The sequence below is a fragment of the Phocoena phocoena genome, chromosome 7 (assembly GCF_963924675.1).
Source record: "Phocoena phocoena chromosome 7, mPhoPho1.1, whole genome shotgun sequence".
Lineage (NCBI taxonomy): Eukaryota > Metazoa > Chordata > Mammalia > Artiodactyla > Phocoenidae > Phocoena > Phocoena phocoena.
The window spans coordinates 96,717,338-96,845,528 of NC_089225.1; the positions used below are offsets into that span (position 1 = coordinate 96,717,338).

The window sequence follows — 128,191 nt, forward strand, 5'->3', positions numbered from 1 at the left end:
GTCACTGAGTCCAGCCCAAGCTCTTTAAGGGAAAAGTAGAAAAAAAATTGTGGACTTTTTTTTTTGGCTGCACTGCTTGTGGATCTTACTTCCCTGACCAGGAATTGAACCCGGGTCATGGCAGTGAAACCACTAGTTCTAACCACTAGACCACCAGGGAGTTCTCTTGTGGACATATTTTAAAACCACGACACCAAGCTTATCTGGAAATTATATTCAAGAATTTGGACTGGCAATCTACCCATTATAAAAAATAAAGACAATGTATCAACACATGGAAAATGAACAAATTTAGTAATAATGAATAATATACACAGTTAAACAACTAACAATACACATATGTTAGATTATTTAGTATATGTTAGTCGTAGGTCTAAGTGCTTTACGTGTATCATTTTTGTAATCTTCACCATCGTGCTTGGATGTAGGACCCCTTCCCCTTTTTACAGATGAGGAAACTGAGGCTTAGTGAGGTAAAATGGCTTGCCCAAAGTGTGAGGGCTTCTCATTGCCATGGCTTCTCTTGTTGAGGAGCACGGGCTCTAGGTGTGCAGGCTTCAGTAGTTGTGGTATGTGGGCTTCAGTAGTTGTGGCTCACGGGCTCTAGAGCACAGGCTCAGTAGTTTTGGCCCACGGGCTTAGTTGCTCTGCGGCATGTGGGATCTTCCCGGACCAGGGCTCGAACCCGTCCATGTCCCGTGTTGGCAGGCGGATTCCTAGCCACTGCGCCACCAGGGAAGCCCCTTGAGCCAGATAATTATTTTTTGGTGGTGATAGGGGCTGTCCTGTTCATTGTCAAATGTTTAGCTGCATCATCCTTGGCCTCCACCCATTAGATGCCAGTAGCACCCTCTCCCCCACTATCCCCTTACCCCTCTGGACATTGAACAACTGTGGGGTAGAGGCCATAAGTTATTCACCTCTATGTCCAGGGCCTAGTATAACATCTGATAAGACTTGGTCAATATTTAGTGGGTTGAATCAGATACATGTGAAATCACTGTGTAACCTATAAAATCATATGAATTTGAACTATGCGCCTAAACTAGGTCTATAATTAATCCACAGGAGAGCTAGGGCACTTCAGGACAAGTGACTGAATATTGTCACAAAGATTGTATATCATGTACCTGAGAAAGCAAGGCAGACCTCAATGAAGGCAGAGCCATGCTGGTCTCTCCTGGGGTCTGAAGTCAGTTCCAATCAAAGAGCTTCCACACCTGGTTATTTAAATAGTCATATTTAGATATTTAAATAGTACCTTGCTCTGAAAGGGTGTTTGATTATTGATAACCCATGGAGAGATTTGGGATTTTCCACACTCTGAGAAAACCACCACTTAAGATTCTTCTTTTCAGCTGCAGAGGAGGTTATGGAGTCGATTTGGGGGAGGCAATGTTGTATAATGAAAGAACATGGGACTTAAGGCAATGCACAAACCTGGGTCCAGATCCCATCTCCAAAAGCAAGTAACTTCATCTCTCTCAATCTCAGTCTTCTTATCTTCAAAAGGGGAATACATAATATCCACTTCAAAAGGTTTTCATGGGGGATTAAATAAACTAAGAGATGAGTAATAGTAGGACAGGACAGTTAGCAAAATGGTTTTCCTTTCCCTTTCAGTATGCACTGTTTCTCTAAGAGTCATTTGAGGAGGAGGAAAACCACGAAACTAAACAGATACCATTAAACTAAAATTTGAGTAGAATTGGGCCCAAGACATCCTTGCTGGCATCCTCACGTTGACCTTGTCTGCTTTAAAGCAGCTGAAGCTGAGATAAGAGGTGTCTGGCCATGACTGCACCTGCTGGTTTGCAGAGGAGCCCATTTCTCCTTTTCCCGCGGGAGGCTGCAGCTCAGCTCCCACAGCTGAAGCACAAAGCTGCTTAGCAGGTCTGCGTGTGCTCTGTTGGTCTACAGTCAAAGAGACTTAAGCAAGGCTCAACTGCTAGTTGATATCTTCTGACACAGCGTGTTCAACGTGGAAAGTGTTACTGGATTTCTCTCAATGTTCTCCTTTATTCCCTTATTCGGAAGCAAGGAACCTACGTCCACACTATGTAGCAGGAGGTAGTGGCTTTGGTCTATTCACCATCCTTTTAAATCTTGGGAAGCTCCTAGGCTGCTGATTAGCATGGACTTAACCTACCTATAGGTAGGTTAATCTGGACTATAACCTACCAGTCAGGACTATAACCTACCAGTCAGGAAAAGTTTTGCCTGAGACAAGGGAAACTGTGAGGGCTTCATTCTCTCTTGTGGCCTTTGGGGTCTCTGACAGTTAAAACATTCTGGCTTATGCTCAAGAAAGAACTTCCAAGATTATATTTTTAGGGTTCTCTAAGCTTTTGGTTATCTGAGCATTTGTGGAGTGGGAGCAGGGAAAGAGGCAGTGTTTCTCTTTGTTTAGTCTGTTCCACACAAGGTTCCAAAAAACTGGAAGCCTACCACTCTAAAGCCATGAATGTAGAGAGGAAAAAAATGAATAAATAAAATTCTTAAAATGAAATGATTATACTTTAACATGAAAAAAATATTTAAAATCAGACAGCTATATATTAAAACAAAAGGATTTATAAAGCCCTGGAAGTAATTTAAAATTAAAAGCAAGTAAACAAAAATAAAGATAAAAACAAGTTTACAGAATATTAATGTGCAGAATATAATATCACTGTATCAGGAGTCTTTGCAGAGCTGTGAGGGGAGGATCTCTAAAGTTGATTGGGAAACTCAGTGATCATTCCACTGCTACCACCAGAGCCACCATCATATGTTGATGATACACCAGCAAAAAGTTCCATCTGGGTGAATCAAATGTTCACTTTTATTAAGGTGAGCTGCCACAACAGGTGTATCACAAAGGAAGCTTTGGGTTGCAAAATGTAGGAAACGTTGCTAACAAGGACATTTCCTCTCTTACATAACAAGAAGCCAGATGTGGTATCCCCGGGTTGGTTAATTTATCAGTGACCCTGGATCTTTTCCATCTTTCTTCTCTGCCATCTTCAGCATGTTGGCTCTGCTTGGCTCCACTCATGGTCACAAAACAGCTGCCTGAGTGCTAGATGTCACAGGTAATGTCCAGAGCAGAAATATTATAAATTTTCATCCAAATAGACTATATGCACATATAAATCATTCATGAGGGAACTGATAAAGAATACAAAAAATTGGTTCTCTGAGTGTTTTCAGGAAAAAAATGTATACATATCAGAATGAAAAAAATTACTACTAAACTGATTAACATTTCACAGGGCTAAAAAATAACAACTTTTAGGGCTTCCCTGGTGGCGCAGTGGTTGAGAGTCCGCCTGCCGATGCAGGGGACACGGGTTCGTGCCCCGGTCCGGGAAGATCCCACATGCCGCGGAGCGGCTGGGCCCGTGAGCCATGACCGGTAAGCCTGCGCGTCCGGAGCCTGTGCTCCGCAACGGGAGAGGCCACAACAGTGAGAGGCCCGCGTACTGCAAAAATAAATAAATTAAAAATAACTTTTAGGTTAATGTTTCTTCAAGGCTATACAAGAAAAACACCTTATCAATTTCTACAGGTTAATGTTACAGAACTGTAACCTCTGTGCTTTTATCAGTAGTGGATCGTTAATCAAATATACTGTGACAACAGTTATATTCCCAGGAGTATCAGATGAAGGTCAAGTTGGATTCTTAGGAAAACTCTAGTATTATATTAAAAAAAGAATGATCATCATTTTTTGTCTTTTTTATTTTTTAAAAGTCTTTATCTTTTTAGTTCTAACTTATTTATTTATTTATTTTTTTGGCCACGTGGCTTGTGGGATCTTAGTTTGGGCCCTCGGCAATGAAAGTCCAGAGTCCTGACCACTGGACCGCCAGAGAATTCCCCATTTTTGTCTTCTTTAAAGTTTGGGATAAATTTTTCTTTCAGATACAAGTTGTTTTACATGCCTCAACAAAGGGGAAGTTTTGTTGGCTTAGAGAATTTGGGTTTTTTCCCAAACTGAAGGTTGTATCCCCTTAATGCGATGGTGGATGGAAATCAATGTAGTGTATGGCAACCAGCATTTAAAAAAAATGAAATATAATAGAATATCAAAGTGTATCAAAAATAATAAGGTTGGGCTTCCCTGGTGGCGCAGTGGTTAAGAATCCGCCTGCCAATGCAGGGGACACGGGTTCAAGCCCTGGTCCGGGAAGATCCCACATGCCGCGGAGCAACTAAGCCCGTGCACCACAACTACTGAGCCTGCGCTCTAGAGCACACGAGCCACAACTACTGAGCCTGCGTGCTACAACTACTGAAGCCTGTGTGCCTAGAGCCCGTGCTCTGCAACAAGAGAAGCCACCGCAATGAGAAGCTGCGCACCACAACAAAGAGTAGCCCCTGCTCACCACACCTAGAGAAAGCCTGCGTGCAGCAACGAAGACCCAATGCAGGCATAAATAAATAAATAAATAAACAAACAATAAATTTATTTAAAAAAAAATAAGGTCAATTCCCTGGTGGCGCAGAGGTTAAGAATCCGCCTGCCAATGTAGGGTACACAGGTTCAAGCCCTGGTCCATGAAGATCCCACATGCTGCGGAGCAACTAAGCCCGTGCGCCACAACTACTGAGCCTGTGCTCTAGAGCCCGCGAGCCACAACTACTGAAGCCCGTGCGCCTAGAGCCCGTGCTCCGCAACAAGAGAAGCCACCTCAATGAGAAGCCCACGCACTGCAAGGAAGGGTAGCCCTGCTTGCCACAACTAAAGAAAGCCTGAGCCCAGCAACAAAGACCCAACACAGCCAAAAATAAATAATAGATAAATTAATTTTAAAAAAATAGGGCTTCCCTGGTGGCGAAGTGGTTGAGAGTCCGCCTGCCGATGCAGGGGATGCGGGTTCGTGGAAGATCCCACATGCCGCGGAGCGGCTGGGCCCGTGAGCCATTGTCGCTGAGCCTGCGCGTCCGGAGCCTGTGCTCCGCGACGGGAGAGGCCACAACAGTGAGAGGCTCGCGTACCGCAAAAAAGAAAAAAAAAAAAGTCAGGTGTCAGGCATGTATGTGTGTGTGTGTGTGTGTGTGTGTGTGTGTGTGTGTGTGTGTGTGTTGGGTTATAAAATGTATTTCCTATTGTGAGTAATCGTTAAAAAGTTTGAAAAACATTGACTTAGACCATTTAAGACTCATCCTAGGAGCTGCAAAGGGACCTATGCAAAAAACAACTACTTGGAAAAAGATGATTAAAATCAGAGTTTTGTCCTCAAGGAGGGAGCTGGGGAATGGCTATTGGGTAGAGTGGGCTACAATCGAAGACCGACCAGGTGGTGCTTCGTCCTGTTTTTCTCATCCTCCGACCTCCCGAGCTAAGAGACATGCCTTACACCATTCTGGCTGCTGTGTGCCTTTAAGTGACCCACCACCTGCTTCATTACTTCAAGCTCAGGACAGCCCAAATACCATAAAAGTCATCCTTTATTTCCTTTTGTGACACTAGTTGTCCCCCAAATATCTGTTCTCCTTCACTGACATAATAATTGAAATTTTATCTGGACACATAGCCACCCAGCTAAAGACTACATTTCCCAGCTTCCCTGAAGTTGGGTATGATCATGTGACTAAGTTAATGATTTATACAATTATAGCTGGTCTATACAATGTTCACAGAAGTGATGTATGCAAATTCAAGGTCACTGAATGGTGGGGGTGGGGCGGGTGGAGGGTGGAGGGGATGCCTTCTTCTCCCTCATTCTGCTGCCTAGAACAAGGACTCATTTGGTACCACGTAGACAAAGGCAACACCTTAATGATGGTGAAGCAACAAAATAGGAGGTGTCCAAGTCCCCGACAAGTGCTATCATACCAGCCAGCCCTGAATAATTACATAAGCAAGAAATTAAACTTCTTTCTTGTTAATGCCAGTTTCTGAGTCACTGTTATGGCAGTTTAACCTATATCCTATCCAATACCCTCTCCTTTATACATTGTTAGTAGAAAATGGTGCAAGGTTGAAGTGCTAAGGTACATAGACATTTGACACATCCGATTTTAAGGTGTGTGGACTTTAAACCATACTCCCAGACAGTGCCTGTTTGTCTTCATATCCGGGCTCCAAAACCCAGCAGGGTGAGGATTAGATTGAAGGTCAGAGGAAAAACAGTTCTTGCCTGTGACATGTGCTGCTTAGATTAAACCATATGAAATTGCTGTTTTTGTAAATTAAAAAAAAAAAAGTCAACTATTAGCAATTTCATATGTTTAAATCTAACAGAACTGATGCTGGATTCCACAGATATGGAGTCTTGGAATTGACAAATAGCAAGCTCTTCAACAGCTCTCCTTTCTGAAGGGCTTAGGTCAAAAGCTGAATCCCTATGGCAGAGGACGCTTAGGTGCATACCCGGATGAAGAGTCTCCTGCATGTCAACAGCCTGACTTCGGGTGTGATAAGAGAGTCTGACAAAGCCTTGGGAAATATAGTGAATCTAATGGGATAACTTATAACTATCTTAAAAAGGACAAAGTGAAACTAATGAAATAAAGGCAGTTAGCCACAGTTTTGTTGGGGGGTGTAGACTTTGGGAGGAGGCAAAAGAGGTAATGATATGATTTAAACCCATGTGTGTAAGCTACAAAATCAATCTCTTTTTATGGGGCTGTGTCCCATCAGTCATAGTATTGCCGATAACAATCTCTTCCTGTCCCTGTCAGTATGACAGTATGGTAGTATGGCAGATGGCAAGCCCGTAGCTTGTATGTTACAGATCCAATGAACACTGATTTTTTTGGCCTCGATTCCAAATTCCCAGGAAAGAATCTGATTGGCCAAATATAGCAGATGCTCCTGGTGCCCTGTGCCTCATCTGCTTGGCACATCTTGGACTTCAGCTGTCGCTGTGGACAGCTCCTATGAGCCCAGATGCCTTCCCACCTCCAAGCTGAGCCAGCTTCAGTATTTCTGCCTCAGGGCTTTTCCCAAAGCCCCTCGTAGCTCAATCAGCTTGCACACAGGTACGGGTTGGCTGTGCAAGGTGGACATGGGGGACTTATCACTCCCAGGAGAAACCCCCAACTTACAGAAGACAGGAGTCAGCCCAGCCTTCTGTCCTTTAGAAGGACGATTCTGAGGTGTATTTTACATGCTTCCTCCTAGGGCTCCCAGTGGAATTGGGAACCACAGTAGTAACCAGTTCAATAATACACTTTGTTTTCCTTCCTTCCCTGTCTCCCTCCTTCCTGCTCTATTACTCTGGCTAGGACTACCTCCTACATGAATTATCTGCACCGAAATCCTTGTCTCAGGTTATGCTTCTGGGAAACACAAACTTAGTTACCCAATGTGGGTCAGATGACCACTCCCAGACCAATCATCTTTGGCAGAAACATGGCTGCCCAGGGCCTACCCCAGGGTGTGAGGATGGGTTGAGGGAAGGAGCTGACAAAATTTCCCTGCAAGATTGGCCAAAGGTGTTCCATACACTCACTGAATGTTGGGCTGAACTTCTGCATAGAGGTAGGTCATGGTGTTTCCCACAGATAAAGTCATAATTTTTTCTCTGAGGGAATTTCCTGGTGGTCCAGTGGTTAGGACTCAGTGCTCTCACTGCTGAGGGCCCAGGTTCAATCCCTGGTTGGGGAACTAAGATCCCACAAGCCGCATGGCATGTGCAAAAAAAAAAAAAAATTTGTTCTGTGTGCTTTATGGTTGCTCTGGGAACAGAATTTCTTTCTTTCTTTTTACCATTTTATTCTTTCAGTGATATATTGGAAAGTTACTTATTTTAAAATTTCTATCTCATATCTAACCTCTATACTGAGCTTTAATTCTAAGCATCATCCCTAGTTCACGCCATCATCTCTTGTCTCTACTATAGCAACAGCCTTCTACCTAGTCTCCCTTCTTCCAATCTGTACCCCACTCTGAAGCCAGAGTGACTTTCCCAAAATACAAATTGGATCATGTTACTCTTCTACTTAAAGCTATCTACAGTTTCCTATTATGTTCATGTTAAAATTCTCAACACTAACGTGGCTTCCATGACCTGAGATTTGACCCCAGCTAACTCTTCAGCTTTATCTTCTGCTAAGCTGTCTCTTACACTCTAAGATCCCGATGCTATAAGCTATTAAAAAGCTCATCTAAAGGATCTTGTTCCCTCTTATCTCCAGGTTTTTGTCCTTGCTGTTTCCTCTGTCTGGAATACCATCTCCTTCCATCCCACTCCTTTCTCCCTTGGCCTTCACCTAGCCAACATCTACTCACCCTTCAAGTTTTGGCTTGAATAACACTTGTCAACTCCAGAATGGGTGTACCTGAAATGCACTGCCGTATTACCGGGTAGATCCTAGTCTATGCATGTATTATCCCGTGACAGGCACATGGGAGGACACTCAGTATGTTGAATGAAGGAATTGAATGGACTCTCTTGGGTTTTCTGGAAGGACTGTCCAAGCCAGCTTGGTGATTTTCACTCTAGGTGAAGCTGACTCACTTCCCCCAAACATGAGACTCAGGCCTGGCCCATCAGAACAACACATACCCTGGCCCCTGGGCCACAGGTCAGGACTTGGCAGAAAATCCAAGTCAAGGCAATCAGGCCCAGTCAGAGCTGAAATTAGGCCCCTTCTGCTTGAGGAACCAGGAAAAAATGGTTTTAATTTTCACCAGCCTTAGAGCTGTAAGGATGTAAGAAGCAGACACAGGGAAACAGAGCCAAAAGTTGGAGAGAGAGAGGGAGAAGAGAAGAAGGCTGGCTCCTCATTTCCAGCTGTAGCCCGGTTCTGTCTCCATTTTGGAGGACACTGTTCAACTCTAAGTTTATTTCACCTGTTTAATTGTCCCCATGCCCAAACTTTTGGGAAAATAAGAGTGCAACCAAGCCCACGCATGAGGGGCCAGAGAGGCATGTGAGAAACAAAATGTGCTGAAACAGAAGGTCTCAACCTGGGGCTCCCTAAGGTAAAGCAGGATGTCAATCCAGTGACTCTCTAGCTTCATTCAAGAAATATTCAATAAGCATTCAGCATATTCTAGGCATGTGTTTTTCAAAGTGTAGTACATGGATAATCTGTCAGAATTCTCTCCTACACTTCCTACTAAATCAGAAGCCCTGGGGGCTCAGGAATCTGCATTTTAAAGCAGCTCTTGTAGGTGATTTGGATTCACACTGAAGTCTGAAAACCACAGGCACTGAGCTGGGTGCTGGGGCCTACCTAACACAAAGCAAGGCAGACGTGGTCCCTGACTTACCAGTATATTTATGTGGGGCAGGGGTAGGCAGGGGAGTGAGGGAACAGCTGATTACAATAAGGTGATACAGTGCTAAAACAGAACCAGGGAGACCACAAGAGAGGCGCTTAGCTCAAACTGAGGAGGGTCAGAAAAGTCTTACAAAAGAACATCGAAGCTGAACTTGGAGGAGCTACAGCCCTGAAGAGAAATGTGTATTTCACAGAAACAAGGGAGTTGTCAGCTCCTGGAGAGTAAGTACAGCAGTGGCTGCGAACGAAACGGCTAGTCGGAGAGTGTAGAGTGAAAAGCGGACGAAGGACCCAATTGTGAAAGACCCCAAACCACCCCAGCCCTCCAAGATGTCATCGGTCCTTGCCTTCGCCTGCCCTTTCGCCCTTCGTGGAGGTAGGTCCGCGCCCAAGAGAAACCATCCAGCTTCCAGCCTAACGCAACAGGACTGGGCGGGGGGGATCGGCTCTTCCGGGACGCTCCCCCGCCCCCCGGGGACTGCGCTGGACGTGCCCGCCCTGCGCGACGACGTCAGCGCGCCCGCGCGCGCCAGGGGAGGAGTGGGAGCTGCGGGCCTGGAGGCGCTGACGCTCCGGTAACCCGGGCTGGGCAGTGGGGAGGAAGGGGCGGGACAGCGAGTCCCCCCAGAGTGCGGGGTCGCGGTTTGGACCCGGAGCGGGAACTCTAGAGGAGCTCAGCATCGCTTCCTCTACCAGCAGGCCCCGTCCGGCCCGGCGATGGAGTTTCCGGACCTTGGGGCTCACTGTTCGGAGCCGAGCTGTCAGCGGTTGGGTGAGGGGGTGAGGGGCGGAGCAGGCGGGAGGCGGGGCCGGGCGGAGACGGGCTTGGAACTGCAAGTGGCGGGAAGGGTGGGCTCCCGGGCTGGAAGTGCCCGAGGGAGGCGGGGCTCGAGGTTGGGGCGTGGCTTAAGAGATAGTGGACTAGGTCAGGGGTGCAGTTCACTGCGAGTACTGCGGCGTTTTCGTTCCCCTGAGCGGAAGGCTTGAGTGAGCGGGAAGGAGGTCGAGGTCCCCCTGGACCTGCAGTCCAACCCACTTCCTGCAGATTTTCTGCCGCTCAAGTGCGACGCCTGCTCGGGCATCTTTTGCGCAGACCACGTGGCCTACGCCCAGCATCACTGTGGATCTGCTTACCAAAAGGTGAGGGGGCGGTCTGCGGGTGAAAGGGGGCGGATGGAGGATGGCATGCAGAATCTCTGGAACCCCTCTGCCTCCCATTTCCTCTCTTTTACTGTCTTTCTGAGACTCAGTGCTGGGAACATTGTTTCCTTTTGCGTTTATGGGGGGTCATGTCCAGGTTCTTTCAGGACCAGAGATTTGGCTGGTTTGGGAGTAGGCCACAGACCGACCCCTGCTCCCTGACTGTAGGATATCCAGGTACCTGTATGCCCACTCTGTAATGTGCCTGTTCCTGTGGCCAGAGGGGAGCCCCCTGACCGTGCTGTTGGGGAACACATTGACGGAGACTGCCGCTCTGATCCAGCTCAGCAAAAGCGTAAGGTAAGCGTTGGAGGGGTTCACCGTGGTCACCTGGGACTACAGTTGCCTGGAAGTCTGTACAACTGTTAGGATGAGGTTGAAGGGGGATCAGAGTCTCAGCAGAGACAATCCTCCCTACTCCACCTCAGATCTTCACCAATAAGTGTGAACGCTCTGGCTGCCGGCAGCGGGAAATGATGAAACTGACCTGCGACCACTGTGGCCGAAACTTCTGCATCAAGCACCGTCACCCACTGGACCATGATTGCTCTGGGGAGGGGCACCCCACAAGTAGGGCAGGGTAATTGCAACCAAGTCCTCTGCTTGCCTTTGGGACCATCCCATCCTTCTGAAACCGACTCAACCTCTGTCATTATAGTTGGGAAGCGTCAACCTGTCCCCTTTGGCTAGGGAGTCTTTTTATTTCCTTTGAAGTGCATGTTTTCCAGACCTTGTGGAGGAGTTCCCCTCCAGACTTCCTTGGTCAGGCCAGGGAGGAACATGCAAGCTGACCGTGCCTGGAGGCATGCCAAGAGTGTCTCTTCCCTACAGACTGGCTGCCATCTCCAGAGCACAAGGCCTAGCTTCTTCTACAAAGACCATCCCCAGCCCAAACCAGACCTTGCCTTCATCTACCTCTGCCAGCAGGTAGGCCTGCCTGTTTCTCCTCTTCCTTTTTTCCCTTCACATCTCTGACCTCAGCCTCTTGAATGTCTGCCACAGAGCCACAGCTCAGTCTCCATCCCGGACAGCCTCTCCAGTGATTGCTTTGCAAAATGGCTTGGTGAGTTGGGCAGGGGTCAGATGGACAGAAGCAAACCCAACAGAGAGTAAAGTCCAAGGCAGCTGGTCTTATTTTTCCTTTTGCAGAGTGAGGATGAGGCTCTGCAACGAGCCCTGGAACTGTCCCTGGCAGAGACCAAACCCCAGGTCCCAAGGTACCTTCTCTCTGGTGAAAGAGGGTGGGACGTGGGCAAGGGCTCAGTTTGGAGGGAGGTAGGTGGGACCACTCTCATCCAATGCAGGGTAACTGTTAGGAACTTGGGCTCACAATTAAGCTTTTGAACTATAGTATGTGACCTTTGACAAGTTCTTTAACCCATTAGTCTTAATGCCCTCTATAAAATGGGGACAGTACTAATACCTTATAGAACCCTACCTATGAAAATTGAGATAATATTCACAAGTGTTCAGCACAGTGATGCCTAACAGATGAGATGCTCTGAGATTTTAGATACTGTCATCCAGCTTAAGCTGTTCCTCCCTCCCAGTTCTCAGGAGGAAGAAGACTTAGCTTTAGCACAAGCACTATCAGCCAGCGAGGCAGAATACCGACAGCGGCAGGTATGAGGACGGGGCAGACACAGGCCCTGCGCTGGGAGCAAGTAAGGAGTTTACGGGGGTTGGGGGGTGCTCTTCCAAGTAGTAGAGTTTGGGGATGGTGGTTATCCTTGTGTTTTCAATATGACTCCAGCCCACGCTGAGCTCTGCAGTGAGGACTGTCCCCCTCATTTCCTTGACGTCGAACCCTGTCTTCCTCTCCTTCCCCTCCCCTTGCTCCAGGCTCAGAGCCGCAGCTTGAAGCCGTCCAACTGCAACCTGTGCTAGGGCCTTGGGCTTGGGGAGGGAGGCTCAGCTGAGGAGGACTGTGGCCCTCGCATCTCTAGGGTCCACAGGGAGAGGAGGCCCGGAGCAGCCTAGAGTGAAGATGAGGAGGAGTGACGTGGAGGCCGCCTGCAGGGAGCATCAGGAGAAACAGCTTGTGGAGCTGAGCCTACAGATGGCTCTGCTGGCCTCTCCAGCTGCATGGGAGAGAACAGCTCTGAACTGTTCCCTGGCTGGGCCCTGGCCAGACCCCACATGGCCCCCTGCATCTTGATATCCCCCGTGTACTGGGGCTCCCCCCACGTGTAGGGGGCTAGGAGGGGGGGCTAGAAAGAATAAAGAATCTTGGCAGTCAGTAAGACACCAAAGTGGTGTGTTTCTTTCTCCTCTCCAACCAAAAACAGAAGAGTCCTGTCAAGAATGCTCACCTGATCAGCTAAGCGGTGGGGAGAAGCAGCGTGAGGGTGGAGGCCCGTTGCAATCCCCCACACCAGAAAGTAACAGTGATCCCAGCTCAGTCCACTTTTATTTCCCCCAAAAGTGCTTTTTCGAAAGGCCCCTTTCCTTCACTATAGCTAGCACCAAGACCAGGATGAAATATGGCAGGGAAGAGGGGTACAGTGTTATTTCCCTCGGTTATGCTTTGGGAGGGAAGCATACTTTTGTCACCAGGCCTTAGTCTGGGGCTTGGTGTCTTCAGAGACTTCCTGTCCCTGCTGCTGCAGCTGCCACATGTCAGCATACACCCCGCCACGGGACAACAGAGCCTCGTGCCTGGGCCAAGGAGAAAAACATAAGTCCCAACCAACTATCAGTTTTACCCCAAGAGTCCTCGCCACTAGTCTATGAGATGACAGGGAACTGGCAAGGGAGATCCTTCCAGAAAGCCCTGCGATTCCACAACCTTTTCCTGGGGCCCTCAATTCAGAGGCCCTTCCCTATTCATCCTGCTGTGTCCCTTACCGTCCTCGCTCCACAATGCAGCCATCCTTGACGACGAGGATCTGGTCAGCACTAACCACAGTGGAGAGCCTGAGAGGTCAGAGATCAGTCACCTACCACACCATCAGTGCGGGCCCCGCTGCCTGCTGCCCGTCCCGTACCTGTGTGCCACCACGATGGTGGTGCGGTTGGCGCAGACTTTGGCCAGAGAAGCCTGGATGGCCCTCTCATTAGATGTATCCAGCGCAGATGTTGCCTACAGAGAGGGACTGGGTAAAACTGCCCCGGCCACCCAAATCCCCAGTGGGAGGAGGATGCGAGCTGCTGGCCAAAGCCTCAGGAATCAAAAACCTGTTTTGCGCTTGAAAACTGCAAGGTGTTTCTGTGAAACATGGATTTGTGCTAGCTCTCCTAGATGGAGACGGTGCCCAGCAGGAATGGCTGGGGCACAGGTCGGGGAGGAAGGAGGGGAGAAGGCACTCGCGGCCCTCACCTCGTCCAGCAGAATGATGTCTGGAGCCTTGAGAATGGTGCGAGCGATGGCGACACGCTGCTTCTCCCCACCGCTTAGCTTCAGTCCCCGCTCACCCACCTGCGTATCGTACCCTGTGGAAATTGCCCACTTCCCTCAAGTCACAGTAATTAACTTGTTTTCTGTGACCAGGTGGGCAAGGAAGAGGTGGAACCGAGGTCAGAGGGAGTAACGGGACTGAACTGGGCAGGAGGGGGACTCTGCAGGGGAGGCTCACCTTCAGGGAAAGCCATAATGGTGTCATGGATGCCTGCAGCCTGAGCCGCAGCCTTCACCTCATCGTTCCCAGCCGTGATGCGGCCGTAGCGGATATTGTTGGCAATGGTGTCATTGAAGAGGACAGTGTCCTGGGGCACGACTCCAATGCGAGACCGGAGAGAGACCTGGGTCACCTGGGGCCAAAAGACCATATGCTCTGGCCTCTGAGACCCACCCAGGCCTGGAAGGTAGGATGGGATGGTGGGAAGCATATAGGACGAGAGGCCCTGCGTGAGAATCCTGCCTCCACCTTCCTAAACCCTAGCTGTGCAGGCAAATCACTTAACCTCTCTGAGTCTGTTTCCCCATCGATAAAGAGAAAATACACTTTCTCTCCCTGCTTCCCTGGGTTGCTGCAGATCTTTGTGCCTCATACAGCACCATACCACTCATTCTCATGACTACTTTCCTTATGCAGGTTGTCTACTGCTAGAAAGGCTGAGGTCTCCTGGCCCAACTTTCTGCAGGGGTGACAGCTCCTCCACCACTCCCTGGATGCCCAGCACCTGCCATTCTTTCACACACAGGCCTCTAAATTACAGGCTTCTCCCAAGCATCCTTACCTGTGAAATGTTCTGCCCATCTATTCGGATGCAGCCAGAGCTGATGTCATAGAAGCGAAATAGCAGGCGCAAAATTGTGCTCTTCCCTGCTCCTGATGGGCCCACCTGTTGCATAAGAAACAGAGGGAAAACATTCTAAGGCCCATTGGCTTTTAAATCTTTCTCTCCAAGAGGCCACCAATGTCCATGGAGGCTGCTACAGTCACTCCAGTAACCTGGCATGACAGGGCTAACTCCACAGCCTTGGTCCCAAGCTACCATGGGCACTAGAATAAGGGAAGCTCAAGGAGTCTGGGCCAACTGGCTGGGTCTCCTCTTACCAGGGCCAGTGTCTGTCCAGGCATCACAGTGAAGGACACATCCTGCAGGGTCTCCCGCCTGCAAAGAAGGATGGGCATGCTCAGCAGGCCTGCTGCACTGCCAGGAGCCCCTCCGACACTAGAGCCACTACTGGGCCCTGCCCCTCTCTTACTCAGGCTCTCTTCCCAGGTAGCGGGGGGCTGAGAAGCAGGGAGGAGGGGCAGGAAGGCAGTGTGTAAATGGACACTGGAAAAGGGGGCTGGGGGACAGTGAAAGGGGAGGGGCTCACCCATCGGTGTAGCTGAAGTGTACATTCTCAAACTCAATCTGGCCCCTCTGAAAGTGAAGGGGCCCTGCTCCAGGAAGGTCCTTCACCTGGAAGAGTGCCACCAATGTGTGCCATTACAGGCCTGGTATTCTCCAGACACAAAGAACGCCACGCAGGCTCCCGCTCCCCACAAACCCGGCTCCTGTCTCCTCACTCACTTCTGTCTCCTCTTTTAGCAGGTCAAACATGTTCTCCATGTCAATAAAGTTGGTCTGGATCATCCTGCAAGAAGAATGCTGGCTGGAACTCCTCTGAGGAGCTGGAGAAATAACAGTGCACCCTGAACAGGTGAGGGCCAGGGTCAGGTTACCTGTAGTAGGTGCCAAACCAGTTGAGGGGCATGTACAGCTGGATGATGTAAGTGCCAAACAGCACAAAGTCCCCAACCTGTGGACATCAAGGGAAGAGGAGTCACAGGAGGCCTGCGGGCTCTCACCCTGCCCAGTGGCTATCACCCTGCCTGCTTCCCACCCAGGAACCTGGTGGCCTAAACAAAGACCCCGGTCCCCTCATCCCCAGGCCCAGCACAATTCCCTCACCTGTAGCTTCTGCTCACTGACAAAATATGCACAGAGCAGGGAGCCAGAGAGGAGCCCAAGTCCAATCACCAGGTTCTGGGTCTGATTTAGCAAAACCAGTGAAGCACTTGACTTCCACTCCAAACCCTGGGGCCATGACATGAGAGGAAGGAATATCACATACATGCTGACAGTCACCAAATCCCAACCTGGCCCTGGGCACCTTCAACCTCACAGCCCAAATTTTACTCCTCTCTGTCCTGGCAATTCCACAAGGCCAGGCTGTTGCTCTCAGTAGGCCTCAAACTAGCATCCTCACCTGATATTTGATGATGGCCTTGCGATAGCGTTCCACTTCATAACTCTCCGCATTGTAATACTTCACCTGATGAATTCAAACCACCGCTGTTCCACACGGCCACAGCTTTCAGCTCAATTCCCCATCCCTCCTCCCTAATTGTAAACAGCACACCTCGCACCCCCCAGCTGCTTATCAGCCCCAATGGTCCCAGGCACACTCTTCCACATCTCCGAGCCTCACAACACTGACACCAAGGCCTCTGTTACCGTCTCAAAGTTTAGCAAAGAGTCCACAGCCCGTGCCCGGGTAGCATTCTCCTGTGTGTTCATAGCACGTCGAAACTTCGTTCTCCACTCAGTGACCACAATGGTCAGGGCTAGAGAGTGACAGGAGGAGGGAGATGGAGAAGAAGAGAGCAAGACATCACTCCCAGCAGCGGAGACCATGTGCATGCCTGCTGCCGGTCACATGCGCGCTAACCCTGTGCTACAGCCCAGGGATCCAGATTCCAAAGGGGAGGGAGTCTTAAGCTCCCTGAGGGAAGGGGCTGTGTCCAAGACCTCATTGCAGGCTGCATAAAGCCTGTGTGAAAACGGCTGTGGTGAACAAATGAACGCAAGCTGCATCCTATTACAAAAATGAGGTTCGTCCTTGACTCGCATCCACAGCGGGCACCTAATGTGACCAGGATGCCCTTCCCCAGCCCTCCCTCCACCCAGGGTGAGCTGAGCTTCCCTCAGCAGAGAAGGCTCACCCGTCATATTGGAGAGCAGCAGGAGGCTATGCGGGTCCACTGATCTACAGTCTCCCAAAGCTGGGTCACCTGAGTGGGGGCAGGGCTCATGCCCAAGGGAGTCCGTGGATAGTTCAGGGAGGTGGTTTCACCAAGCAGCACTCACCGAGGTAAAGACTCATGCACAGGAACACAATGAGGCCAAACCAGGCATTGAAGAACATGCTGAAGTAGACGATGCCAATGATGATGTCGGCCAGCGTGGGGATGACGTTGAACACCAGGTAGCTAGGAGGTAAAGTCAAGCAACGAAGAAAGGTTTAAGGGCTCGGAGCCAGCAACTCTCCCTAGGGGGTTTCAGCGTAGTGTTTTGTTTTCAACAGCAACAGACTGGAATCAAGCTAAATGCCCCTTAAGAGGTAGATGGCGAAGTAAACCATAGGATGCCCAAATTATAGAATGCTCTGGATCAATTATAATGAATGAGGAAGATCTTCATGTGTGGGTTAGAATACATCTCCCTAACATTTTGATAATAAGGCCATTCCGAGAATGACATCTACGTCATGACACCATTCATTTTAGGAAAAACCTCCACGATACCACATTAGTTCTGTGAGTCTGCATGTGTATATGTAAAAAAATGCAAAAAAAAGCAGAACTCAACATACTGAATGGAGTGAGAACCTCTGGAGAAGTGAGCGGAATTCAAAAGAGATTTGCTCTGTCTTCTTTATTTGAATTATTACGAGAGCCCGTGTACATTAATTTTACAATTAAAAAAAAAAGAGGACAGAGGAGCAGCTCCTCAAGCTGGGTCTGTTCTCCTGACAGCCCCTCCACCCCTGCTTCTCCAGACCCGCCCTCCCACACTTCCTTTACATTGGCTTGGCACCTGAGCAGCCCCGTGACACTGGATGTGCCCCGGTCCACGATCCGCAGCACCTCCCCCGTGCGGCGCCCCAGGTGCCAGCGCAGCGAGAGCTCGTGCAGGTGGGAGAAGAGGCGCAGCTCCACCTGCCGCGAGGTGAACTGCTGCACCCGGATCCATAGGAACGTGCGCAGGTTGCTCACGAAGCCTGGGGGAAGCCAGGGGAGGCCTTGGTAGGGCTGAGAAGCCTAAGGACGTCATCCCAACAGCAAAATGTGAAAGGTCTGAGAGCACCAAGGGGCCTGGGGGAAGGACGCCTGTGGGAGAAGGGAGAGGGGCCAATACCAACCGAGGTGAGAGCAGAGTCCCTCATACCTGTACTGCCAGTGCCACCCCCCTGGAGGAACTTGAGGAAGACATAGGTGATGACAGTCCAGACCAAGGAGCTCCAAGGTGCCTTCTGGGTCAGCAAGTTCACTATGGAGAAAACGAGTCCGAGCCCACTTATGGACCCTAGAACCCTCTTCAGGAGAAACCGCCCCAGGAATCAGCCACAGCCTCTTTCTGACCACCCAGCTCCCAACTCTGTCCCACTTCCCTAGGCTAGTCCCCTGCACCAACCAGGCCAATGAAAGACCAGAGTGCTGAGCTGACAAGCCTTCTCCCCTCACCTATGTCCCTGTAGAAGATGGGGACCAACACGTTCAGTCCCCGGTCCAGCCCCATGAGCCCCAGGCAGATGAGCACAACAAACTGCAGAGCTGGACTCCCTCGAGGCCACAGGTAGCCACTCAGTAGGCGGAGTTTCCTGCCAAGGTCTTGCCAGGTAGACCGTGGTGGCCCTTCTGTTGACTGAACCTAGGATGGTGAAACGCATAAGGGAGGGAAGCTCAGAAATCAAAATGAAGCTCACTAGCCAGAAAGCCTCTAGGGAAAATGTATGGGATTACAGCTCCCAGGTAACGGTAACAGACCAACAAGCAATCCCTGATGGGGTAAAGCTAACAGGGCACAAACTGAGATTTAGGAAAGAAATGGGTTTTTATGATGGGAAGAAATGATGACAGAGAATGGAATTAAGATAGATTTTAAGTTTCAGAAACTGAGGTGTACCTGGCTCCTGTCTACATCTTGATCCTCTTCATTGACCCGCAAGGTGTATGACTGGGGACGAAGTCCGGGGGCCCAGAGCCCCAGGACAAAAAGCCCTCCAGAGACCACATACCGCAGCACCCACAGGCTAAACTGAACCTAGAATTAAACATATGTGGGGAGACTATCAACGAGGGCCAGAATCCCATTGTTGCTATTTATAACACATCTGGGGACCGGGGTAGGGCACACACCCAGGTCCTCCTCAGGGGCCCAGCATCTAATAGGCTTTTAAAAAAATCCACAGTGACTCAGCACAGCCACTCCCCACCAGCTGGCTATCAGCTCCCAGCAGCGCTGGCCCCTCCTTTCTTCCCTTTTTTAGAGGCATTCGAAAGCATGGAGCCAGTGTGACCAGACATGCCATCTATCTTCCCAGCACCCGCTACCCATGCTTCCCCTCCCCCGACGAGGTCACTCACCTGCTGGCTCAAGTTCGCCCTTGCCCACCACCATTGTGGGCTGTTCCAAGACACTAGGGCCAAGTTCTCGGCTGCAAAAGCCACAGTCCAGAGGAGCAGGAGACCCGGGCTGTGCGTGAACTTGATCCAGACGCCCATTGCTAGCTTCTGCCGTGCCTGGCTCCGTTCCACCACGAGCAGCCCCAGGCCACAGGCGCTGGCCACAGTCCCCAATAAAGACGCCAGCAATAGGTAGCCTGGCAGTGGGGCACCCTGGGCAGCGCCCACCCGGCCAACCAGGCCGGCTAGGGGCAGCGCCACCTGAAGTGTGGCCAGAAGCAGCTGCAGCACGTAGGGAGCTACGCGAGGGCCGGCCGCCCAAGACACCGCGTCAGCGCCACCTGGCCGCTCCGGACGTTTGCAGGGAAGAGCCGGCACCAAGGCCAGAGCCCCCAGGCCCATCAGCGTCGAGGGTACAAGCGTGAAGAAGAAGCAGGGGCTGAGGCCACCCTTCGCCCAGACCGGACCCGCGGGTCCTTCGGCCTCACAGTAGTTGCCCACAGTCACCATGGCAATGCGTGGCCGCCGGCCGAGGCTGAGGGGACTGAGGGACAGGAGAACTGGACCGGCCGCTCGGGGCGGGGCGCGGAATCCCGGGTATCTCGGGTCATGGAGCCTCGGGGCGCTGAGCCGCGGGGGTCAGGCGGCAGGGACGAACGTGGACCCGGCCACACCACCCCCTCGCTTCGCGCACGCGCCGCCGCCACGCACTCACGCCGGGCACGTACGCCGTCTCTGCCGTCAGCCCCTAGCTCGCGGCCGGGGACCCTCTGGCCAAGTCGGGGCCCACAGGAATGTTCAGCCTCTGCCTCCAGCCGCTCTCTTCCGCAGCAGCCCCGCCCACCAGTGCCGCTCCCAGCTCCTACCCAGGGCCCCATTGGCCGAGTGTCTCCGAAGGGGCGGGGGAATGGTGCACGCTGGGGAAGGCAAAATAGAACAGCGGAGTCGGCATGGTCACGTGCTCAGGGCGGGAAATCTGACCGCACGTCCTGCCGGAGTCCTTGACCTCCACGGAACCAGGGATCGGAAGCTGCCCTCTGCTCGCCCAGTAGGTCGGTATATCCAAGCGATCGCATTGGCCAGCTTTCCCACAGAGCCGACCCGGTCCCCAGCCACCTGGGTGGTTCACACACACCCCACACCCCGCTTGCCCCCAGAACCTTGGCCACTCGAGACAACAAGCCGCGACCTGGTCAAAATCCCTTCTTTATTAAGGGTTGTCAAGCTGTACACGGTCCCCACCCCACTCCGCTGTAAGTTCGGGCAGCGTAGTTCACCGCTCACCCGCAGCGGACCCGCAGCTGGGTGAGGGGTGGGGCGAAGGGAAGGAGCCGGTCCCAGCATGCAATGCGGCAGCCCAAAGCGAAGCCGTCCTGTCGCCCCTCCATCCCCCTCAAGGGACAGTGGGATGCAGGCCAGAGCTCTCTTGCTGATAGGCAGCCAGTCGAGGGCACACTTCCAGCCCTGTCCATCCCATGTGTAGGTGGTGGGGCGGGGTACAATAAGCAGCAATAGGGGCCAGGAAGGCCTCAGTCTCCCGGGGGACCCATCTTAAAAGTTGGAGAGGGCAGCAAAGAATTTCCATCCTGCTCCTGCAATTTAGAAACTTCCTTCTTAGTGTCAAAAGATAGCATGAGGGGAGCTAGGAGCTAAAGCCTCCACACCAAGACAAAGCAAAAGCTGAACAGAAGGGGAACAAGCGAACAGAACAGGAGCAAGTGGCACACATGCCAGTGATGTGCAGGAAGCAGGGGAGCAGTGAGCAGGCTGCAGCACTGGGAGAGAACTGGGGGTGAGGTAAGGGCCACAGCCTGAGCTGCTCATCTGTTCAGGGTGCGGGGAGGGCGGCTGCAGAGGTTGAGGGTCCAGGCCCACCTCCCTACTCCACAGTTGGCACAGGTTCTCCCTGCTTGGCAGCTTCTGTGGTGGGCAGTCCTCTGGAGACTTGCAGGGTTGGGTGCAAAGGTGGCAGTACTGGGGCTGGGCTGGGGACCAGTTTCTAGCACCACACTCTGAGCCAAGGGGTGTCCTGGGGATGAGGCTAGAGTCCTGTGTGCCCTGGTTCCTAGGCCCCCAATCTCTCTCCTGGGGCTGTGGCGAGCCCAGCATTGGCACCTTCCTTGGCCAGGCACAGACACACAAACACCACACGCGTGGAGCCAGGCAACACTCAGAGGAGCCCTCCATGGCAGGCGGATAGGATGGCAGGGCAACGGTGGCCTCCATCCTGGGGCGTAGGGACCCTCCTCAGCCTCGTCTATACCTGTGGAGAGAAAAGGGTTGGTAATGGAGATAGTCTTCAGCTATCTGCTTACACAACAGAAGCCTGGAGATAAAGGAAACGGAAAACTTGATTCTTGAGGAGGTAAGCAAAGGAAAAATCAAGTCCTGGATTTCACAGCAGGTGAGGGAAGAAAAGGAAGTGTACTTTGGTGGGAAAGTTGCAGTATCTCTGCCTGAGAGGCCCACCTCCCTTCACATGAGAAGCTTTGACCTCAGCCTGCAAGTTACTGCTTCTGGCAGTTGTTTTGGGGTCTTGAAGCCCTTACCTTGTGCACCTGAGGGGGAAGCTCATCCTCTGAGCCCTCTTCAGGCACGGGCTCTGGGTGCCTTGATGCTGACTGCCCATCTTCAGCCCATCCTCCAAGGGGCAGCCGAGAGAAGTGAGAGGGAGCCCGGGGCACTGTTCCAGGATCTAAAGATACAAGTAAATACTCTTAGAATGAACACAAACAGGAACGAGGAGAAGGGTTCTGGGGCTTTTGGGGGTAGGTGGAAGTGCGGGGGAGGGATTAGTCTCCTTGGGTCTGGTCCCTCTGACTTCTTTCGTCCCCTAGAGGCCCCAGAAGGACCACCCTTCCCTGAAGACTCTGTGTCCTTCCCAGTGGATACCTGTGATGCCTCCGTAGCGCCTCTGGAAGCCCCCATGCAGAGCAGTAGTCTCAGGAGCTCCAGGCCGGGATGCAGCACAGGGATAGCTGGCGGAGCGGGGGATAGGCTGGGGGCCCCGGGCACCCTCTCCCCCCTCTTCGGGGGCACTCTCCCCACTCTCATCACTCTCCCGGCGGTGCCACACATGCCGCTCAGGTTCAGCCTGGGCCTGCTGCTTGTGGAGCTGAGAAGTGGGGGATTCATTAGTTGGGGACAGAAGAATATCTGTCTGAAATAGCTACCCTCCACCATGGTATCGGCCAGTTCCCATTTATACTGCCTCACCTAGAATCACTGACCCAGAGTATCTGATGTGTTAATAATGTGTAACATACACATGATATCTTACAGGTTAAATTCTCAGCAGATCCTGGGAACAAGCCTGTGCATAAATTGTAATAGCTCTCATTTTCCCCAGTCATTTGATTCTGGAACAAATTGGTTGTGAATCTAAGTGCCAGGAACTCTTTTAGGTGCTAGGGATACAGCAGTGAACAAAATAGACAAAAATTCCAACTCCTGTGGGGCTTATATACTTCGGGGAAGTGGGGAAGGATAGATAATAAACAAATAAATAAGGGAAAAATACAATGTCCCATGGTGCTAAATGCTATGGAGAGAAAAACAGAACAGGAAGGTTCAGGAGGGTAGGCAAGGGAGGCTTTTACTCAGGGTGGCCAGAGGTAGTCTCATGGGGAAAGAAGGAGCATACTTGAATGAGAAGGAGGGAGCCCTGTGGATATCTCAGGGAAGTAGGTTCTTGGCAGGGGAAACCACAAGTGCGGAAAAGGCCTGGGTAAAAGTAAGCTAGGCTAAAAAGGATAGGAAGAGGATGTATGTGGGAATGGAGATTGCAGAGCAGGTAAATGGCAGAGAAGAGATTTGAACCCAGGTCTTCCTTCACATCTAAAACCCTCTATTCTGTTTTCAGCTGCCACCTTGGTTCTACGACCCTGCCCCTTCCAGCCCACTCACCTGGTGCATATAGAGGGCATGCAGGCTCATCTCGGTGGATGCATATTCCGACAGCACCAGGCTCTGCAGCTGTCCTTCCCACACACTGCTCCCGGAGCTGGCTGTCCTGGCATCCACCCTGCCCCCCAGCACAGACAGCAGTCATCAACATTTCTGAGACCCACACAAATTGCTGGGGGCTACTGCCATGCCCTCCTCTCATGGCCCACCTCTACTCACCCAGAGCCTGTCATGGTGCTGGGAGCCCGGCCTGTGGGAGCCTGACCAGGCTGCAGAGGGGAGAAGGAGCGCAGGGCAGAGGCGACCTCAGCCCTGTGCCTGGAGCCCTGCAGGTCTCTGGGCAGTGGGGGGCCCCGGCAGGATGAGCCGGCTACCACATTTGCAATAAGGCTCAGTGGCTATGAAAGAAAAGGGTGGGTAGAATTCTCAGGGCATAGGGAGGCCTCTGAGTCCCCCAGTATTCTGCACATTAGGTCCCAGTGGCACAGACTGGACAGAAGGAAACTGACCCGGTAGGCCCTTCCGCCCCATGCGCACGTCCCACGTCCCAGCTCCTGGAGTCCACTCTTCCTGTCATCTCCCAGTCCCTAGGAACGCACCTCAGACTCAGATTGTAAGGATTGGATGGACGTAAAGAGCGCATTTTCCGGGAGCAGACCCCCTTGGGCAAGGCCTGCAGCTGCTCCGTCCCGCTGAACTTGCTCCTTGAGGAAACCGAGGAAGGCCGTGCTCTCACGTGGTGGCTGCCAGCCAGGGTTGGTGATGGCAAAGTGCATGAGTGACAACTCTGTCTTTCCATCCTCGGCTTGCTGGTACACTGAGGCCTCCGTCTGCCCACCGGACAGCCACTGTACAAGGGAGGCTGCAGTGAGCAGGACTGTCCCCTTACAGGAACCCTTTTTGTACCTTTCCTGCCAGTGGGGAGGCCTTGCCCCTGGAGGGCAGAGACCACAATGCACTGCTGTATCTTGTCCAGGGGCCCAGGTGCCCACCCCACGAGTGGCCACATGCCAGGCTAGCTGCTTGGTTTGTGCCTTCCAGGGAGCTTGGCCAAGGGTGCAAGTTTAAGGTTATAATCGAGCCCAGGCTCCTGTTTACAAAGCAGTGTGTGCCCTGCTACAGGGTTGCCCCAAGGCAGGGCTGCCTTTTTGTGATTTGTTGGCTCAGAAGGGTGCCTTTTTGCAGTTTGCCCAAAGACACTGTATATGCCAGCATCACCTCTGGCCAACTGCCCCCCTCCCTCCTTTCCTAATACCTGGGGGTGCCCATGCTGGCGAACATCCATCTGAGCGAAGGAGCAGGTATCTCCAACACCAACGACCTCCACGGTGAAATTGCGGAAGAAGTCTATAATCTCCAGGGCCCGTGGGCGCAGGCAGAAGATGAGGATGAGGGGTGTGACAATGGGGCTCAGTAACTCCTCCAAGATGAACACCTAAAAGGGAAGGGATCAGGGTCACAAGAGAGCAGGAGGGAGCCCAGCCCTCGCCACCAGGCTATCAGCCAGTCTCTAGCAGGCCCTAACTCCAACTCCACTCACTGCCTTGTACTGGAAGAGCTGGGCAAACTCGTCCCGGGTCTGCGAGCGGTGGGCATTACCCTGCCAGTGGTCAGGCATGTAGTGGATGTGAGCGAGGATCACGCGGAGCAGCTGCTCAGGGCAGAACACCATGTGCTGGTCCGGAATAAAGGACCTAGTGGGATCAGGGTCATGGTGAGACATAAGCCCCCAGGAATGCTAGTTGAATTGCTCCCACCTGCTCCCCTGGCCCACCTGCACACGGTCACGGTGACCCCCAGGAGCGTGACAGTGGTGAGGACATGTTCCACAGCCAACACATCTTCGTCGTAGATGGTGAGGGCAATAAGCACGGCCAGGATGGAGCCAGCAAAGAAGGCGCAGTTCTTGGCCAGCAGTGTCAGCAGAGGTGACAAGAAGCAATTCATGTACTTGGATGCGGGCTTGTAGCCTCGGTTGAGGCGGGACTGTAGCTCGTGCTCCAGCTCATTGAAGTGGCGGAGGTAGCAGCGGCCGTAGAGTGACCAGCAACGTGCTCCCAAGGCCCCCGGCTCCCGCTTCAGCACCTCGGCGTAACTGAAAAAGGCATAGAGGATCTGCCAGATGAGGATGAGGGGGCACAGCAGGAAGTTGGCGATGCCAATCCACAGGATGCGGTTGCTGAGACGCTGGGCCAGCTCGAGCCGTTGTCCCCCACGTTTGTACTCAGCCTTGAGGCTCCATTCATTGAGAAACAGAGAGCCAGGTCCCCAAAAGAGGATTAGCTCGAAGTTGTACTTGAGGCCCCGAGTGAAGAAGACAACCTCCCCGAGACCGGGTAGGCGGAAGCGCAGAGGCAGGAGGGATTTGTTAACCAGTGCCACCATGTAGTTCTGGAAACGGAGGATGCGGTGGTAGATGTCCAGCTCTGTTAGCTCACGCTTGTGGATGCAGATCTGGTGCTCTTTCTGGGTCTGCACAATCCGGGCCTGTACTTCTTGCCATGTGCAGTATGGAAGCGCAGACTATGGGGTGGGGGAAGAGACGAGGGATGGAAGGTGGGGTTGTTGCCTCAGTCCCTTGCCCTGCATGAGCTGTGAGGCTCAGGGGTCCTCTTAGTGGAGCCTTTAACCGGATGCTCCTTGATCTGCAAAGGACAGCTGAGGCTGCCTGATGCCCAGGAATACAACCGCCCCCCGCCGCTTCCCAAGCTGCAGAAGACGTCCTGGCCTGTGGTTGTAACTGCCCAATTTCCCAGTCTCACCATGGGGATGCGCAGAGCATGCAGGTAGAAGGAGTGGATCTCCCAGTAGCAGCAAATGTTATAGATGAACTTGACGAGCCGGTGAACCCAGAAGACACCAGCAATGACGAGGATGGTGATAAGGGAGCCATTTTCCTGAATCCTGGTGGGGAAAAGAAGGGGAGGAGGAGTGGCCCTTGAGGAGCCTTGGCAGACATGCTGCTGTCCTGAAGGATTTGGAGAGGCTGAGCCTGAGCCTGTGTTCTGGGGAATGTTACTGCCTCACACTCCACTCCATTCCCCACCTGCTAGCTGAACAACAGGCTCTGGTGCCCTCTGAAGTGCCGCACTTACCTGGCGCTACAGACTTGGGCAGGCAAAAAGGCATCTGGCAGAGTAACCTTGACAGGCTCGGTAGGGTGAAGACTGTGGTTCACCATCTTGTTGGCAAATAGGATGTCGTAGTCCACACAGCTGACCAGGAAGGTGGTGAACGCAACCACAAAGAGGAACTGCCTGGGGAGTTGGGAAGAGAGGGCGCAGTCCGAGAGATACCAGTGAAATAACATGGGAAAAATGAAGAGTCTGGAAGCCCCAGACCAAAATTAGGGAGCAGCCTCTGGGGAAATGGGCTGGAGAACTCCGTGTGGGCTCTCTCTACTGCTTGGCCCCAGGGGACCCAAGCCAGCTCCTACTTTTTGCTCTTAGCTTCAGGTACCACAGAATCAGCCTGCTTTTCCACCTCATAGTAATCTCTGCCACCACTCGCTGGACTCCTTCAAAGGTCTTAAATTGTGGTCTGTGGTCCCCAGTACCTGATTTCCTTTTGAGATGGTAGTTAGAAGCCCTTTGCGGATTTGAACTCTTTTCTTATGGAGGGAAGGTTTCCCAACCCCTTGACATTTGGCAAAGCCATATGGCTCCTTCCTCCTAGCAGGCTCTCTACTCAGCAGCAGGCCTAAGGTGCAACCAAGGCAGAACAGAGACATTTTTCTCAAGTGAGTGGCTGGCATCTCTGATACCTCCTGCCTGAACCATGCGCATTCCACTGGAGCTCTGATGAAATGATCAAGTCTGACTTCTCTTTGTGGAAGAGACAGGACTTGGAAAGCTTTCCTTATAAGCGAGATTAAAAAAGATAAGGCTGTAAAACGGTGTCACACCCAGTCCTTCAACTATAAATGTTTGCAGAGTTTTGAGCCTAGGACTGACTTGCATTGGCGGTTTGGGCCAGGCGTTGAGCTCAAAGAGAGGAAACACTGAAATGTATTCCTTCACCACATCGTCCATTCCTTCTTATACTTACATGAGCTCAAAGATCTCCCCGATGAGCATACAAGTGAAGCCATTCTTCTGGTGTAGATTATAAACGTGTAATTGTTAAGAAAAAGTGGTCTGTATAGACAGCAATTAAGAGCACAGGGACTTCCCTGGTGGTGCAGTGGTTAAGAATCTGCCTGCCAATGCAGGGGACATGAGTTCGATCCCTGGTCCGGGAAGATCCCACATGGAACAAAGCCCGTGCGCCACAGCTACTGAGCCTGTGCTCTAGAGCCCATGAGCCACAACTACTGAAGCCCACGCTCCTAGAGCCCGTGCTCCGCAACAAGAGAAGCCACCACGATGAGAAGTACGTGCACCGCAACAAAGAGTAGCCCCTGGTTGCCACAAGTAGAGAAAGCCCGTGCAGAAATGAAGACCCAACACGGCATAAAAAAAATTTAAAAATTAAAAAAAAAAAAAAGTACAGACTTTGGTGTCACGTACCTGAGCTGAAGTCCTGGCTCTATGACTTTCAAGCTGTGTGACTTTGGCCAAGTTACTTAACCTCTCTAAGCTTTTGTCTGTAGTGGTGTGTTGGGAATAATAGCACCTGCCTCATAGGATTATTAGGTCTGAGATAGTGCATATAAAGTATTTAACACAGAACTGACACAGAATAAGTCAAATGACATTAATTATTATGGTTATTAGCATACCATCAAAAAGAATCACACTCAGAGAGATTCCTTATAAACTAACACTACAAAATGCAAGGCACGTAGCTCTTGATAAATGTGAGGTATCATTGTTTATAATGATCATTATTTCTCTAGCCTCTTTCAGGCTCAAGGTGTCTGAAAAGGATTAGAACCATACCCACACCGACTTCTCATCAGGGGCCTGGCTTAGAGAGGGGCTATAGGTCCCAGAGCTCCAACACAGACACAAAGGATATTCGAGAGAAGAAGAGATCAAGGTTTTCGATGTGGTGCCAAGGTGCTGTGGGTACAGGAGCAGAGACGTCAGAGCCCTGAAGAAGTGGAAGCCCCTGCTCCCTCAGTGTTCCTCCACCAATTCTCCCCCCAAGCCCCAGCTCTGGCTGTCATGTCCAGGAACTCACACTTGCTCCCCTCAGGGACATGCACCAACAGGTCCTCCTCCCCGGGGGGTGAATCGCTGTAGGAGGCCTCTAGGCGCTGGTATTCAGTGTCAAACTGCGCCATCACCACCGCCCCCTGTCCACCTTGTCCACCTGTGGGTAATGAGGAAGGAGAGACCCAAGTTCAGACCCCTGGTGCTGTTCGTCTTCTCCCCTGCCTACCAGACCAGAAATGAGTGAGAAGGAATCCTGGGCTTGGTCTCCACTACCAGTCTTCTTGGATCAAAGGCAGAGAAAGAGCAGTAACCCAAGGAGAGCAACAAGCTCAGGGCTTGGGAGGCCCTCACCGACCAATGAGGTCAGTCATTCCCAGAGCCTTTATTGAATGTCTACCGAGGCCTTGCTGGCCTGAAGGCAGATTCTGGCCCTGTGGGGGGTCTGCTTCATCTTCTATTCACTGGAGAGAAGGGGTCCTCCCCCTCCCCTCCTAGAGAAACCGTGGTCTCCCAAGAGACTAGCAGTTTAGAAGCACTTTGTAAACAGAGATTTGAGATAAGCACATGGCCCTACCAGCTCCATGGGCAGTGTCTGCTCCACTCCAGCCCTCGATGCCCTGGCTCTGCAGCTGCTGGAGGAGAAGGTGTCAGGCCCCAGAGAGTGGGGAGTGGGAACAGAAATAAACCCAACCCCACCACCCCCCGACGCCCCACACTCAGGGGCGGCCAAGCAAGGGGCAGGGAGGCTGCAGTGGGAAAGAGGCACCTTTCCAGCCTAGGGCTATGCGTACTTCCTCTGGTTGTATTATACACGGCCACTCATTCAACTCTAGGGTCCCAAGAAGTGTCTAAGTGAACCTGTGGAGACTGAGTCTGTACAGGGCTGGACTGTTTCTCCATTGCCCCACTTCAGCCTCAGAAATTAGATGGACCGTTCAGGGTCCACAAAGCCCCAAACCCAAAAGCCAAGAAGAGAGTCTTTTCTAAAGAGGACCTTTCTGGTCAACTCCTTCCCTTGCTTCCCTAGCCCCAAAGGCCCAGCAGGCAGGCAGAGTTCCTGGATGGGATATACTGATTGGGTCAGTGTAGACCTAGATTCTGGGTGAACTGCCTTGGTCCTGGAGCCAGGCATGATCTAGGTGGCACTCAACCAGTCAGTGCAGACCCCGTGGCTGTGGAGCCCTGCCCAGCCAGGCCCCGGTGGGATTCCCTGGGTTAGTGAGAACCCTGGGTCCTAAGGTGACCAAGCCCTCAGGGAACTCACCACTCACTGGGTCAGTGTAGACCCAGGGCCCATAGAGCCCCTGCCAGCCGGGCCTGGGTTCAGGGGTTCCTGCGAACGTTGGAGGAATCAATCCAGTCCGACAGCCGATACCCGCAGGTGGGCTGGGTTGCCTCCCTACACCCAGCAGCCACGACCCGAGGGCAGCACGCCCCCAGATCGTCCGGCCCCCGGCCAAAGGCTCGGCTCCCAACAGCGGACAGCACTGCGCGCGGCCCCGTCGCTCGCGCGCGCCCCCCTCCGCGCGCCCCCGCTATCAAAACATTCCGGCTGCGCGCCCCCGCCCCGCCCGCGGCGCCCCTTCCCCCGTTACTTGCCGCGAGCTCACTTAGGGCTCCGAGGGCACCCCTGGCCAGGCCCGACCCGGACCGTGAGATTTCGGTATCCGGTCTCGCGTTTCACCTCAGGGACGGTGACCCGGGTGATTCCAGGGGCTCCGTCGGCTCCACTGGGCTCTGCCCGACCCGGAGCGGTAGGCCCGGCGTCTGCCATTCACTGTCACCCGCAGTTAGCCTGACCAATGAACATGATAGGTGGAGACACGACGGCCAATCTCGGCGTCTGGGGCGGGACTAAAGGCTAGAGGCGGGTCTTGGAAGTCAGGGGACCAATTGTGCGCTCTACGTGGGGAGGGGTTCAGGTGCGGGCGACGCCTTTTGTCCTCTTTGCTGCGCCGTAGTGACGAGATTGTTGTGCTTTTGCAGAAATCCGTGCTTCGAACCGTAGACGGCCGTGTCACTCGGCTCCCCGGGGCCTTTGGGGCAGCTTCTGAGGGCGGGGACGAGTTCACGCGGTTTAGTCACTGCTGGAGGTCGTCGCACGGGTAATGAGGAGCGGTTGGTTAATGAACCTCAGTGATTTTAATTCTGTTGGACTAGATTTGGTTGCTGAATGCGCCCCCATTTCACTCTTGTGTGGTCCGAGACTGGGTGGTGTGAGAAAGCGGGCTGGGGCCACGTATTAACCCCTGTCACCAGGGCGAGGGCCGTGGTGCCTTGCGGAGTGGGGGAGACCAAGTCATGCTGGCGGGAGACGCGGCATAGGATCTTGCTTTGGGGAGTTCTGTTTCTTAACCGCCTTTCTGCTCAGACATGTCGCCGGCTCCAGCTGCAGCCCAGGCTTCTGTGTCGGTCTCCCTGTTTGACCCCAAGGCGGATACTCCGGTCCTTCAGGGCCTGCGCCTGGTGAGCCACGCTCCCGGGGAGGCTCTGGCCCAGGCTCTGCAGGTTTCCTGTCCAGGTATCTGGGAAGGTTTGGGGTGGACCCGTGAGGGACGTGACAGGGCTTTTTAAAGGGAGCTTATTGCTCCTTCAGGGAACACATTTTTTTTATTGGTGTTTCCCAGCTTAGGAGCCCTTGTTGACATCTCCTTCTACTGGATAAAATGTATCAAACCCCAATTGCAGAGTGTTTGGTTTTTACTTTTCCTTTTAAGCTGAGGTTTGTGTATATGTTTCTTAACTGTTATGAATTTAAGGCAACATTTGTACGTGTACAATTAAAATCTATATTTTGGTCAAAAAAAAAAAGAATTCTCTCGATCTCTGGATTTCCAGAACAGGCTCCTGAATTGTCTCCAAATAAGTCTCTTGCCATTGTTTATGCCTCATCATGTTACCACCACTGCCTGCAAAAACACTTCAAAATTCCTTGACATAGTCCAAATTTAACTATTCCAATCAAGTCATTCCTTCTTGCTGAATATAAAACAACTTACTCTTGGTTTCATACAGCTTTAGTTTGGCTGTTTCTCTTGTACCTTTTTAAAGAACAAACTGCACACTGTAATTGGAAATATAAGCTAAAAAAGTGGCATTTGGGAAGTGATTTTTGCACAGTTAAAAAGAATTTTAACTTTACCAGAAATCATTTTCTAGGATTTCTCTAAAAAATCCCTTTGGTTAATTTACAATGTTTGATTTATATTCATTTTACGTACATCTTTTCAGAAGCATATTTATTGTATAAGGTGATTGTTGTGCTATTCGCTTCATTATTACTAGATTGTAAATTCCTTGAAGGCAAGGACATGCCATCTCTTTTTGTATCCTCCTCTGCTTTGTATATCAGACTCTGAATGTAATCCTAGATACTGTGGATTTGGGCTCCTTTTCTACCTCTGTTTACCCTCCCCTTATTTAGGTTCAGGGGAGAGAATAAGCCCAGAAAGAAAACCACTCCAGGGCCCTCTGGATATTTCAGAGAAGTTGTTTCGTTCAACCTGTGACCAGACCTTCCCGAACCACCAGGAACAGGTAAAAGACCAGGTACAGAGCTAAATGGTGGAAGCAAAGGTGTAATGGTAGGTGGGGAGAGGTAGACATTTTGTCTTTAATGAATAAAGTTCCATGTTTTAACTAAGAAAGTTAGTGTTACCTGGTCATACTTTCTGGAGTTTTGTTAGAGGTCTTGGATACCATAAAAGGCCAGGCTGGGCCATGCTTCCACACTGTGCTTCCTTCTTTGCCTCCTGCTAGAGGGAACATTATGAACTTGATTGGCATCGGTTTAACCTAAAGCAGCATCTCAAGGACAAGCCTCTCCGGTCTGCCCTGGACTTTGAAAAGCAGAGCTCTACAGGTGATGACTGTTGGGAGACCTGTGTGGGGATAGGTCATGGGGATGGAGAAAGACCCTAGTTTAGGAGCTTGAGGAAAGGTCAAAGATGGGGCACCAAACTTGCGTATCTCATGTTGTTCTCAGGAGATCTTTCCAGCATCTCAGGATCAGAAGACTCGGACTCAGCCAGTGAGGAGGACTTGCAGATACTGGATGAGGAGAGGGCTGAGTTTGAGAAGCCTGACCGATCCCGAGGCTTCCACCCCCATCGGGTTCTTTTCCAGAATGCCCAGGGCCAGTTTCTTGATGCCTATTGCTGTGTCCTAGGCCCTCGCCAGGCAAGTGCCAGCACAGGTTGTGTGGTCAACTCCAGCCTCCTGTACACTCAGCCTAGACTTTCCCTCAGCACAGTCCGTGTCTCACTTCCTTCCTTCCTTCCTGTTGCGGGTGGGTATCACACTTGACAGCACAGTCTTGGATTGAACTGGCTTGAATCTTAGAAGGGTCAAGTGTAATGGAATTAAGTTTGGAAATAGACCAATCTAGGTTTGAATTATGGTTCTACCACTTGACCTTGACTACCTCCACAAGGCTCAAATTTTCTTTTTTTTCCTTTTTTTTTTTTTGCGGTACACGGGCCTCTCACTGTTGTGGCCTCTCCCGTTGCGGAGCACAGGCTCCGGACGCGCAGGCTCAGCGGCCGTGGCTCACAGGCTCAGCCGCTCCGCGGCACGTGGGATCCTCCCGGATCGGGGCACAAACCTGTATCCCCCGCATTGGCAGGCGAACTCTCAACCACCAGGGAAGCCCTCAAATTTTCTTATTTGTAAAATGGGGACAAATAAGTTGTATTAAAAGAGATGATGCATGTGAAGCACTTAGCATTGGCACTTATTTCTTGCTGTCAGTAAGTGCCACAGATATGTTCGTGCTGCTCCTCTGTCATCCAGGTGCCCCAGAAGCAGCAGAAGTGCTGCTACAAAACCTGAAAAGCGGAGGTCCCAGGGACTGCATGGTGCTCATGGCTGCTGCTGGGCACTTTGCTGGTGCTGTTTTCCAAGGGTGAGAGGGTGCTGTATGGGGTAAGGATGGAATGGATCCTGGTAGCCTGGGAGTACCAGCTGGTTTCCAGTACCGAGTCTGTGCTGTCTACAGACAAGAAGCACTGACACACAAAACCTTTCACTGCTACACACTGCGGGCCAAGTGGGGCACAGCCCAGGGGCTTTGGGATGCCCGGGGTGCGGCTTCCCGCTCTGCTGGAGCCAACCTGAGGCGCTACAGTGAAGACATGCTATATAAGGTGAGTTAAGTGTCCAGATCTGGTGCTCCTCTAATCCACACTTTTTCCCTCTCAACTGATTAAATGTTACAGTAGGGAGGCTGGCTCCTGTATCCCCCGTCTTGGTTATTTTTGGGTAGATGAAGGTAGAATGGGGTGAATGCCCAGGATTCTTAGTCCTGTCATTCTCCCTCCATTATCTTCTTTCTTTCTTTCTTTTTGGCTGCATTGGGTCTTCATTGCTGCGCATGGGCTTTCTCTAGTTGCGGGGACTACTCTTCATTGCGGTACGCGGGCTTCTCATTGCAGTGCCTTCTCGTTTCAGAACATGGGCTCTAGGCATATGGGCTTCAGTAGTTGTGGCACGAGGGCTCTAGAGTGCAGCCTCAGTAGTTGTGGTGCACGGGCTTAGTTGCTCCGCGGCATGTGGGATCTTCCCAGACCAGAGCTCGAACCCGTGTCCCCTGCATTGGCAAGCGGATTCTTAACCACTGTGCCACCAGGGAAGCCCCCTCCATTATCTTCTGCCTCCCACTCCCTACACATGATCTGTGGGTCATGTTTTGGTTGGAGATTTAAAAGTAGCAAGTGAAGAGATGCAGGGCTGAGTTACTTTCTTTTCTAGGATGTTTGTGACCTGCTGGCAGGGCCAGACTAGGCTAAGGTGCTGGAGAAGGCTGGGACGATACTGATGCGTGCACCCCGCTCTGGCCGGTCCTTGTTCTTTGGGGGCCGTGAGGCTCCCCTGCAACGTGGGGATCCCCGACTTTGGGATATCCCCCTCGCTACCCGCAGACCCACCTTCCAAGAGCTACAGCGTGTGCTCCATAAGCTGACCACCTTGCATGTCCACGGTGACCCTTCTGTCCAGATCCCCAGACTCCCTAGACCTTCCCGTACCTCCCAGCCCAAGCCTCGGCTTCTCATTTGTGCACCCAGATGATTTTCTAGCCCTCGTACTGCAGTCCGATGGCATCTTCATTGAGAGAAACCTGGGCTGGCTTCTCCTCAGCTAAATTTGAGAACCATCTTTTGTTTTATGGCAGGAGAAGACCCCCGGGAGACAGTCAGGTTGGATTTACCTCAGACAAACTGGAAGACAATGAGAGGAAGGAAGGCCATTGAGGAAGAAAGGTCCGCAGTGATGAAAATGAGGCACTCGGGCGGAATGAGGAAGCTCCCAAACAGGGTTTGAGCACCATCTGGCAATTGTCAAATCTCTCTCGGGGTCTGTCCTAGAACTGCAGTGGCAAATCCCCTACTGTCATAACTTATTCACTTCCCTATTTATAGGTAAACCCTTACATACTACACACACACACACACACACACACACACACACACACAGGTCTGTGGGGTATGTGGTAGCAATTACACGTTTTGTGACTTTTCCAAATCTATCATCTCTTTTGTTCACTGACGTTATCTCTAGTACTTTGAAAAGTCTTAGCATGAAGTTGATGCTTGAATGTGTGTTGCGTGGATCTTACATAATTTACCTGTCTTCTTGGATGCTCTGGTTTTGGGCTAAGGGCTGCTTGCCTCGCTGCAGACTGTTGGCCTGCATGGCTGTCACTGCTCGTGCTTTCCTCTGTTGTGCACCACCCTAAGGCTGTCATGGGAATGTTCAGGGACTCTTGTCCCTGCATAGCTTCTTCTGGGCCTGTGCTTGTCTGGGCTGCGAGCCTCATCTCTGCATGTGATACTAATGGCTTCAGCTCCTGATGGGCTACTTTATCTTGGGTGACAAAATACAAACACTTTTATTTCAAGTGATCTGGATTTTCTCTGTGTACATTCTTATGCATCTGGGGCAGCCCACAACCTTCTACCCTCTGCTTATTCCTGAGATGGATCTAACATAGCAAATTTTTCTCTAGGTTCAGAGTCAGAGGGAGAGGATGGCTCCCAGGTAGAGTTGGAGCTAGTAGAGGTGACACTGGGGACGCTGGATCTTCGTGAATTTGAGGTATTGCCCAAGCAGAGGAGGAGAAAAAGGAATAAGAGGGAGAGAAACCAAGACCTGGAGGCTGGGGCGCAAATGACTCTTTCCCAGCAACCTCAAGAAGATGAGGCCTTTTCAGAGTCAGCCCCTTTGGGGCCTTCCCCAGATGAGGCCAAGTCCCCTGGTCAGCCAGAGCGCTGGGATGTGCTCTTGGCTGCTTGCCGAGCTGGAGATGGGGGGTGCTGAAGCTCCGGCTAGCTGCCAGCCCCCTAGACCCTGGAGTTCTGTCTCTGCTCAGTGCCCCCTTGGGCTCTGGTGGCTTCACCCTCCTGCACGCAGCCGCCACAGCTGGGAGAGGCTCAGTAGGTAAGGGCCCTCGTGCCGGCCCCTCCTGACGATGATCTTGGCACCAGCTACTTGGCAGTGTTTCCCCTGGTCTGCTTGGGTGATGTTGGGAGGAGCCGGAGGCAGGTGATGTTGAACTCATTTTTTGGGTTTTCGCACCTAGGGACTACCGGACCCGGCCACCGTACACGGTTGCAGCTGACAAATCAACATGTGATGAGTTCCAGAGCTTCATGGAGAAGAATCCAGATGCTTATGATTACAGCAAAGCTCAGGTCAGCTGGAAGAGGAAGCAGCAGAGTGGGAAAGCATCAGAGATTCTGGCTAGATCTTTTCTATTTTCTTACAGTTTTACCAAGGATAGTTTGTATAGGTCTTACCTTATACCTTCTCAGAAATTCTCCAGGTGCCAGGGCCACTGACAGCGGAAATGGAGGCGCGGCAGGCCATTTGGAAAAGGGAGCGGAAGGCAGCCCGGCGGCACCGGCAGGAGCAGTAGTGGGAGCAAGAAGAGCAGCGGAGATTTGCCGCCCTCGGCGACTGAGAGAAGGCGAGGCTGGAGGTTCTTTCTTCCCCAGCAACACTTCCTTAGAGGTCTGATCCAGTGTGCAGTGTCACTTCTTGGGTACCCTCTCCACCACTGGGGCCTTGTCCTTAACACAACTTCTCTTCCCCTCAGGGAGCTCTGGCTGCAGAGCGCCGACTGGCTGCCCATTTGGGAGCCCCTACCCCTCAGGTCCCTGACCCTGCCATCATCAGTGTTCGGTACATAGAAGGGGTGGGCGTGAGTGGGTAGGTTGTGATGAGTTAGAGGCCATTCTGGACAAGTAGAATGCGTGCCCGCTCAGTGTTCAGAAAGGCTGTTGAGGGGATTTGAGACGCTCTGGGAACCTTTGGAATAAAAACGGAAGTGGCAGGAGGAGGGACAGGGAAGGCTTGGATTAGAAAGTTTCTGGGACACCTTTCCAGCCATTTTTCTTCCTCTTGTTCAGACGCCACTGGAGCTGTGGGACATCCCTCCAAGGCCTCATATTCCCTTTCACTACTTTGACTTCTTTCCTCTCCGCACGCTGCCTCCAGGATCATCGCTGTCGGGCTGGAAAGCCCTTTTCCTGATCTCTTACAGCTCCACCTGGGGCCAACTCTAGGCTCTGAGAGGGCACATACACATTGGCCCCCTCTGGTTTCTTCTTCCCCACGAAACCAGAGAGTATTTGGAAGATTGGGGTGAGGGACGTTCAGGAACCAGGGCCATAGAGGTGTGTGGAGCTGGTACTGTCTCTGGAATTTTAATCACAATGAAGTGTGGCAAGGAAACTGCACTTGTACTTACATTCAGACCTGTGGCCTTTGTTTCCTTACGGTCACCATGACTAGCACCAAGGGATCCTGCCCACTCCATGTCCCAGGTCCAAGGGTTACCTTTCTTTCAGTGCCCACTTAACTCCATTGGTTCAGAGGCACTTTCAGCTGAGAGGGAATAGATGTATGTCTTATGCACAGTGCTATTGAGGATAGGCCTATCCAGGAATTGGATTTGGGGCTGAAGAGGCACATTTTCTAGCTCCAGCAACGTGATTTTGTTGAGGGCTCCCCTAGGAAACAGCAGGGGTCTTGGCACATAGAGGGTCTGTTGTGGCCCCCTCTTTGTCCAGTAGCGGCCCAGGTTAAACCCATTGATCCAGACTTGGCCCTGGGGAGGAGGAAGGAGAGGAATATAAAGGATCAGCTCTCAAAGGGGTACAATTATCCCCTTTGGGGTTTCTAATCAGAGGAATAATTTCTGCTCTCCCTCCTTCCAAGATTTTCCTCTTACCACCCTACTCCCCAGCCCCACCCTCACTGTCAGCAATACCTTGGTCCATCCAGGTAGAAAGAGAAATGTGTCCCCGCCTGAGTCTAAAATTGGGAAGGTTGTAGAGTAGAAGGTGGGGCCAGAGGGAGTTTGAGGATGTGAGCTTTTCAGCAACTGGTTGGGAAACCACCACTTTACAAGATTATCAACTTTCAGAGGGAACATCAGCCACTGGGTAAGGACCGTTTGCCCCAGAATTGGTGGCTCCAATAGGCCCTGTGAAGAAGGCAAATGAAAATTCATCATTCTCTAAGTTCTAAGGCCAAACTATCCCTACTAAAGCCCTGGGATGCAACTAGTGGCCATGTCCAGGTCCCCACAAGCTGCTGCTTTGCTGCCTAAGCCCTAAGGACATAGCTTTTTTTTTTTTTTTTTTTTTTTTTTTGTGGTACACGGGCCTCTCACTGTTGTGGCCTCTCCCGTTGCGGAGCACAGGCTCCGGACACGCAGGCTCAGCGGCCATGGCTCACGGGCCCAGCCACTTCGCTGCATGTGGGATCTTTCCGGACCGGGGCACGAACCCGCATCCCCTGCATCGGCAGGCAGACTCTCAACCACTGCGCCACCAGGGAAGCCCAGGACATAGCTCTTGTTTATCTTCTATTAGGTCCCTATCTTTCCAAGGGAGTTCGGTCAATAAGAATATTGGGGGGTGGGAATTCCCTGGTGGTCCAGTGGTTAAGACTGCGCTCCCAATGCAGGGGGCTTGGGTTCAATCCCTGGTCAGGGAACTGGATCCTGCATGCCACAACTAAAGATTCTGCATGCTGCAACTAAAAAAGATGCCATGTGCTGCAACAAAGATCCCACATGCAGCAAGTAAGGCAGCCAAATAAATAATTTAAAAAATGAAATTAAAAAAAAAAGAGTATGGGGGCAAGGGAGTGGGCATAGCTAGCTCACCTTGAAGTCACTGCTGTTAGACCCAAAACTGAGCCTCCCCATGTTCTCCAGCAAGACATCCAGTTTGGCCCCCTTTTTCCCCGTCAAAAATAGGTTGTGTTTCATGTTTCGTTCCAAAACACCCTGAAACACCTGTGGATAAGAGTGTCTGTAAAAGGGAGGAGCTCAGCATCTAGCCTGTGGCCACCACACAGGAAGCCACATTAGGACACTGATTTAGAGGGCAAAGAGAATATAGCTCTTCTGTCACTTATCCATTCATAATGGAACCTTATCCTTAGTCAAACTCTTCCTCATCCCAGCTTATCCCCTCAAATGTGAGCAGGCAGTGGGAAAAGGTAGATATGGGAAATTTAAGACTAAAGTGTGCTGGGGAGGAGAGGAAATGGGCTCAGAGATAGCCTGGTATTAGGTTCTCACCCCATCCACCATCACGTAGGCACGATCATGGACTCCACTGTTTGGCACCCAGAATTGTGTTGGCTCAGAAACAGTATGGGTCAGATAGGTCCGGTACAACATATACCCATGGTCCTGGGTGTGTAAGAATAAGTTTATAAGCTGAGAGATAAGAAAGGATACTGTGGGGAAGATGCATAGCTGAGGGAACCCCTGGTATAGCTGTTGCCATACCCACCGGATGGGGGATTATGCTTTACCTGGTTGACAGCCTCAAAGGTCATTGGCAGGATTGAATGGATGGGCCCTTGGGGACATAGGAAGTCTAGGAAAGCCAGCAAATTCCCATCCTGTTAGAATAAGGGGAAAGTATCAGAATATGAGGGAACTTTCAGAATAGAGGGTAGGACAGGCTGGGCTATTTAGAGAATAAAGGGGTAGAATTAGAGAGTAATGGAGAGAAGCTTACCAGGTGTAGGCTCAAAGGTCCAAGCATCATCTTGGGGCTGGGGGGAGGTAAAGGTCCCAAGGGAACTTCCTGGAACTGAGACCAAATTCTCTCAGGAGCCATAGGAAAACCACACAAAGAACCCCTATTCCAAGACCCTAGTGCAGGGTTCTTAACTGGGGGTCCGGGGAAGGGCTTCAGGGGTCATGAAGGTTCTGTAATTTTACACATATTTGTGTGTGTCTCCCCAGGGAATCCCATTTGGGTGGGTGAGAAATGCTGCCACAGGGTGCTCAGAGGGCTCTCTGGCCCAGAGAACAAGCACTGATTTATGGGATCCCTTTACAATTTGGGTACTCCCTCCCCCCAAATTAATAAAAGCTTTTGGTGCTTAATGAAGTGGTGGGGCACCTTGCTGATGACATTTCGAATAGCAAAAAGCTTAGGTGTGGGGTCCCCTGCTTCAGATATGGGTGCATCGTAGTCGTAGCTGGTAGTAATTGGAAGAAAGCGTCCCTTCTCATCAGCACCTGGTCAAACCAATTTAATTAGTTCCATATATCTTTCAGGTGATAGGCACTAAGCAAAGAAATGCATGCAGAGAGTTTTGCTATCAGCAGGGGCAGCAGTGGCCACATCCAGCTTCTAGCGTCCTAATCCGTGCAGCCCGCAGATTCTAATTCCTTGCTGCCTCCCTGCTGCCACCCCAGGGACCATCTGGACTCACCATTCCAGTATCCAAAGTTGGTACCTCCATGGAACATGTACCTAAAGTGGGGGAGAGCAGGGGTAAAGGTAAAAGCTGACCCACTGAATCTTAACCTTCATCCCCAGCACCCAGTTACAGAGTCATGCTGGCCCCAGTGTCTCCAGTTACATGTTCACACTGGCTCCCAACTTTAGCATGTTCTCTAGTCCTTTGGTTACAGCTGGTACGGAGCGTGTGGAGTGATTCTGGCCCCAGTAATCCAGCCAGCCTGTGTAGTACTCAGAGTTCACCTACAGCATGAAGTGAAAGGAGCTGTGAGGCAGATGGAAACCGAGCTCAACCCATTTCCCACTCTGACACCTGCTTTGATTGCCCTCCCCTCTGGCTCCTCACCAATGGCCCGCGGGGTTCATACTTCCGAAGCAGGGCAAAGATTTTGGTCATGTTGTCAGCTGCAGAAAGGAGGCAAAGGTGAAAGATGAGCAACATGGAACAGGTGCCCCTTCCCCAGACTTCACTCTGAACCCTTGCTCAGGAGACCTGGGCCAAAATCTATAGTGGTATAGAGTCCCTGGAGGGAGCCACATTTGAGGCCTTCAGGGCCATCTGTGGTGAAGAGCAAGATCTTGTCTCCAAGCAGTGCACGGAAGAGCCCAGCCAGGTGTCTCATGTAGCTCATGTCGCAGGCCCCGTAGCTACCGTATTCATTCTCCACCTGCCAGGGGAAAGGAAAAGTGGAGGTCAGCTATGAGGTGGAGAAATTAAGGACACCATCACCTCCTTCCCCTAGCCCAGTCAACTTTCCACTTGTACCTGAATGCTAATGATGTTGCCTCCATTGTGGTAGAGCCATGGATGTATCTTGGGCAGCAAGACCTTGAACCAGGAGTCCACTGCGGCAAGGAAGTCTAAAGGAAGGGGAAGTGCTCTGTTCATCAGGGCACCACCACCTCTGCAGCCCCCACCCCTAGCCTCAGTGCTAGCAACTTCAGTGCCGCCTGAACTCTGGGCTGCACTTTGCATCCCACTTGTCCACAGCTGTGTCTGGGAAGCGGTGACTTGTCAGGAGAATCTCTGAACCCTAAGCACTTGTATAGTTGCATGGCAATGAAATCTGAGCATAGGAAACAAAGCAGTATTTCTTGTAAATTCATTTTTTAAATGTAAGAAAAATGTTAAAACCCATCAAATGGAGCTGTTATTATGCAATCATATATACTTGAGATTGCTATGAAGTAGCATGGGAGTTTACAAAAGTGTAGAATGTCTGACCTGCACCCTGATGTAACTGACAGTCCAGGAGATTTAAGTCATCAAATGAAAGATGATATTAGGTATCATGCCTTAAATTCTCAACTCCTATTGGTGATTTCTGTTGACTCACCCTCAGAAGACTCATGCATGACCTCTGCCTCCTTACCTAAGCAACTCCAACTCAGGCTTCAGGTCTTAAATTTCACTTCCCCAAGGTCTTAAATTTCACTGATATCCTAGATGAGGGTAGATCCCCCTGTTACACACTCACATCACCTCATACTTCCCTTTCGAGTGCTTAACAAATTATAATTAAGCATTTATTTCTGTAATTGTTTCCTGTTGGTCTCCCCCACTAGTGAGCAGGAACCTTGTCTGTCAGGTTCATTTGCTGCATCCCTGACATTGAGGACAATGCTTAGCAGATAGCAGACTCTCAAAGGTGGAGTCAACGAAAGATATTTTAGAGGGTATTTTTATATTCTTAAAACATTTAGGGTTTCCCTGGTGGCGCAGTGGTTGAGAGTCCGCCTGCCGATGCAGGGGACACGGGTTCGTGCCCCGGTCCGGGAGGATCCCACATGCCGCGGAGTGGCTGGGCCTGTGAACCATGGCCGCTGAGCCTGTGCTCCGCAACGGGAGAGGCTACAGCAGTGAGAGGCCCGCGTACCACAAAAAAAAAAAAAAAAAAAAAATTTAATTCCTTTACATTTTGTGTTCTATATAAAGGAGGCCCAGGTTGTTTTGCCTCCTTTAATCCAAGCATACATTAACTCTCATTCAACAGGTATTTATGGGTGCTCACTATGCACTAAGCAGTGTTCTAGGTGTTAGGGATACAGAAGGGAACAAAATGGACAAAGATCTCTGTCCTTGTGGAATTTCCTTTCCAGTGAGGGAGGCAGTGAATTAAATAATCAGGTAAAATATGTAGTGTGTTAATGCCAAGGAGAAAAAATTAAGCAGGGAAGGAGGATATAAAATGGTGGGGTGAAGGGAGTTTAAATTTTAGAGGGTGGCCCAGGGAAGGCATCAGCGAGGTCGTTCTGCAGGGAGATAGAGGCAGTACCATGTGCAAAGGCCTCAAGACAGGAACAGCAGAGAAGCCAGCATGAACAATGGGGAGAAGAGTGGATGTCAGGGAGGTGACTGGGCCAATGAGGTAGGACCTAATAGACCATTTTAAGGAATCCATGGTTCGTATTCTGAATGAGTTGAGAACCTGTTGGAGAGGTTTAGACAGAGAAATGACATGATCTAAAATATATATTTAAACTTATATTTTAAGAGGATCACACTGACTGCTGAATTAAGAATAGACTACATGGGGGAGGGGCAAAGAAGGGAAACCAGTTAGGAAGGTATTAAAGTAATCCAGCTGAGAGAGGTGGTTTGGACCAGGGTGGTGGCAATGGGGGCGATGAAAAGTAACTGAATACAATATATTTTGAGGGTGAAGCTGACAGGATTTTCTGACGGACTGAATGAGGGGCCTGAGAGAAAGGTGTGAAAAATTCCACCACAGTGTTTAGCCCGATGAATTGGAAAATGGACTTGCCATTAACTGAGACAGGGAGAGTGTATGAATAGCTGGTTTGGAAGGAACTTAGTTGTATCAGTATGCCTTTTAGACCTCCAAATGCAGAAGTCAAGTAGGCAGTTGGATATATGGTTTTGGAAGCCAAGGGAAGGTCCTGACTGGAGATATATATTTCAGAATCATTAGCTATCAGATGGAATTTAAAGCCACGCAAATGAATGAGATCATAAAGGGAGTAAATACATATGGAAAAGAGAAGTGTCCAAGGACTGAGCCCTGACACACCCCAGCATTTAGTGGAAAGGGAAATGGAGAAGGATCAGTAAGAGACTGAGAAGGAGTGGTCAGAAAGATTGTAGGGGGAGGGGCAGGGATCACATAAGTGTGGTATCATGGAAACGGTGAGAAGAGTATTTCACAGGACAAAATGATCAACTGGGCTGAATGCTGCTGACTGGTCAAGGGGGATAAGATCTGAGACATCACCATGGATTCAGCAATGAAGAGGTCACTGGTCTTGAGAAAAACAGACTGCATGTTGTTTTTCCATCAATACTTTATCATTTTAAATGTATTTCATAGTCAATTGAGTTTCGGAAATGCTATAAGTGGCATAAAGCTCTCCAGCACCCTAAGAAGTGAAACAGCACCTGGAGAGTCCCCAGCAGATATAAGGAATTTTGACCTTTTTAAAACAGTAAACTTTTTAAAAGGTGTAAAGCAGATAGAATTATTCCCTGCTCTAATGACTTCCTACTTGCACCTGAAATGAAATCCAAATGCCTTGAAATATTGGGCATCTCATCTTTTCTTTTTCATGCTCTTTCCCTAGGTGATGTCTCAGTACGCATGGATTTAAATGCCATCCTTACACCGATGACTCCCAAATTTATACCTCTAGCTCAGACCTACTCCTAAGCTCTACATTCACACATCCTATTGCTTACTTAATATCCTCCCTTGAGTGATAAAAATTTAACATGACCAGAACAGAACCATTGTTTCTTCCCCAAAAGTTGTTCTTTTGCCACCCCTTGTCTTCTCTATCTTCCCTAAGTCAATAAATGGCACCACCATCTTGACTGGCCAGAAACTTGATTCCTTTCTTTCCTCATCCTACCCACACTGCCCCCACCCCTCCCCCTCTCATCAAATCTGTCAATAGAGTCCTGGTGACTTTTATCTCCAACCTATAGCTCAGTCCTGCTCTCTTTCTATTTCCACCACTATCACATTCCAGGAGCCATCATCTCTCTCCTCAGCTACAATCATAGTCTCCCAGTTAAGTTTCTCCACCTCTACCCTTGCTCCCCTCAATCCATTTTCCACATCCAGGCTAACGTAATCTAAAAACAAATCAGATAATTCTGGTTAAACTCTTTCAATGACTTTCTACTGTGCTTATAATAAAATGCAAACCCCTTACAGTGGCCTGTAAGATCCTGCATTAACAGTCCCTATCTATCTACAATTTCTTGTCATACTACTCTCCCTCACCCACTGTGCTCCAGCCATGCTGGCCTCAACCATGCCATGATCTTTCCTATCTCTGGGCCTGAAAAGATACCATATCCGGGAACTCCCTGGCGGTCCAGTGGTTAGGACTTCGCACTTTCACTGCCGAGGGCCATTCAATCCCTGGTCTGGGAGATCCTACAAGCCCTGAGGTGCGGCCAAAAATAAATGAATTAATTAATTTTAAAACAATACATCATTCCCTCTACCTGGTCGTTCTCACCTCACTCTTCATATGACCGGTGTTTTCCCTTCCCTAGAGTAACTGAAATGTCATCTCAGGAAAGCCTTTTCTGGCCTTCCTACCTATAAGAGGCCCTGTTATTCACTATCTCAACTCCTTGTCTATTTTCTTGTGTAGTATTTTTAAATAATCTTATAAGTTTGGGGTTTTTTTAAATTAACGTTTCTTCCAGACTGGGTCTGTCTGGTCCCCCATTTCCTAGCATTCTGCTGGGCATGATGAAAACACTAAATATTTGAATGAATGATCTCTGGGGCACTCAAATGACCCATTTTGTTGTTGTCCTTTGCTTTTTTCTGTGTCAAGTCTTTTTTTCTCAACTCACCTGGATCTGAAGTTCTCAGATGAATTTTAGGTTTTCGAAGCAACCAGGCTGGGAGACCCCCCTGAGACAAACATAAAGACAACAGAGAAGTGAGTGGGGGACTTCCCTGGTGGCGCAGTGGTTAAGAATCCGCCTGCCAATGCAGGTGACATGGGTTTGAGCCCTGGTCCGTGAAGATCCCACATGCTGCAGAGCAACTAAGCCCGTGCACCACAACTACTGAGCCCGCATGCCACAACCACTGAAGCCTGCGCGCCTAGAGCCCGTGCTCCACAACAAGAGAAGCCATTGCAGTGAGAAGCCCACACACCACAAAGAAAAGTAGCCCCGCTCACTGCAACTAGAGAAAGCCCGAGCAGCAACGAAGCCCCAAGGCAGCCAAAAAAAAAAAGTGACTGGGTTTTGTTGTCTGGGAGTGGAGTAGGGGAGGTAAGAAGGGAGGAAGTTGAGTATAGTGATGGAAGTGACCCTAGAGTGGGGGCAGATGCGAGTAGTCTGGGAACTGCACTTGGGAGGCTTTGCTTCTATTCATTCTCCCACTAACTCACCATCTCCCACTCTGCACAGATGTAAGGTCCTGGTCTCAGTATGACCAACAGGTTTGCTAAAGTTGCCTCTTTCAGAAATGCAAAGAGGTCACGGCTGGCATTAAAGTTATAGACCCCAGGCTCTGGCTCGTGGTAATTCCAGGGCACATAACTGAGAAAGGAAGAGGTTAACAAGGGCCCAAGGCAGGGAGATGCCGCGGAGGCCTATGGGCTCAGGCCTTGCAGGGAATCTCCAGGAAGCTGTTGGAAGGAGGTCCTGGCCCACCCTTTCCCACCCTTGGCTGGGAGGCCCTGGAGCTAGAACCTCTCATACACAGCCAATCTTCCTGTCCTGATCCCCTTCTTAAGGGGGTGGTAGGAAGAGTAAATCCCACCCTTCCATGGCTCTCGGGAGCACTTCTTACAACTGTATGGCGTTGAGGCCACTCATTCGCATCTTGAAAAGCCGGTCTGCCCAAAGCACCCGTGGTACCCGAAAGTAGTGCAGGCTGCCAGACACGTAGCGGAACGGGGCCCCGTCCAGGAGGAATCTGTCATGATCCCGATCCACTACAAACGACCGAGTGTGTGCCTGCAAGGGGAGAGACGGTGCTCAGCAGTGGTCTGGAGTCGGGGGTCAGCTTCTGCCAAGAGCAGAGATGGAACTAGCCCTTCCCAGTATTCTGTTGTTTTCACTTTCGTTCTCTCCTCCGCCATATCTGATCCCGTCTCCCCGCACCCAGCCGGGTGGTTTGATACTCATCCTACCTGGGGCAGCAGCCGCGTCAGGAGTAGCAGCAGCAGGGAGGGAAGGCAGAGCAGCTTCTGGGGAGCCATGGCGCTTTCGGGGCTCTTCTAGTCAGAGACGGTGGTCCAACCGTCACGTGGCGGATTCCTGGGAGGGAACCTCAGCGAGCAAGTGGGCGGAGACCACCTCAAGTTGCCAGGCGAATTAGTCTGGACTTTGTCTACAGCCTGCAGCTACCCACTACTCTACTAGTTTGTAAAATCCTCTACATTTTGATACTCAAAGTGCAGTTCATGAGCCAGCTTCACCAGCATCACCTGTTAGAAATGCAGAGTCTCAGATCTTACCTCAAACCTATAGAATCAGATTTTGTATTTTGACAAGCTTTCCAGGTGCTCCTAAGCAAACTCAAGATTGAGAAGCAGGGATTTCCCTGGTGGTCCAGTGGGTAAGACTCTGTGCTCCCAGTGCACTAGATCCCACATGCCACAACTAAGAGCCCACATGCCGCAACTAAGACCAGCGCAGCCAAATAAATAAAGATTGAGAAGCAGTGCTCTACTACACTGAGCCCCCTGAGGGTGGGGAGAATCTTATCCAACCTGAATCCTCTGCTTCTATCACAGGGCCTGGCACATAGCAGGTTAAATCTAGATGAATGTCAGAAACAGGTTCAGAACCAAGGGAAACCAGAGGAAAGGGGTGGGGGGGACCAGATTACAAGAGGAATCTTTTTCCTGGAGAGTCCTTTGCTGCTTCAACAAAAGAGACCATCTAGGCCATCCTATTTTCTTTGGATGTGCACCTCTTTCCAATTTATCCCTGCCTGCTTAGGCAAGAGAGGTGGAGGACAACTGCTTGGTTCCAAGGCTTGGGAATTTGTGAATTTCCATTACACCTGCCTTCACAGTCCCAAGCCTGGGATGTGAGGACCAGGATAATATTATTATTAATAATTTCTGATTACTGACGCTGCTGAGAGCTATGTGTCAAATACTGTGCCAAGCACTTTACCTCTCATTTAATCTCCAGACGACTCTATGATGATTATCATTTCCATTTTACTGATGAGGAGACTGAAGGATACAAATATTAAGTAGCCTGTTCAATGTCACACAACTAGTTGAGTAGAGCTGGGATTTAAACAAGGCAGTCTGGCCTCACAGTTCATGCACTTAACCTTAGGTACTATTATACCCATTTTACAGTGAGGGAAAGTGAGCCTTCCAGAGGTTAAGTAACTTGTTTAGGTCACACAGCTAATAGGTTATTAAGACAGGATTCAGACCCTAGTCTGGTTCAAGAGCCTGAGCTCTTAACCACTGAGACTACGGTAATGGGATACAGGCCAGAGCCCTCAAGGTTGTACTGATCAGAGCTCCAGGGGGTCCAGGCCGCCAGCACCTGCCCCTCTCAGCATCCACCTCAGGCTGGACCGTAGCTGGCTGCCCAGTGCGCGGGAGGTATGACGCCCCCTACCTCTGGCTTTGGGAGATGGAGGTCCTGGGGGGCCTCAGGCCGAGGCCGGCTTTGCTCCCCTTTGGCGTAGGTGCCTGCGTCTTGACCCGTACTGAAGGACAGGTGTGGACCCCTCACTCGGGTCCTGGGACCCGTCCTCCCCCAGGCCTAGCCAGCACGGGGCCTCTCAGCTCCACGCCCCCACATCGTCTGGGTGCCCAGAGGTTGCTAGCATACTACGGGCCGTTACACAGGCGCGGGCTGATGACGTAATCGCTGTTTCCGGTGTCTGGCGCTTCCCTCCAGCCGAAGCCAGGTGAGTTGGGAGTCCAGGCTGGCCCACCCTGGGCTCTGCGCACCGAGACTGGGGTGGGCTCTGCAAGTGGTGGGTCCGGGCCTCGCACCTCCCCGCCGGAACCCCCCCATGACCTGCCTTTGCAGCCCAACGGGCGTGGGAGTGGGAGTCGCCTAAAGGTGGGCGGGGGTTGGAGGAAGTGGCCTGGGAGTCGCCGTGGGGCCTGAGGCTTTTAGGCACCTGACCCCAGCCTTGGAGCCGGCGTTGCCAGGGCCCATTTTTTTCTAGGTTCCGAGATCTGGCCCTGAGCGCTCCACGTTGCCACTTTAGGGGTCTTCTGGATTGTGCCCGGCCAGCGACCCTGCCGTTCTTTTCCTTCCAGCATGATCCGCTGGACCCCCAGCGACTTGCCTGAAAGAGACCTCTCAACCTGGACGAACCCTTTGGCAGCCCCAGACCGTCCTTGAGGAGGATGACTGAGACACTATGGGCCACGCGCTTTGTGTCTGCTCTCGGGGAACTGTCATCATTGACAATAAGCGCTACCTCTTCATCCAGAAACTGGGGGAGGGGTGAGTGTTTGGAAATCATTTAACTAGTCCCTAGGGTTATGGTGTTTGAAGGACAGCAGTCTGCACATGATAGGGGCACAAAAGTTTTCTGCCTAGTCTCTGATTCACTTGACAGAGCCCAGCTACTGTGGTGGTCAAGAAAGTGGATTGTGGAGCCAGGCTTCCTAGATTCACCATGTATGGCCTTGATAAGCCATAGTTTCATCTGCCTTTTGGAGCTAATTATGCTTCACTTGTAGGGCTGTGAGGACTAAACCAGATACTGCGTATCAAATGTCTCCCCTACGGCCTGGTTCATAGCACTTGATAAATGTTGACTGTTATTTATTTAATATTTATGGAGCATCTGTCATGTGCAGAGCCCTGCATTAAGATCATAGCACCTAGGGGCTTCCCTGGTGGCGCAGTGGTTGAGAGTCCGCCTGCCGATGCAGGGGACATGGGTTTGTGCCCCGGTCCGGGAAGATCCCACATGCCACGGAGCGGCTAGGCCCGTGAGCCACGGCCGCTGAGCCTGTGCATCCGGAGCCTGTGCTCCTCAACGGGAGAGGCCACAACAGTGAGAGGCCTGCGTACCGCAAAAAAAAAAAAAAAAAAAATCATAGCACCTAAAAGGTGACTCTGTCCCTGGTCTTGAGCTCAAAGTGTAATAATCTTCAGACTTCTTTTTAGAGTCACACCTTGGGAGGGTTGTTACTAAATGGGAAAGACACCACCCTGCCCCACCCTTCTCCCCAGGGAATTCCTCTGGGTCCAAGCAATGTGGGAAATGACCATGGTCCTTCACTGACCCCTTTGGTCCACAGTGGGTTCAGCTATGTGGACCTAGTGGAGGGGTTACATGATGGACAGTTCTACGCCCTGAAGCGAATCCTGTGTCATGAGCAGCAGGACCGGGAGGAGGCACAACGAGAAGCAGACATGCATCGCCTCTTCCATCACCCCAACATCCTTCGCCTTGTGGCTTATTGTCTGAGGGAGCGAGGCACTAAACATGAGGCCTGGCTGCTGCTACCCTTCTTCAAGGTCAGAAAGTCTCCTGGCTATGGAGGGGGTTGCAACAGAGCCACCTGCCAAGGGCTGTGTGAGCAGTCAAGAACGTTGGGAAGCAGAGACCGTGTTCTGGTTTGACTACTTCAGATTTGGGGTTTAAGGAACCCAGATGGGGCTGTGGGGTGTGTGGTGAGATGGTTGATAGGCTTTGTCATGGGGAAGGACTCAGGCTCAAGGAGCAGAGGCTAAAAAAACATCAACTGTGGGGAAACTTGTTTTGCAGAGAGGTACGCTATGGGACGAGATAGAACAGCTGAAGGACAAAGGCAACTTCTTGACTGAAGAGCAAATCCTTCAGCTGCTGCTGAGTATCTGCAGAGGCCTGGAGGCTATTCATGCCAAGGGTTATGCCCACAGGTCAGTGGGAGGCTCCTGTGTACCTGCTGGGCAGAAGGGAAGAGCCTCATCAAGAGAAGTGAGAGGTCTCTGCTGTCCTCCCAAAGAACAGCCCCCATGATTCTTTTGCGCCCCCCCTCCCCCCCGCCCAGGATTCCAGCCTTCCTGTCCAAGGACGCTCATGGTTCGTTTCCACTTTCCTGCAGGGACCTGAAACCCACCAATATCTTGCTTGGAGATGAGGGGCAGCCAGTTTTAATGGACTTGGGTTCCATGAGTCAAGCATGCATCCACGTGGAGGGCTCCCGCCAGGCTCTGACCCTCCAGGTAAGAGTCTCTAGGTTCCTTTGCCTACCTGTTCCCCATCCTCAACCCCTTCTGGTGCGTGCCCCAATTTGGTCACATGACCATGACCTGTGCCCCACTTTTGAGCTCTGGGGCCACTGTTCCAGGACTGGGCAGCCCAGCGGTGCACCATCTCCTACCGGGCCCCGGAGCTCTTTTCCGTGCAGAGCCACTGTGTCATCGATGAGCGGACTGATGTCTGGGTGAGGAGGATGTGGGTGGGAATCTGGGTGGGGAGGAGTGCTGCTCTGTACCTACTGTGGAGTAGAACAGGTCTTTGGTTTCTAGCGCATGGGGCCCCAGAAACCACGTATGCCCTCATCCGCCCTCGACTCTCTTCCTGGGAACTGTCACTGACGCTGTACTCAGTTGCTCAGGAAGTGGTATAATCCCGCCCTTTGAACAGGGTGAGTACAGCCACCTGCCAGGGCTGAAGGCAGTGGCCAAGCACAGGGTGCAGAGGCCTCCAGCTAACTCGCAGTTTCTCTGGGCCCCGGTGGTGTCATGTGACTGAAGTCCGCATATTGTAGTTTCCTTTCACTACAGAATTAAGGGGAGCAATATCACCTACACTGGTCCCCTTCCAAGGAATAACCAAGTTATGCTTAGTCCCTAGGCTGTGTGCTATATGCCATGATGTTTGGGGAAGGCCCTTATGACATGGTGTTCCAGAAGGGTGACAGTGTGGCCCTTGCTGTGCAGAACCAACTAAGCATCCCGCAGAGCCCCAGGTGAGCAGTGAAGGGGGCAGCAAAAGCAGTTCAGACTCCTCCCAGCCGTTTGCGGGGCTGGAGCTGTAGCACAGGGGATGGCTGCCCTCATCACCCTGCCTTCCTCCTTCTACAGGCATTCTTCAGCCTTGCGGCAGCTGCTGACCTTAATGATGACCGTGGACCCGCAGCAGCGCCCTCATATTCCTTTCCTCCTGAGTCAGTTGGAGGCATTGCAGCCCCCAGCTCAGAGCCAGCACACTACCCAAATCTGAACAAACCAGTGGCCATGTTGAGAAGGTGGCCCCTGTGCCTTGGGAAGAAGCTCCCACCCCTTAGTGGAATCTCCATCCCTTCTAACCAGGACAGCTGTCTTGTAGTTGGGGGCAGCTGTGGGGTGGGGACAGTCAGCTCAGTCTTCTGTCTCTGATTCTGCTCCCTTACGCCCAAGAGCAACAACTGGACTGGGGGCCTGACTGGGTAGTGGTGGGTGAGGGTGGGGAATGGGGAAAGGGGAACTGATAGAATCTGGTAAAGGTTCTGAGCAGGACTGCTGAGCTTACATCATGATCTGCCTCCAAATCTGGGAGCAGGAAAATGTATGAATAGAAGAATAAAGTGAAAGTAGCTTGGTGTGATCTTAGTTTCATTGTGCCTGGAGTGAGAGAAGAGGTGCAGGGGGCCAAAAGTCTGGTTGCCATTTCCAAGGGAGAGCCTGGAGAGAAGAGGAACTGGCGTAGTGTCAAGAATGGCGTGAGTTCATCATTCCACGTACGTAGGCAGGTGTGCCTACCTTAGATCTGGCTGGTTGGTGGTGGGCAATACTTCTCCTAGCTTGTCTTATTCAGAAACTTCAAGATGCTCTGGTTTGAACTGGCTTCTATGCCTAGAACTGTGACCAGGGCCGCCTTAAGCACCCTCACCCTCAATTCATACTTTCATTTCTTCATTCCCAGGGCTGGGTAGCTTAGTCAGAGCAGCCCGGCTAGTTTTCCAGGCAACGGCTTCTGGGTGGCGACACCTGAGGAGTCTTTGGGACGGCTACATAGCTGGTCTCTAGCCTCTGCCTGGGAGCAAGGGGAGTGGAAGTGGCAGCCATTTTGGCCCAGAATCTCTCCCAGATGGTTCTAGTTCACACATGGTTAATGATTAATGAGGCCAGTGTGGTGTGGCAGTATCCAGCTGCCACTTCCTGCTTACTCTGCTGAGTAAACAGGGGCCCTGCCCTTGCTGGGCTTGAAAGCTGTTCCCCTGGGAAGGGCACTGTGTTCCTGAATCACCAGGGAGGGGAGGCAAGGGCAGGGTTCGCATCTCCTGCTCCTGAGATTGAAGCTTCTTCCCCGCACTGTGCCCACCCCCAACTGCTGACGTCAGTGTGCGTCCCAGGGTGCCTGTTAGCAAAGTTGAAGTTTTCCCCAGGGCCCTGGCAGGAGGCTCCCACCAGCTAGCACAGAGGCTGAGGCCAGAAAGAAAGCACAAACAGAGGGGAAATGACCTGACTTTTAATGGCACAACCCTAGGCCCCAGCAAAGCAGCGAGACCAACAGTAAGCTTTGCAAAGCTGCTAGGAGGTGCAGTGACACAAACAACTCTAGGAGATCGCCCTTGTTCCCTCCCATCCCCCAAGCTTATGACTAGGCTCCATGCCCAGGAACTCCGGGCCAGCTCAGCCCCACTCCCAAACCCTTATAACGCACAGAGGTACCTGGGCCAAGCCTTGCTTCCAGAGTCAGTGAATGCAGAGCAGCGGGAAGAATAGGGTAGCCGTCTCTCAAATACAGAAACTGCTGGGCTTAAACTACTACTTGGAACAGAAGTGAAGCCTCAGATCCTTTAACAGCTTATGGCTGGACAGACGGGTCCAAGACTTGGTCCTCATCTCCCCCCTATCCTGGGCTCCTCTAGGATCATACACGGGGTCATGTTTCCTGGGCCTGGCAAGGAAGGTCTTTCTTTCCTGGCCTGAAGTTCTCACTTTCAGCCATGGAAGGGAAAAAGTCATGAGCAGCACATAGTGAGGGCAGCAGCAGAAGCAGCAGCAGCACAAAAGGGGACGAGGCAGCAGAAGCTTAATCACTCACAGAGGGGACAAGAAACCGTGCAAGGAGACCGTTTATTTCGAAAGGATTTTGCAATAAACATAGTGAGTGGACTCCAGGCAGCTGTTCTATTCTTCTCCCTCATCCTCGTCCTCATAGGAGTCGATGCCTACTTCCTCGTAATCCTTCTCCAGGGCAGCCATATCCTCCCGGGCCTCGGAGAACTCACCCTCCTCCATGCCCTCGCCCACGTACCAGTGCACAAACGCCCTCTTGGCATACATCAGGTCGAACTTGTGGTCCAGGCGGGCCCAGGCCTCAGCGATGGCGGTCGTGTTGCTCAGCATGCACACGGCACGCTGCACCTTGGCCAGATCACCCCCGGGCACCACAGTGGGGGGCTGGTAGTTGATGCCAACCTTGAAGCCCGTGGGGCACCAGTCCACGAACTGAATACTGCGCTTGGTCTTGATGGCAGCGATGGCGGCGTTGACATCCTTGGGCACCACGTCTCCACGGTACAGCAGGCAGCAGGCCATGTACTTGCCGTGACGGGGATCACACTTCACCATCTGGTTGGCAGGCTCGAAGCAGGCATTGGTGATCTCTGCCACCGACAGCTGCTCGTGGTAGGCTTTCTCTGCAGAGATGACTGGCGCATAGGTGGCCAGGGGGAAGTGGATGCGAGGGTAGGGCACCAGGTTGGTCTGGAACTCCGTGAGGTCCACGTTGAGGGCGCCGTCGAAGCGCAGGGAGGCCGTGATGGAGGAGACGATCTGGCTGATGAGGCGGTTGAGGTTGGTGTATGTCGGGCGCTCGATGTCTAGGTTGCGGCGGCAGATGTCATAGATGGCTTCGTTGTCCACCATGAAGGCACAGTCTGAGTGCTCCAGGGTGGTGTGGGTGGTCAGGATGGAGTTATAGGGCTCCACCACGGCTGTGGACACCTGCGGGGCTGGGTAGATGGAGAACTCCAGCTTGGATTTCTTGCCATAGTCAACAGAGAGCCGCTCCATCAGGAGTGAGGTGAAGCCAGAGCCAGTGCCTCCTCCAAAGCTGTGGAACACCAGGAAGCCCTGAAGTCCTGTGCACTGATCAGACTGAAAGGCAAGAAAGTAAAGAGCAATGTGGGCAGGGAAGGGCCCTGAGGAACTCTTTATCTTCTGGCTTCACAAACGCCTAAAATTTCTCAGGAGTCAAGGCAAAGACTAATGAGTATCCCATAGCTGCAGCATGCTCTGGGACATGTACAATTAGAGATGACCCCATGAAATGGATGTGGGAGGGCTTCCCTGGTGGCGCAGTGGTTGAGAGTCCGCCTGCCGATGCGGGGGACACGGGTTCGTGCCCCGGTCTGGGAAGATCCCACATGCCGTGGAGCGGCTGGGCCCGTGAGCCATGGCCGCTGAGCCTGCGCGTCCGGAGCATGTGCTCCACAACGGGAGAGGCCACAGCAGTGAGAGGCCCGCATACCGCAAAAAAAAAGAAATGGATCTGGGAAAAAATGTTTCTGACCATTAGCATCCTCTCAAACGCTCCCTTCCTTCCATCCCAAGTTCTCACCAGCTTGCGGATTCGGTCCAGTACAGGGTCAATGATTTCCTTGCCAATGGTATAGTGACCACGAGCGTAGTTGTTAGCAGCATCCTCTTTCCCAGTGATGAGCTGCTCGGGGTGGAAGAGCTGTCGGTATGGGCCATTTCGGATCTCATCTGGAAGGGCATAAACCACATCATTAGGGCAGAAACCACAAGGCTGTGCTCAGCACATACCTCCCTCCCCCAGCCTGGTAACTGTGGTCAGATATATGGAAGAGCTCATCCTTCTGCCAGCCTGAGATACCAGTGTGTATGGGAAACCCAGACCTGCTGCCCAGGCCAGCCTGCAATCAGCTTGCCTTCTTTAGCTTCCAGCAGGGCAAGGGGTTTTTAGGGCCAGGAAAGCGAGGTCTACACACCCTCTCTCCAGAGAGAAGCTTAGAGTCACTTTCCATCCCCTCAATTCCACCCTCTCTTCCTCTCACCGATTACGGTGGGCTCCAAATCCACAAAAACTGCCCGGGGCACATGCTTTCCAGCGCCGGTTTCACAGAAGAAGGTGGTGAAGGAGTCGTCCCCTCCACCAATGGTCTTGTCACTGGGCATCTGCCCATCTGGCTGAATCCCATGTTCCAGACAGTAGAGCTCCCAGCAGGCATTGCCCATCTGAACACCTGCCTGCCCCACATGGACTGAGATGCATTCACGCTGAAGGATAAAGAGAGGGGACATGGCATAAGCTCCACATACATAAGTCCTTACCTCATGAGCCTCTCTCCCACCCTATCACCTACCAGTTAGGATCACTCAGTTGGCAAAAGTGGAGGCTTGGGGCTGGGCAGAGGTCAAAGAGGCTGGCAGCCTGCCCAGGCTCCCCTGCATAGGACTTTCCAACTGGAGGCACCCAGTAGGGCAGGCCAGTCCCTCAGCCTACTTCTCCACTGGGACCTTGTCAAGTAAGAGCTGTGGCTCCACATGACCCTGCTACATTCACAGGACACTCAGGGAGGACGGAGAGGGCAAGTGCGTATGAGACAGGCAGACACTGCAGTAACTGAGACAAGGACAAGCGATTTTTCAGCTGTTCCCAATCCCTACTCCCACAAATCAGCTTCTCAAGAGCCTGAGGAGGGACAGAAGGTTTTCCGGAGCTATGGATTTATAGCTAGAGGTCCCCAGCTTGATTAGTTCTTTGCTCTGAGGATGGAACAACTAGTATTTCGTATAACCCTCTCCCCCTTTCATTCTTGCGGGCTGCAGAGGTGTCTCAGCCTTCCAGCCAGGCGTCAACTGACCACGCTGGCCAGCAGGATGCCCTCCCCCCACCGCCTTTCAAGCCCGTCTGGCTGCGTTCGTCACCTCCACCCCCACACCCTGGGTGTCTTCACCACCTTCGTCCACTGCGGAGCCCTCACCGAGACTGCAGAGAGCAAAAGACGGCAGGCGCAGGCAATACGGGTTGTGGGTACTGGGGCACTCGCTGCCCTAGGCTCATCCCTGCCAGTGTGAAATTAACCTCTGAAGAGCCAAAGTGGTGCCACGCAGGGCCGGCGCAGCCTCCCTTTTCGACACCGAAATGGCGGGGTGACGGTTTCCAAATACCCAGAAAAGGAAGCGGAACCTGCGGTGAGGCCCCAGAGGTAACCGCCTTGCCTGGGCAGGGTGAGCGCCATCCTGCACCCTGGCCCTGCATTCGCCCCCCCCCTTCTAGATTCTTTCCAGTTACATCCCGGCGGAAAGCGAGGATTGGATTTCGGTCCCGGTCCCTAGGCTATAAATACCACCCCCCTACACACACCTCTTTCCCCTCCCCCCAACCTGGCCCCGGCCGCACTCTCGCTCAGCGCCAGCTGTCTCTGCCCGTCCGTGCACCCTGATTCCGGCTGGAGAGAATCCGGCTCGCCTGACTAGGCTGAACCCCATTCTCGCCACCCCTCCAGGATCAGAAGAAGGGTGCTGAGTCACAGGGGACTGTGGGTAGGAGGGATACACACACAGTCGGAGGAAAGGGGGATGCTGCACCAAGTAATCTGACCCCCTCCACCTTCTTGCGCCAAGCACGTGTTTGGTCAGTTCCGGGGACCGGGAAGTGAGGGGGAGGCTAGGGGCGGAGGGCAGCCGACCGGGTCTCCTCGCCAGCGGAAGAGACTGGGCACGGGACCGCGTGACTCCCCTCAGGAGAATTAGGGCACAAAATGCTTGGTGGAGCAGGAGGGGATTCCAGGAGGACTCCTCTCTGCTCGTGAAGAATCCCACCCCACTCCACTCCCTTCCCCAGCCTCCGAAAGTGGACAACGTGGCTCAGCCAAAGTCACCGGGAGGGGGTGGGGTGAGGGAAATGCACCCCCCACCCCCCCACCCCACTCCCCCGCCAACTCCTCGAGACCAGGAACTTCGGATGGAGGGCTCCGAGCATCCCGGGAGGGAGGTTCCCCGAAGAAGAGGGGCAATTAAGGGACGGGCGAGATGCCGGCAGGGCCGCACTCACCATGGTGAGTCCAGGCGGTGGGTCTCACGTAGAGTCCGGGTGACGGGTCTCAGTGAGAACTGCGCTAGCTGCAGTGCCGCACCGCTCTTATACGCGGGGGGCGGGCCCACGCGCCCCGACCGCCCACCAGGAGCTGGGCAGCCCATAGGCCACGCCCCGAAAGATAGGCGGCCCGGAGGGGTGGGGCCAGGGCGAGTCCCCTCCCCCTGGCGTGCCCCCGTCCCTCACCTGTCCCGCGTGGGTTAGGGGTAGCGACCGGAGCTTTAACCCTGCGCTCCGGGTTTTGAGCCGACACTCAGAGCTCCTGAGCTCCGCTGTTGGGACGCAGGGCGCAGTGCCAGGACGAGTCTCGCCACCTGCGTCATGGGGGCGCCTGTGGCTCAGGTGTTCTGACTTAGGGCGGGTGCTGTAGAGACTGTTTATCCGAAGTGGCTGTAGCCAGCCTTCGCCGGTGCCCTCCCCGACCCGCCTCCCTGGAGGCTCCGGCCGACTGCCTGGCTCTGGCCTGTCCCCCAGGAACCCCTTGCAGCTGCAAGCGGCCTGCTGGTCCCCGGCCGGGATGGCTGGCCTTCGCCAACGCCCGTGGGCGGCCGAGGACCAGGAGCTGCACAGCCTGAGCCCCAGGTTTTCGATCCCTTAGGCTGCTCCGCGGAGCCGAGCCCCACAGTCTGTCTGCGAGGGCCGACCCCCGGAATCTCCTGCGGCTCGCAGGCCACCCGCCGGTCAGTGGCCCCGTCATCAGCGCCGTCACTATTAGCCGGCCCTCGCCATCGTCACCTGCCCGTTTTCCTGCTGCCAGAACTGCCTGAGCTCTGGACCGAAGCCCTCAGTACCTGGATTCGCATCTTGACTGCCCTATGTGACCTTGGGCAAGTGACTTAACCTCACTGAGTCCTTGGCATTTTCACCGGTGAGAGGAGACAATGATTCCACCCCCAGAAAGCATTGTTGTGAGGTATCATAACGTTTGTTGACTCCAAAGAGGAAAAAAGGAAATGGAGATTCAGATATCATGGCTGATTTTGACTTCCCCACCCTCTTCTGTCCCTAAGCCACAGGCAGGATCTGCGACATGCATCTCAACGCCCTCAGAGCTCAGGTGGAGCTCTCAGCTGAAGCTATTCCTTCTTTTTACGTTTCATTTCCATTTCTTGCAAGAATGGGCTTTTCAATCTACTTCTGCTTTCCCTTGCATGCCTTACATTTTCTAGCTGTCTCCCTTCACTGAGGAAATCATCAGAAGTGCCCTATGTGCCTATTGGTCACATTAAGAAACCTGTCTCCCAGGCTAGTCACTTAGAAAGCATTCACCTGCCTCTCCTATCAGAGTGTTTCCTAGGGCCAGAGCTGCCTGACAGAACAACGCATCAGGATAAAATAACTAGCAATGGCAACTTTCTACCAACAAAATAGCTAATCGACACCTTACTTAGGCAAGGCATGGAAAGAAATACAGTGAAATATGACAAGGTCTGTTTTCCCAGTAGACTAACCATATGGTTGGGAGAACAAGACTCATTCATTAAAAAGAAAACTGGCAAGGGCATACAATGAGGCTGCTTTGGGAAATGGGGTCATGGTCTCTACAGAGCAAGGAGCCTTGGTGATTACAGAACACACGGCCTCTTGCAGACCTTCCCTGGCCCTCTTTTTTCCTTGTGCACCCCAACCCCAGCAGAATGAATATTTTAAGAAGATTGCGCTATCTTAGGGCAAAATCGAAAACCTATTTGCCCTTCAGGTTCAGCTTCTTTCTTTGTAAAACTGGGATAATAACTTCGGATTGTGAGGACCAGATGAACTGAGGGATGTGTACGTACACAGCAAAGCACCGTGTATGCAGTTGTCTGGACTCTTAGAGCATTTTATTCATTTATTTTAGCGTGTGTAGCACATCATGCTGCGGTTATTCTTGTACACGTCCAACTTATTAGATAGCGGCCTTGTTGAAGGTAAGGATTGTGTCTTATTCACTTTTGTGTCTGTAGCTCCTAGTATGGCGCTTAGCATGTGGTAAAGATTTGCTAAGTGTGTGTCAGGTGAATTTTTTCACTACAGAGATGGGACTAAAGTTAAGGTGAAACTCTAAGAAGTCAGAAGTTTCAAATTAGCAGCCTGGAGGCCAAATTCGCCCACAGTGTTAACCCCCGTAGCGTTTAGAATATGAAAAAAATCAGGAATTGTCTTTGGGGCATCCCCAAAGACCACCCCTATGTTAGGAGACTTGCCAGACAGACTCTCAGGACTCAGCATAAACTTGGACTCACAGCTAAGGTTTATTACAGTGATGTAGGAACAATACACAACTGGATGATAAGGGGAAAAGACACAAGCAGAATCTGAAGGAACCTATGCCCTCTCCCTCCCATAAGGGCTCACACAGTGTACTCTTCCTCCAAAATGAAAATGCGACAACGTTTTCCTGCAGTGTTTCTGCCCAAGAAAGCCCGTTAGAGACCCAGCACCCAAGGTTTTTAGTGGGGTCTGGTCGCATAGGCACCTCTGCCTTGCACTTACCAAAATTCCAGACTCTTTAGAAGAAAAGCAGGTGTTCAGCATAAATCATATCGTTTACGCACACCATCTAGGCACAATGAACCATGCTTATCAGTTAGCTGTTGACTGGGCGCACTCTAAGAGCCAAGTTCCCAGATGCCAGCCAAGGGCCAACCTTGCGAGCAGGCCTTTCTAAGTCTCAGTTCTGCTATGTTAACTCTTTTCTGCACGATCATGTAAAAATCCAGATTTCCAGCTTATCTTGAAAAGAATTGGAAGATATGACTATTCTAGGCCTGCATTCCCATTTAGCAATTGTGATAGGCAGAATCGCTCCCCACCAAGATGTCCACATCCTAATCCCTGGAATCTGTGACTACGTTACCTTACATGGCAAAATCCCTGGAATCTGTGACTACGTTACCTTACATGTCTTTTTGGATGTGATTAGGGTAAAGGTCTTGAGATGGGAGGTTATTCTGGATTTTCTGGGTGGGCCCAAAGCAATCACAAGTGTCCTTATAAATGGAAGAGGGAGGCAGGAGAGTCAGAGTCAGGGAAGGAGAGGTCAGAGTGATGGCTTTCAAGATGAAAGGAAGCCATGGTAAGGAATGTGGGCAGCCTCCAGAAGATGGAAAAGGCAGGGAACATATTCTCCTCTAGAGTCTTTAGAAGGAAGACAGCCAAACCAACACCTTGAGTTTATCCCTAAACAGGCTTCCAATTCCAGTGTGCAGGGCAGGGGGCTTCCCCACACACCACCAAGCAATTCTCAGACACCAGCATGGTGTTCAAGAATACAACTCAGGGCTTCCCTGGTGGCGCAGTGGTTGAGAGTCCGCCTGCCGATGCAGGGGACACAGGTTCGTGCCCCGGTCCGGGAAGATCCCACATTTCGCAGAGCGGCTGCGCCCGTGAGCCATGGCCGCTAAGCCTGCGCGTCCGGAGCCTGTGCTCCGCGACGGGAGAGGCCACAGCAGTGAGAGGCCCGCGTACCGCAAAAAAAACAAAACAAAAAACAACTCTATTCTGCCACTTTCTGCCTGGAGACAGCATCAGATTCCCCAATTAAGGGTTTGGTCCTACAAGACTGTCACCCACTCCCCACTTCAGATGCCAGTCGCTAGCCCAGGTTGTTGCCTGTGCTTCTGACCCACCAGCTACAAATTGGAAGTTCCAACAGCCCCCTCCAATTCAGGATACCAATCACAAGTCCAGGTTGTTACCCGTCTTTCTGACTGACCGGCTGTAAATTAGAGGTCACCATTACTTCTTCCTTGGGTTCAATTAATTTGCTAGAGAGGCTCACAGAGTTCAGAGAAACATTCTACCTACTAGATCACTGGTTTATTATAAAAGGATATAAGCCAGGAGCAGCCCGATGGAAGAGATGCAGAGGGCAAGGTACGGGGAAAGGGCATGAGCTTCCATAGCGCCAGGAGCGCCACTCTCCCAGCACCTCCATGTGTCCACCATCCTGGAGGTCTCCAAACCCCATCCTTTTGAGTTTGGCTGGAGGCTTCATTACATAAGCATGACTGATTAAATCATTGACTATTGGTAATTGAACTCAATCTCCAGCTGCCCGCCCCTCCCAGGAGGTCAGAAGCGGGTGGTGGGACTGAAATTTCTAACCGTCTAATCACTCAGTTGGCTCCACTGACAAGCAGCCCCCCTCCTTAGGTGGGTCCAGAAGTCACCTCATTAACGTAACAAAAGACACCTTGATCACTCTCAACACTCAGGGTTTGGGGAACTGTGAGCCAGGAGGAGTGGACAAACATCAAATAATATATAAGAAATATATTTTGGTCATCTGAGTAACCATATATATTTTTTTCTTTTAAATCATAATACTGCAATCCCTATAAGACCTATTTTGGACTTCTGACCTCCAGAACTGTGAGATAATAAATTTGCGTTGTTTTAAGCTATTAAGTTTGTAGCAATTTCTTACAGCCTCCATAGGAAACCAATAGGCAACAAATGCAGCTGGGTGGCGGCTACTCTCTTAGGATGGGCAACAAGCTGCTCCAGTTCAGGCAGCCCTCATCACTCTGTGTCTCCCTGACACAGAAGACCAGTGCCTGTTTCCATTTAAAATCATATGCTCAACCCACACCACACATTTACATTACCCTGGCCCCTGTAGCAAGGAGTTCACAACCACTGAGCAGGCCTCCTGGCAGGAAAAATGGAGAAGACAAGGTTTTTCAGGGAGACATGCCCAAGGCGTGTTAGTGGAACATAGGTTCTGCTCCTGATTGTGCATGTGTGTTTGTGCATGCTCATGTGTGTATGTGCATGGCTGTGAGCGTGTATGTATCTTCTCAGGGTATATACAGATCCCCTGAATTAGGGCCATAAACTCCGGGTACGTGTGCAGGTAACAGTCCATATTACCAGATGGAAAACTCTTAGACATTCACATACATGTACAGAATCTAGAAGACGATGCCAGACACTTCTTCACTCTTCCTCATGACGCATTGCTTAGTCCATTTACCCTACATGGATGTCCATTCTCTCTTTGGATCGCTCTCCCTCTTCACCATGCCCATTGTTATCTCTGTCTTTTCTAAGTCCTTCTCAGAGTCTCACCACAACCTTGGAGCAGTGCAGCAAGGTCATCAAAGTTTAAAATGTCTCCATTGATTCCATCTGGGAGAGGTGGAGCTGAGCCTTGGTGCACATCCTTCCACTTTTTCAGATGGAGCATCTACCAGCTGTCCTCCTCCTCACAGACCCATCTTTCCAAAGGAATATCTCCATGTCTTCTCTCCTTCTTGCTGTCCACGCAGACCTGGTTCACATGCTCCACTTAGATGTTCTTGCCAAGGTCTCTAGTGACCTCCATCTTGCCAAAGCCAAAGGCCATGTCTCTCTCTTCATCGTTCTCAGCCTCTCAGCAGTATTTGACATAGCTTATCCCTCCCTTATAGTGTTTTGTAGTTGAAGCACTTCCTTCTTGGCTTCGATGACACCTCCCCTCCTGGTTTCTGTTCTGGCCACTCCTTTTTGGTGGTCTTTGATGGTTTACCTCTAAAGGGTATTCCCCATAGCTCAGTCCCAGGCTTTCCATGTGCTTTTCTCCCTGAAGGAGCAATCGTTGAAGGTGAGTGATGAGTATATGGGGTTTTATTACGTTATCTCTACTTTGGGGTATATTTTTAAGTGTCCTTAATAAAAAGTGATTGTAACATATTTAGGGTCCCTGGTGGCGCAGTGTAAGAATTGAACAAAAAGAAAGACATGTCACCTATATGTTAATGGCTCTCAAATGTATACCTCCACTTTGGACCTCTCCTCCAAACTTCACACTCACATGACTCTTTGCCTTCTTGACATCATACCTTGAAAGCACATTAGACAGCTCAACATAACACATTCAAAGTAGAACTCTCAGTATACTACCCTCATCCCACTCCCTGCCAAACCTGCTTCTATCCTAGGCTTCCGAGTCTGAGTCAACAACATCACCTTCCACCCAAGTGCTTAGGTAAAAACCTAGGATCATCCCGCATTCCTCTTTCCCTCTCTCCTTCCCCTCTTTTATTAGTAAGAATGTTTTAGCTTCAAGTAATGGAAAGCCTAACTACCAGCAGCTTAAACAATGGGTACATTTATTATCCTACAAGAAACCTCGAGTGCAGGGCAGTTCCAGGGTGGATTCAGTGATGTCACCAAAAAGTCCGGTATTTCCAGCTTTCTGCTCTGGCATCCTCAATGGGCTGGCGGCAACTTCTCTCCTAATCACAGGACGGCCGCAGCAGCTCCAAGTATTATGCCCTCATATGATACCATCCTAAGGCAGGAAAGGGGTTTGGTTTCCTCCCACATCTCTTTTTATCAGGGAGAAAAACCTTTCCTTAAAGCACCCTAGCAGACTTTCCCTTATATCTCACTGGCCCCAGGCCTAAACTAGTCACTGGAAGGAGGGAATGGAACTACTAGGAATGGTTTGGACTAAACTTTACTTAGCCCTAGGTCTAGGGAAAGGCCAAGTGGAAGTTACCAAGTTGGGCATGACCAAGTGGAAGGGTGAATAATTATACAAAATCAGGACCATGCCAGCAAAGAAGAAGTGGAGGCAGGGGTCAGGTGAGGCCGTTGGTGAGGTCTGCACACTCCAGATTAGCATGTCCTATCACTTTACTTCAAACCCAGCTACTTCCCCCATCCCAACTCTAGTCCAAGCCACCAGCCCCTCATTTCTGGATGTCTGCCATAGCCTCCTAACCAGCTTCCTTCTCCTACTCTTGAATCCCTATAATGCATTCTTCACATAGCAGCTGAAATAATCTCTCTAAAACAAAACACAGGGCTTCCCTGGTGGCGCAGTGGTTGAGAGTCCACCTGCCGATGCAGGGGACACAGGATCGTGCCCCGGTCCGGGAAGATCCCACATGCCGCGGAGCGGCTGGGCCCGTGAGCCATGGCCGCTGAGCCTGCGCGTCTGGAGCCTGTGCTCCGCAACGGGAGAGGCCACAACAGTGAGAGGCCCACGTACCACAAAAAAAATAAAAATAAATTAAAAAAAAAAAAAAAAAAAACACAAAGTAGGCAATGAGGCTTGCTTAAAACCCTCCCATTGCACTTGTAATAAAAGCCATTCTCCTTGCCAGGCCCCTTTACCTCTGTGACCTCATCTTGCATAGCCCCCTCCCTCCCTCCCTCGGTTTCCTTATACACACCAGGCTTGCTCCTTTGCACTTGCTATTCTCTCTGCCTGGACCACTACAATCCAGATCTTGGTGTGGCCATCTCCTTATCGCTCAGTTCAAATATCACCTTCTTAGAGAGTGGCTTCTTCTCAATAGTAGCCCTCCATCTCTTTCTGGGCCATTATCCTGTTTTGTTTTCTTCATGTGTTCATTGCTATCTGAAATTCTCTTGTTTGTTTAGTTATTATGTCTTCCCACAAAAATATAAACTCCTTAAAAGCACAGACTCTTGGGGCTCCCTGGTGGCGCAGTGGTTAAGAATACACCTGCCAGTGCAGGGGACACAGGTCTGAGCTCTGATCTGGGAAGATCCCATATGCCGCGGAGCAACTAAGCCTGTGAGCCACAACTACTGAGCCCGCGTGCTACAACTACTGAAGCCCACACACCTCGAGCCCGTGCTCCTCAACAAGAAAAGCCACCGCAATGAGAAGCCCAAGCACCACAATGAAGAGTAGCCCCAGCTCGCCGCAACTAGAGAAAGCCCACGTGCAGCAACGAAGACCCAACGCAGCCAAAACCAATAAATAAATAAATAAATAAATAAAATAAAAAAGCACAGACTCTTTTTGCTTACCACTGTATCTCTGGTATCCGGAACAGTGCTTGGCACATAGCAGACACTCAATTAAATATTTGTTGAAGGAATGAAGAGTTTTGATTACCTCTCATTTTATAACTTAGATACATTAACATGCTCTCAAAAAATCTCAGTCTCTTTATTCTGTTTTACATAAGACCCCTCCCTCTGCCTGCCTTTGGGGTAATTTTCTTTCCGGAATTAGTGTTGTCTAGGTTGACTCTGAGATGCCCAACTTCAAAGACCAGTTGGGAGAAGTTGGGGTGCTAGCAGGAGACTTTTGGACCCAGTGGGCCCCAAATCCATTCATCTGGATAATAATTTCTGAGGTCTATGGCTTCATGGATCAACCCAGGGTAGACTGGGCTTCCTTACCTTTGAAGTGTTGGTTGGCTGTGTCTTCTCTCCAGGGATCTTGGCCTCTTAGTTCCAGGTAGGAGAGAGAAGACTTCAGTCCATAGCCAAAATCAGAGTCAACCATCTTAATATTCTGGGTCGCACCCTTGTATGCTGTGGTGAGAAGGGCTCTGAAAAAAGACCCAACCTCAGGATAACTCTCTCACCATTTGCCACATTGGCTGAAAATTCATATTAGCATCTTCTTCCTACATAGGGCTGCTATTTGCTAAATCTAGCATTCCTATTCCTGGTCACGGTGCTGGCTGCAAGTGTGACTGGAGACAGGTAATGTGGTTTCCAGGCAGCATTAGGGTCCATTTGAGGTTAGTGGTCATGCATTTGAAGTCAGATCAGTCAGTATGGTTCTGGGTTTTTCTACAGCCACTGTTTAGCTGGGTCAGTGCAGGCACAGAATTGGTGAAGAAATGGATTTAACCAGGGTTGTGGTTTAGTCAAACGAGGAAACTGAAGCTAGACAGAGGAGAGGGAGTTGAGGGACGTGCAAGGGAGTGTTGACCACTGACCATAGAATTTTTTTTTTTTTTTTTTTTGGCTGCATTGGGTCTTCGTTGCTGCGCACGGGCTTTTCTCTAGTTGCGGTGAGCGGGGGCTGTTCTTCGTTTGCGGTGCGAGGGCTTCTCATTGTGGTGGCTTCTCTTGTTGCAGAGCACAGGCTCTAGGCATGCGGGCTTCAGTAGTTGTGGCACACAGGCTCAGCAGTTGTGGCTTGCGGGCTCTAGAGTGCAGGCTCAGTAGTTGTGGCGCACGGCCTTAGTTGCTCCACAGCATGTGGGATCTTCCTGGACCAGGGCTCGAACCCGTGTCCCCTTCATTGGCAGGCGGATTCTTAACCACTGCGCCACCAGGGAAGCCCCATAGAATTTAGGATGGGAAGAAAGAAAATAAAAACGCAGCAGGGGGGCTTCCCACATGCCGCAGAGCAGCTAAGCCCGTGCACCACAACTACTGAGCCTGCGCTCTAGAGTCCTGCGCTCTAGAGTCCGTGCTCCGCAACAAGAGAAGCCACCGCAATGAGAAGCCTGCGTACCGCAACGAAGAGTAGCCCCCACTCGCCGCAAGTAGAGAAAGCCCACGCGCAGCAACGAAGACCCAACGCAGCCAAAAATAAAATAAATAAAAATAAATTTATTTAAAAAAAAAAACGCAGCAGGGGGATGAGGGACATCGAAAACTCTGCCATGTGGAAAGGGGAGAGTCACTGAGCCTGAGTCCCGGAAAAATCTTAATTCCACCACTAATTAACTCCCACGTGACCTTGGGCAAAACATAAGGGGCTGCAATTACCTTTTCTTCCTCTGGGAGTGGAGGCCTCACCTTGCCTACCTCACAAAGTTGTTGAGGGACTCAAAGGAGATAAGGGGTGAAGCTGCCTTTAGAACTACAGAGCAGGATACAAATGTGAGAGAGTAACTTTTTTTTTTTTTTTTTTTTTGCGGGACGCGGTCCTCTCACTGTTGTGGACTCTCCCATTGTGGAGCACAGGCGGCATGTGGGATCTTCCCAGACCGGGGCACGAACCCGTGTCCCCTGCATCGGCAGGCGGACTCTCAACCACTGCGCCACCAGGGAAGCCCAAGAGTAACATTTTTATCTCACAATTTTGCCCAAGGCCATATGGTGACTCCTTCTGTGGGGAAATAAGGCCAGGCTGGAACAGCAAAGACTTGGATTGGAATAGGGAGAGACACTTAGGAATAGCCCTGAAGATGCTCAGCATCTTGCTTTGCCTGTGGAGAACAACAGCAATTCTGGACTAAACACGTAAGAAAGTTTATCTTGCTTAATCTCACAATACTACCTCTCCCCATTCTACAGATGAGAAAACTGAGGCAAAGGAAGTTAAGTGCTTGAGACGGGGCTAACCTGAGCTCTAGTTCCCTCTGTTCTGTGATATTCTGAGTTTCCACCCAGAAGGCCCTGAGTTGACCTCTTGCCCTAGGACTCACCATTTCTGGTCCACTGCAGACTTTTCTTAGCCCCGCCTACTCCTCTTCCAATCCTCACCAACCTTGGGGGTGAGGGCAGTGCTGGAGCTCAGGGGGCTTGATTTCTAAATCCCCTCTCACCTGTGAGGGCCAGGCTGAACCACCAGGAAATGGAGTTGTGTGACTGAGTAACAGACACCGTGTACCCAGTGATGTGGGGCTACTAGCAGGCCCCTACTCTGCCTGCCCCATCTCGTTCCCCTGCTTAGTTCCCCTGCTTAGGCCCAGGCCCAGCGCCTGCCGGCTGCACGGTAACCACGTCAACAGGCCTGCCTCTTGGGGCCGTTTCTAACAACATTCCCGCCCCCCACCTCCCCAAGGGCAGACCAGAGAGGATAAGGAGGCCGGCAGCTGTGGGTCCGTCACAGGCCTGTCCCTGCCTTCCATCGTGCAGCAGACAGACAGACGACCCCAGCCAGCCCCCAGCCAGGCAGCATGGTAAGCAGAGGTGGGGCTGAGCGTGCAAACGAGGGTCCCATGGTCCAGGTGTTCATGGGGTTACAGCGTGTGGGCAGGTCAGGTGGGGGAGAGGGAGAGAAACTTCCAGATGTGAGTGCAGCCCCCCAAATGTGCTGGTATGTTCAGGGGATAGAGAGGGACAGGCCATGGTAACTAGGACACGGTCTGAGTCTGAGGGGCTGCTGAAGGGCTCTGAATTTAGGGGTAGGGAGAGTGGGGTAAGCAGGACAGGGGCAGCAAGTGTAGGCACTTTCCTGCAAACCTTGGGTCCCTGCTGGCCTCTGGTCCCACCTGCCGGCTGTAAGGACACATCTTCATAGTCCTGTTCTTCTGCTGTGCCTTGATCTGACCCCTCATTTCAGCTACATATCAGTGGGGAGAGGGAGGGTGCTATGTATGGGGCTCATTTGATATCTTTTACCAGGCTCCCCGACAGGCAGGATAGAAGGGCAGTTAGGAGTGTGGTTGGACCCAGACTGTCCCCTCTCTGAATATTCCTGGTTTTGCTCGTGACTCTGAGCAAGTTGTTTGACCTGAGAGTCAGTAAAATAGGGTAATAAAGACACCTACCTAAGGGGGTTGTTGTGAGGATTAAAGCAGATAGCGTATGTGAAGCGCTGAGCACAGTGCCTGGCACCTAATTGATGCTTACTGTACAGAACTAAACAACCTAATGACAAAGCCTGCCGAGTGTGAGATTATGCTATTTTCACCGGCAAGAAAAGGGAATGGGAGCAGCTGAGGTGCGGTTTGAGGTCAAGTCTGTGTGATTCCAGGGGCTGAATTCTTTGCCCAAACCCAGAGTGAGGGGCATCGTTTCCAGCGACCCTGGCATACCCCAGGTCAGACACACCTTGCGTGGGCCAGCAGCTGTGGGAGCCAGGACAGGGTATGGCTTTGTGCACAGAGCCTGGGCAGGCTCTGAGGTGCAGCAGCGGGTAGTGGCCCTGCCAGCCAGGTGATTGGTGAGCTGAGTCAGCCCTCCCTCCTGGACCTGGGGATTTCTGGAGTCCTTTGTCCCGAAATCCCTCCCAGCTTAATTCATTACTTTCTCTTACTATGACCCCCGGGGCTGGGGGATGGGGAATTGGTAAGGGGGTCCGACAGGTATGGCGCACCCTACTTTGTGTCGTCCAATGAGCCAGGCAACTCACACGCATTCTTCCATCCGCAGAGCGATTCTAGGAGGGGCTCTTGTTATCGCCCCACTTCACCAGGGGAAGACGCCCACAGAGAGGCAAGTGGAGCAGTAATGGGGCTGGGATACAGGTGGTCTATGTATTAATCCCAGTCATCTAAAAATCATAAAAAGTCAAGGCCCTTGTGTCATATTTACAAAGTCAGAGAAGTGTAAAATTTGTGGATAAAGCAACCTCATTATGAAATATTTCAGACATGAGAAAAGGTATAAAGAATAATGTAATGAACACCTGCTACCCAGCTTAAGAAACAGAATCCTTCTCTGAATGCATTCACCTCCCTCCTCTAACATTATTCCAAATTGGGTGCTAATATTTTCCCTTGCTTTCTTTACTTCTGTAATACATTCCAAATATATAGCAAATATAAAAATTTATCTGTAAACGATGCATACAAGTTAAAGATTTATATAAATAGTACTGTATTATGATTCTTCTTAATTTGCTTTTTTTCTATTAAGAATTTTGGGGGGCAAGACTCTTTTTTTAAAAAATTAATTAATTTTATTTTTGGCTGTGTTGGGTCTTCGTTGCTGTGCACGGGCTTTCTCTAGTTGCAGTGAGCGGGGGCTACTCTTCGTTGTGGTGCGTGGGCTTCTCATTGCGGTGGCCTCTCTTGTTGCGGAGCACGGGCTCTAGGCGCGCGGGCTTCAGTAGTTGTGGCACGTGGGCTCAGTAGTTGTGCCTTGCGGGCTCTAGAGCTCAGGCTCAGTAGTTGTGGCGCACGGGCTTAGTTGCTCTGCAGCATGTGGGATCTTCCCGGGCCAGGGCTCGAACCCGTGTCCCTTGCATTGGCAGGCAGATTCTTAACCACTGCGCCACCAGGGAAGCCCAAGATTCTTTCCTGTATTCATCCACGTCCACTTCTGAATCATCCTTTATTTTCTCCTGTTGAAGGACATTTAATTGGCTTCTGTTGCTATGGTACTGTGACTGTTCTTGCACCTGTTTTCTTGTGTACCTATGTGAGAATTTCTCTAGAGCATCTTCAGCTTTCCTAGATATTGCCAGATCACTCTCCAAAAAAGATGCATCACTTTGGGCTTCTAGCAGCAGTGTGAGAATTCTCATTTCTCTACATCCTCCACAGGATTAAGCCTTAAAGCTTGGGGAAATTTGATGGATGCGGGTGCTCGTTTTGTTGCTAAAGTCTGCCGTAAATACTTCTCAAGCAGGAAGAAACATTCTGGGATCCTACTTACCACACTGTCACGTATCTGTTATCATATGAAATGCTCCCTTCCCCAGACAGTGAGTTTCTTAAGCGCAGGGACTGGGTATTAGGTGTTATGTATCCCCAGTCTCTGCCCGGTGTCAGGCAGATAATGGAGGCTCAGTACATGATGAAGCAGGAGGGTCAAGTCTTTTTGATGCTCATGGGGATCCCCAGGAAGGGCAATGACCTTTCTCTTTTTCTAGGACCAAGCAGGTTACCCCAGTCCTGCTCCGGGGGCCAAGAACTCTTTGACCAGCCTTGAGTCATGTGAGGAAGAACTCACTTCCCAGCCCCTCATCACTCCAGAACCACACACACCCGAGAGGAAAGCACAGCACACACACATCCATCCCAGGCCCACTTTCCCCTTCCTTGCTGGCATTCCTAGCTTTAACATGAATCCAGAGTTCCTTCTGCTTTTCTAAACCTCATCCTTGTCCCTGACCCCTGAAACCTCACTTGGATCTTGTGTTCCTTACTAATGGCCCCTAATTTCTTTCTGGACATGGGTAGGTTGCCTATCATGCTCTGTCAGACTCATCTGAGCCCCTCAATGTTCCTCAAGATGCTTAGTCACTGAGCAAAGACTCTATAATCTTAGAACTGGTCACATCTTCTGCTTCCCCTGAGGGCTTTGCCCGCCGCCACTGCCCCCCACCCCCGGGACGTGGGGCGCCGAGAGCAAAGTCCAGGAACTCTTGCTCTCAGCCAGGGAACCACTCAAGGAAGGAAGGCAGGAATCGTGTCCAGGCATGATATGCTTCTCCCTGCCCTTTGTCCACTCAGCGTGAGTGTATCTCAGTCCACGTGGGGCGGGCTGGAGTGCAGACTGGCAATGCCTGCTGGGAGCTCTGCTGCTTGGAACATGGGATCCAACCAGATGGGCAGATGCCCAGCGACAAGACAATCGGGGGAGGGGATGACTCCTTCAACACCTTCTTTAGTGAAACTGGGGCTGGCAAACATGTGTCCCGGGTGGTGTTTGTGGATCTGGAGCCCACTGTGATTGTTGAGTGATGACCAGCCCCTGCCACAGCCTTGTCCCAGCTACCACAGCAAGTCCTTCTCCATAATTGGAGAGCACTGGTTTGTCGTCCCCAGTTGCTGCAGCGAATCAGAACTCCAGCTCTGCTGTCACTCAGCTCCAGAGTCTCAAGGTCACTCCAAATCTCTTTCCTTTTCGTTGAAGTACACTTAAGATCAAGGGCAATAACAGCAGGCTGAATGGGGCTCCTCTTGGGTAGAACTTCGGGCCTGGTGACCCCACCCCTTCTGGGTACCCTGGGGCTCCAGGAGCCAGGCTGCAAGGGGAGGGGGACCTAAAATTCTGCCCATTGCAGATGAGGTTCGGATGGGCACGTATCGCCAGCTCTTCCATCCAGAGCAGCTCATCACCGGCAAGGAAGATGCTGCCAATAACTATGCCCGTGGCCACTACACCATCGGAAAGGAGCTCATCGACCCGGTGCTGGACTGGATTCGGAAGCTGGTGAGAGAAGAGCTGAGGGCTGGGGAGGGGGGAATCTGGATTCCTGTTGTGAAGTGGTCTGGAGACCAGACAGGGGAAGGGCACCTTCCATCCTTGGGAGAGTCTCCTGGACAAGCATTAAACACACAGGATCAGGACTAGTGAGGAGGGGAGGCAGAGTATGGGCTCCAGCCTGGAGCTGGGTGTCCCTTTTATCTGCTATAGTAAGTGGCCCAATGCTGGGCAGAGTGGCTGTCAGTTGATAGGCTACCTGGCCAAGATATGAGCACCCATAAGCAGTCCCAGAATGCCACCTTGTATTGTAGGTATGTGGGCAGAAGGCCCTGTGAAAAACAGGGATCCAAACAATACCAGCTCAAGGCTCTCTGATCAACTTCGGCCTCCAGCAAGGATGGGGATCAGGTTCCTGGGCTGTTCATCTCAGTAAGGAAGCCCTCCAGAAACATCTGGTTAGATCAGGGGGCACGGGTAGGAAGCCGGATGGAGTTGGCAAGTTATGATGACAAAAATGACCATGGCCCAAGAGTCAAGAGAGCTGTCTGTGGAAGGCTTCAGGAGGTTTGAGAGAGGAAGAAAGACAAGGAGGAGAGAGTGGGACCTCCTTATCAGGGTCTATTTTGTGCCCTTGGAAAAGTCTTCCAAGGATTTTATGAAACTTTTGGGGAAATCTCAAACAGCACAAGCTGGTTCTTTGCTGTTGGTCAGCTGTGCTTCACATCCAACGTTTCTCTTCGCCTTCACGTTCTAGGCTGACCAGTGCACAGGACTCCAAGGATTCCTCATCTTCCACAGCTCTGGAGGGGGCACTGGCTCTGGCTTCACCTCACTCCTGATGGAGCGGCTCTCTGTTGACTATGCCAAGAAATCCAAGCTGGAGCTCTCCATCTACCCAGCACCGCAGGTGTCCACAGCCGTGGTGGAGCCCTATAACTCCATCCTGACCACCCACACCACCCTGGAGCACTCAGACTGTGCCCTCATGGTGGACAACGAAGCCATCTATGACATCTGCCGCCGCAACCTAGACATCGAGCGCCCGACGTACACCAACCTCAACCGCCTCATCAGCCAGATCGTCTCCTCCATCACGGCCTCCCTGCGCTTCGACGGCGCCCTCAACGTGGACCTCACGGAGTTCCAGACCAACCTGGTGCCCTACCCTCGCATCCACTTCCCCCTGGCCACCTATGCGCCAGTCATCTCTGCAGAGAAAGCCTACCACGAGCAGCTGTCGGTGGCAGAGATCACCAATGCCTGCTTCGAGCCTGCCAACCAGATGGTGAAGTGTGATCCCCGTCACGGCAAGTACATGGCCTGCTGCCTGCTGTACCGTGGAGACGTGGTGCCCAAGGATGTCAACGCCGCCATCGCTGCCATCAAGACCAAGCGCAGTATTCAGTTCGTGGACTGGTGCCCCACGGGCTTCAAGGTTGGCATCAACTACCAGCCCCCCACTGTGGTGCCCGGGGGTGATCTGGCCAAGGTGCAGCGTGCCGTGTGCATGCTGAGCAACACGACCGCCATCGCCGAGGCCTGGGCCCGCCTGGACCACAAGTTCGACCTGATGTATGCCAAGAGGGCGTTTGTGCACTGGCACGTGGGCGAGGGCATGCAGGAGGGTGAGTTCTCCGAGGCCTGGGAGGATATGGCTGCCCTGGAGAAGGATTATGAGGAGGTGGGCATGGATAGTGTGGAGGGGGAGGGAGAAGAGGAGGAGGGGGATGAATACTGGGGGAATCCTTCACGTCTGTCCTAAATAAAGTGCCATGGCCTTATTGTCTCACAAATGTCTTTTCCTCTTGGGAAAAACCATGGGGGTGGGGGGCTTTTCCTTCATAAGAGATAGGAAGGCTGGTATCTTAGCCTGGGTTCCCCAGAAAGCAGATCTGACTTCAGATTTCATTAATGAGTGCAATTCCACGGAGCAGAATGGGGGCTGAGGTGGGTAAAGCAGAGAAGGAGGGAGAACTCACCCTAGAGAAGATGTAGCTGGATAAATGGCATCTCAGACCATTGCCTGGGAGAGTGGGCAGGAGAGGAGGTGAGGGTGGGGAATTTCTGCACTGGCTCCATTCTTCCCTTGGTTAAACCTTCGCCTCATCAAACATTAACTTGCCTGTACTTCAGGTTGCACACACTTGGGCTGCAGGGTCAACAGGGAATCCCTGGGCAGGAGGTGAGGCGCTGTCTGTGTGTGAAGCTGGTCCAAGCTGCACAGGGCTGCAAAAAGAGCCTGGTGAGGCCAGGGGATGTGAAGTAGTGCCTGAGGGTAGTCTGATACAGCTGGTCGTCACTAGCCCACCCTCCTGTCTTCTTCAGTGTGGAGTGTAGAGAGTCCGGAAGCTGGCATTAAGGCAGAAGTGGTACAGTGGAAGCAACAACGGGGGAATGGGGGTCAAGGGGGAGCTTACCTCCCTGTAATCTCCATCACATTCATCACTTTTGGATAAAGACAAATCACCTTTCTTTAAACTATGCCACAGGCACAGCTTTAAGCCCCCACTTCCAACCAGGTGGCTGCCCTAAAATCCTTGCATGTGGATTTTCTGCAGCACCTTCTGGGTTAGGAGGATAGCTTAATCATTTAGGAACCCATTTTGGCTGAATAGCTCAGCTATATCCTCCAACCCATTTTTTTTTTTTTTCTCTGAAAGGACTGAATTTCAAATCTCTGTCCTGTGTCTTTCTCTCTATTAACTGGTTTCAAATTTAGGGAAGAAAGAGAGGTTATTTGGGGAGCCTTTCAAACACCAGAAACAAATCACTGCCCTTTATTCAGCTCCTAGTATACTAGGCCCTGCATCCATACTATCTTCTTTAATCCTGAGGTAAATACAGTTATTGTACCCACCCACTGGACTGGAAGCTCCATGCGAACAAGGCCTGTTCTACGCTCAGGACCCAGAATGCTGTCTGACACATAGATTCTCAAATTTGTTAAATAGACTTGTTCGATGAATGCCCATTTTATAGATGTGGTGACTGAGGCTTGGAGAAGTCATGTGACTTGCACAAGGTTACCCAGCTAGTAAGTGGAGGAGTCGGGATTGAAACCCAGGTCAGCCTGGGCCAAAGCTTATGCTGCTGCCCTCCCCTTCCTAGGGTGTCCTCCCCTCCTGCCCTCAGCAGACCCAGGCACCTCTCCAGACACCACCTCTTCAGGGCCTGCCAGCTCTGCAGTGCCCAGACAGTGACTCAGGTGCCTCGAAGGCAGGGAGGGCGTGATGCTTGACACTTCCTTGCCCAGGCACTGTGGTAGAGGGCATGTGGGGCGGAGGAGGAACCCAGTTTCCAGGGCTGAACAAGGGCAGAGGTGTCTCTGGGGCCACATTTTGGGGTTGTCAGTGTCCTCTAAAAGCCCGCTGCCACTGACATCCAATAGGTGAGGTAAGGGTTTGGGAGAGGCCAGGAGGGAGGGCCCTGAGGAAGGTCTTTACCACCCAACACTGCTGGGCATCCACAGAGGGAGGTGGCCAGGCTCCCCTCCTGATGGCTGTACCAGCCAACCCACCCTGAGCAGCTGGATGGCCACCTCTTCTCCGACCCCGTGAGGCCTCCCAGCTACTAACTCTGCAGGCAAGCCCTGGCAGGCCTAGGTTGGACTGGGTGTGGATGTGGGGAGGTGGCAACCCAGATCTCCATGGGACAGCTGGGAGCGCCACCCAGCCTGGCTCCTGGGGACTCCCTCAGTGCAGGGGAATGCTGTCATCCCTGAGGCTTCTAAAGCCAGGGTACAATTACCTCTTGCAGGCAGACACAAGAGACAGAGCCCCACCCTTGGGCTCCACCCAGCACATTTACTCCGCCTCTAATGTGTCAGGAGCATGCCTGCCTCCGAAGCTGCATTCCCTCCTTCCGGAACGCCACCTCCCCCTGCTGGCCTCAGTGTTGCCATTTTTTCCAGGTTAGATCACAGTCACCCAGAACCCATCCGGCACTGGAGACCTCGCCCTCATCTAGATTCTCCCTCTTACTGGCTGTCTCTATCACTCATTCAGTACTTGGCACGGACTGCCTTGTACCATAGCACTTAGCTTGTTGTCGATATCCTATTTCCCCAGCTAGATTTAAAAATATTACATTTGACCAGTTACTATGTGCACATGCTTCAGTACTTGTAAGGTACCAAAGAGATTTACAAACAGCAAAAATAAGTCCTCTTCATTTGTTCCCCTCTTGGCAGCCACCACTGTTTACTCTTTTGGTTAGTACTCCCTTCCAGACATCTATGTATATACTAATGTGTGCACACACGCATTTAAATACGCTTTGCTCTGCATCTTGTTTTTTTTACTTAACAATAAATCTAGAAGATGGTGCACATCAGTACATATAGATATACCTTGTTCTTTTTGGTGACAATATAGTATTCCACAGTACCTTGTACCATTGCTTATTTAACCAGTCTGCTATTAATGATATAGTATTTAGGTTGTTTTTAATCGTTTGCTATGACAAGAATGCTGCAACCCTTGTACATGCTTCTTTGCACATATGTACAACCACAGATTATTAGAATTGGCATTACTGGGTCAAAGGCTATACACCTTTAATTTTTTTGTTTTTTGCGGTACACGGGCCTATCACTGTTGTGGCCTCTCCTGTTGCGGAGCACAGGCTCCGGACGCGCAGGCTCAGCGGCCATGGCTCAAGGGCCTAGCCGCTCCCGGCATGTGGGATCTTCCCGGACCGGGGCATGAACCCGTATCCCCTGCATCGGCAGGCGGACCTTCAACCACTGCGCCACCAGGGAAGCCCCTATATACCTTGATTTTTGATATATACTTCATACTGCTCTCTTTAGAAGTTATATCCAAACACCCCTCCTACTACCAATGTATGAGACCGCCTGTGTCCATACAACATATTACACTTTTTGACCTTTGTCAATCATCCAAGAAGTGAAAGTATTTTGCTGCAGCTTTCCTTTATAATTCTCTTGTTATGAATGATACTGAGCATCTTTTCATATTTAAAAGCCAGTACTTTCTCTTCTGTGAACTGTCTTGTCTGTGCCCTTCACCCATTTAAAGAACTGCATTGTTTGTCTTTTCTCATAAATTTGTCGGAATTCCCTGTGAACAAAGGAAATTAACCCTTTGCTTGCTAGATGTGTTCCACATAATTTCCCTTGGCTGTCATTTGTCTGTGTCCCAATGAGGTTTTCATCTCCCTGAGTACAGGGACTGAAACTTAAAGCTCTCTGTATTCCTACTCTTAATATAAAACCACATACATGGTAGGGTGCTAGACAAATGTCTGTTGAGATAAGAGAAGTAAAAAGAAAGAGATTTGGAAGATTTTGGAGTGACCTAACCTAATCTATTCCTTTTTCTTATACCAAGGTCAGTCAGGAAACAGCAGGAACTAACTCTGGCAAAATAAAAAAAGAAAAGGACCCCCCGACACACACACATATACATACAACACACACACACACACACACACAATTAGACACTGGGTAGCATACAGAATCAATACAAGGGCTGCCAAACAAGTCTCCGCAAACAGGTAGCCATCAAGGGAAGTTGGGCAGCCAGCACCACAGTCAAGGTCAGGACACAGGACATCCTGCTTAAAAAGCCCCTGGCCCCTCCACCCACTGCAGTGAGGCCTCCTCTCACCCTGGCGTCGAGGCTGACATTTCCTCCTACAGACACTAGAGGCCACTGCTGGCTCTGCTTGCCACCACTGCAGAAATGAATTCTCAACTGCCCCTGCTTCTCTGTGACTTGCTCCAGATTCCAAGTCCCAGTTGGAGCTTCCAACTGGCAGAACATCCAGCTTTTGCCTACACCTTGGAGCCAGGAAGTCTGGGAGAGCAAGTGTCGGGTTTTGTGGCAGGTAGTGGCCTGGCTCCCATCAAAGCCTACGCAATGGGAATTTGTCAGATGTAGGTAGGTAGGAGGCTCAGGCTGTGAGCAGCCAGGAAAACTGGACAAACGCACACCAGGCTCTTCTCTCATGTCTGGCTCAAGCCCTTCTCTTTGACGAAGCATTTCTGGGTCACCCAGCCTAAAATATTCTTCTGGATACACATAACCAGTATTGCTTGGGCCAGTCATGATGCCAGAGAACCTTTGTACTAAGACCTACTATGTACCATACCTCATTTGACTTTCAAACAGCCCTAGGCGTTACCTGTATTTAGGGAGGAAAAACTGAGTCCTTAGAGGTTTTCTTGTCACACAGTAGTACCAGGTTGGAAACCCAGGTCTGTTTCCAAAGCCTTGGGGTTTCCCAGTGGTCTATACTGATGGGCTGGTAGTTGGAGCTCTGTGAAGGTAGGGACTGGGCCGCAGTCTTCTTTTTACATCCTGGCAGCATCTACAACATAGAAGATGCTCAATTAATGCTTGTGGATTGGCCTGGATATCAAGTAGGAGCCAGTTCTAGAAGGTTCTCTAACTTTCCCATGAGGCCTGAAGCCAGAAAACGCTCTAAGGTGGAAGAGGTCTACTCAGGATCAGTTTGGAAAGAAAAACCTCGAATCTGGGGAACTTCCTCTCCTTTTTTTCCCCCCATTTTCCCATTAACCACCCATTAATCCCATTAATCTCCCAAATGTGTCAAAATTGTTAAGAACATGTTCCCATCTGTGCGTTATTTAATCACCCAAAGGATATTTTTGAACCGCACTACTGTCCTGAATACTCTAGTGAGAAAAAAGACATAATCTCTGCCCTGTGGAGTTTGCATCCTAGTGGGGGAGGTGACTGTCAATCAGATAATCAAACAAATAAATGCTCTGACCAGTGGGAGGAAGGTTGCCAAGAGATGCTATGAGAGGCAGGTCTGACCTACTCAGGGAAGTCGGACAGCCTCTTCTGAGGGCTGGGGCTTAGAGCAGGGATCTCAAGAAGGGGGAGGATTTAGGCCCAGAGAGGAGTCTGTGAGCCCTTGAAGTGGCGATTTCCTCTGGGTGAGTAATCCTCGGTCATCGAGCCTGTCTCTAGGAAAGCCACAGAGGGGCCAGGGGCTGGGTGGCTTGTTTGTTGGCAAGTGCGGCACTCCTGGATGGAGCCTGCCGCTGTCTCCCAGGTCCCATCTGGGGATGACGTTGTCCTGGTGCAAGCCCAAAATAGCCGGCTCCGCCTCCATCTCCCGGCAGCCCCTGCAGCAGCACACACCCCCCTCCACCCCCCAAGGTGACAGGCCGAGCCGGCCTCCTCTGGGTCTCTAGTAGTTTCCGTGCCGCTGACGCAAGCTTGCGCGCACAGCTGGGCCTGCCGCGTCCTACGCAGCAGCCGCGAGCCGGGCAGCCGGTGCCAGACGGTTCCCGGCGGGGGGCAGGGGCGGGGCGCTCCAAGAGGCCAGGGACTCCCGGCGGAGGAGGTGCGGGCGGGGGGCCCCGGTCAGGCTGGGGGGCCCTGGGCCGGGCTGCTGGCGTTTGGGGGCCGCGATAGGGCGCCCCGGCCCTGGGCCCCGAGATAGCCCGTGGCACCGGCCTGCGAGGGCCGATAAGGCTGCCCGAGGGAGCCGAGTCACCGGCCGCGAGGAGAGCCAGCGGGCTCCGCGGCCCCCTGGGAGCGCTTCCCGCCGCCCCCGGGGTCTCCAGCCCCGGAAGGGGCTCTCGGTTCTTTCCGCCTGACTGTACCTTCTCTACCGTAGCCCCAAGGAGGCCCGCCTGACGACTGACGAGTTGCCATGGCATCCTACTACGAGATCCTAGACGTGCCGCGAAGTGCGTCCGCTGATGACATCAAAAAGGCGTAAGTGCCTCCGCTGTGCACCAGAAAGCCACTCACCCCCCTCTCCCCGCCCCACCACCCTGGGGCCCTTCAGAGGCCGGGCTGAGAGAGCCAGGTCCTTAGAAAGGATTGCGGGCCTCCCTCAGAGGGCGACCCCTGTAGGGAGGAAGGAGACCCCTGGATGAGTAGGAGAAAGTCTACAGCGTGAAGCTCCGCTGGAAGGTGCAGTGTGAGCTCTTTTCCAGTACAGCCCCCCCATCCCCTCCCTTCCCCTTTATTCCTACGCCAACCCCCAGCCTCTAGGTGTGGACTGTCTCAGGATGCAGTGCAAAGATGCTCAAGCACTGTGCCCCTCCCCCCCAATGGCCACATGTACCCACGTCCTTAGCAACCCCAGCCCCAGCGAGCCCCAGGGAGGCGTTAGGCCTGGGGCTTTCTCATCCTTACGTCTAATACAAGTGTATAGTCCCAGCACTGGCTGCAGAGGGGCGAGATGGGGACTCCGTTAAAACATTGCTGCAGGGGCAGCCCTAGCAGCTGGCATGGACCGGGATCTGAGTGGTGGAAGGGCTATGGTGGGCTAACAGGATGTGGGTCGTTCTGTTCCCTAGTGAGAAGTGCCTGCGTTTGTCTCCTGACCCTCCCCTCTGAACCCACTTCCTGCAGATATCGGAAGAAGGCTTTACAATGGCACCCAGACAAGAACCCAGATAATAAAGAGTTTGCTGAGAAGAAGTTCAAGGAGGTGGCCGAGGCGTATGAAGTGCTGTCGGACAGTAAGGGCCAGGGTCAGGGGTCAGGGCAGGGCAGCACCTGTCACTGCCACTTCATGCCCCCTCACACTCTTTCCCAAAGCCATGCTGCCACCACCCCAGTCTCCTCCATGCCTTTTCAAACCTGGCATTTAAGTGCCCCCCTCCCACAGGGACTCTGGGATTTTTTTGTTTGTTTGTTTGTTTCAATTCAGAGGAGCACCTACTGTGTGTCAAGCACCCTTTTATTCTTCCCCTGATCCCCTGTCTCAGTGTCTGCTCCCCAGGGTCTGCTAGTTGCAGCATGGATCCTGACAAGGGGAAGGAAACAGGGCAGGTAACCAAGGTGTGCCGAGCCTCCTCTGTGCCAGGCATTGGTAGTTGTAATCTCCATGAGTCCTCACAGCCATCCTGTGAGACAGGATTTATCACCCGCATTTTTCAGGCAAGGAAACTGAGGCTGAGAGAGGTGAAGTAACTTGCTCGAGGAATATGAGTCCAGGTCTTTCATTCATTAATTCAAAAAATATTCACTGAGTGCTTATGGTGCCAGGCCTTTGTTGGGTACTGAGGAACGATGGAGGACGAGCAGGCCCTACAAGTCCTGATGGGTTTATCACAGTCTGGTCAGGGAAGGCCAACATTAACCAAGTGAATGCACAGACAAGATTATTCCAAAGGAACGTAGCAGGGTGATGTGATAGGGAATAGGGAATAATAGGCACCAGTTTTAGGTAGTCAAGAAAGGTCTCTCTGTGACATTTAGGCTAGGCCCTGATTAATAATAACATAGTAATGATTAGCTAACATTTATGAAGCACTATGTATCAGGCACTGTGCAAGGTGGATTGTCTTATTTAATCCTTGCAACTCTGAGGTCGGTGCTGTTATTGTGTCCATTTTACAGATGAGAAGGAGCCACTATGTGAAGGCCTGAGCTGCTGCTAAAACCCGTAGCGCATGTCCCCTGTGCAACCTTCTGCCCCCCAATTGTCAGTCTCTGGCCAGTTCTCTGAGGGGCCTAGCCTGGAAGAGGAGGCCGTCATCCCAGAGGGAGGGAGAAATGATCTGTTCTCTCTTTCCAGAGCATAAGCGTGAGATCTACGACCACTATGGCCGGGAAGGGCTGACTGGGGCAGGTAGGTGGAGCGGGGGCACCCAGGGATGGAAGTGGGTCAGGGAGGAAGGGGGAGGGCAGATTCCTGCACTGGATGCTTGCTCTCACTCTGCTCTCGAGGCTCCTGGAGTCTCCCTGGAGTCTCTGTGCCTTAGGGGGGCCCCTGGCTCAGGGCAGGGTGCACGCCCTAAGCCCCCTCCTCATCCTGCCTCTCCTTCAGGTACTGGCCCGTGTCGGGCGGAAGCTGGCAGTGGCGGCCCTGGCTTCACCTTCACCTTCCGCAGCCCGGAGGAGGTCTTCCGGGAGTTCTTCGGGAGTGGTGACCCTTTTGCAGAGCTCTTTGGTGAGTGGACTCGGGCGGCCTCTGATAAGCTCGACTCCTCCCTCCAGGCCTGCTCTCCATCAGCTGGGAGGCCCTTAGGCAGGAGGCTGAGACGGAAGCAGAATTCCACGGACAGAAGATTTTGTGTGGGTGGATCCAGTGAGCTCTGGGACAGAACCTTACACATTCCAGAACCCGCGTGACCTATAGTGACACTGCAGAGACTCGCCTTATTAAATGATAACAATAATTCATTGTTAAACCTCCACAGTGACAGCCATGAAAGCAAGACTCAGAGCATCATGGGACAGTCATAATGCCATTACAAACAACAACAGAGACCACTTTTTTGAATGGTTAAATGAACCCTGTGAGGTAGATAATTTTATCCACATTTACAGATGAGAAAACTGAGGCACATTCAGATAACTTGCTTACAGTCACACAAGAGATGGCGGAGCTGGGGCTTGTAGCTGTGTCTGCCTGACATCATGCCAGGCTTATCTGCATACAACTGAAGGAGCTATTCCCCACCCCCCTTCCTTTATTCTTCATAGTGGCCAGAACTGACCAGGGAACTTTTTCATATAATAATACTAAAAAGGAATTTAATTTATAAATCAGTCCAAGCAAAAAAGAAAAAAATCAGAAATGTGCCCAGTTGCGTAGCAGCTTATATTTCGAGACTTCAGAGCAGGGTTCCCACATTCTAGGGTGGGGGAATCTTTTCACCAGGTGATGGTTCATCTGCTTACTTGTTGCAGATGACCTGGGCCCGTTCTCAGAGCTTCAGAACCGGAGTGCCCGACACTCGGGCCCTTTCTTCACCTTCTCTTCCTCCTTCCCTGGACACTCTGGTAAGTGCCGTCCCTTCCCATGCCTGCCAGCATTTGGAGTCCTGGAGCCCCTCGCCTCAGCTTGTCATCTTCCCACGCCTTCTCTCTGTGTCTCTGGAACCCTGCCTCTGGGCAGCTCTGCGGGGAGACCCAACAGAGGTTCCTGGTCCATTGTGCATGCAGCCTGCCTGGTACAGCCTCTGTCTAACATCCTCTTCTCCTCCTCCTCCTTTGTCCCAATGCCAGATTTCTCCTCCTCATCTTTCTCCTTCAGTCCTGGGGCTGGTGCTTTTCGCTCTGTTTCTACATCTACCACCTTTGTCCAAGGACGCCGCATCACGACGCGCAGGTGAGGGCTCCTTCTGGGACCATGCGGGGTGTGGGGTGGGTGGGGGTGGAGCGGAGCCGCATACGACTGGAGAGCAGCTCCCTGAGGGCAGAGCACGGACTGCCCTGTCCACTGCGACGTCCTGGAGCCTGGACAGGTGCCCGCAGGACTCGGGCACGCCCACCGAATGAACTGTGCTGTCTCCCCCAGGATCATGGAGAACGGGCAGGAGCGGGTGGAAGTGGAGGAGGACGGGCAGCTGAAGTCTGTCACAATCAATGGTGAGGAGCGGCTCTGCCACCCAATCCCGATCAGGAAGCCCCAGGCCCCAAAGCCCCTTCCCCTAACTGCTCCTCGCTGAACTCCCCTGGGGCAGGGAAGCCAGACTGGCAGGGTTGGAGATGGTGATCCCGGGGAAGGGGGCTGGGACAGAGAATTGTGGAGTCTCAGAGGGCCAGCTAATCACCGTCATCATGTGTGGGGTGCCTGGAGTTTGCAGAGCACTTGACTATTTTTAAAGCACTTGCGCACATACCACATCCCTTGTATTCTTAAAACACCCGGGGGGAAAGCAGGGCAGTTTGCATTCGCCCTACTTTTCGTTTGAGGAGACTGAGCCTCAGCACAGCTAAATGGCCCTAACTCCCAAGTAGCCCCAGGCCCAAGGCTTTGACCTACTTACCAAAGGGTAAAGCCAGGAATGAAACTCAGGACACAGGGCTCCTGGAGCTGAACTCTTCTTCCCACGACGCTGCCACGCAGTACAGGATGGTCACCATGACTACCCTTTTATGCCCGCCGACTCTGGGAGCTCTGTGTGCTAAAGGCTCTTCATGGGCTCTCTTATTTAATCATTGGAACAATTTGATGATGCAGGCACTCACGTCATTCCCATTTTATAGATGAGGAAAGGGAGGCTTAGGGAGGTTGAGTAACTTGCCAAAGGAGACAGCTCATACCTGCTGGAGCCGAATGCCTGGCCATGCTCATAACCACTACGCTAGGTGCCAAAATGCATGCACACCAGTTCCAGAGGAGGGGCTGTGAGTGGTCAGAGTGGCTGCTGCATGAGGCCGGATTCCTGCAGCCTGGATCAGAGCCTGGATCATGGTGGCTGTTACTCCCACAGGTATCCCGGATGACCTGGCACTGGGCTTGGAGCTGAGCCGTCGCGAGCAGCAACAGTCTGTCACCTCCAGATCAGGGGCCACACAGGTCCGGCAGACCCCTGTGTCGCGACCCCCTGACAGCGACCTCTCTGAGGATGACGAGGACCTGCAGCTTGCCATGGCCTACAGCCTGTCAGAGATGGAGGCAGCTGGGAAGAAACCAGCAGGTGGGCGGGGGGCACAGCGTCGACAGCAGGGGCAGCCCAAGGCCCAGAACCACGACCCAGGCATGGGGGAGACCCATGAGGGTGCAAGGGGTGACACAGCCAAACCCAGCCCATCTCCGGAGGAGAAGGCCTCTCGCTGCCTCATCCTCTGATCACCAGGCCCAACCCACCCGATTCAGGGGGCCAGGGGTCCTGTTCACTGTCAGGAGAGCAGAGAGGGGCGTGGCCTGAGTTGCAGGAGCCCCTCTCCACCTCCGTGCTCCCTCCCAGGTCCACCCCCCTCCACCCTCCAGCGTGGAGTCAGGATTTGCTGTGCTCAGCCCATGGCTGATAGGTCCCTGGCAAAGCCCAGGGTGGGGGGCCTCAGGGCAGTGGGAGGGCCTGAGGAGCCAGGATTCACTTATTCTTATTAGACAGGGAGTTTAAAGGGGCATTAGTGGCTTGGGTCAGGCCTTTCGTGCCCAGGTCTTCTGCCACCTGTGTTGCTGATGATGTTAAGGAAGGAGGACTTGGCCTGAGGTTCTCTGAGCCAGAGTCAGCAGCCACGGCTTTCCTTATCGGGCTGCAGACAACCCCACCCTGGTTTCTGCGCAGTGTTGAGCTCTGACGTCTCTGTTGCTTCCCTCCTGGTGCTGCTTCTCCCTCGCACTCTTCTCTCTGCAATTCCCCGTGGGCCGCATCGCTTGCTTTCACTGCCGTCTGGCTGGGACTCCCTTCTTGCTTCCCCCAGAAGGCCTCTTTGTGGCGAGGAAGATTCTGTGGCCAGTAGGGCCATAAGGTCTTCCGGGGAGGCTAGCTGGGTGGGGCGGGAGCCTCTCGGCCGTCCAGATTCGGAACCGGAGCCTACTCCTCCTCCCTTCCTCTTGCTGCCTCAGCCTGCCCCAGGCCTTGGGACTAGCCAGAGGTGAGGCCGGCTAATCCTGGAGAGGGGGGTTAAGGCCAGGTTGCCCCAGGAGGGAGGCTTAGGAGGGGACCATATCCCATCCTCCTGCACCATGCATCAGGGCTCAGGGAGAGGCCACAGGGCTAGCCCAGGGCTGCATGCTCAGCTCCGTCCTCCACGGCTTGCTGCTGACCCTCTCTCCTGTCACCCCGCCCCTGCTCTCTCCCCAGATGTGTTCTGAGCTGGATGTCCGGGACCCAGAATGGCAGCACAGTTCCAACAGGACAGCGCCCAACCCTGTGCACTGGGAGGGGACCCTCCATTCCTCTCCCTCGCCCATGCTGAGCGTAGAGCCGGGCCTGGGTGGTGGGTGGGGGCTGGGTGGGAAGTAGTCTTAGCCTGTAAACGCTTCCCTGGGTGTTTGGTGCTGTCTCTTGGGGACTACAAGTCCCAGAATGCAATGCACCGTGCCTCCTTTCTGTTAGATCATGCTTGGGGGAAGTGGTGCACAGTTACAGAGCTGTGCATCTTGGGACATGTAGTTCCAGCTCTGGTCGGCTTGTTAACTCACTGTGAGATGGGGCGATCGTGTCCTTTGATTTGTCCCTGGCAGGGGTGGCAAGAATGTGGATGAAGGGGTAATGGTCTGAGCTTTGTTTCCCCTGACACCTCTTGCTAGCGCCGGGGTTAGAGTGTACCAATCAAGGCCCTGTGGCATCTCGGAGAGGCTCTTTTCCTGTGGGCAGTCCCGGGGTCTGAGAATGAGCCATGCTTGATCAGCTAAGCAGGGCGTGGTCTCAGAAGGCTGACAGGCGTGGGAGCTTGGAAGCTAGCCCTCTCAGTGGTGGTGGTGGTGGTGGGGGGCGGGAGTGTGGCTGGAATTGGTGTGTGATGGGTGCTCTGGGCATGTTGCTGCTTGTATGGCTTCTTCGGCCTCTGACCCCGCTGCCCATTCTTTCTCTCCAACACCATAGAAGCTGCCTCTCCTCCTCCCTCCCTGGGGAGCCTGGTGGCTGGGGAGGGGAGTGGTGGAGCCGGGGTGTTGCCAGACCCTGGGCCGTTGAGTCTCAGAGACCTATCAAAGCCAGCGGGGCTGAGCTCAGACCAAGAGGGAGACACTGGAACTCAATAAAGCTGAGTTTCGAGAGTTTGGTGGTGTGCCGTGTTCCCTGTGCTTCCCTTCCCGGGGTGGGGAACCCTGGGGGACCAGGGGGTGACACACCTCCCTTTATTGCCCAGGCATCCAGAAGTTGCAAGCTTTCCCAGCTGACAGCAGGAGTCCCCTCTTTGACCAGGTGGCCTTCTCTAAGTATGTTGTAGAAGTCCATGAAATGCGCATTCTTCTGCCCTCACTTCTTGGGGCCCCACAGCTGGCTCTCCCCAGGTAGCTGTTGTTCCCCTTACACAGGGTCCCACCACCCAATACTCTGCGGCACAGCTAGGACCAGACTGAGTAATGACTTGACTGAAAGCATGGGGCCAACGGAAAGCCGGGAACACGTGGTGAAAAACCTGTAAAAACCTCCTCCCAAGGCCCAGAGACTGAGTCCCCTCCACAGGTCTCCTTAGCTTAAGGCCAGTGGGCAGTGTCAGAGGCCTGCCTCTCTCCATGTGGAGTGGCACATGTCCACCCCACCCAGGGTCCAGGCCCCAAACTCATCAGGGCCCCAGGGAGGAGAAAGCCAGGTACCTCTCCCGCTTCTCTCTCCAGATACCTGCAGAGATGCCCTCCCAGGCACCTTTGACAAGCACCTTTCTATTGTCAAGCAGGGAGGTGTGGCTCCCCACCAATGCTCTCTTCCATTCCGGGATGAGCACTTGGCTTCATCTTCAGTGGCCAAAGGGTCTATATTGTATTTTTCTCAAAGCAAGGAAGCAGCCTGTCCTGAAAGAGGACTTTGAAGCCTCTATCTTGAGAGAGAGAGAATCTGCAGGTAAAGTGGCTGTTCTGCCCACTTCCGGCCTTTGAGATGAAACACCAGTGGTGCTGAACCTCAGTAGAGCACAGGTGAAGGGTGAAGGGCCCGTGGTCCACTCACTGGTCCCTTCGCTCCCTGCGCAGCACGGGTGGTACTCGCCCATTTTTCATGTGACGGGTCTGAACCCTGGCAAGGTTAGGTGGCCCTAACTCCTGAGTACCTCCATGCCCAAGGCTCTCTTGCCTCATTTCTACGTCTACCATCTTTGACAAGGACACCTCATGACATGCAGATGAGGGCTCCCCTGGGGCCATACAGGGTGGAACGTTATGGAGGAGGGGGGAGAAAGTGCCCCTTGCCCCCAGGTGAATGGCTGTTGTCACATCTCATAGGCCTGGTCTGCGAGCTGCTATCAGAGTTTATAGCTACTTTTGCTTAAGGTGTGGCGAGCACTTTGCCTGCATCACCTCATTTAGTCCTAACCTCAATCCTGCTCGATGTACATTATTCCTGAGGCCGAAGGACATGAAGCAGCCGCCCAAGAACTGAGAGGACCGGCAGCAAAGAGGTCAAGTGTGCCTGCGTTCGAATCCTAACTCCACCACTTAACTAGCTGTGGTACCTCGAGTAAGTTCTGTGCCGCAGTCTCTTCGTCTGTAAGATGGGGCTAATAATTGGTAGCGTGTCCTGAAGATTAAACAAGTTAATGGGTGTAAAGCACCTTGGAGACTGCCGGACACATAGGGAGCACAGCATAAAAAACCACTGCCTAACTGTTATTAGCTACCATTCAAGCCTTGGAGAGCGTGGCTTGGCAGCCTGGCCCTCCCATCACCCTCTGCATCTCCTGAGAAAGGCAGCAGGCCCGGCTCCAGGCTGAGGCCAGGGCTGGAGTCTGGAAGCAGAGCCGACAGAAATGCGTAGGAGTCTGGGTTGCAGCTGCACACACGACACACTAACTTTATTCACATTGATACAAAAGTAGATTTTTCTAGAAATGTTCTCTTGTGCCAGGGGGAGAGAGTTGAGTGGCATGTGGCGGAGGGAGGGCCGGGGGAGGGGGTAGGAAGGGCAAGGGCCAGAGGTGGGTCGTGGAGGCAGGTCAGCGGGCAGCAGGGGCTGGGAGAACAGGCAGAGCTGGACATGGTGGCCCCTCCGCCCCATTCTAGCCACACCGGAGGGTGGAGGGCGTCCACACAGACATATTGGGAGCATCCAGAGTGGTGGGAAATGGGGGCCAGGGAACTCAGGCAGGAGGAGGCTCTGGGGTGGAATTGTTGATTTCCTCTCCTCCTGGCCAGCTGCCAGCTCCCCCACGGGACTGATGCCAGGGCTCCCGGCGTGCCCCTTCCCACTTCCCCTTCTTTACATGCTCCTCTTGGAAGGGCTAGACATGCCCAAGAGGGGCCAAGGTGGCAGGTGGGGAAGTGAGGAGTGAGTACACAGATGCTCACATAGCAAAGAAGGAGCAGAGGCTGGGCTGCCCACGGAGGGGCCCCAAGGGTCTCACTGGGGCAGGGCCTTAAGGATGGCATTCACCTCCTCCGCCACAGCTGTCAGGGCAAATTCAAACTGGTCCTGGGGAAGGGCAGGGGGAGGAGGGTCATGGGGGGTCCTGGCCTCTGCTCCTGCCCCGGGGGTGGAGGGTGCTTTGGGGAGGTCACTTGTGGGGTGGGGGGGGAGGGAGCCCTCCCGGGGGAGGGGTATGGAGGCAGGCAGGAGAGGCCGGCTGCTGCCACTTTGGTTGGGGAAGGGTGGTGGCTAGGGTGGGTGGAGGGAGGAACGGTTACCTTGGAGCGGACGAGGCCAGGCCGCTGGTCACGGACATGCTCCAGGGTGGCAGCGATGTCAATCTCCTTCACTCCTGGGTAGGGGGAGCACGGGGGCTGCTCAGGGGGTGTCCAGAGGAGGGTAAGACCCCGAAAGCCTAGGGCATCCTGGGGTGGGAGGCTTGCAGGACTGGAGAAAGCCTGGGGGTGTGGCAACCTGCCCTCCACGAACTCCTGTGATCCCAGGGGCTGGGGAGACTCTAATCAGAGGCTGGGCTGTAGGCGAGCTGTGGCCGGGGAGGAGGGGGATCGTCACCTTTTGCCATGCGGTTCAGTACCATGTCGATGAGGATGTAGGTGCCAGTCCTTCCTGCACCGTCACTGAAAGAGGAGATGGTGACAGGCTGAGTTTGGGACCCAGCAGGAACCGGAAGGAGAGGGGGAGACTGGTGGAGCTGTTAGGGTTAGCTGGGGATGGGGGTGGGATGAGTGAGTGGAGGATGAGGGAACGGTCATAGCCCCTGGGTCCTGGGAATTGGGCCTCGAGTGGGGAGCCTGTGACCCATGGGGTGTCTCTTGGGCAGTGAGCTAACCGAAACGGATAGCCCTGGCTCTGCCCTGAGGCAGAGGCAGCAAGAGGGAATAGCTTTCTCCAGCCTCTGGCCAGGCTTTCATTCAGCAAACTTCTTATGTAAATGACAAGATGGTAAATATTTTCAACTTTGTGGGCCACGTATAGTCTCTGTCAAACGTTTTTTTTTTTTTTTCTTCAACTGTTTAAAAATAGGAACATCATTCTTAGCTCATGGGCCATTAAGAAAACAGATGGTATGCTGAATTCGGCCCATGGGCTGTAGTTTGCTGGCATCAAGGGCCCCTCCATCCCCACCCCAGCCCCCCTGAACGCACCTGCAGTGCACAATGATGGGGCAGGAGCGGCCCCGGTAGCACTTGTTCACCTTCCTGCAATAAGAAATGGGCGTGAGGTCAGGGGGCACCGGCAGAGGGAAAGGGGAACCGAAACACACACCTGAGGGCCTCTCTTTCTTCCTTTTCTCCCCACATGCCAATGGCAGAGGAGGGAAGAGGGCTGGAGACAGGAGTCAGGGCTGGAGGCAAAGAACCAGAGATAGTGTAGGTGGCACTGGGCTTGCCTCATCACTTACGAGCTATGTACCCAAGCTGTGCACCTGGAACAACTGATTTAACCTCTTTGAGCCTCAGTTTTATTACCTGTAAAGTGGGGATGATAAGAGTAGTAACTTCCTTCTTAGGGTTCTTACTATGATTATGTGAAATAATCCATGTAAAGAACTAAGTGCAATACCTGGCACACAGTAGGTGCTCATTAAATGACAGTATGATTAATAATAAGACATAATAATATTAACAGCCACCTCTGCCAGAAGTTCAGGGAGGATAGGCTTTCTGGTGACTTCAAGGGTGTCAATCTTGCCACATCCTTGCTCTGCCCCTACAACTGCCCAAGGTGTTCCGCTCGCCACCCAGGCTACCTGTGGTCCTCACCAGCAGTGAGGTCGGGTAGTAGCCCTGGGCACAGAGTTCCTCTGGCGAGGGGAGGACAACACCTCCGCTCTGAATGCGATGCTGCACCTGTCTCCCTGGATAAGTCTTGCCTCCACACTGGTGCTCCGTGGTTGGGTCATATTCAGACTCGGTCCACCTGGACCTCCGACTCTGCTGCCCTGATCACAGCAGCTCAGCAATGAGCAGGGGGTTTCTTCCTCTCTCGGTGGCCCAGTCTAACCTGCCCTTGTCCCTTATGACATTCCTGCTTTGAGAGTCACTTGCAGATTTCTGATACCTCCAATGGGCCAGGGCAAGGGAGGACCTTCTGAGGGGTTATTAGAGTACTTCAGGGGAAGCTTGGAACTTAGTGGTCCTCCATCTGGTTCCTCAAGGCTTGCAGGGGCCAGGTGACTTTGAAAGGTTTTCCAGGAGTCCACATGGTTTTCTAGCATATTGGCTGGTATATCAGGGCTGGGGTTGAACAGAAGTTGCCACAGTGGTTCCCAATCATTTAATAATAATGATAAGAAACAGTATTTAGAATTAATAGAGCCCTTGCTACGTGCCAAGCACTTAAAGCAGATTTTACAGACTTTATGCTACTGACTTTTGTAACAACCCCTAAAGTATGGGTCATCATTCTCATTTCACAGGTAAGAAAACAGACAGAGGTCAAGGAACTTGCTCAGAGTCACTTTCTAGGACTTAAAGAATTATTTTGCCTTGCCTCTGGTGGACCTTCACCAAACTATATTTATTAAGCAGCAGTTAATTTGTTCTGGGTGTCTAATGCCAACTGAGTTTACATAATCCCAGCCTAAAACAAAGAAATAGAACCTTTTGGCTAACCTGTGCAACCTTAAAACAGGTCCATGCACTAGTTCTATAAAGATTTTTAAAATGTGGAAAACAAAAAACATAGCTCTGATGCCCCTAGCGTTGCTTTTGAGAAGCCTGTGCCTCAGGCCCCGGGGACCCCAGTTAGAGACCATTGTCCTGAGGCTCGGAAACTATCCCCAGGTTCCTCCCTCAACTGCTCCCCGCCCCCACCAGCTCTGCCCCTCTGCTCTCTGCCTAGCGCCTAGAGACTTCAGGCCAGCCTGGCAAGGGGCAGAGAAGCAGGAAGCCGCCACAGTGTAGGTGAGGCCCCAGCCTTGGCAGCAGACTTCTCAGCCACCTGTCTAGAGAGGGGACAGGCAGGGGATGCTGGAGGCCTGGCCTGGTCACGGTTTCAGCGTCAGAACAGGGCAGGTCCCCCTGTTAGCCTCCTGTCCCAGCCCCCACCTGGTTCCACTGAGTCCCCAAGAATCCAGAGATCCTCCCGCACTCCCTTTGATAGTATTTGTCTCTTGCCTGAGTCCCCCCAGCCCCCGGCTCTCCCAGCAGCCTTCAGGGTGGTCCCTGGGCCCACACGTCCTCATGTCCTGTCCATGCAGCGGCCACACCTGCCAATGATCACTTTTGTGACTATGCAACTGGAGTGAGAATACTAGCTGCAGATCACAAAAATGACACTGGCAGCCGTGAGAGAGAGAGAGAGAGAGAGAGAGAGAGAGAGAGGGAGAGAGGGAGGAGGGAGGGGACAGTGAGGGGAGACAGAGCCAGGGAGAGAGAGAGCCATGTAGAGAATGAGAGATGGTGGGGGGAGACAGAGACAGAGAGGCAGAGTAAATAGGCAGACATGGGAGGGAGGTGGAGGAAACAGAGCAGGGAGAAGGAACAGGGAGAGGTGCAGAGAGGGGGAAACGTGGATGGAGGGGAAGAGTGAGACAGACTTCGAGACACAGTGATGGACAAAGAGGTGGGCGGGGGAGGGAGGGGGGAGAGAAAAGAGGGAAGGAAGAGAGGGAAAGAGAGGGAAAGACAAAGGGCAAGAAAAATAGAGGCAAAGAGACACAGAGGGATAAAGAAGGGGGATGGCAGGAGGGAGTGAGAGACAGCGAGGGGACAGCAGACACAGAGACTAGTGCTGGCCACCTGGAAGCACAGGACAGGCGGAAACAGGCAGCGGGGACCGAGGAGAGGGAGACAGCTAGAAACAAAGTGAGCACTTCTTGGGGGGAATGGGGTTACGGAGAAAGCACCGGACATGGAGAGGCAGGGAGAAAAAGAGTGCAAGAGAGAGGGAGGAGACAGCTGGCCAGCAGAGAGAGAGAGCAGACAGGGGCTGGAGTACAGCAGTGGAGGAATGGGCACAGTGAGACAGAGCGTCAGTTCTGGTTTGGGGGGTGGTGTCTGGAAGGGGGTCCAGGAGGTCAGAGTCAGTCCTGGTCTGGGGTGTCTGGCAGGGGGCACCAGTGGACCTGAGGCCGAGGCTCCAGGTCAGGCTCCAGGATCTGCCTCACCTGACCTGGGGCCCTAGGAGGACCTGATGGACTGGGGGAAGGTAAGGGAGCCTAGCTCCCGGCCCCCTGCTCCTGTGCTGCTCTCTCTCCGGCTCCTCGGAGCCTCCCCCGGGCCGCCCCACCGCCCAGGCGCTGGGGCGCTCACCTGCGGAAGTCCAGCAGGGGCCGGGTGGAGGCCGGGGTGCCCTCTGCCGGCCAGCTGAGGAAGTGGAACTGCGTGAGCGTGCGCGTCTCCTGGGTCTGCACGTTCTTCAGGTAGAAGCTCCGCACCAGGAAGTCCTCGCACCAGATGTGCTCCGACACGAGGTTCACCTGCGGAGGAGGGGGTGCAGGACTGAGCGCGGCAGGGCATCTCCAAATCCTCCCGGCCTCCCAGGCCAGTCAGATTCTAAATCCTCCAGGAAGCTCACCGGACCACCTGCCCCAACTGTTCCAGCTGTCCCCAAGAACCCTAGCTGTTTGTGTCACTTATGGACTGCTCAGGACAACTGGTGGCTTTTTCATCTAGACACAACTATTGTGAGTTTTCATTTGTTTGTTTTGGCCGAGCCCTGTGGCTTGAGGGATCTTAGATCCCCCAGGGATCAAACCCAGGCCCAGGGCAGTGAAAGCACCACTGGACCATGAGGGAATTCCCAATATTGTGAGCCTCTTGAATTCAAAGTTTCTCCTTCCTCTTCCGCACAGAGACTAGCAAAGTGTCTGTGCTACACACACCGTAAACTTCGATAAAATTCTATATTTTCATTTGATTTTTTTCTTTAACCACAAGCAAGACCAATTTTTAAAACTTAAAAAGACCGTTGTGTGCTCATCTGATGATGCAAAACTGCTATCCAGTGCTCATGAGAAACTGGACGTGTGCAATTAATGTCTCGTCTTATTGGGGGGGGGTGTCACCTCCCATTTGTCAGGAATGTTGCTCCTTCCCTTGCCTTGCCTCTGCCCAGTTCCCCCCTACCTAACTTTTCTCCTAATGAAAAAGTTTGTTTCTGTTTTAAATAAGCAATATGTGTGACTGGTGGCATTTCTTTCTTCGCTTTGGCCTCCAGGAAACTCAGATCTAAGTTAGGCTCAATAAAAGTAGGTCTCAGTCTTGGCCTTTGAGTATACTTATCTTCCCTGTCTCAAAACTGTACTCCTGACTCTTAGTTTCTTACCTTAGTTTCAGTGGTTTTATAGCTTTGTATCTGTACCTTTCATCATAGGTCCTTACAAGTGCTTTTTGGCCCTAGACTGGACACACACATACACACATGTATATGCATGTATGTGAATATGTGTATGCACACATATGTTTATATACACATATGTTCACACATGCATGAGCGGTGCACCATCCATTTTCTCCACCCCCATCATCTCCTGGCCGTGGGGTCCTGCTGACCTCATATACATGGTAGAGGGAGGAGCCCTCATCTGGCCAGTAGCGGTCACACTGCTTGACACCATCCTCCACCAGCGGGGTCAGCATGACAATGACGGTGCAGCCACTCTCCCACACCATCTAGGGACAGAGACCCAGGTAAGCTCCATTCTAACCTCCCTGGGACCTGGCTGGCCCTGGCTGGCCACAAGGGCACCTACTCCCTGGAAAAGCCCTCCCTCCAAAAGCCCACCTGCCAGAAGTCTGAGATGGTATGTGACAGTGGGCCCTGTGTGGCTATGTAGGCTGGCATCCGAGGGTCGTGCTCAATCTGGGGACGGGAAAGATACATCGTGAGCCAGAATGGGAAATGCCACTATGGAGACGCTCGGTCAAAGGGAGCGGGCCAGGGTCTGGGGGAGGCTGAGAAGCCCCATTTCCATGCTAGGATATCAGGCTCACAATTCTGGGGCCTTGGGTGGGGAAATGGAGTCTATGGGGGCAGGATGAAAAGAGGGAGGAGGTGGGGGCCACTCACAATGGGGCTGGCGTTGATGTAATCGCTCCGAGAAGGGCTGCTCTCCACCTTCAGCTTGATGCGTGCGTGGTCATCTGCACAGACCCCGCATCCCACCCCAGAAGTCCCTCCAGTCATTGGGGTCCTGGCACCTCTGCCACTCAGCTTGAGCCAGGATCCTGGCCCCGCCCCCAAGCCCTCCAGAGCTCCCAGCAGACAGAGGGCTGGGGCCGGCAGGTCAGCAGGACTCACTCACAGGGCAAGAAGTCAGGGTTGCGGTTCTTTTTGATGTTGCCCTCCCCCTGGGCGGTGGCACAGGTGTTGGGCTCCGCCTGGTAGGCACACAGGGCCCGCCACTCCTTGGCCAAGCGGTCCCGGTTCCGCAGGTGGTCCTCCATGTACGCCTGCAGGGACACCACAGCCTGGCGCTGGCCCCAACTGCCAGCCTTGCCCCTCCCACCGTCCGGTCCCCTCACCCACTCTGGGCCGATGCCCTGTCCTGACCAGAATCATGTGTCCCGTGGAGATGTCCATGTTGGCCTGGGCGGGCTCCTCGCACCAGGACGGTGTGCTGCTGTGGGAGCTGGGGCTGGCCTGGGCCGCATCACTAAACTGCGAGGACACGCTGCTCACCCGAGAGGGCTCCGGTGGACCCTCTGCCCGGTTGAACAGGGACTTTGTGGCCATGTGCTGGCGGCACAGGTCCTGCGGAAGAAGGATGGGGCAGGGTCCAAGGTCTCCTGAATCCTTCCCAACAGGGTCCTGGGCTCAGTTCAGTAGAGTCCCTAGGCTTGTCCTTGATTGCTTTTGAATGAAACCCATTTCCTCTGGGGTAGGGTCTTCTGCCATGGCTCTCATCCTTTTCGGGGCTGTTCTGCTTGGCTGGTGCCTATGTCTATGACAACCTCGGATGTCACAGAGCAGAAGCCTAGAGCCCCCCCCCGCCGCCGAATCACAGCACTGGGGAGAACTTCAGCAACCATCTGCTCTCAGTTCCCATCCATTCAAAATGGCCCCGCAGCACTCCCACTGGGGCTTCTCCAGCCCCTGCCTGGACATCCAGCTCCCCACCCTCATCCCAGGTGAGACCCCGACTCCCGAGCCCCTTCCACTCCCTCTCATCAACAAGTGTCTGGGGCTGCACACCTGGTACTCAAAGGTAGTGTCACCGTGGGCGCCCTCGGGTCCCAGTGCGGCCAGGCGCTCCTTGTCCCGCTGCCGCGCACGCTGCCGTGCACACAGGGCCACTGCCAGAGCTACGAGCAACCCGGCCACACCCGCCAGGGCCACCAGAGTAAGCAGCATGGAGCGCATAGGAGAGGTGCCGTGGGCCGGTCGCGGAAGGACGGCGGCTGCCTCCTCCCTCTGTGGGAACAAGGCTAGAATCAAGGGGGGCAGTGGTGTGGGGAGACTTAGGAGCTGCTCCCCACCCCCGTCCCACGGCCCACTCCCTGCTAGGTTATCTCCTGGGGCAAAGCTGGGAGGCAGGGGCATGGCGGTACAGGCAGAAGGACCTGGAGAGGCCGAAGATCTTCCTTCTCAATCCCCAATGAGGCAACTCAACCACATTGCACTGCCAGAGACTTAGTGGGTGACCCTCCCTAGGAGTTTTTGCATTTAAAAATGGATACAGAGAAGTATAGAGAGACCCAAGAGATCAAAGAGTAGAATGTGAGGCATCATGTTGGATGCAGAACAGAAGCATATTTTGAGTTCAGTGTCCTTTCTGTGTCATGTTTTCCCTTGGAATTTGAGACTTTGCTCTAGAGCATCTATGGACAGCTATGGCCATCTCAGGTGTGGCTTCGGAGAGAAGCCTGGACCTGCAGGGAGGAGCTGCTGGGGCCATCTGCTGGTCAGAAAGAAAACTGCATGGGGGAAGGCTGCTTTGGCAAAGCTGGGGGACCAGCCAGATAGATCTCAGCTCCTATTCTCCTGTCGTTTGCCTGCATCTCTTGTGGGCAACAAGAGCCCTCTGGGGCTTTGATTGATCCTTCAGTTATCTCATACCTGTCCCACGCCTGTCTGCAAGATCTGGAGCCCTGTCTGTGCTTCCAGTTCAGACTTCACCATCCCTGCAGGGAGGATGTAGGTCAGATTGTGTCCAGCCCCATGTGGACTCCACCCCATGTCATGCTATGCCAGGCGGCAGGCAGGGTCCATGTGGGCTGGGAATATTTCAAGGGGAGCACCAGCCACAGGCCTGGATATATACAACTCAGGCTGGGGTCAAGGAGTACTTACCAGCTTGCTTGGTCACGTCAGCCAAAGACAGGTTCTGTTCATTGTGCTGGATGCGGAAGGTAAGGGCTGGTCCCACGACACTGCCGAATAGGAGGTATGTTACTGCCTCACCCACCACAGACGCCAGATTCAAAATGAGAGGTCCTCTCTGGCCCTCTCCCTGTTAGAGGATGGGGCTAAAACCAATCAGAGATGCCATACAGGGGTGTTTGAGGCTGGGAAGATACTGGATGGGGCCAGCAGCAGGGCTGGGTGTGGCTGTACCTTCAGTGCAGCTGGAAACATCTTTGACCCGACCTTGGCCCCTTACTCACAGTTTGTCTTCCCCTCCTACCCTGAGCCCCTCCAGCCACCTCCCGCCTCAAGCTACCTGCTAGATCCCCGCTGCCCCAGCCAGATACAGCCCCACCTGATGTTGATGAAGCTGCCCGAGGACATGTGCACATGCTCAGCCAGGATCTCCAGAAGCTTCACTCCTGCAGCCAGACTCAGGGGCCTGGAGGTGGGGAGCCGGCAGAGGAAGGAAAGTGGGGACCCTCTAGGCCACTTCCTTGAAACAACCTCCAGGGGTGCAGAGCAGCCCAGCCCCGTGTGTACTCCACATCTGGACTTCTGCTCTCTGCTTCCTGCCAGGCGGGCCAGCCCAACACCCAAGGGACCAGGAGGCTGCCCCAGGCTGGAGCCCTTACTTCTGGTCAGTGACAATGTAGCCATATTCCTCTGCTGATGGTCTAGCAGAGGGCTGCCCTGCCGCTGTGGGCTGGCTCTGGCCCAGTGGACTTTTCTCCTCTCGCAGGATGGGCGTGGCAGGGGGGCCGGCAGCTTTGGGAGGCTCAGAGGATCCAGAGCTCAGCTCCTGCTGGGCTTTATTGGAGGTGGGACCAGCAGTGGGGGATCCGGGCAGGGAGGGCGTGGGCGGTGGAGGCTCCGCTGCGTCTGTGCCCTGCACCTGCTCCTCCATTGTCTGTTTAGAAGAGAGGACAGAGGTATGGTCTCTAACGGTGGAGGGGTCGGGGGGGAGGGGGTCCGCACTCTGGACGCTGAGCTCCCACAGGGGTGCTTAGGACATGTTTCTCTTTCTATCCCCAGGCCCAGGTCAGCACTGGGTACAGAGAGGGCATCCAGGAAAGTGAGTCAAATGGATGAATGAATGAATGAATGAAAAAAGGACTGAATGAGTGATTATTCATGATCAGTAATAATCCACAGGATGGGGCTGGAGTGGGGAGAAGCTCCAGAGTGAGGAAAGCTGGGGTTAGGGGAGAAGATGAACAGGCAGGCCATGGTTTTTCGACTTTTGTTTAGCCACACAACCTTAGAAATCCAACATGTGAAACGGATAGAGTGCCTCAAGCCGCAGGGCAGTCAGGAGCCCGCCTGCTCGCGTCCCCCCGCTTCCCCTAGGGACCCTCAGAGTGTGGTCTGAGATGACTGTCGTGTAAAAAAGCAGTGAATCAAGAATTCTAGCTTCTGGTCCCAGCTCTGCCTTCAACTTGAGGTGAGACCTTAAACAATGACTTGCAGCCTCTGGGCCTCAGTTCCACCAAAATGAGGGCTTGGAGGATACAGATTCTGGGTCCTGATCCTGAGATTTAGATTTCAGTCAAGGGGTTTGCTGCCGTTGGGCACTTATGGGTCAGGCAGGTGTCACAAACTCACTTTCTTGATGTCAGCTCCAATGTTTACAACCCCTCCTGCAGAGACAGGAAAAACAAGACTCTGGGCAAAGGGCCAAGGCCAAGGTCCACACAACGCCAGGTGGGAGAAAAGGCCAGAGGCCCTGAGCCTGTTACATTTGCTGTGGCCTCTTTCCCCACGTCAGTAACCAAGACCCTATCGCTGGTCTCGTCCTAAGCATGGCCTCATGCCTCAGTGCATCTGCCTTATAACTCATTGTTTTATCAACTCCTCCCTCTGTTATTGGCCACACCTCTCAAAGCTCTTCTCTGCTCAGTCCTCCCTCTGCCCATCAGTCACTGGCTTCTCCTTTTTAGTGGCCATGCCCCTCCTTAGGTCCTCATTATCTTCCGCCCAGCTTTCTCCGTGCCTCCTGGTCCCGGCTCACACCCCCTGTTGGTTTCTTTTCCTATTGCTTCCATCCTCCGGTCCTTTCCTGCTCTAACTCCTCGGCTCACCACCCCACCCCTTGCTTCCTGCCCTTGGCTGGCAATGACTCCGTGTCTCAAAAGAACTCCCTCCCCCGACCTTGGCCCTTTCCCTCTAGGTTGCTTGCTGTGGTCTTGAGAAGTGCGGCAAGAGGCCTCCACGGGGCTGGTAGTCTCTCTGCCTGGACACTCACCCAGATTTCGTCCTGCACCCTTGGGCAGCAGCTGCAGCAGGGTGGAGAGGGTGGAGAGCTGCTCTGGAGTCAGCTGACGGAGCTCCACCCCGTAGCCTGCCAGCACAGCTGCCAGCCTCTGCAGAGTCACATCTGCAGGGAGCCAGACACGGAGCTTAGGGCTGGTGCCGAGACGAACTTGTGGGATGCATTTGGGGGTGGGGGGGGACCGGTGGTACATTTAAGAACTTTTCAAACACCAGGACACTGATGCCCTTCCCTTCCCACCCTTGTCCACACTTTGGGGGAAAGAGCTTCCTGTGTCAAGACCAAACTTCAGGCCCAGCAGGGACTCCTTGATCCCCCAGCTGAAGAAGAGTCATGTCAGCTCTACTGCCCCCACTGTATCCCCACCGCCTACCTAGTGCCTGGCATAGAGCAGGTGGTCGGTAGACATTAGCTGAGTGTGTAGGTGACTTTAAGGACAAATTAACAAATGCGTGGGTAGTCAGGAAGGACCCTCCCCGCCCCACCTCCCAGAAAGCAGCCCCACAGGCAGGGAGTGGATGCTGCGTACTCTGTTACCTGGCTGCTCTTCTGGGGAAGGAGGCTTCTCCCTGCGACCCTCTAGTCCTTCCTCCTCATAGCCTTCTGAGGAGTCATCTGCCTGGCTGCTGCCCCCTTGCTCTGGCAGCCTTGGTGCCCTGGCCCTGCTGGGCACTTGTGGCTCCTGGGCCAGGTAGAGCAGCCCTGACTCCTGGAGAAGCTGAGCAGGCGGAGGCCCTGGAGGGTCCCCATAGGAACGGCCAGGGTGAGCCCCGAACGTGCCCTTGGAGGCAGTTCTGCTGAAGAGGGCTGGGGGTTCAGCCTTGGGCAGGGGGCCAACACTGACCATTCCTGGGGAGCTCTCTGAGCTCCGGGGGCCATCGCGGGAGCCAAACTGTGGGAAACCAGAGATTCGGATGAGAGCAGACATCAGGGCTGGGGGACTGGGGTTGCGGTGGGGCGGAGGTCCAGGGCTCACCTGATGGAACAAGTAGGGCTGCAGCAGGGCAGGTTCATAACTCAGGGCAGGGTGGGGAGGCTGCGGGGGCAGCAGCAGATGCTCCAGGAGAGGGGGCAGCAGCTCAGCCTGCAAAGGGGAGAGGGGGGAGCCTGCCCCAGCTCCACCCCTACCTACTGGAGGTCGAGGAAGCCGATGCTGGGGAGCAGGGGCGGAGCCAGTGGGGATGCCCTGTAAAAGCAGCTCCCCAGCGGGACCCGGTCTCCTGGGCGCCAAGCCAGATCTGGGGAGGAAAGCAAAGTGTGTGTGTGTGTGTTTATGTGTGTGTGTGTGTGTGTGTGTGTGTGTGTGTGTGTTGGTCGTGTGGGGGAGGGCGTATAGAGCCTACGAGGCAGAGATGGTGGGTCCAGGCTTAGCACAGAATAAGCCTGCTCTCTTAAGAGATGAGGTAGCCTCAGGCGAGGAGACAGTAGCATGGGGAAGGGCCAGAGGGCCAAGCCTGGGGCAGAGGTCATCGCCTCCCTGGTAAGCATGCCTGGATCCCTGAAACACAGCGGAAGAGCTGGAAGCATGAGGCTAGGGATGGAGAGGGGAGAACAGGAGAAGGGGAAGGCAGCTGGGAACCGCTCTAGATGAACTGTGTCTGCAGCTTGCCACACTGTCCCTGTGGGCATGTCCCCAAGTACGCATTCAAACACTCAGTACTGTGCGCTCTCACTCTGTTCCCCCTGCCCCACTCTGCCTTCTTCACCTGGTGTCATCATCTGAGCCCCAAGCCGTCATTTACTTTCCTCTGCTTTACAGGGTCTGAATGATGCCCTCAGAGCCCCTAACCACAAAAAGATGATGGTACCTCCTACCATATACAATTCCACATAGTAACAAAACTGAACATTAAATGACTTCAGTCCGACAAAATTCTAATTTGTTCCATGATGACTACTTTGATGCTTCTTTTAAGATACCGAATGTCCTGTATACACTGCTATATTTAAAACAGATAACCAACAAGGACCTACTGTATAGCACAGGGAACTCTGCTCAATAGTATGAAACAATCTAAATGGGAAAAGAATTTGAAAAAGCATAAATACACGTATATTTTTAAAAAACTGCAAAAAGGAACATAATTTTACACGTACTTATAAGTACTTATATATATGTCTGTGCCAATACCATGTAGTACTAATTATTATAGCTTCTCCACTCTTTCTATCTCCTGATGCATCCCAGAAATCAGTTCAAGTAATACCATTATCTGATTCATATCTGAGTCTGCTGTGGGTGAAACTTTGCTAACATATCTTTCCTATGTCAGTACTAGAGAAAAAGTAATTTGTCTTGTTCTCCTACTTTGTATCCGTAAAGATTAGCACAGTGATTGGCACATAGTATAACCCTGTATTTTTTGCTGAGTAAATGAATTCATTAAAAGACAAACCAGACCAAAAACAAAATACCAAAAGTCCAAATGTTTCAAAACAGTTTTTAACACCGTAAATCAATTATGCTTCAATAAAAATTTAAAAAAGACTTTGTTAGGCAAAAAAAAAACACAAAACAAAACAGTTTTTTTTTTTTGTTTTGTGGTACGCGGGCCTCTCACCACTGTGGCCTCTTCCGCTGCGGAGCACGGGCTCCGGATGTGCAGGCCCAGAGGCCATGGCTCATGGGCCCAGCCGCTCCGCGGCATGTGGGATCCTCCCGGACCGGGGCGCGAACCCGTGTCCCCTGCATCGGCAGGCGGACTCTCAACCACTGCGCCACCAGGGAAGCCCTAAAACAGTTTTTAATGGCCCTCTTCTGCTGGATCCCCAGGGATGAGCTCGGCTCGTGTTGGGCATGTGAGCGTGTCAGATGACTGACTACTCCAGAACCTCTTTTACCCAAGCCCCAGCCTGCTGATTTTTGTACCCATTTCCCTCTGTCCATCAGGATGATCACAGATCCACCAGCCTTGCTATGACAGAGTTGATGAGAAATGATGCCTACCTGTCCCTTGGATGGGGCTCTGCTGGGTGAAGCCTGGGGATGCGCTCCATTTCCTGGGAGATCACATACTGGGTGAGGTCATCGTGCCAGGACAGTCCTGCCAGGGAACAGAATAGGGTGAGATTGAGATTGGCTTGGGAAAGTCTGAGGGCCCAGTAACAGGGACCAGTGTAGATCAAAACTGCGCCCTCTACCCAGCAGCGTATTGAATTTGGCAGGGCAGAGGAACAGCGGAGGGGGTCTAGAGATGCGGTGGGTGATTTGAGCTGTCCTTTTCCCACACTCAGGTATAGATTTGGGAGTGAGACTGCTTCCAGTGAGACTGGGTTTAAGTCCTCTGCCACTTACTAATTGTGTAACCTTAGCTGAACCTATCTGAGCCTTAGTTCTCTCATCTGAAAAATGGGGGTTTATACCTCCTAAAATTGTTGCGATAATTAAAATACACAATACAAAATGGTTAGAATAGTACCTGACACATAGGGAGCTTTCAATAAGTGCTATTATTATAATCATCATCAATATTATTATTCAGCTTTTTTTTTTTTTTTTTTTTTTTGGCGGTACGCGGGCCTCTCACTGCTGTGGCCTCTCCCGTTGCGGAGCACAGGCTCCGGACGCGCAGGCTCAGCGGCCACGGCTCACGGGCCCAGCCGCTCCGCGGCATGTGGGATCTTCCTGGACCGGGGCACGAACCCGTGTCCCCTGCATCGGCAGGCGGACTCTCAACCACTGCGCCACCAGGGAAGCCCTCAGCTTCTTTTTATTGATCCTGAACCTTAGTTTTCTTTATTTGTAAAGTGAGAATAATATATACTTTATGGGTCTGTAGTAAAGATTAAGTACAGTCAGGAAAATAAAAGTGCTTGGAAAACTCCAAAGCACGATACACCTGTTTTAAACATTCATCAACATCATCTTATCATGAGGCAGATCTCCGTTTGACCGTTTTCCTCCATGAAACTCTGCTCTCAGGAAAGGTCAGTCAACTATTTTAAAGGGATAATCTCCCACTCTCCACCCCCATTCCTTTTTCCTTGTTTCTGGATTAATAATCTGTACTGCTCTTAACTCATATCCTGGGATCTATACCTGCTCTTTTGCCTATTAACATTAGATGAACTATCTGTGTCCCTGTATAAGGCCAATTCCTCTGCTTGAGCACGAGATTTCATCCCCTACTACCTACTCAAGAACATCTTCCCCACAGTTCTCCCCTATTTCCTACATCATCATTTTCTCCTGTTCTCTACTGAATTATTCCCATTCACATACAAACATGATGCAGTTTCTCCCATCTTATAAAAATACTGTTTGATCCCACAGTCCCCTCCAGCTATCACCCCATTTCTTTGCTTTTCTTTGTAGCAAGACTCTTTGAAAGTGTTATTTATACTGGCTGTATCCAGTTCTTTTCCTCCCATTCCCTCTTATCCACTCTATTCAGGATTTTATTCCCAACTATTCTACCAAAACGGCTTTCATCACGATCACCAGTGGCTTCTGCATATCTAAATCCAGGGTCAATTCTCAGATCTCATCTTACTTAACCTACCACCATCATTTGACACTGATCACTCCTTCCTCCTTGATACACTTCCACTTAGCTTCTAGGACACCATACACTCTTGTTTTTCCTCCTACCTTGCTGGCTCTCCCTTCTCAGACTCCCTTGTTGGTTCTGCTCCTTCTTCTGGTCCTCTTAATAATAGAATTCTTTAGGGCTCTTCTTCATAAACACACAATCTTTTGGTTATTTCATTCACCTCATGGGTTTAATTACCATCTATATGCCAAAGAATCCCAAATTCATATCTCCACTCCGGACCTCTCCTTTTTAAAACCCAATCTTATATACTCAACTTCCCACGTTATTGAATGGATATCTTAAACTCAGTGTATTCAAAACTGAACACCCCTTTCCTCAAGTTGATCCTTCTGCATAATTAATGACATGTACATCAACCTAGCTGTTCAGGCAATAAAACCTAGGTGTCATCCTTGACTACTCCCTTTCTTTCATGGCCCTATCCAATATTTCATGAAATCATGCTCACTACCTTAAAAATACAGGCAGAATTCTGTCATTTCTCATTACCTCCCTGCAACCACCCTGGTCCACGCTTATTCATCTCTTACATGAGTTACTGTGATAGCTTTTAATGTTTCGTGTTTCTGTTTCTACCATTGACTCCCTACGTTCTATTCTCAACACAGCAGCAAGAGTGATCTTTTTAAAGTAGAAGTGAGATCATGCACCCCTATGCTCAAACCTTGTGATGGTTTCCTCTTTTACTCAGAGTAAAGCCAATGTCCATACATTCTCATATAAAATCCCAGAGCATCCCTTCCCTCATTACCTACCTGACTGCATCTTCTACTCTGCCTCTCCATCACTCCTTTAGAGCCACTCTGTAGAGGGGCTCTCCATGGTGTTCCTCAAACTCATGCTCCTATCTTAGGGCTTTTATTCTATCTAGCTCCCTGGCCACCCGAAACACTCTTCCCTGAGATAACCTTCTGGGAAAGCATCCCCACCTCCTTGATGCCTTTATTTGAATTTCAGTCTCAATAAGGTCTATCTTGACCACTCAATTTAATACCACAGCTTCCTACCTCACCATTTCTGATCCCTTTATCCTGCTGTAATTGTTTTCTCCATGGCACTTATCACCTTCTAACATACTAGTGTTTTCTAATTTCTAGTGTATTCCCTCCCTTCACCCCTGAATGTAAACCCCAGTAGGCAGAGATCTTTGTTTCACTCCCTGATATATCCCAAGCACCTAAAACTACGTTTGCCATGTACAAGTACCCAATAAATATTGGTTGAATGAGTGAATTGGATGAGTGGGGTATTCTCCTGGCTGAAGACTCCAGGATTCATGGCCCTGGAGTACTCAGTCAGTTCCAGAGAGTGGGTTGGTCCTAAAGATATAAATGCTGGCCGCTTCCAGTGGTGTCTTCTAGAAGCCCCCTCTGGATTCCTCCAGAGAGTCTAAGTGTGAACAGCCTATCTCTAGGGTTCCACCCCCGCTCCTGTCTTGCCTCCTTCTCCAGTAAGGTCTGGGAAGGTGAGGTTCCAGAGTGGGTGTGATAGGAATGTTCCATGAGAGAAATCCTGGAGTCAGGTGGCCCCTCCCTTCCCCACCCTTATCTAACCAAGTTACAGTCTCCCTCCTCCAGCGCATCTAGACCTCACCTTGGGACATGAGCTGTCGGAGGACACCTTGTAAGCGTTGAAGAACTGGGGAGGTGACTTGCAAAAGGGGCCGGGCTTGCCCCACTCCCACCTGGCATTGTCCAAACAAGCCATCTAAGAGCACAAAAGTGGTGTCAGTGGTGGGGGGCTTGGACAACAGGCCTTCCCAAGTCCAGGCTGCAAATAGACAGCACTCCCTCAATCTCCTCTCTTCGCTTCAGAGAGCTCTGCCCCTCCAGTCCAGTCCCCCTTCTCTCCAAGCCCAGTTCCCCCTCTCCCTTCCAGCCCACCCCACTTCTTTCTTATTATACATCACCACCACCCCCCAACTCTGTTTTGTAAATCCTATGTTTGGGCCTCACTCACCCTGAATACAGACTTCGAGGTGAGAGCAGAGTCTGCGGTCAAACAGACAGCCTGTAGAGGACAGGTGAGCAGAGGCTCAGACACCCACACACATAGAATGGTCAGATGGATGAACAGGCTAGAAAAGGGGGAAGCAGATGGGATCCATTCTTTCATTCTAAGGAAGGCTTTAAGCTGGGAGGAGAGGAGGAAGAGTCCTCCTCTTGAGAAGAAAGCACAGGATCCGGCTTTGGATTTTAAATATCTGCAAGTCTGGATTCTTCCCCTAAAAGCCTCTGTTAGCTTAAGTGAGTAAGAGGGAGAAGAAGCCCTCCAGGTGCATGGGAATCGTGATGGTGGAGAATCATATTGATACTTCTACTCTCATAGAATTACTATGGGGTAGTTTTTGTCCAAATTCTGAGGAAAAGGGGACTTTCCTTTCCCAATCTCCACAAGCATCTTATGATGGCCTGGGGGTCAGAAGAGATGGGAACCCCAGCACACTCCCCCTTAGTGTGGGAAAGGGGTATAGGCGGGGTGTCTCTAAGGCAATGCTCCCCACGCTGTCCCTGCAGTCCGCGGCCCCTGTACTGCTGGGGCGGTTCGTGGTGCTGAAGCTCTGAGTCTGGCGCCGCTGAGGGCTTGCCTGGAAGCAGTGATGGGGGAGGGAAGGGTAACAGGGTGAGGAGTCTCCAAGGGACGTGACCTCTCCGCCATTTCAGTCTTCATCTTCCACCCTCCTAACCCGCGGCGCCACAGGAAATATCTTGCATTGGCCTCCAAGCCCGGCGGGGAAGAAGAACGCCAGACGGCGAGCTTGCCCCCTTCCCCCACGTGCGCCCCGCCCCCACCCTCCCCCTGCCCGTGAGTCAGCGCTGACTGTCTCAGTCCGCACAAACGTGAGTCAGCACCAGGCCTGGCCGTGGGGAGGGGGACGTGAGACGACCCTTCCCTCTTCACCTTCTTCGGCCCCCTCCCCCAGCTGTCCCTCTCTTATCGGAGATCAGATTACAGCCATCGGCCTCTCTGGGCTTGAAGAAAAACGCTGGCCCCTCCCTCGGCCTGATACTGTACGGAACGCTGGGACCCCGGAGCTCTCGGCCCCGACTTCTCCCGGCAGAACAGGGTTCCCTCTTCTTCCCTCCCCTCCTCCATCCCTCAGCTCCTGTCGCCACTTTTTGGCGCCTCGGAGAGACTTGCTTCTCCTGTGGTCCTGTATCCCGTCTCCAGGTCCCTCTGTCCATATGCACCCCCATTCCTTCTCCCCAAACCGCTATCTTCCCCTGAGCCCGCTTCTCTTAGGTCCCGCCCCCGAGCTCCCAGCCCCACCTCCAGGCCTACGCCCCTTTCCTCGCAGACGCCCTCTCATCTTCCTCATCTCACAGTGCCTCCCCCTACCCCACTCCACACACACATTCTACCTGAGCTCGCGACCTGCGTGACACTTCCCCCCACGCCCCCCACCGAGTTTTGCTCCCGGCACCATCCTCCCCCAATCCCATTTCCTCCTGACCGTGGGCGCTAATGGCGTTGCAGCCTCCCGGACGGCTGCCCAGCAGCATCAGGCAGAGGAGCACCCGGAGACCCCCAGATCCCCCGGGACCCCCAGGCCGCCGCGGGCGCCGCATCCTTCCGGGATCCGCGCTCCCGCTCGGCTGCCAGAGCCGCAGCGACTCGGGCCGGAGCCTGGCAGAGGGGCCGAGGCGGGGCCTGCCACTCCCCACCCACCGAGGCGGGGTCTACAGGCCCCTCTCGCGGCAACTCCGCCAACCCCAGGCGGCTGGTGACGACATTTCCACCCCCGGCTCTTGCGTTGATTTGCGTCATTCGTGGCGTAAAAGCACTGTCTTACTGGGGGTCCTACCCACCCCGTCCCTCCTACCCCAAATAGTAGGCGCTTCTCTAGAATTCGCACTTGGCCTCACCTTGACATATGCTTCTCCCCAAGGACCACCACCTGTATCACCCAGTCGCAGGGTTGGCGAGAAGGGTTCCAGTTGTGTGGGGGCCAAGAAATTTACGTGAGCCGGGTCGTATAAACCTTAAGAAGAGGAGCATACAGGTGAATACAATATGTACTCTTTCGCAGCTCAATTAATGGTATAGATGTTATCCTTAAGAGCAGGAATGGTTTTGCGTGTGTGCTCGGATTCCACTTCTAGCAATGCCACCTACTTAGGGGTATAACTTTGGGCAAGTTGCTTGACCTCTCTGTGCCCAAGTTTCCTGATCTGTAAAATGGAGGTGCCAACAGTGCCTCCCTTACAAGGTGGTTGTGAAGATTTACAGGAATTAAACTCACGTGCCTCACTTAGAACAACCACTGCACTGGCATATACTAAACACTGGGTATATATTGGCTTTTGTTATTAGCCTTGGCTCGCCTTTCTTTCGCCCTCTTCCACCTCGAGCCTATCAAAATCCTATGGTTTCTGCCTGCAAAATGTTTCCCATCAGCCCACTTCTCTCTATATGATGGAGTCCATATGACTTCTCTCTTTCATGATGACTACTGCAGTAATCATCTAACGAGTCTTTTGCTTCCATTCTTGTCACCCAATAAGCTTGGGAGTGAGCTTTCTAAAGGTCAAAATTGATCACTTTACTCTCTTGCTGTTCATAAAAATTTTCCAAAATACAAAAATAAAAAAATTTAAAAAGATGGTGGTGCATGGTACTCATACACTCATCACCTAGGCTGAACAGTTATTGATTATTTTGCCATCTTTGCTTCTTTTTAGTACTTAAAAGTAAACAATAGACATTATAGTTACCTTCCAAAAGTTTCAATATGCATTTCCAAGAAATAAGGGTATTTTCCCATATAACCTAAATGCCATTATGACACCTAATGAAATTTACGGTAATTCCCGAATATCATTTAATGCTCAGTTCGTATTCAAATGTCTCAAATTGTTTCCAAAAAATGCCTTTTTTTCAGCTATTTTGTTCAAAGTAGCAGTCAGTCAAAGACCACCGTTGCATTTGGTTATGTTTCTTAATTCTCTTTAAATTAACATAAACAGTGCGTCCCCCCCCCCTCCCCATTTTTTTGACATTTTCTTGTGGAAGATACCAGGTCAGGCTTTCTTTACAACTCCCTACCTTCAGGATTTGTGACTGTTTCCTCGTGATATGTTTTCCTGTATTTTCCCTGTATATATCCTGTATGTCCCCTGTATTTCCTGAAAAATAGAACTTAAGTCTTCACTGGATCAGGTAAAAAATTTTTTAAAACAAAAAATTTACAGGTGATGCTGTATGACTCCAATTGCATCATTTCAGGAAGTGTATAATGTCTGGCTGTCCCACTGTTAGTGATGCTATAATTGATCACTGGTTTAAGGTAGAGACAGCCAGATCTCTGTCATAAAGTAGTTCCCCAGCAACTTTTCACCTAGTGGTGTTGCCATTCATTGATGATCTTTGACTAAAATGGTGATTTTCTAGTTCTATCACTCCTTTAACATTTGTTAGCTGATATTATTTCATAAAGAAGAGCATTCTCTCATCAACTGCACTTAGTTATATCCTGAGATACAATTCCAACTGGAAAGGTAGCATACATTCTTAGTTTCTTCTCTTTAACTATTAATTTGCAGAGTGATGAGTTGGTGTAATAGTTACCGCCAAGAGTGGCAAGTAAGTTTTGTGTTTTTTTAAATACATTTACTTATTTATTTATTTTGGCTGCATTGGGTCTTCGTTGCTGTGCGCGGGCTTTCTCTAGTTGCGGCGAGCTGGGGGGCTACTCTTTGTTGTGGTGCGTGGGCTTCTCACCGAGGTGGCTTCTCTTGTTGTGGAGTATGGACTCTAGGCAGCAGGCTTCAGTAGTTGTGGCTTGTGGGCTCTAGAGTGCAGGCTCAGTAGTTGTGGCACACGGGCTTAGTTGCTCCACGGCATGTGGGATCTTCCCGGACCAGGGCTCGAACCCATGTCCCCTTCGCTGGCAGGTGGATTCTTAACAACTGCGCCATCAGGGAAGTCCCTAAGTTTTAAAAAATATTTGTTATGACTTTTTATCTTTGAGCATTACTATGGAAGTATGGATTTTTATATATTCAATATGTATCAGTCAATCACAGTAATATTCAAATTGTCCTAAGTAAGTAATTAAGTGAAAGTTCCTTTAAACTCATTCTTTTTTCCTTTTGAAACGTCCCATTAATCACTGAAAGCTCCCTTGCTTTCTATCATTCCAACATGTACGAGGTTAATTTTTTTTATTCCTTGCCCTAGACATGGAAGCAGTCATTCCTCCAAAGAGACTTGGTAGCTTTTAGTAAGAACTGACTTTAGAGACCACAGTCTGGGTTCTAGGGGTGATAATGGCTACTGAGGTGATTGATGTTGCTTCTAGGTCCTTTCAGTGCACAGAGCTAGGATATTAAGATACCGTCACAAATACACACACACACTGATATTTCCAATTAAAATTTAGCTGTGATTTTTACTGAACTCTTAATTTTATACTTGTATCTCTTTATTACACTGAAAAATTTGGTTTCCCACAACATTAACATAATCATTTATCGGTTTAATCCTACTATATGCATACAGTAATTTACAAATGATAATATAGATATTACTCTACTAATAAAACAGTGAATACACTTAAGACTTTGGGTAGTTTATTTTGTCCTTATAATCCCTAGGGATATACCATCAAAATATGGTGTTCTAAAGTCATTTGAAATAATTCTTTTGTTTGTGTAGTCATTTTTACTAATCTGATATATAATTTGGTTAGTTTGTTCATTTTCAATATTAGAATTTGCTTTTATTTTTATATACTTTATTTTAGAATATGTAAAATATTTACGCTGTTTAAAAATCAAACTTATATAATAAGATATACTCAGGAAAGTCTTCTCCTCACCTCCACAATTCCCCCTGCCATCTTTCTCACTTCACCCCATTTATTTCCTTTTTAAAAAATTTGTAAATTTTGAAATATAAAAAACAGAAAAATGCATAGGACAAAAATGAACAGCTCAATAAATTATCACAAAATGAACACCCATGTAACCCAGGTCAAGGAATTGAACATTTCCAGCACCCTAAAAGACTCATTGTGTCCCCCAACCATTTCCTCTGATGTGCTCAAGAAAACATGATTCTATAGTTAAACCAGCTATTTTCTTGTTGTTAGAATGAGAGTGTTTATCTTTTGAGTTTCCTACAACCCAGACAGAAGTGGAACTCCTTCTGTCTGAAGGATAATTTTGCTAGTTATAGAATTCTAGGATGACAGTTATTTTCTTTCAGTATATTTAAGAAGTCATTTCTCTTTCTTCTGGCTTCTATTGTTGCTGTCTTGGACTTAATTATTAGACTAAATGGTGCTCCTTTGAAAATAATCCCTTCCTCCACCACATTCACAGCTGCTTTTAAGAATTTTTCCTTTGTCTTTGTTTTCCTGCAGTTTTGTCATATTTTCTGTCTTAGTTTTAGTTTTTTAATATTTTGCTTAAGATTTGTTGGTAATCTTGAATCAGTGGATCGATATCTTTCAACAGTTTTGGAAAAATTTCAGCCACAATCTTTTAAAATATTGCTTATGTCCTATTCTCTCTCTTCTCTTTCTGGGATTTCAATTAAAATGAATAGTGGACCTCCTCACTGAATCCTCTTGATTTCTTACCCTTTTTTCTGCATTTTCCACCATTTGCCTCTTTGTATTTTTTGGAGGGAAGGGCTAAGTTTCTTGTGACATATCTTCTGGTACACCAGTTCTCTTTCAGCTGTCTCTAATCTGTTATTAACCTATTCAATTAGTTTAAAATCTTGGTTCTTACATTTTTAAGTTTTAGAATTTCTGTTTGATTCTTTTTCTTTTCAAAGAACCAGTTTTGAGTTTTATTGATTTCTCTTTATTATTTTCCTGTTTTCAATTTTATTGATTTCTCTCTCATTTTAATTATTTGTTTTCTTCTGCTTGGTTCAAACTTAAATTGCTCTTCTTTCTCTAGTTTCCTAAAGTGCGAACTTATTTTATTGATTTTAGATCATTCTTATTTTCTAATGTATGCATTCATTGTAGAAATTTCCTTCTAAGCACTGTTTTCACTTCATGCCACAAATTGTGATAAATTATATTTTATTTTTGTTTATTTCAAACTACTTTAACATTTCTCTTGAGATTTCTTCTTTGGCCCATGGATTGTTTAGAAAGGTGTTGTTTTCCAGATATGTGGAGATTTTCCAGCTATCTTTTTGTTATTGATTTCTAGCTTAATTCCATTGTGGTCTAAGAACGTATTCTGTATGATTTCTAGTCTTTTAAATTTGTTAAGGTGTGTTTTATGGTGGTCTATCTTTTTTTTTTTTTTTTTTGCGGTACGCGGGCCTCTCACTGTTGTGGCCTGTCCCATTGCGGAGCACAGGCTCCAGACGCGTAGGCTCAGCGGCCATGGCTCACGGGCCCAGCCCCTCCGCGGCATGTGGGATCTTCCCGGACCGGGGCACGAACCCGTGTCCCCTGCATCGGCAGGCGGACTCTCAATCACTGCGCCACCAGGGAAGCCCATATGGTGGTCTGTCTTGATGAATGTTCCATGTGAGCTTGAGAAGAATGTGCACTGTGCTGTTGTTGGGTGGTGTATATTCTAAATGTCAGTTAGATCAAATAGAATGATTGTTCTGTGCAGGTCATCTGCATCTTTCCTGAACTTCTGCTTGCTGGATTTATCAATTTCTGACAGAGGAGTGTTGAAGTCTCCAATTATACAAGTGAATTTTTCTATTTTTCCTTTCAGCTCTATCAGTTTTTGCCTCATGTATTTTGACTTGTTTGATTCTTTTAAAAAATCTTCCATATTACTTTCTGTGGTTTCTAGATCCTTGTCAAAAGTTACACTTTGGCTTTGATATGCTTGAACATAGTAAAGCACAGTTGTTTTGCTTTGCAATCATTGGATCACTATGGGTCTGTTTCTGTTATCTATTGTGCAGACTATAGTATTTGAAAAATTTTTTGTAGAAATAATTTAAGGTCTCAGAGGATTTTCATTTACTTCTGCAGGTGCCTAAAAGCACTAGCAATCTGATATAACCTTAATACAATTACAAGGACATGCTGCGATCTGAGCAAGGGTAGATTGACTTCCATTTTCCCCTTATTTCTAGAGTTAGCTTCTTGGTCCCAGACCAAAACAGAGAGCAGTTTACTCGAATTCTTCCTTTCACAGGCCTGGACACTGACATCTACTACTCTAGCTGCATAGGCTGTTTAAATCAGCTTTCTGTCTGCTTCTTAAAATGGAAAATTTCCCCAGTCCAAAGCAACTGTGAACATTGGGTTTACCACCTCTGGATTCTGCTCCTTTCCTGCATCTTGACCTGAGTCAATTACTCCTCGCTCTTTCTCTAGCTCCTTGATGCTTTTTTTTTTTTTTTTTTTGCGGTACGCGGGCCTCTCACTGCTGTGGCCTCTCCCATTGCGGAGCACAGGCTCCGGACGCGCAGGCTCAGCAGCCATGGCTCACGGGCCCAGCCGCTCCGCGGCATGTGGGATCTTCCCGGACCGGGGCACGAACCCGTGTCCCCTGCATCGGCAGGCAGACTCTCAACCACTGCACCACCAGGGAAGCCCTCCTTGACGCTTTTAAGAAGATTTTGGATACTTTTCCATCCAGCTTTTAAGGTATATTAGACACCATTTATTGTCCCATTTTGCATCCTCTTGGGTTGCCTTTAATTCTAGCCATTACTGCAGCCACAAGCTAGAAGCAGGTGTAATCTGATACCACCTGCCTCACCTGCACTGCAGATCTTTTGTTTTTGGCCTGGGTCCTCTCTGCTACCACAGCATTAGATATCCTTGGGACTCTGCTCAGACATTCTCATGCATGAAAAACCTGGATATATGAGGAAATTAACATCTCGTAGTGCAATCCTTTATCCAGTGGGGGATGGGCCCATAGGATAAATACTTTCCTTTTCTCTGTCTCAGAGGACAGTTCTGAGGTGCATTGTACATGATGCCTAAGAGAGTCCCCACAAGAACTTACCTCAGTTGCATATAACTCCTTAATGCACCCTTCAATAGCTTTCCAAGCCCTCTGTTTCACCCTTCCCATTCTCTCACTCCTCATCTTGAAATTTAATCCCAATCTACATGACCCCCATGCAAGCCCTTACTTCAGGCTTTGATTTTGGGAGGAATCAGACAAGCTGTCTTCCGCAGGCAGAGATGGTATGAATCACGTAGTGCACCGTTACCAGAAACAGAAGTTGAGAAAAAAAAATTAGATCTAGGAGATATTGCAGGGTACTTAATATATTGATGAAAATAATCAGGCATGCAGGGGAAGAGAAATGATGTAGGAGAGAACTGCTGTTGTGATGTCCTTGAATAGGCTTTTGGCTTTAACCTTTAAGCGTACATCCAGGGACTTCCCTGGTGGCACAGTGGTTAAGAATCCACCTGCCAGTTCAGGGGACACGGGTTTGAGCCGTGGTCCAGGAAGATCCCACATGTCGCGGAGCAACTAAGCCCATGCGCCACAACTACTGAGCCCACATGCCACAACTATAGAAGCCTGCATGCCTAGAGCCCATGCTCCACAACAAGAGAAGCCACGGCAATGAGAAGCCTGCACACCACAATGAAGAGTAGCCCCCGCTCGCCACAACTAGAGAAAGCCCACACACAGCAACAAAGTCCCAATGCAGCCAAAAAAAAAAAAAAAAGACTACATCCGTTTTCCTTCCCCAACCAACGCTCCAGATGTCCCTGCTCCATGCACAGCATCATTATTCACTAAGGCAAAACATCTCTAACAAAAACAAAAATCACCTGTATTAGTTCCCTAGGGCTGCTGTAACAAAGTACCACAAACTGGGGAACGTAAACAATAGAAATGTATTGTCTCACAGTTCTGGAGGCTAGAAGTCTAAAATCAATGTGTTATAAGGGTTTGTTCCTTCTTGGGCTAGAAGGAGCTGTTCCAGGCCTCTCTCTTTGGCTTGTTGGTGGCCATCTTCTCCCTGTATCTCTTCATGTCATCTCCCCTCTATGCATGTCTGTCTCCAAGTTTCCCCTTTTTTAAGGATACTAGTCATACTGGATTAGGGCCCACCCAAATGACCTCATCTTAAATTGACTAATTATATCTGTTAACACTCCTATTTCCAAATAAGGTCATGTTCTGAGGTACAGGAGATTAGGACTTCAACTTATGAATTTGGGGGGGGGGACAGGATTCAACCCCTAACACTTGCCAAGGCCTATTAATTCATCCTTCAAGATATCCTTCTTATATGTCCTCTTTCACTCAAGTTCAGGTCCTCGTGTGGCACACTGCACTATTTCAACAGTCTTTCTAGAATGTTGCCACTTTTCTCCTACTCCCTAACCCATCCTTCTACAGAAGTGTGAGATTGTTCTTCCTAAGCTCAGCTTTCATTGTGTCACTCCCTTGCTCAACAGACCTTCAATGGCTTCCCATTTTCTATCAAATAATACGATCCAAATCATATAATCTGCCCCTCTACGATAAGAGCTAAACTTACCTTCCTTTTAAAAATGCTCATCTTCTTCTCTCCATTTTCTGTCTTGGAAAGAAAGAGGGAATGAATGAGGGGGAAATGTGGGTGAGTAGCAGGGGTTGCCCAATTTAATGAGAACTAGGTACAAACGAATATGACTGGTCTAGTGTTGGGTTTAGGTCCATTCCTGAACACAACGAATAGAGGGGGAGAGGGCAAAAACAGCAGCATGACCAAGAATCGGGGCCATCAAGAACTAGTCACTTAATTTCTCTGGGTTGCTTAAATGGATGAGATGTGTGGCCAAGTCCCAGTTCTTTAGAGAAACTAAATTTTGGTATCTGCCCACGTGCTTACACGTCTGATGTATGAGAGTCTGAGTATGAGAGTACCGTGGGAAGTAGAAAGCTTTGCAAATAGGACATTCTGGTATTTGGCTGAGCTGAGCACAAGCGATCAGATTACTCCCTCCCTTGTAAGGTTTTACGCTACCAGGAGCAAACTGGCAAGAGTCGGCAAAACACTTAATGTGTGTACGCTTTGATTACAGCACTTCTGTGTTGATTCTCGAGCGCACAAAGAGTGAGAGAGCCCTGGCAGGGGCTGTAATAGTGGAGGTGGGAGACCCTCATAAAACAGCAGGGTCCAGGCCTGTCTGACATGGAAGGATGGGCAACTAGACCACACAGCATAGCTGGATGTGTGTAAAGAAGGCTGCCATTCCAGCTGTGGTCCCATCCTCGCTTTCCTCACTTCGGGAATGGTCACTGGAAAGAAAACAAGACAGAAGCAGCCTCTGGCAGCAGTGAGGGGCTGTGCTCTCCTCACTGCAACCCTTGTTCTGGTCCCACCTCTCTCACTTTGAAGGCTGTGGCCAGGTCCAAACCCGATCCATCCTGCCTCAGGGCAAGTCACAGAGAGTTTGCATCTAAGTCACTTTAATGATCCAGATTTCGGTCATCCTGGAACTTCCCCTCCAGAGGGCAATGGGGAGGGCACTGGGGCAAAGCAGCTTTGCATTAGGTCTCAATCAGCGACAAGGTTGTGGCCCACAGTGGGGGGCGACTCAAAGAAGCCCTAAAACCAGAAGTAAAGGATTGGAACCGGTATGTGGAGAGGTGGCCCTTCCCTCACCTACTCTCCCGCAAATGCTTCAATAACACCCTGATTTGAGTCAACTCACAGTGACTCAACCCATCGACTGAGTGCCTGTCCCCTTTGCTCCCACACAGAATTCATAGACTTCTCATCCGCTGATTTTCCCTTGGGCTCAGGCTGGAGAAGAACGGCAACACCTTGTTTGCTTTCACGAAGGCACGGCAGCAACCGGTCTCTCACAGGTGGGTCTGTCACTTAGCTCTGAGTGTGTGGACCCAGTGACCAACCTAAGCTTAGGAAGCTCAGCTGCCATCTTACGGGAGTAGGAACTAGTTTCCTAGGAGAGCGTGAGAGGCTGGAAGCCCCCAGAGGTGCAGGCTGCCCCTGGATGGAGCACATGGCTAGCTGGAGATGCCGGCTCCGCTGCCACCACCCCAGTCCAAGCCACTTCAGTCTCCCCTGGACCAGGATGATCGGCTCTTTACAGGACTCTCTGTTTTCACTCTCGCTTTTCTCACAATCCATCCCTGATACCGTTAGAGTGAGCTTTTAAAATCATATCACATTATTACATCCCCATCCTTAAAATTTCCTAGTTAACTTGCCACTACCCTTGGAATAAAATCCAAACTTTCACCATGACCTGTGAGCCCCTGTGTGGTCGACCCCGAGCCTACATCTCCAACCTAATCTTCTACCACTGACTTTCCCTCAGTCTTGCTATGGTATCCTTCTGTCAGGGCATTTGTCATTGCGGTGCTCTCTTCCTGGGAGGCCCTTCCTTCATATCTTCCACTGGCTGCCACCTTCTTCTAATTTAGGTCTTAGTTCAAAAAAGGACTTTTGTCAATATGGAGGAGTCTGATGTTTGGGGCAGCACAACCCACACTGCAGTCCCTGAGAGGAAGGGCAGGGACTGTGTAGGGGAAAGGGCTGGGAATCAGGAGACCTGGGTCCAGTCTTAGCTCTGCCATGAACTTGCTGTGCAGCCTTGAGTAAGTTGCTTGACCAGCCTGGGCCCCAATGTCTCATCTATAGATAGATGGGAGTGCTAAATGGGTGTTTTCAATCTGGATTCCCAAGAGTTCAAGCATCCTAGGTAGATAACTCCGAGCCTTGCCTGGTTGACTTACCCAGGCCACAGAGTAGAGCAAGGTAGGGAAGAGGTGAATGTGAGGGCCTCTGGGCTACGTCTCCCATTCATCCAAAGGAGCCTTGCTATCACTTGCTATATACAAGGGAGTACATGGAGAAAAGGAGAACTTTTTACTTAACATTGAAAACTCTGCAGTTTTCTATGCCTTTGGAAATTCAGTGCCTGTGAATGATCCTATAGATCATTTCACCCTTAGAGACTCCCAGCACCTGCATCACACCCCCCAACCTTTCATATGGATGCCCACAAGTAGTCTGAGAGAGACAGGAAAATGCACCTTCTGTGTTCACACACCAATACCCATTTCCCTCCTTCACACCTGCCTCCCTCATTTAAACATGTCCTTGGTGATTCCAACTTCCCTAGAAAAAGTGAGCCCCTCACCTTGACAGGGTTGGTCAGCTCTCGTTTCAGGGCCTTCGAAACCACTTTGGAGGTAAAGCACTGATCCCTGTTCACCTTGACCACTGGGGCCTGTGAGGAGGGAAGCCAGGAGTCAAGAAGGAGGCAGAAAAAAAAAAAAAAAAAAAGAAGGAGGCAGAAAAGGGTGACAGGGCCCCAGAGGGAAAGAGATGGGACCCAAAGTCAGAGCTTTAAAAGTCTTGAGAAGACACATGAGTCTCACCTTGGGGAATAGGAGTCGAAGTTTCTCCCCTTGCTTGCTCCTACAAGAGATGGGGATGAGAAATGGGACCTAGGCTTGCGAGCACCTCCCTCGTCTCCCTTTGCAGGTGTCACTAGTGGTTCATGGAACTGTTTCTTGCAGATCCCAGACAGGACTTCTGAGTCATTCTCAGAGTGCTCCTGGCAGCTCTTACCTGCAGTTTTAATGCCCGTTCCCTCCCTGTTCTCTCTGTCCACCAGACATCATGGACTGACCATAGGCTTCACACACCTCACCCCAGTGGTTTTGGTGGGAAAGGCTTCTTGCCCCATCCTCACACATGGATCCTGGGGGTGGGGTTTGCCAATGTGCCCCATCTTCTGTGTCATCACATCCTGGGTCATGTCATCCTTCCAGAACAAACCTGCAGGTTGAAAGGAGGTGGTGAATTAATACCTGGGACGCTCTGACTGGCCCACTCCAGAGACCAGAGTGAGGTCAACACTCCCCTTCTCCCTCAAGTAGCCAAAGGATCACAACTTGTGGAGAGAATGAAATGAGATGGCATATAATAAACATTCAGTTAGGATTAGGACTGTACTCTTTTTGCTGACTCATTTGATGCTATTGTGAAAATTAAATGAGATTAGGGATGTACAGAGTGCTGAGAAAACTCTAAGGCAGTGATTCCCAAACTTTAGAGTACATCAGAATCTCCTGCAAGGCTTGTTAAAACACAGATGGCTGTTCCTCCCTCCTAGAGCTTCTGATTCAGGAGGCCTGGAGTGAAGGTCATGAATTAGCCTTTCCAGCAAGTCTCCTGGTGATGCTGATGCTACTGGTCTGGGGATACACTTTGAGAACCACTACTTTAAGGCATTTTACACATATCAGACATCAGTAGTGGTAGTAGTAACATGAACTCAAGCCAGATTTCCTATCTGATTCTTCTCCCATTCATGAAACTCTGCTCTAAGGAAGGGTCAGCCATCTGCCTTCAAGGGAGTCCCCACTCCCTTTCCTTCCTCTCTTCTATTTGTCATACAATTTGCTCTGCTTCCTACTCAGAGGCTTAGGGGTGTGTGTGTGTGTGTATTCTCCTGGATGAGGACTTAAGGATTCCTGGCTCTGGAAAAACTCAGATAGTGCCTGGAGTTGGGGCTAGTCCCAAGGAGTTAGATGCTGACCTCTTCCAGGGGCTTCTTCTAGAAGCCTCTGCTGGGCCCTTCCAGGGTGTTCAAGGGCAAACAGCCTGCCCTTCTACCTCCATCCCCATTTTGGTCTCTCCCAACTCTCCATGAGGTAAGCATGACAGGAAAGTGTCAAGTAGAGACATCTGGGGCTGAAAACCTGTTCTCAGATCAAAAAGCCCCTCACTATACCCCTGTATCTGACCAAGCCTCAGCCTCTCTTCTCCAGCTCTTACTCACCTTGGGGCATAATCTGCTGGAGTACAACTTGCAACTGCTGGAAGACTGGGGTGGTAAATCCTTGGAGGGTCCAGAGGTGCCCCACTCCCACTTGGCCCTGACCATCTAAGGGCAAAATAGTGGTGTGAGAAAGGAGCTTGACCAGAAGCCTTCCAAATCCAAGCTGAAGGAAAGCAGCTTCCTTCCACTATCACCCCTGGGTTCAGTGGTCTCTGTCCCCCTCACCAGACCCCCACCTCCTTTCAAGTCCTCCTTTTCATTTTTCCTTCCCCCGTCACCACCTGCCCTGTTCCTCAGCCCCTGCACCTCATTCACCTTTGGTACCAACTTCCAGGTAAGAACCAAGCTCCACAGGCAGCCTGTGGAGGGTGAGGTAAGAAGAGACTCAGAAAGCTACACACATAGAATGGATAATCAGGTGAACAGGTAGGGCGTGGAGAACGGGTGAACTGCATTCAGGGAAGGCTTTGAAGCCTGGAGGGGATTGGAGAGGACGCCTGGAATCCTTCGAGGAAGGAAATATTGGTATGTATAGGGTTTGAGTGTCTGGATCCTTGTCCTGAAAGCCACAGTTTGCCCGACTGTGCAAAAGGGAAGGACGGGGATGGAGATAATTCCTAATGCTATACACACTTGCCTCATTCCAGGTAAATGGGGTAGGGTTGGAGTTGGGGATTTTTGTTTGTTTGTTTTTCTATAGTGGAACTACCATGAGTCATCATGAAAAGGGAATTCTCTTCCCCAGTCAAATGGACCCTAATATCATTTCCCTGGCTTTAGGAGGGAGCAGAACCTAATACTGAGAAGGAAAATAGCTTCTGGAAGGAGAGAGCTTCTCTGAGGCAGCGCTCCCAGAACTGATAGAAAAGTGGTGACCCAGACACCCTCAGTCAGACCCACAGGGCACCTGGCGCTGTCCGTGGTGCTGAGCGCTGGCCAAAGCTTGGCATGGAGGCGGCTCTGGGCAGTAAAGAGAGCGAGTCATCCCCACAAGTCTTGCCGGTCCTCTCCCACCCCACGCGTCCCGCCCCCCGCCCCCAGGTCACCTCCTACAGTTTTTCGCGAGTCCTCTGCATTGGCCTCTAAACCCAAGAATCGGGCAAGGAGAGTTGGCATCAGGCTAGGAGTCTGCGCCGTCTGCCCCAAGCGCAGGGCGCTGGAATCCTCGAGTTTGCGCAGTCGGTCTCTGGCTGCTCACACGTGTCAGCGATGGTCTACCCGGTTGGCGCAGAGTGAAGGGGGAGGAAGAGGATGGATCCTTTCCCCCTCCATCCTTTTTTACCCCATCCTAGCCTTCCCGTTCTTACCGGAAATTGGATCGCAAACGCCAGGCTCTAGGGGCTTATAAAGAAGCCTTGGGTCATCCCTCGGCCCAGCCTTCTCTCCGGAGCCCGATATCCGCAGCCCCTGCTCCTATTGTGCAGAGATCCTGGTCCCCTGACTATCCCTCAGCCATGGGCATCTCTTCCCTGGCCCCTCAGCGCGTCCTCTCTTGCGGCCGCCCAGGCCGGTTCTACTTCCCGCTGGCCCTGTGTGTTTCAGTCCTTCTCCCGAATCCCCAATCTTCCCGAGTCCGCTTCTCTTAAGTCCGTACCCCATACACCGAGCCCCACGCCAGGCCTGCGCCTCTTTCTGCGCAGTTTTCTCACCCCTCAAACAGATTCCTTTCCTCCTAAGTTCCTAACCTTGAGGCCCCCGGACCCACTTCTCTCACAATCGCTCTCTGGCCCTGCCCGCACCCCCCAGGTGTCCTCCTGACCGTGATCACTAACCGCGGCCGCTCCCTGGGCGGCTCTTCAGCAGCAGGAAGCAGAGGAGCCGCCAGAGCCCCCGGAAGCCCCCAGGCCACAGCGGGCGCCGCATCCTCCCGGGCTTGGTGCGCTGGCTCCTCACCAAATCGCAGATGAGGTAGAGACAGCTGCTGGAGGGACTGAGCGGGGCTGTCGCTTCCCACCCGCTGGCGAGACTGGATCTGCACAAAGCTCCCTTGGCAGCGGGACCAATGGCCGGCGGGCCCTGTCCCCTGCGGACGCCTACCCAACCCTTACTTCCCTACCTCCCCACAGGCCACCCCACCTTACTCCCAGGAGCCCACTCCTTTTTTACATAAACCAGGTCCCGAGGACTACCGCCTCTACTCCCAATCCCAAGGCTGGAAAAACGGATTGCATGTAAAATGTGGGTGCGAATTGTACCTGCCTCATAGGTTTGTTGCGAGGATTAAATATGAACAGCGACTGGATAGTCGGCGCTCAATGAATCTAGTCTATTTTTATTATCCTGCTGCTTACTTCACCCTTACCCGCCTTAAAACCTTCAGCAGTCACGGGTTTGACCTGCTGAGTATATGCACATCCATGACTCCTCCACATCCACTGCCATCGCCCAGGTTCAAACCACTGTATTTTTTTTTTTTTTTTTTTTGCGGTACGCGGGCCTCTCACTGTTGTGGCCTCTCCCGTTGCGGAGCACAGGCTCCAGACGCGCAGGCTCAGGGGCCATGGCTCACGGGTCCAGCCGCTCCGCGGCATGTGGGATCCTCCCGGACCGTGTCCTCCCGTGTCCCCTGCATTGGCAGGCGGACTCTCAACCACTGCGCCACCAGGGAAGCCCTACCAAGGCCTTTTAATTTTGGGAGTCCTGAACCCCAAACTTGGTGTCCCAAACACTGTGGAAGCTGCAAAAAAAAAATCCCTGTTCAGATATTTGACCTTTCCACTAGGTTCCTTAAAATCTTGCCCTGCACTTGTGCCATTTAGAAGGTATCTAAGGATGTGAGGGGGATTTGCATGTGGATTTTGGGTTCCCCTCTCTGTAGCTCACTCATTTCCCAGAGTTCTTGCTCAATTTCTACCTGCTCTGGCATTCCTGTACTCCAGCCACTACTTCCTTGGCCATTCAGACTTCCACTCTCTGCCTTTCGTGCCTATTTCCCCTTGTGCTACAGGAAACCGTGAAGTATCATTAGGGGAAAAGCCTGTTAAATGTGGAACTCATTGGTTGCGGGGGGAGGTTTTCCCTTTTTTCAAGGATTATATTCCCTCTAGTTTTTCTTGCTTGGCTGGTCTCCATGTTTTCATACAATCACTTTTATATTTTGTCTAGAGTATATACGTTAAATGTTAATGGGAGGGTCTGACACAAGCTATTTTATCATGCCAGGAACTGGTTATCAATGATTTGTGTTGTACATAATATTCAAAAATTGTTTACAGAAATAATTTAGACCTAGGAGCAAAGGAGTGTGAGCCTGCTTTGAGAAGTACAGTGCTACAAGAAAAAGGGACATATTGGTCTTTGGGTGGCTTGAACAGAGGTGGGTGTGCTTCTTTCTCCCTTTTAAGATTTCAAACTACCAGAGAAATAGCTATCAAAATGATCAATTACATGTGCATCGATACTGCACTTCTTTTCCCTATTCATTGGAGGGGACCCTAATGTCGAGAGTAATATCCTCAGAAGACCAAGCAGTTTATCAGGCCTGTTGGACTTGGAGTTCAAGGGGAGGAATTTCCTTTCCCAAGGGAAAAAAGACCACCATAAAGTGTGGCAGGTGGGGGGGGAGGGGAAGTGGATGAGGAAAAATGACACTTCAGCTGTGGTCCTACCCTGCCCTGCATTCACGTTATGAATGATGTCTGGAAAGAGAAAGGGATCGGAAACCAGGCTTCCAGCTGCATTACATCCCCACCCCAAATGTCCTCTCTGTTCTGATCCTATATATTTTACTTCAGAGGCTCTGCCTGGAGCCCACCTGTGCTACCACCGGACAAGACCACAGAAAGGGTTTTGACAAGAACCCGCTTAATAAATTCAGAAGCAGGTTGTCCTAGAACTGCTCTTGTAGATGGCAGTGCAGGGGGCGGAGGATAGGAATGTGTCAACCAGCTGCAAATTTTGCTCAGAGAAGAAAACAGTTTAAAGAAACCCTAAAATGGTGGGAAACAAGGGATTTTGAATTTGTGTATATATGTGCTAGATTATTCCCCCTCTAAAATGTAAACTCCCCCTCCCCCAATAAATAACAGGCTCTAATAACAGCCTTGATTTGGGCAAGTCCTGAGGCACAGTGACTTAGCAACTGCCCCACAGCTGGCCTCACCTTGGCTCCTGTGTTTGATCTTCTCTCCAGCCCCTGATTTTCCCTTAGATTTAGAGCCAGTCAAGGACCTTAACCTGGAGAAGAATGGCAGATTCTTGTCTGCAGACTTTACACCATGGTAACCAGTTCTTACCGTGGGGCTCAGTCACTCAGTGCTCCTGAGTGTCACCCTAGCAACTGATCTGGGCAAAGGAAGCACAGTTGCCATGGTGAGAGGAGTCAGAAGCTGTTCCCTCGGTGAGTATGCAGGTCTGGATTCTCCTTGAGGCTCAGGCTCCTCTGGGTAGAGTTCATGGCCAGCTGGAGGTGCTCAGCCTTCTGCAGTTGCCCAGCTGAAGCCACCACAGTGTCCCTTGAACCAAAACAATACTTCCTAACAGATCTCTCTGTTCCACTCTTGCCCTCTATCAGTACATTCTCTGACAGTGCTAAGGTGGTCTTTTAAATTATCATTCTATTCATTTCTTTAAAATCCCTGGTGATTTTCTTCTGCCCTTTGTGTAAGAACTAGTACTCTATACTATGACCTGCAAAATCCCATATGGTCAGTCCTGGGCCTACTTCTCCAACCGCATTTCCTACCACTAGCTGTTCTGTTTATTTTTCTTATGTGCTATTTAAAACTACAAAATAAAATAGCCAAGTTAAAAACTCGCTGGATAGGCTCACTAACAGAATAAGAATGACAGAGGAAAGTGTTAGTTAAGTTGAAGATGGATCAATATAAATGATCCAATCAGCACAACAGAGAGATAACATTGGGGAAGAAAATTAGCAGAGCCTCAGGGACCTGTGGGACAATACCCAAAGTTCAACATTCATGTCATTGGAGTCCCTGAAGGAGAGGAGAAAAAGGGTAGTACATAAAAAATTATTTGAAGAAATCATGGCTGAAAACTTCCCACATTTGTCAAAAGCCATAAACCTACAGATTCAACAAGTTCAGTGAACTCCAAATGGGATAAACCTGAAGAAATCCATGTCCTGATACATCATAATCAAACTTCTAAAAACTAAAAGCAAAGAAAAAAATCTTGAAAACAGTCTGAAAGAAAAACAGCACATCACTTAAAGGAGAACAATAATCCAAATGACTGTGTATATTTCATTATAAATGATGGGAGCCAGAAGTGTAATAACATTGTTTAAGTGGTGAAGAAAGGAACTGTCAACCCAGGATTCTATATCCAGTAAAATGCACTTCAGGAGGGAAAGTGAAATAAAGAGGAAGAAAAACTAATTAATTGTCAGCAGACCTGCTCTTCAAGAATTGCTAAAGGAAGTTCTTTGGATAGAAGGGAAATTATATCTGAAGGAAACCTGAAACATAAAGAATAAGGGAGAGCAATAGAAATGGGAAATATCTGGGTAAATATTATAGACTATTCTTTCCCTCTTGAATCATTTAAAATATGTATGATGGGGCTTCCCTGGTGGCGCAGTGGTTGAGAGTCCGCCTGCCAATGCAGGGAACACGGGTTCGTGCCCCGGTCCCGGAAGATCCCACATGCCGCGGAGCGGCTGGGCCCGTGAGCCATGGCCGCTGAGCCTGCGCGTCTGGAGCCTGTGCTCCGCAACGGGAGAGGCCACAACAGTGAGAGGCCCGCATACCGCAAAATAAATAAATAAAATAAAATATGTATGATGGTTGAAAGCAAAAATTATAACATTGTCTGATAGAGGTTTCAATGTATGTAGGTGTAATTGATTCTAATTGACCACCACAACAGAAATGGGGGAGAGTAATGGGACCTGTATGCTGGTGAGATTTCTACATTCCACTTGAGATGGTAAAACAGTGATTATAAGTAGACTGTGAAAAGTTAAGCATGTATACTCTGATCCTTAGAGCAACCACTTAAAAAACCATAGAAAGATAGTAAAATACACAGTTGATACACTAAACTAGAATACTAAAAACTGTTTCAATAATCCAAAATAAGAAAGAAAAGGGGAAGCACATAATTATGGAGGTTGAGAAGTCCCGTGATCCACCATCTGCAAGTAGAGAACCAGGCAAGCTGGTGGTATAATTCAGTCTGGGTCCGAAGCCGCAAGAACCAGAAGCACTGATATCCAACCAAACTCAGAAGATGGATATCTCAGCTCAAGCAGAGATAGCAAATTTTTAATGTCTTTTTTTTTTTTGCTGTACCACGAGGCATGCGGAACTTCACCAACCAGGGATCGAACCTGCACCCCCTGCAGTGGAAGCACAGAGTCTTAACCACTGGACCACCAGGGAAGTCCATAGAGACAGTGAATTTGTCCTTCATCCACCTTTTTATTCTGTTCAGGCCCTCAATGGATTGGATGATGTCTACCTGCGTTGGTGATCTTCTTTACTCAATCTACTGATTTCAAAGGCTAACCTTTTCCAGAGACACCTTCACAGGCACACTCAAGAATAACATTTTCCTAGCTATCTGGGCATCCCTTAGTGCAGTCAAATTAACACAGAAAATTAACCATCACAGTGAGCAACTGGGAGTGAATCCGGCTGGGGACCCCTGAGGGTCTGTGTAGAACTGAGATTGACCCCCACCAAGGGAAGGATATGCTGAAACTTTTACCCACTAAACTAAGTCCTTAATTGGTTGAGGGCAGCCTCTGAGAGTGTTAAATCCCAGATATTTCAAGGCTGTCTTGAGCATAGGTAGGCAAGTTCCCTGGACCCTGCAGAAAATCCACTGGATGAGAAGAGTCCCATGGCTTGAGGTGGGACGCTGTCAGCACATACAGATATTGTCCACCTGCAGCTGCATGTGGGTGCAGAGACAGGCCAGGGGACACGCAGCAGGGCTTCTATGGAGTCAGCTATGCAGGTGTTCAATAAATATCTATTGCATGAATACATGTTATCTACGACTTACAATACTTCCCTGACTAGTCTTCAGTTGCCTTGAGGCAGGAACCATGCATTGCAGTGGCCAGGCACAGTGAATATATGATGGGAGAAAGTAGGGTAGGTGGTAGGGGTCAACCTAGTTAATAAGAACTAGATATAGACAAATATGCTGAGTGTTATGTTTAGCTATGTCCTTAGATGCAAGGATACAGGGGAGAGGACATGCATTGGCAGCATGTTTAAGCCTGTATTACCAGAGGAGTGTCTCTTAATTTCTCTGGGCTGTATAAGCGGGTGGGGGCTATGGTCTGAATGTTTAGTCCCCCCCCCCGAGATACATATGTTGAAATCCTAACTCCCAAGGTGACAGTATTTGGAAGTGGGGCCTTTGGGAAGTGATTAGGTCATGAGGGTAAGGACCTCATGAATGGAACTAGTGCCCTTATAAAAGAGACCCTAGAGAGATCTCTTGCCCTTCCACCATGTGAGGTTATAGCAAGATGGAGCCATCTATGAACCGAGAAGCAGGCCCTGACCAGACACCTAATCTGCCAGTGCCTTGATCTTGGTCTTTGCAGCCTCTGGAACTGTGAGAAATAAATTTCCATTGTTTATAAGCCACCCAGTTTATGGTATTTTGTTATAGCTGCCTGAACAGACGAAGACGGTGGGCTTGATACTTTCCCATGTGCTCCCATTTGTGAAGATCAAATGAGCTGGGTGTTAAAGTGCTCTGAGAAATATAGAGCCCGAGGTGTGGGACAGCTGGAGTTGGGTTGAGCAATGGTGGCTAATGTCCCCGCTCCCAGGGGCAAACTGACCGTAAGTACAAACCTGTTAAATGTGCATTATTCTCTGTGTGGTTTCTTGGCGTCTGGTGGGAAGACTTTCCTTCCACAAATGGAAAGAGGACCAAAAAGACACAGCTGAAGGCTTGAGTGGGCAGTCGTTCCAGCAGCAATTCCACCTGGCCTTTTACGCACCTTAGAAATGGTCTGTGGGAGGAGGGAGGGATCTGAAACCAGGCCTTTGGTGCAACCAGGGGCTATGTTCTCCGTAACCCTTGCCCCAAGCTTCCCTGTGTTAGGATCCCACTTCACTCACCTCAGAGACTCTGGTCGGGTCTAAATCCCACCCATCCTGCCTCCAGACAAGTCTGTAGAGTTTGCTTGAAAATCAGCTTTAATAATCCAGATTTGGGTCAGCCTGAAATTGCTTCTTGAAAGCACCAGGGAAGGTGTGGGGATGGGAGTCTTCCCCTGAGGCCTTAATCAGCTGCAAGCTTGTGACTCTGAGTAGGGAACAGCTCAAAGACATCCTAAAATGGGAAGAAAGGAGGAATTTTCAATGAATACCCTGAGGCAGGTGTTGCCACTCCCTCCCTCGCCCACCTCACCCTCCAACTGAATTCAGGACAAGTCTCAATAGCAGTCTTGATCTGAATAAACCCTGAGACTAGTGACTCAGGAACTGTCAGACTGCAGGCCCTTCCCTGGTCCCCATCTCTAGTTCCGGGGATTTTTCCATTAGACACGGGGCTGGTCTGTCCCCTGAGCCTGGAGGAGAATGGCAGCTCCTTGTTTATATACTTGATAGAACCATGGTAAACAGCCCCCATCACAGGGTCAGCCACAGTACCAATGACGAGGTCTAGCAGCCAATCCAAGCTAAAGAGGCTCCACTGCCATGGTGACAGGGATGGAGACCAGTGTCTTTGAAAGGGGTGAAGGGCTGGAGCACCTCTGAAGTGCAGGCTGCCTCCGGATGGAGCCCAGCTAGGAGCTTCCAGGCAATGTTGCCATGATCTTAATCCAAGCTACCAACAGATCTCCCCTGGATAACTCAATAGTCCCAAACAGGTCTACTTGTTTCTACTCGTCTGTTTCATAATCTATTTTCTTTTCTTTTTTTTTTTTTTTTTTTTTTTTTGCAGTACGCGGGCCTCTCACCGTGGTGGCCTCTCCGTTGCGGAGCACAGCCTCCGGACTCGCAGGCTCAGCGGCCATGGCTCACGGGCCCAGCCGCTCCGCGGCATGTGGGATCTTCCCGGACCGGGGCACGAACCCGTGTCCCCTGCATCGGCAGGCGGACTCTCAACCACTGCGCCACCAGGGAAGCCCTATTTTCTTTT

At 51.2% G+C, this 128,191-nt stretch overlaps 11 protein-coding genes and 1 non-coding gene across 21 annotated transcripts; 6 read left to right on the forward strand and 6 right to left on the reverse strand.

The window, feature by feature from the left end:
• The first annotated feature begins 7,527 nt into the window (after positions 1 to 7,527).
• Positions 7,528 to 7,600, forward strand: TRNAE-CUC (transfer RNA glutamic acid (anticodon CUC)). The gene has a single exon. It is a non-coding gene; the product is annotated as a tRNA-Glu (tRNA).
• Positions 7,601 to 9,855: 2,255 nt separating this feature from the next.
• ZFAND2B (zinc finger AN1-type containing 2B) lies at positions 9,856 to 12,669 on the forward strand. Of its 2 annotated transcripts, XM_065880526.1 has the most exons (9): positions 9,856 to 9,994; positions 10,268 to 10,362; positions 10,591 to 10,722; positions 10,851 to 11,002; positions 11,254 to 11,349; positions 11,425 to 11,485; positions 11,572 to 11,639; positions 11,973 to 12,045; positions 12,265 to 12,669. In XM_065880526.1, the coding sequence occupies exons 1-9, from the start codon at positions 9,940 to 9,942 to the stop codon at positions 12,307 to 12,309; spliced, it is 777 nt and encodes a 258-aa protein (XP_065736598.1). In that variant the 5' UTR covers positions 9,856 to 9,939; the 3' UTR covers positions 12,310 to 12,669. The 2 variants fall into 2 exon arrangements, with proteins under 2 accessions (XP_065736598.1, XP_065736599.1); XM_065880527.1 differs by lacking the exon at positions 10,591 to 10,722 and having other exon boundaries at positions 9,940 to 9,994; positions 12,265 to 12,309.
• Positions 12,670 to 12,813: 144 nt separating this feature from the next.
• Positions 12,814 to 19,937, reverse strand: ABCB6 (ATP binding cassette subfamily B member 6 (LAN blood group)). Of its 3 annotated transcripts, none has more exons than XM_065881142.1 (19): positions 19,227 to 19,937; positions 18,766 to 18,903; positions 18,324 to 18,510; positions 18,028 to 18,129; positions 17,677 to 17,860; positions 16,948 to 17,069; positions 16,315 to 16,424; positions 16,067 to 16,132; positions 15,769 to 15,894; positions 15,540 to 15,616; positions 15,388 to 15,451; positions 15,191 to 15,276; positions 14,922 to 14,979; positions 14,602 to 14,706; positions 13,998 to 14,172; positions 13,742 to 13,854; positions 13,410 to 13,504; positions 13,270 to 13,338; positions 12,814 to 13,080 (listed from the first exon to the last, which is right to left on the reverse strand). In XM_065881142.1, the coding sequence occupies exons 1-19, from the start codon at positions 19,773 to 19,775 to the stop codon at positions 12,972 to 12,974; spliced, it is 2,535 nt and encodes an 844-aa protein (XP_065737214.1). In that variant the 5' UTR covers positions 19,776 to 19,937; the 3' UTR covers positions 12,814 to 12,971. The 3 variants fall into 3 exon arrangements, with proteins under 3 accessions (XP_065737214.1, XP_065737216.1, XP_065737215.1); XM_065881144.1 differs by having other exon boundaries at positions 18,324 to 18,494; positions 18,756 to 18,903; positions 19,227 to 19,796; XM_065881143.1 differs by lacking the exon at positions 18,766 to 18,903 and having other exon boundaries at positions 19,227 to 19,775.
• Positions 19,938 to 20,127: 190 nt separating this feature from the next.
• On the reverse strand, positions 20,128 to 28,398 carry ATG9A (autophagy related 9A). Its single transcript, XM_065880292.1, has 14 exons — positions 28,296 to 28,398; positions 28,131 to 28,174; positions 27,219 to 27,283; positions 26,267 to 26,428; positions 25,934 to 26,075; positions 24,946 to 25,694; positions 24,712 to 24,865; positions 24,427 to 24,606; positions 23,771 to 24,019; positions 23,391 to 23,569; positions 23,172 to 23,289; positions 22,158 to 22,380; positions 21,815 to 21,960; positions 20,128 to 20,226 (listed from the first exon to the last, which is right to left on the reverse strand). Exons 1-14 carry the CDS (start codon positions 28,396 to 28,398, stop codon positions 20,128 to 20,130), a joined length of 2,613 nt encoding a protein of 870 aa, XP_065736364.1.
• A 2,245-nt stretch (positions 28,399 to 30,643) lies between these two features.
• On the forward strand, positions 30,644 to 36,799 carry ANKZF1 (ankyrin repeat and zinc finger peptidyl tRNA hydrolase 1). Its single transcript, XM_065880785.1, is given in 15 exon segments — positions 30,644 to 30,791; positions 31,695 to 31,807; positions 32,030 to 32,132; positions 32,256 to 32,453; positions 33,062 to 33,173; positions 33,267 to 33,414; positions 34,019 to 34,247; positions 34,440 to 34,517; positions 34,520 to 34,582; positions 35,274 to 35,570; positions 35,573 to 35,704; positions 35,810 to 35,958; positions 36,090 to 36,233; positions 36,363 to 36,448; positions 36,676 to 36,799. Coding segments are annotated over 15 exon segments (2,124 nt in total).
• Positions 36,800 to 36,945: 146 nt separating this feature from the next.
• GLB1L (galactosidase beta 1 like) lies at positions 36,946 to 47,800 on the reverse strand. 2 transcript variants are annotated; one of them, XM_065880099.1, is made up of 17 exons: positions 47,630 to 47,800; positions 46,171 to 46,297; positions 45,828 to 45,994; positions 45,424 to 45,574; positions 44,876 to 44,936; positions 40,811 to 40,905; positions 40,538 to 40,712; positions 40,391 to 40,449; positions 40,166 to 40,287; positions 40,016 to 40,056; positions 39,700 to 39,818; positions 39,310 to 39,384; positions 39,101 to 39,190; positions 38,862 to 38,975; positions 38,442 to 38,573; positions 37,539 to 37,754; positions 36,946 to 37,376 (listed from the first exon to the last, which is right to left on the reverse strand). In XM_065880099.1, exons 2-17 carry the CDS (start codon positions 46,237 to 46,239, stop codon positions 37,113 to 37,115), a joined length of 1,950 nt encoding a protein of 649 aa, XP_065736171.1. In that variant the 5' UTR covers positions 46,240 to 46,297; positions 47,630 to 47,800; the 3' UTR covers positions 36,946 to 37,112. The 2 variants fall into 2 exon arrangements, with proteins under 2 accessions (XP_065736171.1, XP_065736172.1); XM_065880100.1 differs by lacking the exons at positions 40,538 to 40,712; positions 40,811 to 40,905; positions 47,630 to 47,800 and having other exon boundaries at positions 46,171 to 46,239.
• An 85-nt stretch (positions 47,801 to 47,885) lies between these two features.
• On the forward strand, positions 47,886 to 51,557 carry STK16 (serine/threonine kinase 16). Of its 4 annotated transcripts, XM_065880294.1 has the most exons (8): positions 47,886 to 47,924; positions 48,286 to 48,475; positions 49,282 to 49,501; positions 49,752 to 49,885; positions 50,071 to 50,191; positions 50,317 to 50,412; positions 50,819 to 50,940; positions 51,056 to 51,557. In XM_065880294.1, the coding sequence occupies exons 2-8, from the start codon at positions 48,390 to 48,392 to the stop codon at positions 51,192 to 51,194; spliced, it is 918 nt and encodes a 305-aa protein (XP_065736366.1). In that variant the 5' UTR covers positions 47,886 to 47,924; positions 48,286 to 48,389; the 3' UTR covers positions 51,195 to 51,557. The 4 variants fall into 4 exon arrangements, with proteins under 4 accessions (XP_065736366.1, XP_065736367.1, XP_065736368.1 ...); XM_065880295.1 differs by having other exon boundaries at positions 47,922 to 48,475; XM_065880296.1 differs by lacking the exons at positions 47,886 to 47,924; positions 50,317 to 50,412 and having other exon boundaries at positions 48,390 to 48,475; positions 51,056 to 51,194.
• A 1,456-nt stretch (positions 51,558 to 53,013) lies between these two features.
• LOC136125871 (tubulin alpha-4A chain) lies at positions 53,014 to 57,047 on the reverse strand. The gene is made up of 4 exons (XM_065880880.1): positions 56,985 to 57,047; positions 54,982 to 55,204; positions 54,522 to 54,670; positions 53,014 to 54,058 (listed from the first exon to the last, which is right to left on the reverse strand). Exons 1-4 carry the CDS (start codon positions 56,985 to 56,987, stop codon positions 53,087 to 53,089), a joined length of 1,347 nt encoding a protein of 448 aa, XP_065736952.1. The 5' UTR covers positions 56,988 to 57,047; the 3' UTR covers positions 53,014 to 53,086.
• A 13,904-nt stretch (positions 57,048 to 70,951) lies between these two features.
• Positions 70,952 to 73,308, forward strand: LOC136125433 (tubulin alpha-1D chain-like). Its single transcript, XM_065880177.1, has 3 exons — positions 70,952 to 71,070; positions 71,402 to 71,552; positions 72,301 to 73,308. The coding sequence occupies exons 1-3, from the start codon at positions 70,952 to 70,954 to the stop codon at positions 73,306 to 73,308; spliced, it is 1,278 nt and encodes a 425-aa protein (XP_065736249.1).
• A 5,488-nt stretch (positions 73,309 to 78,796) lies between these two features.
• On the forward strand, positions 78,797 to 85,965 carry DNAJB2 (DnaJ heat shock protein family (Hsp40) member B2). 2 transcript variants are annotated; one of them, XM_065880468.1, is made up of 10 exons: positions 78,797 to 78,887; positions 79,164 to 79,264; positions 79,910 to 80,019; positions 81,081 to 81,134; positions 81,333 to 81,455; positions 82,199 to 82,291; positions 82,517 to 82,619; positions 82,809 to 82,879; positions 83,728 to 83,934; positions 85,048 to 85,965. In XM_065880468.1, exons 2-10 carry the CDS (start codon positions 79,200 to 79,202, stop codon positions 85,056 to 85,058), a joined length of 837 nt encoding a protein of 278 aa, XP_065736540.1. In that variant the 5' UTR covers positions 78,797 to 78,887; positions 79,164 to 79,199; the 3' UTR covers positions 85,059 to 85,965. The 2 variants fall into 2 exon arrangements, with proteins under 2 accessions (XP_065736540.1, XP_065736539.1); XM_065880467.1 differs by lacking the exons at positions 78,797 to 78,887; positions 85,048 to 85,965 and having other exon boundaries at positions 79,200 to 79,264; positions 83,728 to 84,086.
• Positions 85,966 to 88,242: 2,277 nt separating this feature from the next.
• PTPRN (protein tyrosine phosphatase receptor type N) lies at positions 88,243 to 106,967 on the reverse strand. Of its 2 annotated transcripts, XM_065880122.1 has the most exons (23): positions 106,844 to 106,967; positions 105,349 to 105,399; positions 104,983 to 105,096; positions 101,781 to 101,877; positions 99,810 to 100,071; positions 99,371 to 99,725; positions 98,807 to 98,938; positions 98,167 to 98,201; positions 97,197 to 97,471; positions 96,917 to 97,003; positions 96,508 to 96,587; positions 96,274 to 96,338; positions 95,410 to 95,628; positions 94,768 to 94,968; positions 94,520 to 94,667; positions 94,285 to 94,358; positions 94,000 to 94,077; positions 93,768 to 93,887; positions 92,526 to 92,692; positions 89,415 to 89,468; positions 88,822 to 88,886; positions 88,527 to 88,600; positions 88,243 to 88,314 (listed from the first exon to the last, which is right to left on the reverse strand). In XM_065880122.1, the coding sequence occupies exons 1-23, from the start codon at positions 106,956 to 106,958 to the stop codon at positions 88,243 to 88,245; spliced, it is 2,940 nt and encodes a 979-aa protein (XP_065736194.1). In that variant the 5' UTR covers positions 106,959 to 106,967. The 2 variants fall into 2 exon arrangements, with proteins under 2 accessions (XP_065736194.1, XP_065736193.1); XM_065880121.1 differs by lacking the exon at positions 96,917 to 97,003 and having other exon boundaries at positions 106,844 to 106,958.
• An 8,779-nt stretch (positions 106,968 to 115,746) lies between these two features.
• On the reverse strand, positions 115,747 to 120,973 carry RESP18 (regulated endocrine specific protein 18). Its single transcript, XM_065881042.1, has 6 exons — positions 120,883 to 120,973; positions 119,111 to 119,215; positions 117,972 to 118,104; positions 117,702 to 117,741; positions 117,461 to 117,550; positions 115,747 to 115,899 (listed from the first exon to the last, which is right to left on the reverse strand). The coding sequence occupies exons 1-6, from the start codon at positions 120,971 to 120,973 to the stop codon at positions 115,849 to 115,851; spliced, it is 510 nt and encodes a 169-aa protein (XP_065737114.1). The 3' UTR covers positions 115,747 to 115,848.
• Between the last annotated feature and the right edge of the window lie 7,218 nt (positions 120,974 to 128,191).

Bases quoted from the DNA above. Each gene is read 5' to 3' on its own strand.
- ZFAND2B (XM_065880526.1), top strand. From the start codon at position 9,940: ATGGAGTTTCCGGACCTTGGGGCTCACTGTTCGGAGCCGAGCTGTCAG. The intron at 9,995-10,267 runs GTGAGGGGGTGA...CACTTCCTGCAG, and splicing joins GCCGAGCTGTCAGCGGTTGG to ATTTTCTGCCGCTCAAGTGC. The intron at 10,723-10,850 runs GTAAGCGTTGGA...ACTCCACCTCAG, and splicing joins CAGCTCAGCAAAAGCGTAAG to ATCTTCACCAATAAGTGTGA.
- ABCB6 (XM_065881142.1), bottom strand. From the start codon at position 19,775: ATGGTGACTGTGGGCAACTACTGTGAGGCCGAAGGACCCGCGGGTCCG. The intron at 15,895-16,066 runs GTGAGGATGCTA...TCATGGCCCCAG, and splicing joins AGGCCATCATCAAATATCAG to GGTTTGGAGTGGAAGTCAAG. The intron at 14,707-14,921 runs GTAAGAGGAGAC...CTTATGCAACAG, and splicing joins CTGGACAGACACTGGCCCTG to GTGGGCCCATCAGGAGCAGG.
- ATG9A (XM_065880292.1), bottom strand. From the start codon at position 28,398: ATGGCGCAGTTTGACACTGAATACCAGCGCCTAGAGGCCTCCTACAGC. The intron at 24,866-24,945 runs GTGGGCCAGGGG...TGATCCCACTAG, and splicing joins GTCACCGTGACCGTGTGCAG to GTCCTTTATTCCGGACCAGC. The intron at 22,381-23,171 runs GTGAGTGGGCTG...CCCACTTCTCAG, and splicing joins ATGCCCTCTATATGCACCAG to CTCCACAAGCAGCAGGCCCA.
- GLB1L (XM_065880099.1), bottom strand. From the start codon at position 46,239: ATGGCTCCCCAGAAGCTGCTCTGCCTTCCCTCCCTGCTGCTGCTACTC. The intron at 40,450-40,537 runs GTCTCCTGAGCA...TCCTTTCTGCAG, and splicing joins CACTATAGATTTTGGCCCAG to CTGACAACATGACCAAAATC. The intron at 39,385-39,699 runs GTGCCCCACCAC...ATTTGGTCTCAG, and splicing joins TTCGAAATGTCATCAGCAAG to TTCCAGGAAGTTCCCTTGGG.
- STK16 (XM_065880294.1), top strand. From the start codon at position 48,390: ATGGGCCACGCGCTTTGTGTCTGCTCTCGGGGAACTGTCATCATTGAC. The intron at 49,502-49,751 runs GTCAGAAAGTCT...CTTGTTTTGCAG, and splicing joins TGCTGCTACCCTTCTTCAAG to AGAGGTACGCTATGGGACGA. The intron at 50,941-51,055 runs GTGAGCAGTGAA...CTCCTTCTACAG, and splicing joins AGCATCCCGCAGAGCCCCAG to GCATTCTTCAGCCTTGCGGC.
- LOC136125871 (XM_065880880.1), bottom strand. The intron at 54,671-54,981 runs GTGAGAGGAAGA...ATGCCCTTCCAG, and splicing joins TTTGGAGCCCACCGTAATCG to ATGAGATCCGAAATGGCCCA. The intron at 54,059-54,521 runs GTGAGAACTTGG...CTTGCCTTTCAG, and splicing joins TGGACCGAATCCGCAAGCTG to TCTGATCAGTGCACAGGACT.
- LOC136125433 (XM_065880177.1), top strand. From the start codon at position 70,952: ATGCCCAGCGACAAGACAATCGGGGGAGGGGATGACTCCTTCAACACC. The intron at 71,071-71,401 runs TGTTGAGTGATG...TCTGCCCATTGC, and splicing joins GATCTGGAGCCCACTGTGAT to AGATGAGGTTCGGATGGGCA. The intron at 71,553-72,300 runs GTGAGAGAAGAG...TTCACGTTCTAG, and splicing joins TGGACTGGATTCGGAAGCTG to GCTGACCAGTGCACAGGACT.
- DNAJB2 (XM_065880467.1), top strand. From the start codon at position 79,200: ATGGCATCCTACTACGAGATCCTAGACGTGCCGCGAAGTGCGTCCGCT. The intron at 79,265-79,909 runs GTAAGTGCCTCC...CACTTCCTGCAG, and splicing joins GCTGATGACATCAAAAAGGC to ATATCGGAAGAAGGCTTTAC. The intron at 80,020-81,080 runs GTAAGGGCCAGG...CTCTCTTTCCAG, and splicing joins GTATGAAGTGCTGTCGGACA to AGCATAAGCGTGAGATCTAC.
- PTPRN (XM_065880122.1), bottom strand. From the start codon at position 106,958: ATGCGGCGCCCGCGGCGGCCTGGGGGTCCCGGGGGATCTGGGGGTCTC. The intron at 96,588-96,916 runs GTGGGGCTGTAT...CCTATTCGGCAG, and splicing joins GGCAGCTTCATCAACATCAG to TGTCGTGGGACCAGCCCTTA. The intron at 88,887-89,414 runs GTGCGTTCAGGG...CTCCTCTTTCAG, and splicing joins CCCATCATTGTGCACTGCAG to TGACGGTGCAGGAAGGACTG.
- RESP18 (XM_065881042.1), bottom strand. From the start codon at position 120,973: ATGCGGCGCCCGCTGTGGCCTGGGGGCTTCCGGGGGCTCTGGCGGCTC. The intron at 118,105-119,110 runs GTGAGTAAGAGC...TTCAACCTGCAG, and splicing joins CCAGCAGATTATGCCCCAAG to GTTTGTTCTGGAAGGATGAC. The intron at 115,900-117,460 runs GTGAGGGGCTCA...TTCTGGTTTTAG, and splicing joins AGCTGACCAACCCTGTCAAG to GGCTTCTTTGAGTCGCCCCC.